This window comes from Phoca vitulina, unplaced genomic scaffold, assembly GCF_004348235.1.
Source record: "Phoca vitulina isolate PV1807 unplaced genomic scaffold, GSC_HSeal_1.0 scaffold1, whole genome shotgun sequence".
NCBI classification, from domain to species: domain Eukaryota; kingdom Metazoa; phylum Chordata; class Mammalia; order Carnivora; family Phocidae; genus Phoca; species Phoca vitulina.
This window is the reverse complement of record NW_022589704.1, coordinates 61,490,735-61,634,913: the sequence shown is the minus strand read 5'-3', so window position 1 is coordinate 61,634,913 and position 144,179 is coordinate 61,490,735. Positions and strand designations below refer to the sequence as shown.

The 144,179-nt window shown below is 38.3% G+C and overlaps 6 protein-coding genes across 18 annotated transcripts in view; 4 read left to right on the top strand and 2 right to left on the bottom strand.

The window, feature by feature from the left end:
- The window catches only part of PPIG (peptidylprolyl isomerase G), a 46,505-nt gene extending 15,558 nt beyond the window's left edge, over nt 1–30,947 (top strand). For 4 of the 5 annotated variants that reach the window (XM_032408527.1, XM_032408536.1, XM_032408544.1 and 1 more), the window contains exons 2-14: nt 97–144; nt 663–740; nt 832–906; nt 1,466–1,573; nt 2,367–2,411; nt 3,471–3,558; nt 9,980–10,009; nt 10,101–10,240; nt 22,323–22,533; nt 23,341–23,508; nt 25,573–25,660; nt 29,278–29,414; nt 29,615–30,947. In XM_032408527.1, coding sequence (XP_032264418.1) covers nt 680–740; nt 832–906; nt 1,466–1,573; nt 2,367–2,411; nt 3,471–3,558; nt 9,980–10,009; nt 10,101–10,240; nt 22,323–22,533; nt 23,341–23,508; nt 25,573–25,660; nt 29,278–29,414; nt 29,615–30,722 — 2,259 coding nt within the window. In that variant the 5' untranslated portion in view covers nt 97–144; nt 663–679 and the 3' untranslated portion in view covers nt 30,723–30,947. The remainder of the gene's footprint in view (nt 1–96; nt 145–662; nt 741–831; nt 907–1,465; nt 1,574–2,366; nt 2,412–3,470; nt 3,559–9,979; nt 10,010–10,100; nt 10,241–22,322; nt 22,534–23,340; nt 23,509–25,572; nt 25,661–29,277; nt 29,415–29,614) is intronic. The other variant, XM_032408564.1, reaches the window with a different exon arrangement.
- A 4,692-nt stretch (nt 30,948–35,639) lies between these two features.
- Nucleotides 35,640–70,816, bottom strand: CCDC173 (coiled-coil domain containing 173). Of its 2 annotated transcripts, XM_032408430.1 has the most exons (9): nt 70,367–70,816; nt 63,761–63,987; nt 60,520–60,693; nt 60,226–60,419; nt 52,191–52,347; nt 47,035–47,174; nt 43,883–44,075; nt 43,010–43,174; nt 35,640–37,355 (listed from the first exon to the last, which is right to left on the bottom strand). In XM_032408430.1, the coding sequence occupies exons 1-9, from the start codon at nt 70,791–70,793 to the stop codon at nt 37,011–37,013; spliced, it is 2,022 nt and encodes a 673-aa protein (XP_032264321.1). In that variant the 5' UTR covers nt 70,794–70,816; the 3' UTR covers nt 35,640–37,010. The 2 variants fall into 2 exon arrangements, with proteins under 2 accessions (XP_032264321.1, XP_032264330.1); XM_032408439.1 differs by lacking the exon at nt 63,761–63,987 and having other exon boundaries at nt 70,367–70,652.
- Nucleotides 70,629–76,608, top strand: PHOSPHO2 (phosphatase, orphan 2). 5 transcript variants are annotated; one of them, XM_032408489.1, is made up of 4 exons: nt 70,629–70,863; nt 71,416–71,449; nt 72,953–73,128; nt 75,807–76,608. In XM_032408489.1, the coding sequence occupies exon 4, from the start codon at nt 75,833–75,835 to the stop codon at nt 76,556–76,558; it is 726 nt and encodes a 241-aa protein (XP_032264380.1). In that variant the 5' UTR covers nt 70,629–70,863; nt 71,416–71,449; nt 72,953–73,128; nt 75,807–75,832; the 3' UTR covers nt 76,559–76,608. The 5 variants fall into 5 exon arrangements, with proteins under 5 accessions (XP_032264380.1, XP_032264398.1, XP_032264389.1 ...); XM_032408507.1 differs by lacking the exon at nt 72,953–73,128 and having other exon boundaries at nt 70,658–70,737; XM_032408480.1 differs by lacking the exon at nt 72,953–73,128 and having other exon boundaries at nt 70,777–70,863.
- Nucleotides 76,609–76,871: 263 nt separating this feature from the next.
- KLHL23 (kelch like family member 23) lies at nt 76,872–109,420 on the top strand. 3 transcript variants are annotated; one of them, XM_032408460.1, is made up of 4 exons: nt 76,872–76,954; nt 94,939–96,153; nt 99,304–99,456; nt 106,945–109,420. In XM_032408460.1, the coding sequence occupies exons 2-4, from the start codon at nt 94,941–94,943 to the stop codon at nt 107,253–107,255; spliced, it is 1,677 nt and encodes a 558-aa protein (XP_032264351.1). In that variant the 5' UTR covers nt 76,872–76,954; nt 94,939–94,940; the 3' UTR covers nt 107,256–109,420. The 3 variants fall into 3 exon arrangements, with proteins under 3 accessions (XP_032264351.1, XP_032264358.1, XP_032264344.1); XM_032408467.1 differs by lacking the exon at nt 76,872–76,954 and adding an exon at nt 92,190–93,321; XM_032408453.1 differs by lacking the exon at nt 76,872–76,954 and adding an exon at nt 93,775–94,003.
- A 23,427-nt stretch (nt 109,421–132,847) lies between these two features.
- SSB (small RNA binding exonuclease protection factor La) overlaps nt 132,848–144,179 on the top strand; it is a 13,131-nt gene continuing 1,799 nt past the window's right edge. Inside the window, exons 1-12 of the mRNA XM_032408384.1 lie at nt 132,848–132,995; nt 134,703–134,777; nt 138,225–138,328; nt 138,582–138,756; nt 139,998–140,105; nt 140,192–140,292; nt 141,301–141,372; nt 141,694–141,736; nt 142,135–142,275; nt 142,659–142,845; nt 142,961–143,092; nt 144,009–144,179. The exon at nt 144,009–144,179 is cut by the window's right edge and continues 1,799 nt beyond it. Coding sequence (XP_032264275.1) covers nt 134,712–134,777; nt 138,225–138,328; nt 138,582–138,756; nt 139,998–140,105; nt 140,192–140,292; nt 141,301–141,372; nt 141,694–141,736; nt 142,135–142,275; nt 142,659–142,845; nt 142,961–143,092; nt 144,009–144,100 — 1,221 coding nt within the window. The 5' untranslated portion in view covers nt 132,848–132,995; nt 134,703–134,711 and the 3' untranslated portion in view covers nt 144,101–144,179. The remainder of the gene's footprint in view (nt 132,996–134,702; nt 134,778–138,224; nt 138,329–138,581; nt 138,757–139,997; nt 140,106–140,191; nt 140,293–141,300; nt 141,373–141,693; nt 141,737–142,134; nt 142,276–142,658; nt 142,846–142,960; nt 143,093–144,008) is intronic.
- Nucleotides 144,125–144,179, bottom strand: part of METTL5 (methyltransferase like 5) — a 7,749-nt gene continuing 7,694 nt past the window's right edge. The window contains exon 8 of one of the 2 annotated variants that reach the window (XM_032408414.1): nt 144,125–144,179. This exon is cut by the window's right edge and continues 25 nt beyond it. In XM_032408414.1, the coding sequence (XP_032264305.1) occupies nt 144,166–144,179 (14 nt within the window). In that variant the 3' untranslated portion in view covers nt 144,125–144,165. The other variant, XM_032408399.1, reaches the window with a different exon arrangement.

Below are 144,179 nucleotides of genomic sequence, written 5' to 3'. Positions count from 1 at the left end.
TTCCTTGATGATTTATTTTTGGTATTTTCTAGGAATTTTTAATGTTTTTCTTTTTAAAACACCATTTTAACCAAAACTCTCCTTTTTGTTTTCAAGGAGTGAAAGGATTGGATTAGTCTGCCCTTGATTTTTCTCTATTTAAAGGTAATCTGCTTGAGTTCACTAATCATACAGACTTAATACAATTTTCTGTTTGGGTAGCAATCTATATTCAGTGGTTAAAATAGAATTTTTTTTTTTAAAGATTTTATTTATTTGAGAGTGAGAATGAGAGAGAGAGAGCATGAGAGGGGAGAGGGTCAGAGGGAGAAGCAGGCTCCCCACTGAGCAGGGAGCCCGATGTGGGACTCGATCCCAGGACTCCGGGATCGTGACCTGAGCCGAAGGCAGTTGCTCAACGAACTGAGCCACCCAGGAGCCCTAAAATAGAATTTTTATTATATTATGGCTAAGGTTTTTCTTTTGTGTCTTTTCTGTTTCACAAAATGCAATCTAATCTCTAAAAAAAAAAAAAATCCATGTTATTTATGTCATGGAAGTAAATATCAAAGTAAGTTCAAACTACATTTCTGGTTTGTGTTCCAGGAATTTTTTCCCCTACAGATTTATAAGGAATTTTTGCTGTTTTGGTCTGTTTGCCTAAAACTGTATTTTGTTCATAGATTGAAGTATTGGAGCCATGGGAATAAAGGTTCAGCGTCCTCGATGTTTTTTTGACATTGCCATTAATAATCAACCTGGTAAGAAAATTAATGTTCCCATATAACATTTATAAATGAATATTTAATATTTTAAATTAGTAAAGTATAAATGAGCTTCCTTCTTTTTCAGCTGGAAGAGTTGTCTTTGAATTATTTTCTGATGTGTGCCCCAAAACATGCGAGAACTTTCGTTGTCTTTGTACAGGTTTGTTGACATTTTTAGTTGGCCTAATAGTAGTCCCATTTGACTATGGTTTTAATTTTTTATTTAACATATTTTAATTTTCTTCAGATTATGTACCATTGACCAAGATGTGAAAGTAATATTTATTTATTTATTTAGAGCGTGAGCGGGGATGGGGGGGCAGAGGGAGAGAGAGAGAGAGAGACTCTTAAGCAGGAGAGCCCAATGGGGGGGTCATTCCCATGACCCTGAGATCCTGACCTGAGCCAAAACCAAGAGTTGGATACTTAGCTGAGTGAGCCACCCAGTCACCCCGTGAAAGTAATTTTTAGAAATACTCCTTGTAATGGGCTTTTATCTGAGATTGATTTCTAAATTTCTACACTCTCCAGAAAAACATGGGTGGTTTTTAAGTGAATTTAAAAAAAAAAATTGAGTGAAAGTTTTATAGATTAAACACATCTACATAGTTTAAAAGAGGTGTATTTTACAGAGAATAGTTTTCATCATTAATTTTGCTTTAATACTGCTTCCTTGATTTTCTTTCTACTAAATGGCCTACTAATTTTTTTCTCTGTAGGTGAAAAGGGGACAGGGAAATCAACTCAGAAGCCATTACATTATAAGAGTTGTCTTTTTCACAGAGTTGTCAAAGATTTTATGGTTCAAGGTGGTGACTTCAGTGAAGGTAAGAAAATCATGTATGCTTTGTTAAGTATCCTAGATCTAAAGTTAGACAAGTCTCTAGAAATACTCAAATAGACAAAAAGAAGGAAGCACATAGGAAATAATTTTACTTTGGATACATGAAGTAATTTCAGAAATTTGATTCTGGATAAAAAACAACACCATTCATCTCTTAGTAACCTATCAGTATGTGTGTTTCGTCTTGTCAAAACTAGTAATCCTTAACTACAATATAGGTTTTCCTATACTTTTATTTATTTTCTGTTTTTTTTTAAAGATTTTTATTTATTTGTGAGAGAGAGGGGGCGCACAAGCAGGGGGAGCGGCAGGCAGAGGGAGAAGCAGGCTCCCCGCTGAGCAAGTCCAATGCGAGACTTGATCCCAGGACGCTGGGATCATGACCTGAGCCTAAGGCAGATGCTTAACTGCAGGCGCCCCTAGTTTTTACCTATACTTTTAAATTGTAAAAACAAACTATTTTTAAAGATGATTTGAAAAAAATCTAATTTTTATTCAAAGATCTACATAATCATTAGAATCTGAATGTTCTTTTTTCTCACATACCTTAATAGGCTTTGTCACATTTTTGCTGTTGTATCGAAGGGGAAAGAAAGTAATTTGGGATCTTGTCAATATTGAGTTTAAATTAGTATCTTTTATGATATGCTGTGAACCTTTGAGTATTTTTGATTCAGTCATTTGAGCATCTACTTTGTAATAAGTATTTTATTTAGGGGGTACCTTCGAAGAGATTAGTGTCTTGAGAGTTTGAGTCTCGTGTTTTTCTTTCTTAGGAAATGGACGAGGAGGGGAATCTATTTATGGAGGATTTTTTGAAGGTAAAGATATTTACATTTACGTTGTATTTTTAATGTTTTCTATATTATCTTATTTATCTCTGTTGAATCAATAGGATTATTAAACAGTATACTAATATCCAACTACATTCAGTGAATCTGAAAGTTAATTTTCTTGTGAAAAATTTTATGTGATTTTTCTTATAGAGGTAAGGTTTTTTGTGTGTTTAGGACATTAATACATCATGTTATCTGAAGGGTTTCAATGATCTGTAATAAACTCTTGGAATTATAGTGCTAGAATGGGAACTTCCATAGCTTAATCTTAATTTTTATTAAGAGATTTAGCAGTGTTTCATAGTAACAATATCCACATGTACTTAGTGGGTCCATTTTCTATGCACTTTTTAAAAAAAATCTCTTTAATATATTAAACTTTGGCTGTAATGTTTTTCTCAACTTTAAGTTTTCTCTTTGGAATTTTTTATTGATGTGAAGATCATTTGAAAGACTATAAACATGTGAATGTGGAAATAATTTTATATTTCCCATCTTTCACATTAGGGATTAAGTGAAATTTTGTTTCACATTCCACTTGCGTTCTCATATTCTCATCCAAGATTGGAAAGCAAGATACTCTACAATAAATGATGCTATGGCAGAGATTAAGTTAATGAGTGCCTCTCTGTGTTTAAAATAGGATACGTGCCTTTTTGTGCTCAGAAATGAAACAGATGAAATGTAAAAATCCTATGTGGTTTCTTTCTCTTGCTTTTTAAGGAACATTTTATTTTTTCCTTGAATAATCAAAGAAAGTTGTGTTGTTTTTTCAAAAAAAATATAAAAGACAAATGCAAATGGAAAGAAAGGGGGTTGTTAATAGTATTTGGATTTATAGCAAGGGATTGAAAATTAGAAATATTTTAATCTAAAAAGATGGGAGAGGGAGTTGGTTAATATTTGATTTTCTCTTCTTTTTACCTTTTATCTAAATTTTGTCGGTGCTAAAGAGCACATATGAACAAAAGAGATGAAGAGTGAAAATGAAACTTTTTTGGAGGTTATACCTGTAATGTAACTGAAAACTTTGCTTTTCTATAGATGAGAGTTTTGCTGTTAAACACAACAAAGAATTTCTCTTGTCTATGGCCAACAGAGGGAAGGATACAAATGGTTCACAGTTCTTCATGTAAGTATGTATGCTGTGATTATTTAAAATATGCCTTTTTTGGTGTGTCATTTCTCATTGATCACTAATAGAGGGATCCATAAAGGGGAAATTTTTTGAAGGAAGGAGAACAGTGAATTGTTGAAGAGAGCAAAATTATTGAAAGGAAATTGAACTGTATTGCTAAAGTTTCAAAATGATGAAGACTTGTCAAAAGGGCACAGGAGCCAGCCTGAAGGGGTGAGGTTCCCACTGGCCAAGTTAGAACAATTTGAGCATCAAAATAAATAATGATAGTATCAGACTATCAAATAAAATAGAAACCCAGGAGCCCATATAGGTATGAGTAATAAATGAATAAATAACAAGGGAGAAGGAAAAGCTTGTTCCTTAGTAGAATGTCAGCTAGTAATGTAAAAGGAATGATAGAAAAGTCACCATTTTGCATTCATCTCAGTAATGATTGATTGAGGAAAGAATTATCTATTTAGAGGGTAAATTTAATAATACACAGGATATTTACAGAGTATTTCCTTATAAATTACTTGATTACAAAGAGTAAAATACAATTGATCCTCATTATTAAGAGATTCTATATTTGTGAATTCATGTACTCCCTAACATTTGTTTATAGCCCCAAAGTCAGTACTGTTAATCCTTTCCAGTTCTGACCCCCAAAAAATTTTGACCAGGGCTCTTGTCAACAATTCATATTTTTGGGGCGCCTGGGTGGCTCAGTCGTCGGGTGTCTGCCTCGGCTCGGGTGGTGGTCTCGGGGTCCTGGGATCGAGCCTTGCATCGGGCTCCCTGCTCGGCGGGAGCCCTGCTTCTCCCTCCCCCACGCCCCCTGCTTGTGTTCCCTCTCTCGCTGTGTCTCTCTCTGTCAAATAAATAAATAAAATCTTTAAAAAAAAAAAAAAATTAATGCAAATTTTTTATCATGTCCTATGGATACAGATTTGGTCTCCTCTTCATTAGCCTTAAACTCTCCTCTCAAGAGGAACTTAATCAGTAAGCACCATATAGATTATTCTAGTGTTTTACTGTTCCATATTTGTAACTCCCTTCTTTAACAATGAGAAACTTGGCTCCCATTATCTTCAAAATTTCTACCTATTTGCTGAATCCTAGAATAAAAAATCACCGTTCTATACTGCTATGAAAAGTAACCTACTAACTAGAGTTACTGTTTATTTATAGTTATTTTTGGTTTTAGATTGAGGATATGTAGGTAAAATAACTGTTTAAAAGTGACTTGGGCACCTGGGTGGCTCAGTCATTAAGCGTCTGCCTTCAGCTTAGGTCATGGTCCCAGGGTCCTGGGATCGAGCTCTGCGTCGGGCTCCCTGCTCGGCGGGAAGCCTGCTTCTCCCTCTCCCACTACCCCTGCTTGTGTTCCCTCTCTAGCTATGTCTCTCTTTCAAGTGGATAAAATAAAATCTAAAAAAAAATAAATAAAAATAAAAGTGACTTGGGTTAGTACATTTTGGTATAAATTTTGTGTGGTTTTGTGACTCAAAATATGTTAGGTTCATTTGTTTATGATTATATTTTGTTCTCTCACCTTATTTTGATTTGTTTTTTGACTTTTTGGTTTTGTGTTTGTTTATAAAACATTGTGTGATTCAAAAAGAATGCCTCTGAAAGTATCACTCCCACCTAACTCTTCACCCCCATTGACATTCCCCATTTTTTCATCCCATTTCCACCCATCCATTTTAGTAACCAGCCTCATTAGATTCTGGTTTATCTTCCTGTATATTTTTTTAAGATTTTATTTATTTATTTGAGAGAGAGAATGAGTGGTGGGGAGGGGCAGAAGTGGGGAAAGAGAATGAGAGAGAAGCAGACTCCCTGCTGAGTGGGGAGCCCAATGAAGGGCTCCATCCCAGGACCTGGATATCATAACCTGAGCTGCAGGCAGACCTTTAACCAACTGAGCCACACAGGCACCCCTTCCTGTATTTCTTTTTATAAAAATAAGCACAGATACATATATATTTTCTTATTTTCCTTTCTTACATGGTAGATAGCATATACTATATACAATGTTTTGCTCTTTTCACTTAGCAGTATATCCTGGAAATCACTCCATATCAGTTCATAGAGATCCTTTTCATTTGTTTTTGCAGCTGCATAATGTTGTGTGAATATACTCTAGTTCATTCAACCAATTGCCTATGTGGGGATTTTTCTGATTATTTAAATGAAAACAATTTATATCATGTTGGTTGTAGAAAAAGAACACAGATAAAAAGAAGAAAAACATTCCCATCCCCAGGGTATCTTTCTCGGCAATAAAAATGTAAGCTAAATGTTGCATATAGGGATGTCTGGATGACTCAGTTGGTTAAGCGTCTGCCTTCGGCTTAGGTCATGATCCCAGGGTCCTGGGATCAAGTTCTGCATCGGGCTCCTTGCTCAGCGGGGAGCCTGCTGCTCCCCGTGCTGTGCTCTTTCTCTCTGACAAATAAAAATCTTAAATAAATAAATGTTGCATATACTGTTTGATCAACTTTTGGATACAGTATAAATCTCTGCACATCACGAAGTATTAATTAACATTTTAATAGCTATATGTGAATCCATTGTTTGAATGTATTATGCTTTATTTAATTTTTAAACATTTGACTTGCTTTTTGGTTTTCACACTGCTTCAGTGAACATTGTTGTACCTGTTTGATGCATTTTTAATTATTTTACATAAGCTGCTAAGAGTTTACTTAGTGAAATGTTTACACATTGTTTTTTGAAGATTTTATTTATTTGAGAGAGAACACAAGCAAGGAGGAGGGGCCCGAAGGAGAGGGAGAAGCAGATCCCCCCCCTCCCCCCGCTGAGCAGGGAACGTGACGGGGGCTCGATCCCAGAATGCTAGGATCATGACCCAAGCTGAAGGCAGACGTTTAACAGACTGAGCCCCCCAGGTGCCCCTGTTTACACATTTTTAAGCCTTTCCATGTATATTGCTACTGTACTCTGATATCAGCAGTATGCAAAGTGCCAGTATCACCAGATTCTCAACAACACTTAGTGTTATCATTTGTTTTCCTTTTTTTTTTTTTTAAGGAAAAGCCTTCCTGTGCTAACCAAAACCTCTCTGTTAAGTTATGTAATCCTTCATGTATATTTTCAGAATCTTCCCTCTATATGTTGATTTTTCCTTATCTCTTAATTTCTAGGTTGCCCTTCTTTAATTTCTGTTTTATTGTTTTTAAAGGAGAAAACTTCAGTTTTTAATCTTAAATTATTTTTTATTATGGCAACGTATATGATATAAAATTTGCCATTTTAACCATTTTTAAGTGTATAATTTAATGGTATTGATTATATTCACAATACTATGGAGCTGTTACCATTGTATCCAAAACTATTTCATTGTCCCAGAAACTAACCCATTTCTTTTTACCCTCAGCCCCTGGTAACCTCTATTTTCTGTCTTTATGAACTTGCCTGTTCTAGATATACAAGCAGAATCATACAATATTTGTCATTCTGTTTCGAGCTTATTTTATTTAGCCTGTTTTCAAGGTTCAGCCGTGTTGCATGTATCAGAACTTTGTTCCTTTTTATGGCTGAATATACTCCATTATATGTACATACCACATTTAGTTTAGTGGACATTTGGGTTGTTTCCACCTTTTGGCTATGATGAATAGTGCTGCAGTAAACTTTGGCATACCCATATTTGTTGGAGTCCCTTCTCAATTTTAGGTATATACATAAAAGTGGAATTGCTGGATCATATGGTAATTCTATATTTAGTTCTGTGAGGAGCCACTAAACTTTTCCACGGTGGTTGCATCATTTTACATTCCTACCAGCACTATACAAGAGTTCTAGGGGTTTTTTTTGTTTTGTTTTTAAAGATTTTATTTATTCAACAGATAGATAGCACAAGTAGGCAGAGTGGCAGGCAGAGGGAGAGGGAGAAGCAGGTTCTCTGCTGAGCAGGGAGTTGGACGTGGGGCTCGATCCCAGGACCCCAGGATCATGACCTGAGCCGAAGGCAGCTGCTTAACTGACTGAGCCACCCAGGTGCCCCCAAGAGTTCTAGTTTTTCTACTCATCAATACATTTTTTTTCTTTTTCTTACCAATCTGAGAATGACCATGAAAACAGAGGAGTATTGGTTTAGGGGCTACAAGTAAATTCTAGTGAGCAAGTGAACTTGGCAAATACAGTATCTGAGGCAAAGACTGACTAAATCTGGATGCAAGTTATATATATACGTTGAATGTAATATGTTATACAAATACATGTATCGTATACACATAGGGTTTTACATCTCTAGATGGTTTAAGCAAGTTCAGGTGAGCATAGCTGTTAGAGTCAGAAAACAATAAAAGGTTAGTTTTAAAAGCAAGGTGATCTTGTAAAAATACATGTACATGTTTGAACTTTTTTCATTAGTATTGTGTGGGCTTTAACCAAACGTTAGCTTAAATTGTGTTCCTTCTTCCAAATTTCTAATGCCTTTTTTGATTAGATTCCAAAATAACAAATTATATATAGTGCCCATCTTCAGTCTGTTACAGCAATGTGTCTTCATAGCTACTCAGATACCAGTCTTCTTAACTATAGGAGTTTAAGATTGGTGTGGAGGGGAAAAAGGATTTTAAAAAATTACTTCATTTGTTGGACTTTCGCTTACTTTGAGTTTGGTCCAAAGTTTTTTGCTTGTTTCTTTAAGATTTTATTTCTTTATTTGACGGAGAGAGCACAAGCAGGGGGAACAGCAGAGGGAGAAGCAGGACCCTGGGATCATGACCTGAGCCAAAGGCAGACGCTTAACCAGCTGAGCCACCCAGGCGTCCTGAGTTTTGTTCCAAGTTTTAATCCAGATCTCTTTCTTCATTGTGAAGTTTCCTTGTTTATCAGGGGTAAAAAGCTCAAAAGTCTTTAGGTCTTAGGCAAGTAACATAAGCAAATAAAGCCTGCTGGGATAAGGATCTACACTATTAATCCCTGTATTAAAAAGACAGGGATAATCAGCCTGACCCATTATTGCCACATGCCAGGGGCCACACCTTCCAGCTTTCCAATAAAGGTCTGAAATTTGGATTTTTATCTTAAAGTATCCAAAGTTTTGAATCTTGGCAGCTAACTGAAAATTTTATAAACACAATAAGGACCATTTCTTTTCTGGTCCAACAGAACATGTATGAGGGCCATCTGAATATTATCCACAGGGAGAACGTTTCAAGACCCCCTAATGAATGCCTAAAACTACAGATAAAAGTTTAATTTATAAATTAGGGATAGTAAGAGATTAATAGCAATAGTAATAAAATAAAACAATTATAATAATACACTGTAACAAAGGTTACATGAATGTGGTCTCTATGAAAATATCTTACTGTATTCATCCTTCTTGTGATGAAGTGAAATGATAAAATGCCTACCTGATGAAAAGAAGTGAGGGGTGCCTGGGTGGCTCAGTTGGTTAAGTGTCTGCCTTCAGCTCAGGTCATGATCCTGGGGTCCTGGGATCGAGCTCCACATCAGGCTCCCTGCTCAGCGGGTAACCTGCTTCTCCCTCTCCCGCGGCCTGCCTCTCCCCCGGCCTGCCTTTCCCCCTGCTTGTGCTCTGTCAGATAAATAAATAAAAAAAAATTTTTTTAAGATTTTATTTATTTATTTGACAGAGAGAGACAGCGAGAGAGGGAACACAGGGGGTGAGGGAGAAGCAGGATTCCCACTGAGCAGGGAGCCCGATGTGGGGCTCGATCCCAGAACCCTGGGATCATGACCTGAGCTGAAGGCAGACACTTAACAACTGAGCCACCCAGGCACACCAAAGAAGTAAAATCTTTAAAAAAAAATGAAGTGAGGGGAATAACAGGCATTGTGACGTAGTATTAGGCTCCTATTGAACTGACAGTATGTGAGATGGAGGATTATCTGCTTCTGGACTGCGATTGACGCAATTGACTGTGGGTGACTGAAACAGTGGAAAGCAAAACCATGGATAGGGGATTGACCTATGCTTTAACTGTTTAAAATGTTAAGATTGAAAAACACTATTGTTAAACCTATGAACTGGTAGAATCTTTTGATAAATTATGGTCTGTCCATACAATAGAATATTATACAGCCATAGAACTTTATACACCTATGAATATTCAGTAAGAACCCAGTCACATGCAAGAAACATAGATGGATAGAAATGACACCAAAATGTCAACTTTAATTACATGTAAAATTTCAAGAATGAGTAGGTATTAGTTTTATGATCAGAATAAGTTTTTGAAATATGTAAAAAGCATCTTGCATTATTTCTGTCTACTTAAGGTTAATGTAGTAAGATTCTGTTATGTTAAAATAGCATCTGATTTCTTTGCAACTTTATTTCCAATGCAGTTATTTTCTTTTCCTTTTTAGAGCTGCTAACTTTGTTTTTCTCTTACTTTGTTTTTATTCCATCTGATGACTTCCAAAGAACAACGAAGCCAACTCCTCATTTAGATGGGTAAAGATTATTTTAATTTATTTTATGACCATTTTAAATTAATGTTAAAATTAAAAGCTGTTATTTGATCATCTTATAATTGACTCTTTAGGCATCATGTTGTTTTCGGGCAAGTGATATCTGGTCAAGAAGTTGTGAGAGAGATAGAAAACCAGAAAACAGATGCAGCTAGCAAACCATTTGCTGAGGTGCGGATACTCAGTTGTGGAGAGCTAATTCCCAAATCTAAAGGTAAGAACAAGTGCATATTTCTGATAATGCTTATGTATACAGAACAAGCAGAGACATTCTAAATAGTTGGCTTGAAATTTATATTAATGTGAATATAAATATGAGGCATTTGTGTTTTCTAAAAGTGTTTTATCTTCATACTTTGTTCATTTACCATGGAATCACTTAATTTTCTTGTTATTTGCTATAATTTATCCTTCCACTTTTTTTTTGTTTTGTTTTAATGGTAGTTGTCTAAATAGCATGGTAAATAAGTACTCTTCTAGAGAAAGACGCAGCAAGGGGGAAGATGACAATTGAAGAGAATAACATAGACTATGAAACTGGGAATAAATTATTTTCCTTTCATGCACTCCTGAGATTCAGAAGCATCTGGCATATTTGAGAAACTTCTTAGACCAAAAGTTTTGAAGTTAACATGACCAATAGTTTGATATATTATCTGAATGGTAAGAACTTTGTTTTAAGTGAATATTTTAAGTGTTTATATAAGTGAAATATGTAACTGCTACCATTTATTAGATATTGGGTCTGTTATTCTAAAAGTATAGGGAGAGATCACCTGTGGAGAAAACAATAAAATAATAAATAGACTCTGTTCTTCCCATTCTAACTAGTCTAGGGAATAATAACACCAATACTTAGTTTTTCATGTTTAACATATGTGAGAGTCATCTATAATCTTTTCTGATCCTCACAATAACCCTGTAGTATTTCCCCCATTTTACAGATGAAAATAGTCAAGGAGATTAAGTTATTTACCACATCAGGGGGCTAAGCTTCAAACCCAAGCTTGATGGCTCCAGATCTAGACCTTTTTCTATTATGTATTGCTGACTCATTAAAGTCTTTAACGTGCCTTTCAGAATTGCCATAAGTAGAACATTCTGTTCTCACGTTTTAGGTATACTGATTTCTTTGTGTCATTTAGAAATATACACATTTGTGGAGCGCCTGGGTGGCTCAGTCGTTAAGCGTCTGCCTTTGGCTCAGGTCATGATCCCAGGGTCCTGGGATTAAGCCCCACGTCGGGCTCCCTGCTCGGCGGGAAGCCTGTTCTCCCTCTCCAGCTTCCCCTGCTTGTGTTCCCTCTCTCGCTGTCTCTCTCTGTCAAATAAATAAATAAAAAATCTTAAAAAAAAAAAAAAAAATACACACATTTGTTTTAATTTTAAAAGACCCAAGATGTTCATAGAGAAGGCTTATTTTTGATTTTCTGTTTCTGTATTCTACTTTGATTCCGATGACTTCATTTTCTTCTCTGTCATATCAAATATATACCTTGTAAACCATTGCAGGAATATGCTGCAGCTCATAATGGGAGTGTTTATATAACTTCTTGGTGTTCATGAGCCTGGCTGCCTGTCTATATGTACAAGCAACAGGTATAATGTATGTGTTGTGTTATTGAGGATCCAGTAAAGAATGAGGTGTTACTGAATAACTTTTATTTTTTAAAAAATGAAAAATTAAAATGCAATCTGTGTTAATGTCTGCAAGTTTTAGACCTTGGTTCCGTTGCGTAGTTCCTCAAAGTGTTGTTAGTACAATTGGAACATTTTCATTTAAGGCATTACTTCTTCCCATATCATCTAGGAAATCTATCTTTTATTCTCTACTAAAAATTAGGGTTTTTTTTCTTATATTTTGTAGTCTATAAGGTCTTGTGTGTTAGGATCTGTTCTCTGCTTATAAAAGTTAAGGATACTGTGGTTTATATATTTGGAAAGAAATTGCGGTAATAAAAAAATACACCTTTTAAACCATAAGCAGTTATCATAGATTCTCTGATAAATTTGGTGTAAAGATTCTTTTGGTAATAAAATGTCAGTGTTTGAATATTTGCTGAAAGAATGAGAAAGTGAATGAATGTCACTATATGTTATTATTTATGTCTTTATTTTTTTAAAGATTTTATTTATTTGACAAAGATAGCACAAGTAGGCAGAGCAGCAGGCAGAGTGAGAGGGAGAAGCAGGCTCCCTGCTGAGGAAGGAGCCTGACTCAGGGCTCGATCCCAGGACCATGGGATTATGACCTGAACCGAAGGCAGCCGCGTAACCGACTGAGCCGCCCAGGCACCCCTATTTATGTCTTTATAACATATTTTCACTTAACAGAGATAAATGCTAATTTTGCCTATGCCATTATGACCAAGAAGTTGTGCTGAAAATTGATGTAGCATATTACTGTGCTAAGGAAGCATACCTTGCCCTTATCAGTTTCAGCAGTTTGGTGGGGGGAGGGACATTTGGCCCTTTATTAGTGTCTGCCCAGGAGTTCCTGAAAAGGTCAGATTTGTTTTGAGTGATAACTTCCATGCCTATTCTGTTCTGGACCATACTGTGGAAATATGAAAAGATCTTTATATTCGAGGTCACACAGTTCAGAACCTATGACCTTTATTTACCATTCAGAACATTCGTCAGAATGGATTTTGTAATGCATCTATATAATCTTTTTTTTAGGCAGAGCTGGGTCTCACATCGAGTTTATAAGTTTTATGGCCTCCTTACCGTTTTAAATTGGAAACGGTCAAAAAGTTTTGTGTAACACGGTGGTGTTCATCATCATTATATTTAAAACCTTGTTTGAGAGATTTACACCCCAGTTTAAAAAGAAATAAATACAGAATCTTTCTTTTCTTTTTCTAACTTCCTGAAAGAAAACAAAAAGACTTCTGAAGAATTCTGACTGTCTGGGCCCACCTGTATATGGTCTTGGTGAGTCTGGGCAATCTTCTTGGGCCTTTCTCCCTTTGCTGTTGCAAGATTGGAAATTCTGCTTTTTGTAGCCACTTGAATGTGCCTGAGAAGGTTCACAGTCAAGGAGAAGAACCTTCCAAAAGATGCAGAAATGGAACACTGGAGGCTAATGAAAACTGCATTTCTGTAGAGGCTGTCATGGGGCAGAGTGGAGGATAGAACACAGACCACCAGAGAGTGAAACCACTACCTTGGTCAAGATACTTAACTGGTTTTTCAGGAGTTGGCATGACCTCAGGTCATGGTCTTTTCAGAGTTTGCTAGAGGTATACTTTGACCATGCAACATGAAACAGGGCCATTGCTATATTACAGAAACACAAGTGCTGAGTTGTGGCAAGAGGACAATAAATAGATAGTTATATGAGCAGAAATTTTGCATATTATGTGGGTAGGAAACATTGCCTGGCAATATGCAAAGAACAGAGCAAGGAAAGCAGCTAGTGAATCTTGTACTCAGGAGACGGTAAAGAACACCAGAGACTCATTTGTATAGCAACAGGATCCCATTCATTGCCGTTAACCTGGAATTAGGAGCAGTGGTGATGGCACTTTTAATGGAAAATAGTGGGATGTTAAACTTAGAAACTGATTAGAAGATAAGACCAGTAATATGAAATGAAAATATCTAAGGGAGACCTGTTTTAGGAGTAGTTCTGTTCTTTATTTCTGTTCTGTTCTTTAATCTTACTTGATGGTGCCCTAGAAATTTCCTTCAGTATAAAGGTTTCACATGAAATTCATTGGTGTAAAATCTGTAGATCTCAAATAAAAATGAATAAGGCAGCATTTTTTTCACCTGAGATTTTTACAAGCAAAATGTTCTGGAGCTTTTTTTTTTTAAACTTTAATATCATACTAGTGAAGTCAATACCTAATTAATAGATTACACTACATCCTATCCCAGCCCTCAAAAAAGTCTATGAATAGGTTTGGGAAATTCTTTGACCTGATGATAAGCAAACTACATAATCTAAAAAAATTATCCAGAAATGGCCCCAAAGTTGAAAGTGTTACTCTTCATAATTCCTTTTCATCCATTCTGAATTTTAATTTGCCTTGTCGTTTTGCTTTTAGTAATGTTTAATTTGACCTTAAGGATACCTACATGTTTCTAACAGATACTTTGGAACAGATTGTGTGTAAGTGGTTAGGCAAGTATAGGAGGATTTTTTGCGGGATGGAAACCATTATTATCATACTTGGAAGTTTTAAAATATCTACAATTTTTAACTTTTTATTATTTTTTTAAGATTTTATTTGAGAGAGTGAGCGAGAGAGAGCATGAGTGCGGGGAGAGGGGTGGAGGGAGAGGGAGAAGTAGACTCCCCACTAAGCAGGGACCCTGACTTGGGGCTCCATCCCAGGACCCCAGGATCATGACCTGAGCTGAAGGAAGCTGCTTAACCAACTGAGCCACCCAGGCACCCCAGTATCTACAGTTTTTCTTTTTCTTTTTTTGGTAAAGATTTTATTTATTTATTTGACACAAAGAGACACAGCGAGAGAGGGAACACAAGCAGGGGGAGTGGGAGAGGGAGAAGCAGACACCCTGCTGAGCAGGGAGCCCGACGTGTGGCTCTATCCCAGGACCCTGGGATCATGACCTGAGCCAAAGGCAGATGCTTAACGACTGAGCCACCCAGGTGCCCCTCTACAATTTTTTTAAATTTAATATATTCATTTGCTTTAAAATTTAGAGGCCAGAAAGGATAGTCAATGAAGTCTCCTTCCTGTCTCTGCCCGTCAGTTTTCATTCCCACGTTTTGTATATCATTCTAAATGTATGTGAATTTTGGTCAAATTCCTAAAATGGAATTAATAGATTACAGGGGATAAATTCCTAAAAATGGAATTAATAGATTATAAGGGTCATGCATTTGTAATTTTGATAGACACTGCCATTGAACACAAAATTAATTACCCTTATATACTTTGCAAAGCCATGTATTGTCAAACTCTTTAATCTTTGTCAGCCTAATAATAGGTGGGATTTTTTTTTCAGCTGATTTTAATTGGCATTTCTCTAAGGTGTTTGATATTAGCATCTTTTTTTTTTAAGATTTATTTATTTTTAGCATGAAAATGGGGGAAGGGGCAGAGGGAGAGAATCTTCAAGCGGACTCCAAGCTCCATCTCAGGACCCTGGGATCATGACATGAGCCGAAACCAAGAGTTGGGACACTTAACCGACTGAGGCACCCAGGCGCCCCTAGCATCTTTTAATTTAAGAATCATTTATAGTTATATGAACTGATTGTTCCTTTATCCCGTATCTTTTACCCATTCTTGTTTTTTCTTTCTGAAATTCCAAGCCACTTTCTATTATTCCCTTTCTCTTTGGAGAAATTCCTTTAGCCATTTGATTGATTTTAATTGCCAGTGTAATTTAATTTAATTTAATCCAGTGTAATTAACATACAACATTCTCTTAGTTTTAGATGTACAGTATAATGCTTCAACAATTCTATACATTACTCAGTGCTCATCATGATAAGTGTACTCTTAATCCTTTTCACCTATTTCACCCCCCCCAACCGCCCCCCCAATTCTGATAACCATCAGTTTGTTCTCTAAAAGAGAGTTCGTTTGTTTTGTTTCTTAAATTCCACAAGAGTGAAATTACATGGTATTTGTCTTTCACTGACTGACTTATTTACTTAGTATTATACCCTATAGATCCATCTGTGTTGTTGCAAATGACAAGATTTCGTTGTTTTTTATGGCTGAGTAATACTCCATTGTATATATGCCACATTTTTGTCCATTCATCTATCAGTGGACACTTAGGCTGCTTCCATAATTTCACTATTTTAAATAATGCTGCAATAAACAGGGGTGTATATCTCTTTTCAAATTAGTGTTTTTGTATTTTGTCAGTAAATACCCAGTAGTGGAGTTACTGGATCATGTGATAATGCTATTTTTAATTTTTTGAGGAACCGCCGTACTGTTTTCCAGAGTGGCTGCAACTGTTTGCATTCTCACCAACAGTACATGAGGGTTCTTTTTTCTCCACATGCTCATCAACACTTGTTTCTTGTGTTTTTGATTTTAGTCGTTGTGACAGGTCCGAAGTGATACTTCATTGTGGTTTTAATTTGCATTTCCCTGATGATGAGTGATGTTGAGCAGCTTTTCATTTGTCTTGGCCATCTGGATGTCTTCTTTGGAGAAATGTCTATTCATGTCTTCTGCCCAATTTTAATTGGATTATTTGGGTTTTTGGTGTTGAGTTGTATAAGTTCTTCATATGTTTTGGAAACTAACCCTTTATTGGATATGTCATTTGCAAATACCTTCTCCCATTCAGTTAGTTGTCTTTTAGTTTTGTTGATTGTTTCCTTTGCTGTGCAGAAGCTTTATATTTTGATGTAGTCTGAATAGTTTATTATATTAATAGCTTTATATTACCTTTATATTTTGATGTAGTCTAAATAGTTTTTTTGTTTCCCTTGCCTCTGGAGACATACCTAGAAAAAAGATGCTGCAGCTAATGTCAGAGAAATGACTGCTTGTGCTTTCTTCTAGGATTCTTATGGTTTCAGAACTCATATTTAGATCTTTAATCCATTTTGAGTTTATTTTTGTGTATGGTGTTAGAAAGTGGTCTGGTTTCATTCTTTTACATGTTGCTGTCCAGTTTTCCCAATGCCATTTGTTGAAGAGACTGTCTTTTACCTGTTGTATATTCTTGCCTCCTTTGTTATAGGTTAATTGACCATATAATCATGGGTTTATTTCTGAACTGTCTATTCTGTTCTGTTGATCTCTGTGTCTTTTTGGGGGCTAGTACTGTACTGGTTTTTTATTTTTTTTATTTTTTTTATTTTTATTTTTTTGTTGTTATGTTAATCCCCATACATTACATCATTAGTTTTAGATGTAGTGTTCCATGATTCATTGTTTGTGCATAACACCCAGTGCTCCATGCAGAATGTGCCCTCCTCAATACCCATCACCAGGCTAACCCATCCTCCCACCCCCCTCCCCTCTAGAACCCTCAGTTTGTTTTTCAGAGTCCATCATCTCTCATGGTTGTACTGTTTTGATTACTACAGCTTTGTAGTGTATCTTGAAATTTTGGGATTGTGATACTTTCAGTTTTGTCCTTTTTCTTTTTTTTTTTTTTTTTTTTTATTTATTTATTTGACAGGGAGAGACAGCCAGAGAGGGAACACAAGCAGGATAAGTGGGAGAGAGAGAAGCAGGCTTCCCGCCGAGCAGGGAGCCCGATGCGGGGCTCGATCCCAGGACCCTGGGATCATGACCCGAGCCGAAGGCAGACGCTTAACGACTGAGCCACCCAGGCGCCCCAGTTTTGTCCTTTTTCAAGATTGCTTTGACTATTAGGATCTTTTGTGGTTCCATACAGATTTTAGGATTGTTTTTCCAGTTCTGTGAAAAATGTTCTTGGTATTTCAATAGGATTTGCATTAAATCTGTAGATTGTTTTGGTAGTATGGACATTTTAACATCTGTTCTTCCAAACCGTAAGTATGGAATATCTTTCCATTTGTGTCATCTTCAGTTTCTTTCATCAATGTTTTATAGTTTCAGAGTGCAGGTCTTTTACCTCCTTGGTTATAATCTACTCATTCTTTTTTTTTTTTTTTTAAGCTTTTATTTATTCATTTGACAGAGACACAGCGAGAGAGGGAACACTAGCAGGGGGAGGGGGAGAGGGAGAAGCAGGCTTCCCGCTGAGGAGGGAGCCCGATGCGGGGCTCGATCCCAGGACCCTGGGATGATGACCTGAGCCAAAGGCAGATGCTTAACGACTGAGGCACCCAGGCGCCCCTCATCTACTCGTTCTTAAATTACACCTATAAAGGGACTGTTTGTTCAGTGCTTATTAGCATTTTGTGAGTACAGATATTAATCCCCACTATTCCTACTCCTATGAAATCTTAATGTAATATAGTCAGTTCTGCTATACTGTTTGTTTTGAAAACATGCTTTTTTATTCAATTGGTATATTAGAAAACAATTTGAACGTAATACCTTTTTCACCTTTGTTTATACATGATCTTGTTTAGAAGAAACATAAAGTGAATGCAGAAAATTACACCCAGGGTAACAGCTTCACAGGAATACACAAAAATTACACATTACACACACCTTAAACATCAACTAAACTATCACAGTTAATTACTTGTGTTATGAGTCACACTCAAGCACAATCTACTGCTGAAACCTTCCATCTGATTTTAGATCACCCTTCCACTACTTTACAGTAACTCACACATTATAGCCCCCTAATATTTATTGCCACAGGTGAACCCTAGGTTTTTTTCAAAGTAAAGTGTCACATTTATTGTTGTATTTATGCATTAACCATTTAATGTGTGTAAAACTCTGCTGCCATTTTTATTAGTTTCCTGTACTTTTTTTTATGTCATTGATGAAGTTTTTGGGTTTTGCACCCCTTTTCCCATTTTTCCCATAAGCCATGTAGTTTTTATTGTGTAATTTTTCATACACAGCATAGTAATTTAGAGGAATACATATGTTGTGTAACAGTGGAACTGACTTCTTGAAAGCCTTTCTACTTTTGTGTTTCTTTTATTTTTTTTTACTTTTGTGTTTATTAACCATACTCACTTTAAATCCTTATACAATTTATAGTCAGTTTCTGGAAAATTTACTAAAGTGTATATTTTCTGATGCTGTTTGCTATTGAATGCACACTTGTTGGTCTTATTTTCCAAATAGATTCTAAACTCTGTGAGGGAAGGTGCATATCTTTTAAGTTTATTATGGAACTTGCCCATATACTCTACATCCTGCCTTCATGTTACAGACTTATCTATAAACTATTTACTTTAGTATTATATGTACTATATACTATCTATATATTACTCAATTAAACATACAGTTCACCCTTGCACACGGGTTTGAACTGCACAAGTCTACTTATACATGGATTTTTTAAAATATATAAAAACAGTGTAGTACTGTAAATGTATTTTTCGTCCTTATGATTTTCTTAATATTTTTTCTCTCACTTATTTTAAGAATACAGTATATAGGGGTGCCTGGTGGCTCAGTTGAGTAAGCATCCAACTCTTGATTTTGGCTCAGGTCATGATCTCAGGGTTGAGAGATTGAGGTCCATACCTATAGACTCCATGCTCGGCGTAGAGCCTGCTACAGTTGCTCGCTCTCTCTCTCTCTCTCTCTCCCTCCCTCCCCCTCTCCCTCCCTCCACCCCTCTGCCCCCCCTTCTCTCTCTCCGCCTCTCCTTCTCTCTAAAAAGGTAAAATAAAATAAAATACAGTATATAATCCATATAAACCTACAAAAATATGTGTTGCTTGACTATAATTATTGGTAAGGTTTCTGGTCAACAGTAGGCTATTAGCAGTTAAGTTTTTGTGGAGTCAAAAATTACACATGGATTTTTGACTGCAAGGGTGTGGTCATCTGTATTTGTTAATCTGAGAAGGATAAAGTTTCAGTCAGATTCACAATGTGCGTAAATCATATTTTTAAATTTAGTTTAACACAGATTTTGAGACTCAGGATATATTCTATTAGAACTAACTCTGTCTCTATCTCACTCTCTCCCTTGCTCTCAAATAAATAAAATATTTTTTAAAAAGTGATATGTGAACTAAATTATGGTCATTTGAAATGTATTTAATACATTTGGTGGGGAGATTAGGCTTTTGTTAAAGAAGCGAACTGCAGTGTATTTATCATGGGAAAGAATCTCAATGCAAAATAAATATAAGTTGGAACTGGTAAATAAAGCTTTGTTAATCTGGTAAATCATGGTAATCAAGTAAAGCATTACTGTGTTTATGTGAAATATTTTGCTTGCCTATTTTGTGATCTCATATTTAGAGTTATTCATTATGAATTTATTCCTTCAGTTTAAGTTTGATTACCTCCTACCCATCCACCCATCTCTCAGGTTTGTAGTATATATAAGTGGATGTTTCAGTTTGTATATGTTTACATACCCATTCTGTGCCTCAACCGACAACAGTGGGCTTGGGTTCAGATTAACAGTTGGACTCATGAGACAAAATACAAAATAGACTTTACTCAGCACTAAGTTTATTTTCCTTTAAGAAAGGATTCAGGACAGGAACAGCGTAGTTTGTACAGCAACAACATAGTAGAGATCTCATGATTTCTAGGCAGAGCTTGCATATGTCCCAGGCATCTCACTCTTGTTATGTTCATGATCCTGAGGAACATGGCTGTGTGATGAAGCCTTTACGTCAGGTCCCTTCACCTTTTTTTTTTTTTTTCTCCTCCCCCCTGCCTTCACCTTTTATACCTTATTCCCATTCTCCAGTGCAGCAGCATCTTACTGGTACTGGAAAAACAATCTTGGTGTGGTGAACTGCAAGTCCTGGGTAAAGTACATAGTAACTTCAGCCAGATTGTCATTTATTTTTTAATTAGTACACTCCTATAAATTCTGAGCTAAGAGTTTCAAGAATGATTTGGCCAACTGCCAGATCCTCAGGTGCTCCTGAGGCTAAAGGAAAGGCTATAAACCAGCTGTTAACCCTTTCAATTAAGGTCTGTAATTAACCAACAGTCAGTCCAAAGATGTATTTTCTTTGTGCTCTGATTTTTTTTTTTTAATCATGGAAAATACTAACATATACAGAAGTGGTCAAAGTAGTATAACCAAACAATAGTGTTCATTACGCAGCTTCAACAATTAAGTCATGGCCAGTATGATTTTACCTATATCCTGGCCAGTTCTCCCTTTCTTGTTATTTTGAAGCAAATTCTAGGCATAACATTTTATTGATAAATATTTCATTATTGGTCTAAAAAACGATTCTTTTAAGAAAACTAATATCATAATCGTGTACACACATGTATATTCCTAAATATTCCTGTCAGTGTTCAAATTTCTAATTGTTTCATTAATGTAATTTTTTTAATGTTTTAATTTGAATCCAAGTAAGGTTCAGACATTGGGTTTGTGAGATTTTTTTCATTTTGTTTTAAATAGATTTCCGGTACCATCTCTTTTATTTCCTTGAGATTTATTTGTTGAACAAGCTAGGTCATTTGTCCTGTAGTGTTTTCCATTATTACAGACATTAGATTATACTGATTGCATCTTTGTTATGTAATGTGTTCTTTTTTGCCTCTATTTCATATGACTTTGTAGTTAGGTCTAGAAAGTTGATCAGATGCAGTTTGGATGGGTGGGTGGATGGATGGATGGATGGATTTATTTATTTGACGAGAGCAAGTGTCATATACGAAAAGTAGTTCTTGTGCTCTGCAGCAGTCCTGGTGTCAGTGCCTCATCATGATATCCTAATCCTCACTTCTGCTTCATTTATTCCTGGAATACTGTTGATAAAAGAGCATCTTCCTTTCATTTACTGTTTGGTTAGCCTGTGGGTACAGTTTGTATAAGGAAAAGCAGGTAACTTCTTTATATTTTATTTACCAATATCATTATGAACTGATGAATTCTAATATATTTATTTGATGTGTTCCAGTTTATTATACTTACCATATATCAGTGTTGTCACATCTTTGGCCTGATTTCACTTTAAGTCCACCATAGTTGGAATTAGAATACCTTTAGATGAGTCAGGCTCTATTCAGTTTGTCTTATCTTTCCCCAATTCCTGTTGTATCATACCTGGTTAATTTCACTTATTTATATTTGTTGCCTGGTCCTTAAAGCATTTGAGTTTTGGGATCCCTTTAAAAATTATTACCTACTTAATCCAAAATAAAATGTCAATTTGAAATTATTTTTGTAGCATAGTTTTGTAGCATAGTTATTAACCATTGGCAAATGATTACCCTCTGTGGTAATTCTCTTCAACTAAGCTAAATTTCTTAATCATTAGAGGAATGCTCAGGCATTGAAACAAGCCAATGCCAGTGGAGTCATGTTTCTTATTTTCCACATTTATGCAAAGTATTTTTTATGTGTGTTATTTCTCTCCTACAGTTCTACCTCTATTCTTGATAATAGAAAAAGTTGAAAACCACAAGAAGATTCGAATCTGGGACTCAAAATTCTGTGCTTTTTAGAAACTGTCATTTAAATGTTTCCTAAAATCAACTTAGTGTTTTAGACTTAACCTGTTACTTTTCCAAAATTCTTTGGTGTAATAGATAGAACTTCGATCTATGAATCCAGGGATCTGGATTCTAATCCTAAGTCTTGACTCCTTTCCTGTACTCCTCAGTTCAAATAGCTGGATGAGCTAAGTGTTAAATACTGGACTTAGTGAGAATCTGCTGCAAACCTAAATTTCCACTTATAAAGTTTATCTAAAAAGTGCTGACCAAAACCATTTTTGTTTCTTATTAAAGCTAAGAAGGAAGAAAAGAAAAGACATAAGTCATCATCATCTTCCTCCTCATCCAGTGACTCAGATAGCTCAAGTGATTCTCAGTCGTCTTCTGATTCTTCTGATTCAGAAAGTGCTTCTGAAGAGAAATCAAAAAAAAGAAAAAAGAAACATAGGAAAAATTCCCGAAAACACAAGAAAGAAAAGAAGAAGCGAAAGAAAAGCAAGAAAAGGTCTTAATTTTAAATTCTTTTATAATACTAGCTTTATATTCTGATTCCCTTCAGTTTATAAGTAAATCTATTGGGATTTTGGATCATCTGTATGGCAATATTAAAATAGGAATATTTCCTAGCATTAAGTATAAGACCATTTTGATTCTACAGTCTGTAGATTAAATTTAGGTACATTCATATCATTTTCAACAAAGCCATTCAGTTCTGTTTGTCTGAACTCAGTGAAAAGATGCTTTTGGTTTTATAGGTTTGTGTTTCTTAGGAGGAATATATAGGATTAATGAGAATTATAGGAAACCAATTATTATTTTCCTTATTTTTTATAGCAGTCTCTCTTGCTTTTTTTGTCCTTTATTTCCTTTGTTGCTATGAAAACACAAGGGTAGAAGCAAATATTGTCAGTATATTTACTTTCTTTTCTGTTTTGTCTGAAATGATCTATGTACTAAAACTTGTCTTACGCCTGTTGTCTTTAAAGCAACTAATTTCTTTGCCTACATTTTTAAGTATTTTAAATTTATCAGAGTACATTGCCTGTGGAGTTCCATGTTTTAGATCCATTTTATTGGAAAATACTTTCTGAGAATGTGATAATGGAAACAATTGGTTTTGCTTTTGGGTTGGTTAGCTGGTTTGTCAGACGAATGAAGGAGGATTTTCTGTATGTTATTGCATCTTTGAGGGGGTGGGCAGGATGGCTTATATGTTATGACATCTTACAAAGGAAAGAAATACCAACAATTGGAAATTTGGGGTAGGTGCATAATAACGAAATGGAATTTTTTTTGTATGTTTTCTGTTAAGTGCATCTAGTGAAAGTGAGACTGAAAATCTTGAAGCACAACCCCAGTCTACTGTCCGTCCAGAAGAGATCCCTCCTATACCTGAAAATAGATTCCTAATGAGAAAAAGTCCTCCTAAAGCTGATGAAAAAGAAAGGAAAAACAGAGAAAGAGAGCGAGAGAGAGAGTGGTATGTTAATGTGTCTGTCTTGTAGAGTGCCCTACACTCTTTAAAACAGAACTTTTTTTTTAAGTCTTTATGTACTTGAAACAAGATTTAATTGGTGACCTTGTCCCAAGATTGAAATCTTTTTTTATAGGATAAAGTTAGCAAAGCTCCTTTTTGTTAACTATATATCTAAAAAGAGAAAATGATTTAATTCAAACAGATTTTGAGTTAAAAGTTACTTTTTTGAAAAATAAGCACTGCAAAAAGATGCATTGTGGCATTTCAGACCAATTCCATTTAAAACAAGCTGTCTTACTGTGTAATTTGTATATATTAAACTTCTAAGCAAGTAAGAACCTTTATTTTTCAATTTAATAGGGCAAAAATGCTGTTTTCATGCCTAATTTATAGTATTGTGGTAATGAAAATTGATATATTCAAGTTCTTTGAAAATGTTTCTGCGTAAATTCACATTATTAGTATTAGTTGGCCTATTGGTTCTTTATAAATCATTTTAATAATTATCTCCAAAAATAGAAAAAAAGATTGAAGTCATTTTCTTATTTATGATTAGAAATGTATTGTTAATAACATAAAAGTAATAAAATTCTGAGTATCTCCCATATACTTTCACAATACAGTAAAAATATAAAAATAAATGTTAGTTTTATTTTTAAAAAAGTTATTTGAAACTTGGGGTAATTTCAGTGGAGTGGATTGAGTTAATTTTTCCTCAAGTACTAGGAAAGGTATTTTTAAGGAAATAAATATTACAGAGATAATGTTTGAACTACTTTAGAATGAACTTTTCAAACATAACTTACATGGATATTGTTTGTGCTAATTAAATATTAACTCATTATTTTTTGAAAACAGTTTCCCTTTTTGGTATAAACCAGGATATAAATGTTTTGCTAATTCACACCAGCTTGTGTCTACTTTATTATCTTTAATTACTCTTTTCTATAGTTCTTTTGACAGTGAACAGTTGCTTATAGGATTATAAGCTACTTTGGAATAAGATGGGGTTGTTTTTTTCTTTTTTAAAGATTTTATTTATTTTAGAGAGAGTGTGTGCGTGAGCAGAGGGAGGGGCAGAGGGAGAGAATCTCAAGCGGACTCCCCATAGAGCACAGAGCTCGACAAGGGCTTGATCCCAGGACCCTAAGATCGTGACCTGAGCCGAAATCAAGAGTCAGATGCTCAACCCTACTGAGCCACCCAGGCACCCCTGGAATAAGATAGTTTTAAAATTATTTTCTTAGTGGCATACCGCCTATGCTGAGCTATATGAACTCTTCTATGTTGATTTTCCTTAATGCTGTCAAGTTAATTTCATCTTAAAAATGGTTATTTAACAGGGTTTCTCAGCACACAGCTGGCATTTTGGGGCAGAATAGTTCTTCATTCTCATGCATTACAAGATTTTAGCATTCCTAACTCATGGTTCTAAGTACCAGTAGCACTGTCTAGTCATTGACAGTTGAAAAATGCTCCCATACTTTTCCAGATACCTAGTAGGAATTGATAACATTGAAAACTACTGATTATGTATAAGATTTAAATTTATTAGTTTAGATCAGTAAAGCTGTATTCTCCAGATCCATTTTTATAGTTGTTTTAATTTAAATTTAATTCATTAACATATATTTTATTAGTTTCAGAGGTAGAGTCTAGTGATTCATCAGTTGCATACAATACCCAGTGCTAATTACATCAGGTGCCCTCCTTAATGCCCATCACCCAGTTACCCCATCCCTCCAGCAACCCTGTTTGTTTCCTGTAGTTAAGAGTCTCTTACGGTTTGTCTCCCTCTCTGATTTCGTCTGATTTTATTCTTCCCTCTCTTCCCTTATGATCATCTGTCTTGTTTAACTTGCACATTTGTGTGAAATCATATAATTGTCTTTCTCTGACTGACTTATTTCACTTAGCATAATACCCTCTAGTTCCATCCACATCGTTGCAAATGGTTAAGATTTCATTTTTTGATGACCAAGTAATATTCCTGTGTGTGTGTGTGTGTGTGTGTGTGTGTGTGTGTGTGTGTGTGTGTATTTTAATTTTCCCTTTGCTTCCTTCTAGTAATCCACCTAACTCCCAGCCTGCTTCATACCAGAGGCGACTTTTAGTTACTAGGTCTGGCAGGAAAATTAAAGGAAGAGGACCAAGGGTAGGTGATTCTTTTCCCAGAAATCTTAATAATATTGCATTTATCGTAAATAATTTGAGTGTTTCTTAAATATTGTTTTATAGGTAACTAAAATTTAGAGTAGATATGGATATTATGTTCTCTTTTTATTTTATTTATTTTTTTAAAGATTTTATTTATGTATTTGACAGAGACACAGCAAGAGAGGGAACACAAGCAGGGGGAGGGGGAGAGGGAGAAGCAGGCCTCCCGCAGAGCAGGGAGCCCGATGCGGGGCTCGATTCCAGGACCCTGGGATCATGACCTGAGCTGAAGGCAGACGCTTAACGACTGAGCCACCCAGGCGCCCCATGTTCTCTTTTTATAGTAACTTCTTTGTGTTGGTACTTCCAAACTGAAAATATATGGATGTTAATAGATTTTACATGTGCATGGTGTAAAATGAGATCAGTGTCTTTCTTGTGCCTCCTTGTTACTTCCTGACCATTATATCTCTGATCTTGTTAAAAATTAATAAAAATTAACCCTGTTCCTGTATTTCATCCTCTTTCCTGGATTCTCCCCATCCGAATATCTTGAGTCTTCAAAACTTTTTAGAAATGTGGCTCTACTTGGTATATTATTTCTTCACTTCTTACTCATTTCTAAACCATTTCAGTTCATCTTCTACCATTCTGCTGAAAATAGCACTTGCTATATGGTTGGCTATAAGTCATAAAATCCAGTGGGTCCTTTCAGTCTTTGTCTTACTTAATCTCCCTCCTTGTAATACTCTTTCCACTTGCTTCTGTCCTATTTTCTTTCTGTCTCTGGCCAGTCTATTTTGAATGTCCACTGCTAGTTCACACTCTTATACCTGGCCTTTAATATAGTAGTACCTCAGGGTTCCAACTCTTCTCACTCTGCATATGGTCCTTGGGCAGTCTCATCACTCCCACAGCTTCAGTGGCTTACCTGTGTGTTGATAAGTATCAAATGCTCATTTGCTTTTCTGGTGCCAAGACTTATTTGACAGCCAGCTAGTTGCTTAACAGACACCTCACACTCAGTGTATATAATGTTGAGCATAAGCACTTCCTCTTCAGACCTCCTTTAGGTTCCTGCTCTCACTGATAGACACCAACACCTGTGCAGTTACTTAAAGCCCAAGAATCATTTTATTTCTCTCCTTTCCTACCTTGTATATCTTTTTTTTTTTTTAAGATTTTATTTATTTATTTGACAGAGACACAGCGAGAGAGGGAACACAAGCAGGGGAGAGTGGGAGAGGGAGAAGCAGGCTCCCCGCGGAGCAGGAAGCCCCATGTGGGGCTTGATCCCAGGACCCCGGGATCATGACCTGAGCCGAAGGCAGACGCTCAACCGGCTGAACCACCTAGGCGCCCCCCTACCTTGTATATCTTATCCAACACCAAAACCAAATCCCTTCATTTCAGCCTTGTAAATACTTTGAAATCCATCTACTTCTCAAGCTTCACTCCCATCACCTTAATTCAGTTTACCTTTGTATATTCTCTGAACTGTAAATGGCCTTCTAACTGTTCTCATGGCAGTTCTCAAACTTTTTTGTCTTAGAACTCTCTTTACACTTTTTTTTTTCTTTTTAAATGCGGGGCTTGAACTCACAACCTTGAGATCAAGACCTGAGCTGAAATCACGAGTTGGACACTTGACTGAGCTACCCAGGTGCCCCAGAATCTCTTTACACTTTTTTTTTTTTTTTAAAGATTTTATTTATTTGACAGAGAGAGACACAGCAAGAGAGGGAACACAAGCGGGGGAGTGGGAGAGGGATAAGCAGGCTTCCCGCCGAACAGGGAGCCTGATGCATGGCTCGATCCCTGAGCCACCCAGGTGCCCTTCTCTTTACACTTTTAAAAATTATTGAGGATCCAAAGGAGCTTTTGTGATATGGGTTATATCCATCGATATTTATAGTTTTAGAAATTAAAACCAAGAACTATTTAAAATACAAGAATATATAAGCACACATTCCATTAGCTATGAAAGCAAAGATACTAAAACATCATGTAGTCTGAAAAACTCCACTGTACAATAATGAAAGAGTGAAAATGAAAAAGGCAAATAATATGATATAATGAAAATAGTTTTGCCTTCACAGATCCCCTGAGTCTTGGGATCCCTAGACAGCAATTTGAGAATCACTGATAGAATTCTTTCTCTAAACAGCATCCAGAATGGTCTTTTTTTTTTAAAGATTTTTTTTAAGATTTAAGACACAAACAGCGAGAGAGGGAACACAAGCAGGGGGAGTGGGTGAGGGAGAAGCAGGCTTCCTGCCAAGCAAGGAGCCTGACGTGGGACTCGATCCCAGGACCCTGGGATCATGACCTGAGGCGAAGGCAGACGCTTAACAACTGAGCCACCCAGGTGCCCCCAGAATGGTCATTTAAGAATGAAAATGTCATTCCTTTGCCATCGATTATAGGATAAGTCCAAAATTGTTACCATGGCCTATGAGACCTTATAAAATCTAGTCCTTGCTTACCTCATCAGTATTATCTAGTATTACATTCCCTGGAAGTTTTTTTTTGTTGGTTTGTTTGTTTTTAAGATTTTTATTTATTTATTTGTCAGCGAGACCGCACAAGCAGGGCGGGGAGCGGCAGGCAGAGGGAGAAGCAGGCTCCCTGCTGAGGAAGGAGCCTGATTTGGGACTCGATCCCAGGACCCTGGGGTCATGACCTAAGCCGAAGGCAGACGCTTAACTGACTGAGCCACCCAGGCGTCCCTCCCTGGCAGTTTTTATCTTTAGCCGTACTGATCTATCTTGTGGTCATTTCTAAAAAGTGCAGTGTTTTTTCCTGTTTTGGGACCTTCAAATAAGATATTTCTTATGCTTCACATATTCTTCCTTACCCATCCATCCTCACACTTTTACCTTCTTTTCCTTACCCTTGCCTATGTAACTCTTCATGCATGTTTGTTAGTTGTTAGCTTTTAATTATCATTTAACTTTCCCTGTACTAGGCTGGATCTCCCCTGTTACATATTCTCTGAGCACCCTGTATTTCCTTTATGCTGATTCTAATTGTAACTGATTTGTGCTTGTGAATATCTGTGATTATATATCTATCTAAGGGTTCTCCTAGCCTTATAGAATTCAAGTTCCAAAAGAGCAAAATTGAGACATGTCTTGGCTCACTAATGTTTCTGCAACACATGGTAGAGTGGTTGGCCATTCCAAGAGCTGAGTAAATATTGGTTGAATAAATAAACATTATGCATTTACTCAGTTTTTCTCCTAATATGGGATATTTGCTTGGAAACATCAAGAATACATATTTCCAAATTGAAACTTGGCAACTTGTAAGGGTTCCTGTACCTGTTATGGTCCAGTAGCATCACTTAAATAGGATAGTTCTGTGGAGAGGACATGGGTGGCTAGAGTTTGTGTGGTTAATGCTTTTTATTTAGAATTTATAGTATGAGTGAGTGTTTAAAGTATTTTTGCCTCACTGGTTTCATACCTGAAAATTAGGAAATCTTATTTATTTTAGAGGGTATAGAAGTATAGGACATTTTATTTGAACCTAGAAATGTATAGGCTATAGCTATGATTGTAATGCTTTTATATTTTTAGGAGGTTAATATTTTTCCCATTTTATTTTTTTAAGCGTTACCGAACTCCTTCTAGATCCAGATCAAGGGATCGTTTCAGACGTAGTGAGACTCCTCCACATTGGAGGCAAGAGATGCAGAGAGCACAAAGAATGAGGGTATCAAGTGGTGAAAGATGGATCAAAGGGGATAAGTAAGATTTACCTATATTATTTCACATGTAGTGACAAGTATTTTTGTTTTTACTCTTGTACATAAAGTTGTTCAATTTATAGCCATTTCAATTGTTTCTGAATATTTTTAAAAATACAGAATACCATTTTGGCTAATAATGGACATCATCCTTTTTCTAATAAAATTTCCAAAAAGCTTTTTTTTCTCCTTATTTTTTAGGAGTGAGTTAAATGAAATAAAAGAAAATCAAAGAAGTCCAGTTAGAGTAAAAGAGAAAAAAGTAACTGATCACAGGCATGTGTCTGAGAGTCCAAACAGAAAAAATGAAAAGGAAAAGAAAGTTAAAGACCACAAATCTAACAGCAAAGAGAGAGACATCAGAAGAAACTCAGAAAAGGATGATAAGTATAATAAAAACAAAGTGAAGAAAAGGGCCAAATCTAAAAGTAGAAGTAAGAGCAAAGAGAAATCAAAGAGTAAAGAAAGAGATGCAAAGCATAATAGACATGAAGAAAAGAGGATGAGATCAAGGAGTAAAGAAAGGGATCATGAGATTGTTAAAGAAAAAGAAAAGTCTGATTCTAAAGGAAAAGATCAGGAAAGGAGTAGAAGTAAAGAGAAGTCTAAACAGTTAGAATCAAAAAGTAATGAGCATGATCATAATAAAAGTAAGGAAAAGGATAGACGTGCACAGTCTAGAAGTAGAGAACGTGATATCACTAAAGGCAAACACAGTTACAATAGTAGAACAAGGGAACGAAGCAGAAGTAGGGACAGGAGCAGAAGAGTGCGATCTAGAAGCCATGACCGAGATCGCAGCAGAAGCAAGGAGTACCATAGATACAGAGAACAAGAGTACAGGAGAAGGGGAAGGTCACGAAGCCGAGAGAGAAGAGCATCACCAGGAAGATCAAGAAGTAAAGATAGAAGGAGGAGGAGGAGAGATTCACGGAGCTCAGAGAGAGAAGAAAGTCAAAGCAGAAACAAAGAAAAATACAGAAACCAAGAAAGTAAGAGTTCACACAGAAGAGAAAATTCTGAGGGTGAGAAGAGAATGTACTCTAAAAATCGTGATCATAATAGCTCAAATAATAGGGAAAAAAAGGCTGAGAGAGATCAAAGTCCATTCTCAAAAATAAAACAAAGTAGTCAGGACAATGAGTTAAAGTTCTCCACATTGAAAAATAAGGAGGATGAGAAGACCAGATCCTCAGTGGAAAAAGAAAACCAAAAATCAAAGGGTCAAGAAAATGACCACATACATGATAAAAATAAAAAATTTGATCATGAATCAAGCCCTGGAACAGATGAAGACAAAAGTGGATGAGTGAGTTGTGTAAACTTCTTATTTCCATTCTGTTCAAATTTTAAGTTTTAGAGACTTGCTGATGAATCTCCTTTATGTTGTTTTCCTCTTTTCATTGTTTTTGGGTTTTATGTTTGTCCTTTTTTTTTTTTTTTTAATGTGGACTTTATTGAGTTGATCTTTTGATAATCTGCAACCTGGATAATTTGTACTGCTAAAGTTTTAATAAACTTGAAATGAGAAAAACACTTTGGTGTAATACTGTGTGCTGTGTTTAACTATTTCATGTATGCATTTTTGTGTTGCAACAATCAGCCAATAGCAAATGTGCTATTCTACATCCCAGTTTGTGTGATTAGCCAGTTGAAAACAAGCATAACTGATTGTTGGAATACATTGTTACAGAAGCTTGTGTTTCTCATGATTAAAGTAACTTTAGAAGCCACTAGATAGAAGAAATCTTGTATAGATTTTCTGATTGCATTTAAGTAGAGGCTTGCAGCAGCAGCAGCTTTTAATTAACACAGAAAAGCAGGATCCTAATAACTTGAGATCTTAAGTCATCACTTTTGATTTTATAGTAATTTGTGCTTTAAAAGTTATTTATATTGTACTGCCTATGTTATTCTTTATAATTCCACTCATAGCTTGATTCATACTAATATTTTTCCTGCCTAGTTTTGTTTTATTTACTTAACTATTTACAAAAATAGTTGAGTAATTTTTTCAGTTGATGTACTGATTGAGTTTGACTTGCTGTTATACAGCATCTGACAGGAACTGTACCTTGGAAGATCAGATTGTAATTCTCAATTCTATGTCACTTTTGGTCTGGAGAGATGAAATTTTTGCTTTGGGGAACCTTGTTTTATAATTACTATTATCTTTCTCTAAAATGAAGATATTTTTCTCACTAAAACATACCACTTGTGCAGGTCTTTAAGTTAGATTCTAAAAATTGTTAGTATTGACATACTAACTTCCAAGATTTCTCTTTTGGCCACTGATCTATATAGAGTTGAGTGTTAATTCTGCATGGTTCTTGTTTTGGATTTGGTTTTTTAACTTGAGCTGACTTCTCTAACTCTCATAGTTGTGAGTTTCAAATGGCAAGAAAATGCATCTTTTCTATTTATGTATCACAATAGGGTATAGCATGTTTATGACTCTGGTTTCTTTCTATTCAGATGGCTTTATACCATTACTGTTAACATTATTTAGCTTGGCATGTGCAACATTGCCACATAGAGTAGAAAGTTGCAAAATTTGATAGCTTACAGAGTTAAACAGTAAAAGATACCCAAAGTCCATTTAGAATTTTGTGTGTTGTATATTGCTATTTTTGTGATGTGTGGCCTTTTTTTCTGTAGTATCTCTTCTAAATAAAATACTGAACATCCAGCAAACACAAAACCTGCCTCATTTGAGAAGAAATTTCAGAATTCCAATTAATAGTAGCCTTTAGAGTGTTTTGTACTTTCATATTTGTCAGTGTAGTATCAACTTTTACCAAGGTAGCTTTTTGGTAAACCCAGTAACTACTCAGTGCTATTTGTACTGAGCAAAGCAGTGCTTAACATAATACTTCCCATTAATGATTAATACAGTAATGAACATTTGGCATTGTGGTAGCTGTTTGCATAACAAATAATAGGTAATGATTATAAGATTGTTTGGAATATCTTGAAGCAAATAATCCACAATGAAGTCTTTCTAAATTTTTTTTTCCTGATGATAAAAGTGATGTTTATGATAATCTGGGGTGATTGATTCCTTAGAGACTTTGACCACAAACCTACTTTAGGGATGATTGAGTCTTGAGTTCCCAAGCTATATAATCTGTTACATATTTTAAATTAGTTATTATCTTTAAATTCAGTGAATTGCATTTTAAAAATATCTGTTATAAACTATTTGAGCTTCAAGGTGCTATTTAAGAAAGGTTTTCTAATAACAAAAAAAACCCATGCTAGGTAAAAATACATGTTGTCTGATCGCAGAGCTGTATCTAGTAAGAATTATAGACAAGTAACCATAGGGAAAAAATTTTAGCAATTTCTATAAGTAGTATTCTCCTGTTCTGGTTATCAAAAGAGCAACTCCATGCTAAGCATATATAGACATTTAAAAACTTATTTTTTATAGTAGAACAGATACAGTGAAGAAATTGAGATGAAAGATGACAATCAGATTTTATTTTCAGAATAAAAACATTTAGAAAATAATTAAACAGCATTAACTGTATCTCATCTGCCTTTACATCTGAATAGCACATAGCTCAAACAGTCCTTTTATTGCATTTTTAATAGTTGTGCCACCTTTAGCTTTTACTTTGAATATACTCCTTGAAAGCTGGCTCTTTCCTGTCAAATTGATTTTATAGTTAAGTCTGAGCTTACGGTTTACCTCGAACTATCTTTGACTTCATATCCTCTAAAGATATTTAATTGGTTTATTTTATTGTTTGGCAATATCTGAGAATTTTTTTCATGATTATTTCTTTTGGGGGTAAACCATCTGCCACAAATTGACACAACAGAGAGATTAATGTTGATGAGCAGTAGAGAATCTACTGGGTTGCTTTAAAATATTTTTAAATTACTCTACAGTTCATAGAGGATTGTAATTTCTAATAGAGTTCCTTAAAGCCCTCACAGAAGTTTCAAAGAATTTGATAAATCTGTCTTTGCACAAGTGTGATACTGATTCATACTGGCTTTGCTGAATGCCCTAATCAGAAGCTTGTACCCAGTGAAAAAGGTATGAAACTGAAAAGTAAACATTTCTTAATATTATGGACAGGAACACATTGGGTTTCTGGTATTTTGAGTAATGATATTAAAGGACAATTCTAATTTGTTTTCAAGTTAGTATATGGAAAAGTTAGTATTTTTTTTTTTAGTAGCTCACTATGCTTTTTAGTCCAGGTGGCAGTTGTTTTTCATCACACTTTGAACCTTTTATAGTAAATTTCTATAGAAACTTGTTCCCTTTCCCTTCACCGGAAGGTACTTTCAATATATACCATATATATAGTTGATTGTTATAAAGAAACATAAAATGTTTTATTTTCCTGTCTTCTTTTGGTCATGTTTACTATAATTATTCAGTTTAGTATTCATACATTTACAGTTGAATAAACTCCAAGGATTGTAGATTTATAACCTGTTTATTGTGAAAAGATATGTTTTGTTACAATACTTGTTTTAAAATTGATAAACTCCAGGAAGTGCAGCATTGGTTGACACCTGCCCATAGCGGGTTTCCCAGCTGCCTTTAAAGGATTCAGACAAATGCAAACGCTGGCCTGTGGTGTAACACAAGAAGTAAATATTAAAAGAAAAATCACATAAATAAAAATCCATCAGCAAGGTTGGAGAAGGGAGTTGTTGAGGGGTTTTGTTTGTTTTTAAGTATAGGAAGAAATTGTGGGGTTAAGTTGTGTTTCTGCTTTTTCTTTTTTTTAAAGCAAATGCCTGTGTTACCAAAAGCCCATGCTGTATATTTTGTTTCTGTTTTGTGTGTTTCTAGTACTTTGAAGGATTGATAAATGAATTGGTTATTTGTATGTGGGGATGTTAAAAGTTGTGGCTGCTCTCTTTGTAGAAGGGAAAAATTCAAGTGAAGTTAATGCACTTCTTTTCCTAGCTCAAAAGTCACTGTGATGTATATTTTTTTAATGAAATTTAGGAATAAAGCTGTTGTCACAATTGTATAATTAGTTTCAAAATGCTGCTTCTCTTATCATTAGTCTAGTAACTGTTAAAACTGTTTTCTGCAAACTGCATTTTACAGAATTTAAATTCTGAAACTATCAACTTTTATAGTTAAACATTGTATTAAATAAACTATAACAGTTTGTTTTGTATTTTTAAAATTACTGTTGTATTAGTTATTCAACCTTTATTTTTATTAAAAGCTAAATAATGAAGATAAATCAACTAAAATATACTTTTATTTTACCCATGGGGATATAGAATTTGTATTAGGAAAAACTGAGCAAAGAGTTTAACAGTACTGAGCTTCTTTAGGAATTTAGTCAGCAGTGATGATTTCCAGAAGGTTTGGAGATAAATTCTAATGTAAATGTTTAATCATAATGTTTCAGATTACAATGTGTCTTTTGCCTCAGCAAACTTAAGGTTAGATTTGGAATTTGCATTACTGTCTACTGGAATGCTACATTTGCTTTTTAATTCCTCCAAATTTCTCAGCATTGGGAACATTGTATTATATCCTGTGCCTGCCAGTTTTAATATAACACTTGACATTGTAAAGCCATATAGATGTTAATTGACTCGTAAAACAAATTGTCTAGTTTTTGGTTTCTTGTTTGGTTTCATTTTTATTTAAATTAGATCTATTTAGGGAAAATGCACCAACTTGAAAGTTAGTCACTGAAAATATATATGGTTAGATAAAAATGTTCTGACCATTCAGTGGTTTATATGTGTTAAGAGGTATTAAATTCTTGAATTCTGGAGTGTTTTTAAATGCTTTATTTAGCCAGAAGAATATGTAAAATGTGAGTGCTTCATATGGACTGTGTAAATTAATTGTGTATTAAAATACTTTTAGTATCAATTTGCTTTTTCTATTTTCATTGCTTTTTAGGCTTCCTTCTTAAACATATTTCCCAACCTAATACTGTTATTTCCTTTTTATTTTTAAGTGCTGATTGATAATTTTTACACCTTTCCCCCCTCAATACCCAAATATATATCTCAGCCACACATTTGTTTTTAAAGGACTTCTCTTATTTATTAAAAAGGTTTTATTTATTTGAGAGAGAGAGCACAAGTGGGTCGGGGGGAGGGGCAAAGGGAGAGGGAGAAACAGACTTCCCGCTGAGCAGGGAGCCCAACGCGGGCCTCAGTCCCAGGACCCTGGGATCACAACCTGAGTCAAAGGCAGGTGCTTAACCGACTGAGCCACCCAGGCGCCCTTAGCCACACATTTTAGCTATGGATTTCTTATCCTATTGGCAGATTACAACAGTTGTGTTTCCACTGTTCTGAGTGCCTTGCAACTCAGTTTTTTTTCACTCAATTGTTTTGTGATTAATTTTTAAGACTTTGCATAGCCCTTTTGTTTTTAATGTGCTTAACTCTAGTAGAAAGACCAGCCCAGTTGAAAGTAATACAATGAAACTGTTCACATAAGGTAAGAAAACTAGTAATGTCTTTAATGTTTTATGTTCTTCACTGGGATAAGTTGGTTATAAAACATTTATGAAATTAACCATTTTGTAGAAACGTGTTTCCTGTGTTGTAATGTGAAGATAGCTTCATCCAAAACTAGTAATCACCCCCAAATGTACAGTACTTTCTAAAACAGAATTTAAAGAAAAAGATACGTGGCAGAGGTTCCCTGACTTTATTAGTTCATTGAGCCTTTACATCTAAGTAATTTTTAAAATGGTGGCAACCCTAGGCCAAAAGAACTACCGAACAATTTAGCAGCCCTGTGAGAAAGGAAAATAACCTGTATTTTGCTCTTAAACACATTCACCAATGGGATAATATGTGAAGCTTAACTGTACAACTCAAACTTTTGAGTCAGATTGGATGCAGTCACCTGTGTATCAAATTGCTCATATAACTACTTGTAGAAAAATTACTTCAAGTAACTCGAAAACAGTAATTTGCACATGTCTAGCAAGATACACTCTACAAAATAAACCACAAGTCAAACTCTGTAATCCTATTGTTAGCAATAATATTGGTAGTGTTTGAAACTAAAAAGTACTGAAGGATAAATAAATTTCTGCTGAAGAGAAAAATACTTATGATGCAATATTATTCAACTATAAAAAGGAACAAAGTACTGATAATGGTATAAGATGGATGAAACCTGAAAATAGCTAAGTGAAATAGGCCAGACACAAAAGGCCACAGTATGATTCCATATAATTATATGAAATACCCAAAATAGGCAAATCCATAGAGACAAAGTTGCCAGAGGCTGTGGAAAGGGAGGGGAAGTGGGAGGTGACTGCTTAGGTACAGGGTTTCCCTTTGGAGCAATGAAACATCCTGGAACTAGATATGGTAATGGTTGTACAATATTATAGCTATACTTAATGCTACTGAATACATATTTTTAAAGGCTAAAATTACACTATGTTGTGTATGTATTATCAAAGGGATTTATTAAACTTTGGTAGTGAAGAATCCATTAGAACAGACATAATTGCACTTAGATGAAGAGCAGCTTTATTAACAAATTATAAGCATAAAATTCACTTATTTGTAGCTCATAATATTAGCTACAACTCAGTCTTCTCAATCTCAAAAATAAACTTTTTTTCTACCATGTAAAACCTAGCCTTCCCTTAGACTTTTGAAAATTACTATATTTTGATCCCTGAGAGTTATAGAAAGGGAGCTGGACTCCGGTGCCGTCATTTGCCTGATAACTGGGTCTTAATCCACCTCTGTTCACAAAAACTGGTCCACGGCCACCTCCATGTCCTTCCTGTACAGCTTTTACAAGAGGATAAATATATTTATTTGTTGATTCAGACTCAAGTTCAATTACTTCTCTGGCATAATCTTGAAATTCCTTCTCCTTTTCAGCCACAAGAGCTTCATTAAGTCTGCAATACTCTAATTCTGCTTGTTTTTCTTGCTTCGTGTTAAATTTATTTTTGGCCTATTTGGGAAAGAAAGAAAGTGCAATTTCATATTGGTAAGATCAATTTTCTAAATATACATAGCATTTGAAGTTGTAGATAGAATTTTCTAAACTCACTGATAGGTGACAAGCTCTGAATTAACAACTACAGTTGACCCTTGAACAACATGGGGGTTAGGGATGCCAACCCCTGGTACAGTAAAGAATTCATGTATAACTTTTGATTCCGCAAAACTTCTAATAGCTTCCTGTTGACCAGAAGCCTTACTGATACATAAAGTTGACACATTTTGGATGCATATATGTATTATATGCTGCGTTCTTAAAATAATGTCTTTTTCTTAATTTGGGGTGGGTGTATTTCTAGGCTATGTGGTTCATCTCCAGGTTTTTTCAAATGGTAGCAAATCTCCAAAAAATTTTCCAATGTATGTATTGAAAAAAATCCATGTGTAAGTGGACCCCCACAGTTCAAACCTGTATTGTTCAAGGGGCACCTGTATATACTATAATTTCAGAAACTCATGCTTCTCACAGTAGTACGCTCAAAGCAGTGGCTCAGTGAAACTTAATAGCCTTATGCAATAACATATCTTCAAGCAAACAATATAACAAAGTAGTTAAAAGCATGAACTTTAGGTAAAAAATGAGTTTAGAATCCTGTTTCTACCTTTATAAAAATGTGTACTTTGGCAGGTATAGAAGACCTACCAATCACTGCCTCCAACCCGTCCACTATTTTTTTTTTTTTTTTGAAGATTTTATTTATTTGACAGAGACACAGCGAGAGAGGGAACACAAGCAGAGGGAGTGGGAGAGGGAGAAGCCTTCCCACAGAGCAGGACCCTGGGATCATGACCTGAGCCGAAGGCAGATGCTTAACGACTGAGCCACCCAGGCACCCCCCCTTTTTTTAAAAAAATCTCTACACAATGTGGGGCTCAAACTCACGATCCTGAGATCAAGAGTTGCATATTCTTCCAACTGAGCCAGCCAGGTGCCCTTCCCCCATCTACTATTCTGAAAGAACTCACTGAAATCCACTGTTAAGTCAGCCCAATATACCATGTGACCCAGCCAAATAAGATTAAATCAGCAGTGAATATCTGAACTAAATTAAACCAAATACATTTTCTTTTCCCAGGAACTTGAAGTTGTAACAAGTGACATTTATCAATGTAGGTTGGTTGATCTGGAACTGGTTGGAGTAAGTACTCTAAGCGATTTACCAAAAGCCAATTTATATCTCATAATTTTTTTTTCTTTTACCTTCTTTTAACTCTAATATTTGCAAAAACATTGTTCTTTTAACTGATTTTATGAGGTGATTTTAATGAAGTCTGATTGACAACTTCTTGTCTTAGCAGCATTTTAAGAAATGCTGAGTTTGAGTTTGTAAAAAATTGAGTGATTTTGTCTACTTATGAATATATTTAATATTTATGAAAATATTTTCCTAAATCAGTAACCAGCACTTAAGTATAAAAGAGCCCAAACCTGATAACTACTGTACGTTGAAATTTATAAATAAATAGAGCAACCATAACATATTAAATACCAAATTTTTTTGGCATTTAATTCATATTCAATACAAATTCAAATACAATTCAAAATTAAGGTTTGTGTGCTAAAAAAAAGGCTTATGTGCTATTTATTGAATCGGTGATACAATTGCAGGAATTTGAAAAAGTAGAAAATGCCCTTCAAAAAGATTGAGAAAATCAGAAAAAGCTAAAACCACTCTCATAAAAGGTAAAATACTATAATTTGGGAACTTAAAAGAGCAACTAGGATATGTTTGTTTGATAGCAATTTATGGAAAGATATTAAGGAAGCAAGGAGAAACATCTGAAGTACAGAGAGGAAGTGACAAGGGAAGGAAAGGATTATCATAATGGATCATATGATTGATGCCTCAATTTTGATTGCACTAAGCATAAATAGATTTATAAAGAAACTTTTAAAATACTGTTTTAAATTCCTAAAAATTATAACAGATGGGGGGAAGTTGAAAGCATCTTTAGGAGATGCTAATTATTTTGAATACTGGAAGATGAAGGGATCAAGTATTTATTCTGTCTTTTCTTTAAAAACTGTACCTTAGGGAAACCAAATTGTTGATCATGAAAAGTTCTTTGAAGACTTGAGCAAATGAATAAGAAGAAATGAGAGAATATCAATATCTTGCCACCTCATGAACTAAGAAATCTAGGCAATAGTCATCAAAGGCTGTTCATGTCATAGAAGGTGACAATGGTCACCATGTGCCTTCTGATGGAAGTATACACCACCACGTAAGAGGAATTTTCACCAAAGATTTGAACCTGAATCTGACCTCAACTAGATTTTACCTGAAATGCAGGAAACATAATAAACTATACAACAGGGGTTCAACCATAAAAATCCAGACTAGTAATTCTAAAAGACAAACCCTGTAAACCAGTAAAACCCCTCAACAAATAAATTGGAAAACAAACAATAAAAGACAAAAAGGGAGAACTTAAGAAGAGAGGGGTGGAGGAGGAGTGTTAGATAAGAGACTTGAAAGACATATCAACCAAATAGAATATATGGACCTTATTTGATCCTGATTAAAACAAACTAAGGGGTGCCTGGCTGGCTTAGTCCATAAAGCATGTGACTCCTGATCTCAGGGTCTTGAGTTCAAGCCCCACATTGGGCATGGAGTCTACTTAAAAATTTTTTTTAAAAACCAACAAACTAAAAAAAATACGAGACAATTTAAAGGAAATTTAAAGACAATATTAATTGGTTTAGATGTAATAATGGAATTGGGATTATGTAAATTTGTAAAGAGTCCCTGAGTTTTGAGAGATACATACTACATTGATAAAATGATATCTGGGATTTGCTTCAAAATAATATGGCAGATCCTACTTCTGGCAATGGCTACATGAGGAGGTTGGCCATTTCCCCTCTATAAAAACAAGTTTAAATTCTCATTTCAAAGCACTATTAAATGACCATGTATAAGCAACTACTTGAGAAATGTGTTTTCATGAAAAACTGCTACTAAATCAGGTAAGAACTACAAGCTTTTCTGGGGGATATTGCTATCCCTCCAGCTCCTCCAGCTCAGGTGGTGAAAACTTGCAGATCTGCTGGACAATGATGACATTCCATTTGGACTGAGTGGCAAAGCAGCTAGAAATTTAAGGGGGAGATTCTGGAAGTGAGATAGGCATAGAAGGGCTGAAATAATAAACTCTGTGGACATCCTTGTCTCACTGATAAACTACATATTCACACAAGAGACCCCAGGGAGCTTAGCAAAAATTAAAAGCCTGGGGGAAATTGTGAATTTGCTGTTCTTAGGAATAACATCCTCAACCCACACATAGCTTGTGCGGCAGGGGTAAAAACATTACTGTCTTAACATCACTGAACTGAACATCAACTCCACCCACATTATTGGTTGACTGTCAAACTGTCAATCTGCTGAAAACCAAAAATAAAGAGAAATTGTTGAAACCAGCAAGAGAAAAATGATGCATCACATTTAGGGGACCAACAATATGATTAACAGCAGATTGCTAATGATAAACAATGAAGGCCAAAGATGATGGAACAATATATTCAAAGGGCTGGGAAAGAATGATATCCAGTAATTCTATACCCAGTGAAATGAAGACAAAGACATTTCCACAAACACATAAATAATTTATTGCTAACCCACCTGCACTATAAAACATGCTAAAGGAAGTCTTTAGGCTGAACAGAAATGGCCAAGAAACATGAAAAGATGCTCAATATCACTAATCACTAGGGAAATGCCAATGAAAACCACAAGTGAAACCCAGTTCAAACCTATTACGGTGGCTATTGTAAACAACAACAAAACCATCAACAACAAACCCAGAACAGAACAAATGTTGAGTATTCAGAGAAATTGAAACCCTTGAATATTGCTGGTGGGAATGTTAAGTGGTACAGCTTTATAGAAAACAGTATGGTCGTTCAAGGGGCACCTGGGTGGCTCAGTCAGTTAAGTGTCTGACTCTTGATTTCGGCTCAGGTCATGATCTCAGGGTCGTGGGATTGAGCCCTAGGTAGGGCTCCATGTCCAGCGTGGAGTCTGCTTGGGATTCTCTCTCTCCCTCTGCCCCTCCCCCCACTTGTACTCTCTCTTTCTCTCTCAAAATAAATAAAATCTTAAAAAAAAAAATAGTACAGTGGTTCTTAAAAAAGTTAAACCTAGAATTACCATATGATCTGGCAATTCTTTTTCTGTGTATAAAGACAAAAGAAAGCAAGACTCAACAGACACTTGTATACCAATATCCACAGAAGTATTATTCACAATAGCCAAAAGATGGAAACAACCCAAATGTCCACTGATGGATGGATGTATAAACAAAATGGGGTATATACATACAATGGAATATTATTCAGCCTTAATAAAAAAAGGAAATTCTGACACATGCTGCAACATGGATGAGTCTTGAAGACATGATAAGTAAAATAATACAGATACAAAAGGACAAATATGATTCCACTAATATGAGGTACCTGGCATATTCAAATTCATAGAAACAAAGAATAGTGGCCACCAGGGACTGGGGGAATGGGGGAATGAAAAGGTACAGAATTTCAGTGTAGGATGATGAAAAAGTTATGGAGATGGATAGTGGTGAGAGTAAATGCACTTAATGGCCCTGAACTGTTACACTGAAAAATGGTTAAAATGGCAAATTTTATGTTACGTATATTCTACCACATTAAAAATGTTAAAACACAATAATAAGAAAACCCAGGGTACCTGGGTGGTTCAGTCACCTTCAGTTCAGGTCATGATCCCAGGGTTCTGGGATGGAGCCCCATATCAAACTCCCTGCTCAGCGGGTAGTCTGCTTCTTTCTCTCCCTCTGCTGTTCCCCCTGCTTGTGCTCTCTCTCTCTCTCTCTCTCTCTCAAATAAATAAAATTTAAAAAAACCCAAACAACTCAATTGAATAATTGTCAAAAGATCTGAATACATACTTCATAAAAGAAGGCACACAAATGTCTATAAAGGACATGAAAAGATCTTCAAAATCTTTAGTCATTAGGGAAATGTAAAACGACACCATGAAATATAGTTGAAATAGAAATAGTTGAAATTAAAGGATAACAAAAGCAAGTGTTGATGAGGATGTGGAACAGTTTGTCCTCGCATATGTTGCTGGTAGGAATGGAAAATGGTATAGCCATTTTGGAAAACAGTTTTAAGTCATAGATGATTGGATGCCAGGTCCTCTATATGTGTTCTAAAATCTCTGGTACCCCTATCACCCCAACTCTGAAACCTATGAGATCCCAATCAACATAATCTCTGGCCTATAGTTATAAAGAGGGGGGAAAAAAGTAAAACGAAGAAGATAAGCATCATGGCCTGCTGTATGCAATTGCATTTTCTTTAATATTTACTAAAGCACAATAGACACTAAGGAAGGATAAATATTTGTGCAAAAGACATAAACCTAATATGGGAACTTCAATACATATAAAAAGAGAAATTAACTTCACATTTTTTATATATTTTATTGTGTCATAACCATAATGATCATTTGATCTTATTTGACAGATGAAACCACCTGGGAAAGAGAAAACTAGCATGAACTCTACATTACATATTTACTGTTAAAATAAGTATAAACATTTAAGAATAATTACCATTTGCTGAATATGGGCATCTCGAACTTCTTGTCGTTCTTTATCAGCTTTGCGTTTTTTCTCCTTTTCATGCTCCTGGAAAATCCGATCTGCTTTCAGGATAGCCAGCAATTGTTCTTTATCCTCTAGTTTCCTCTGTCTTTCTTCTTCCTCTTTATTTTTCATCTAGATGTTAAAAAGCAAAGGGAAACATTTTTTTTTTTTTTTTATCAACCAGTGCTCTCTAATAAAGCACAGTTAGAAAGAATAGTACAAGCAGAAAGCCTGGAGCAATACAAGGGCAGAAGTTACAGGTACCTGGGCTGATTCCCACATGATCAGTTTACTTTGGTTTTGTTCTATTTCCCAAATAACAGGAAACACACAATGAAAACTTGAGTGATACTGGTTTAAAAAATAAAATACAAGAACAGAATAGCAAGATCTTCTCAAGGTAGGAGAATATTTGTAGGTAAAAAATTAGCTGCTATAATGTTTATAAACTATCCAAATTAAATGTTATGACAGTCAATTATGTAGGAGATAAGGATTATCTGAAGGATTAAGAAATACAGAAATGGGTTATTTTTATTTGGTTAGTCTTAAAAACACTCAAATGTATATTAAGTGAATAACAATTTTTGCATTTCAGATGGTTCTGAAACAGAAGAGATTATTTTGTGTCTATCAATATCTTATTTGTAATTGATTATCATATGATCTTCTGTTAGAAATTAAACATGGTCTGATTTCAAGAGTATAGGAAGATAACTCATACATTGTTTTTCAAATCTTTGCTAGTTTTTTGTCAGAGAGGGAGAGGGAGTGGAAACTACAGTGGAAAGGACTTAAAATTTTTTTTTAGTTTTTATTTGTCGTAATTGAATTGCTTACCACAACAGCTCTATATTCTGCAATCGCTTTTAATTCTGCTTTGTTTTTTTCATATTTTTCTTTTTCTCTTTTTTCCCATTCAGCCTCAGCTTCTGCAGTATCTCTAGCAATAATCAAATCTTCATTGTCAAGTTTCTCTTTTATTAGTTCACTCAGGAAGTTATTTATTCTTTCTCTCCTTTCTTCCATTAGCCTATAACAAAATAACCATCACTTGTTAAATCTTCATGAATAGATTTGTTATGGAGCCAATATAATTTCATTAGAAATCAGATATTTTAGGGGCACCTGGGTGGCTCAGTCAGTTAATCAGCTGCCTTCAGCTCAGGTCATGATCCCAGAGGTCCTGGGATCAAGCCCTGCATGGGGCTCCCTGCTCAGCTGACAGCCTGCTTCTCCCTCTCCCTCTGCCTGCCGCTCTGTCTACTTGTGTTCTATCTCTCTGTCAAATAAATAAAATCTTTTAAAAAAAAATCAGATAATTTATAGTTTTTTACAAAACTGAATGGAGCCCCAATGCTCCTTATATGTACTGATTATTTTAAGTGGAAACTATTTTTAATACTTTATTTTTAGAATAAAGCGTATTTTAAAAATCCAAAGGGAGTAATACATATAATATCTTGTGTACGTGCATGTGTACGCGTGTGTGCATGTAGGAAATAAAGTATTAAAATTCTCACAATGAAAAAATTTTCAAAATACTTAATCAGACACCCTGCTTACTCTAACATTGGAGGCTTAGGTTATAAAATAAATCAACAGCCTTTCTTTAAATGAAACCTCAAAAATATCTAGTAAAAGTTATTAAAATCCTGAATAAATCCATCCTCTTACTATATAGTCTGTTTATAATTTATTCATAGCACTTTATTGACTTCATCTATTTATATGAAGATAGACAACTGTCCTTTTACATTATGAGATTCCTGAGCTCAGAGAATGGGTAAGTCCTCTCTCTAGTTCAGAGCCAAGCATGGTGACTGGCACATCATTAACCATAACTAGGTATTTCTTAAAGGAATAGGGGCATTTTCATTTAGGATTGGACAAAAAATACTTTTAAATTTAGATGTGACAGATTCACTAATTTATGGAATGAATTTGCAAAGCAGTGTGGGAGAAATGATAAGAAAGGACACAGTGCCTATCCCAAGGAAATTACAGTCTAAAGTGGAGAAAAGACATTTGTGCAAATAACAATACATGGCAAAGGGTGACACATGCCAATGAGAAAGCTAGAAAGTGATATAGGCAGATGAGAAAAAAGGAAGGCTTCATGGGAAAGGTGACTTTGCATCTAGACTTTCAACAACAATATTCTAAACACTTTTATTGATTGCCTACTATGTTCCAGACATTATTCCAGGTGCTGGGGATATAACAGTAAACAAAAACATTAAAAATCTCTGTTCTTCTAGAACTTTCATTACAGCTGGGGTAGAGGGATAGTGAACAAAGTAAATAATTAAAATGGTGCTATATCACGCAATGAGGAAAAAGCAAGCAATTAAACAGATAAGCAATGTGGGGGTGGGGCTGTAATTTTAATTAAGGTAGTCAGGGAAGGCCTCACTGAGAAGGCAACATCTGAGTAATGATCCTTTTGAAAGAGTTTAGGGAGGTCAGCATTCCCCAGAGAGGGTACAGGAGAAGTCCAGTGTGAGTGATGAGGCGGCAAAGAAGGAGAGAATAGTACAAGATGAAGTCCAAGAGATGAGGCTGGGGTCAGCTGGGAATTAGGATGGTGGAGAGCCTTATGGGCCTTAGTAAATACTCTACATGTGATATAAAGCCATTGGAATGCTCTGCACAAGGCAAAAGTAGAATGTAGACAGAAACACAGTGTACTGAAACTGGCCTCCTCTCTCTTACCTCATCCCAAACTTATCACTAAGGTAAGCAATGACCTCCATATCTGACATTTCATTTTTAAAATCTCATTTAGGGGCGCCTGAGTGGCACAATCAGTTAAGTGTCCACCTCTTGGTTTCTGCTCACATTGTGATCTCAGGGTCATGAGATCAAGCTCCCTGTTGGGCTCCACACTCAGTGCAGTCTTTTTTTTTTTTTTTTTTTTTTTTTAAAGATTTTATTTATTTATTTGACAGAGAGATAGAGAGAGCACAAGTAAGCAGAGAGGCAGGCAGACGGAGAGGGAGAAGCAGACTCTCCACTGAGCAGGGAGCCCGATGTGGGACTCGATCCCCGGACCCTGGGATCATGACCTGAGCTGAAGGCAGCCGCTTAACCGACTGAGCCACCCAGGCGCCCCTCAGTGCAGTCTTCTTAAGATTCTCCCTCCCTGTGCCCGCCCCTTTCCCCCACTCTCTCTCTAAAATAAATACATAAATCTTTTTTAAAAATCTCATATAATCCCTCTATTGATCTAACACCAATGACTGCTCTCCTCTTACTGAAACTCTCCTTCCTTGTTGTTTCTCTGATTTTCTTCCAATCTCCGGAAACTATTCTTTGGTCTTCGCGTGATCTTCTTCCTCCCAAGGGACTATGCCACCTTCATTTCTTACCTACTCACCATAGGTGAGCTCAGCTGTATCCACAGTTCCAACTACCACTTATATATCAATGGCTCACAAAGCCATCTCTAGCTCATATCCCTCCCCTACAGCAGAGATTTCACTATTTCCAACCATCCACCAGATAGATGTCCTTGATATTCCAAGGGAAACCTAACTCTGAAATCATCATGTCACTAAATGCCCTAGTTATATATAATGACTTACTCTTTTTTTAAAAGATTTTATTTATTTATTTGTGAGAGAAAGCGCACAAGCAGAGGGAGAAGCAGGCTCCCTGCAGAGCAGGGAGCCTGATGCGGGGCTCGATCCCAGGACCCTGGGATCACGACCTGAGCCGAAGGCAGACGCTTAACCGACTGAGCCACCCAGGCATCCCAAAATATTTAATTTATTTATTTATGAGAGAGAGAGTGAGAGGCAGAGGGAGAAGCAGGCTCCCCAGGACCCCAGGATCACAACCTGAGCCAAAGGCAGACGCTTAACCGACTGAGCCAGCCAGGTGCCCTATAATGACTTATTCTTAAAAATTACTCTCATATCACAACTTCTGATTTATAATAATTTCAGATAGTACTTTATTAATTATATGAATTACTTTTAAAAGCTTACCTGTGTGTTTCAGCTTCTTTTTCTTGCCCTATTTGTGTAAGACGCTTTTTTGCTTTGATAAATTTTCTAATCTTTTCATCTTCCTCCTCTTGCTGCTGCCGTTCTACAGCTTTGATGGTATTTTTGTCATTCATATGTTCCTTGGGGAAAAAAACTGTGTATTATCACAAAGAAAAATATCTTTCAACATATGAATATCTAATGAGAACCTATCAAATGGTCCAAGTTATTTCTCTCTTGGGAATTTATCCCAAAGAAACAATCAGAGATACGCATTAAGCTTTATGTACCATGTACTTTATCCCAAAGTTATTTATAAGAGTGAAAAATTGGAAACTTCTAAATCTTTAATAATGAAGAGACGGTTAAATAAATTATACTCTCAATGATATGGGAAGATACAAATAATATAATGGGTAAGTGGGGGGAAAGGAGAATATAAAATACTACATAGCAAATTTCATATATATATATATATATATATAGTACATATATAGGTACAAGTTTATAATGTATATACTACTGGAAGAAATGTATCAAATGTTAATAGTTATCTCTGGGGTATGAGATTATATATGTGACTTTTCATCTTAATGTTTTTCTGTATTTCCTTTCAAATATCTCATTTCTTTAAAATATGTAATTAAAAATAATTCTAGGGGAGCCTTGGTGGCTCAGTCAGTTAGGCAGCCAACTTTTGGTTTCGGCTGGGGTCACGATCTCAGGGTTGTGAGATCGAGCCTCACATTGGGCTCCACACTCAGCAAGGAATCTGCCTGAGATGCTCTTCCTCTCCCTCTGCCCTCCCCCTTCTGCCCCTCCCTGTGCTTTCTCTCTCTCTCAAATAAATAAGTAAGGGGCACCTGGGTGTCTCAGTCAGTTAACTGTCTGCCTTTGGCTCAGGTCAAGATCTCAGGGTCCTGGGATCAAGCCCATGTCGGGCTCCCTGCTCAGAAGGCAGTCTGCTTCTCCCTCTGCCCCTCCCCTCACTTGCTCTCTCTCTCTCTCTCATAAATAAAATCTTTAAAAAAATAAATCTTTAAAAAATTCTATAATCAGAAAAAATACATTAAATATTTTCATAAATTTTCATTTAATGTTTAAATAGTTAATATACTTCTATGGTACACAAATTAAAAATATTTAAATGATACACAGTATAAAGTGTCCTTCCTTCCACATCCACTGTCTGTCTCCCTATATTCCTAATTCCTCCACTGACTTGATCACTGTGAAACTAGTTTCTTGTCCAGACTGTCTTTTCCCATATACACAAGAAAAGATACAGATATATAGTCTTACAAAACATTTTAATATAGGTCATTATTTTTCAAAATAAAAATCTGTTCATATCAGCATATATTCCATGACTCCAGCCTGAGTTAGCCATCATAAAAATAGGTGCCTTTGAACACAATAGCCTGGATATATAGATATTAGTGTGTTAGTTACTATAAGTAGAAACCAATTCAAGTGAAGAGGCAACACTTAATCTTCCAATATATTTATAACTCAGGGTCTACTATGCACCTAGCATTCTTAAGTACTCTCCTATCTTATGGCTATTACTTTTAAAAGCCCATAATCTGGTTAGGAGAAGCATTAGTGAACATGAAAAGCTAATAACAATATCAAACTGTTAAAGGTGATTGTTTTGAATGATTTCTTAAAAGTTTTATTTTGCTGTTTTTTTTCTAAGTTTATTGTAATGTTCAAACAGATTTTTTTTAATAGGAAAGAATAGAGTTAATTAACACAAACTTAATTCTCATTTTTAAAAGTTGAAAGCCTCAGCTCAAGGTCACATTGCTAGTTAGTGGCAGAGTTAGCATTCAAAGGTCTGTCCCATTCCAAAGTATCTTGGAGAGATAAACATATTGCATCCATGAAACAAGAATAAGATTTTATGGAAAAGGAACAATAGCATTACAGGTAAAACTCTTGGAAATTAAAACTCTGGTAGCTAATTGGTAGCTTAATTTGGTAGCTTATTTTATTTTTTTTTAAGATTTATTTATTTGAGAGAGAGAGAGCAAGCAAGCGGGGAGGAGCAGAGGCAGAGGGAGAGAGAGAATCTCAAGCAAACTCTGTGCTGAGCATGAAGCCCGACTCGGGGCTCAATTCCACAACCCTGAGATTATGACCTAAGCCGAAATCAAGAGCTGGATGCTTAACCGACTGAGCCACCCAGGTACGCCTTGGTAGCTAAATTTAAAATTCAATAGAAAGTTTAAAAGACAAAGTTGAGAATAACTCTCAGAGTCAAACAAAAACCAAAAAGGGCAGGAACAATTAATTGCCTACCCAAGATTCTTTCTTCTTTTTTGCATTAGTAGCAGGACCCACATTTTGTTCAGAGTGGCAACATGCTCATCTAAAAAGACTGTATTTCCAAGCTTTCTTTTCAGCTAAGTATGTCTAATTATGACCAATGAGATTTAGTGGAAATCGTTAAGTGAAACTTCTGGAAATGTTCCTTAAAAGGAGAACAGATAGTTGGGCATTCTTTTTTGTCCTTCTTGCTGCCTAGAATGTGGATATGAGGGCAAGAGCTCCAGCAGCCATTCAGGGCCATGGGGCAACTTTGAGGACAGAAGCCATCTATGTTCCAAGAATAGCAAAGCAAAAAAAGAGAAGCCATTTGAAGTCCCTGTTGATTCTGGAGTTGCCATATTAGCCTTGGAATGACTACTCTGCACTTCAAAGTTTTAATTTATTTAAGGTACTATTACCTTTGAGCCTTCCCCTAACTAAAAAAATGAGAAAAGTTTTTTTTTTTTTTTTTTAATTACAGCATCAATTCAGAAAGTCCAATGTGTATCAGAGGGGTTCTAGAACAGAAGAGACAAAATGGAAGATTATACAAGAAATAAAATAAGAAGAATTTCCAGGATGAAAGGAATATATGTTTCCAGATTGAAAGCATCAACTGAATGCTCAGCAAAATAATAAAAACAACTATACCAAAGTATGTCCCTGTGAAATAAAAATGACCCAGAAATCTTTCAGAAAGAGAGAGAAAAATAAAATACAACAGATCACATAAATAGGCTGAAAAACCCAAGTGGCATCATACTTCTCAACAGCAATACTGGAAGTCAGATGATCATGAAACCATGAATACAAAATTCTGAATTCTGAACCAGAATTCTATATCCAGTCAAACCATAAAGCAAATATGACTTTAAATGACAACCTTTTCAAGCAAGAATTTTAAAAATTGATCTGTATACCCTTTCTTAGGAAGTTACTTGAAGATGTATTTCAGTAAGGTGAAGAAGTAAGCTAAGAAAAAGGAAGGCATGGGATTCAGGGGAAATGGGAACTGCAGCCCAGGAAAGTGACCCAGGGAAGTCCCAGAATGACAGCTGGGCAGGAGGCCCAGAGAAGGATGGAGGACTTGCATGGGGGAGCTCTAAGAAAATCAAGAACATAGATAATTTAATATTACTTAGATGAATATTTGAAAACTAGTATCAATATACATTTGACAACTTAGAGAACATATGGGAAAAAACTAAGGTATATAGTCATCAAAGCAAACACACAATTATTTTAATCACAGAAAAACATTTATGCAAGCAAAGAAATATAATCATGGTATATTACTTGGCTCTTCAGAGAACACTATTTATATAATAATAATGATTTAGCTAAAATTATGGCATGATTATTTCAGGGGAAGGGGACAGCATTAGAAAAGAGCTAAATCCTCAACTACCAGGCCAGAGGGACAATGTCTAAAACTGATAAATCAAGACACATATCTTTAGAACTTGATATATTTTTAAAATATGCAGATAATTTAGAATATAATTTCGTATCAGAACAAACAACTAAAAGAACCTGGAAGTGGCTGTCTCCCTGAAGCAGAAGGGGTAAAGCAAAGAACTGCTACTCTTCTTTTAAGCCTTTTGGTGGTGTTTGATGTTTAAATTCTGTGCATGTATTACTTAAGAATAAAAACTAATTTTAAAGAAAAGTGTAAAAATTACAAAATAAAGTGAGTTGCAATAGGCACAAAATAACTATTACATTTATTGAGCACTTATTAACAGTGGAGCAGACACGGAACACACATCACCCGATTCATTCCTCACAACTCTCATTTAAAGGATAAGAAGATGTGGGGCGCTTGGGTGGCTCAGTCGGTTAAGCATCTACCTTCGGTTCAGGTCATGATCCTGCAGTCTTGGGATCAAGCCCTGCATCAGGCTCCCTGCTCAGTGGGGAGTCTGCTTCTCCCTCTGCCCCTCACCCTGCTTGTGCTCTCTCTCTCACAAATAAATAAATAAAATCTTAAAAAAAAAAGATATGAAAATGTATTTACTTGAAAAAAAAGTCTCATCCTTTTCTTTCTTGTTCATGCATGAGAGCACATCCACATAAATCCATAGCAAATGCAGCTCCCCCAAAAGTACACTTAGAAACCCAACTTAAGGGCGCCTGGGTGGCTCAGTTGGTTAAGCAACTGCCTTCGGCTCAGGTCATGGTCCCGGGGTCCTGGGATCGAGTCCCACATCGGGCTTCCGGCTCAGCGGGGAGCCTGCTTCTCCCTCTGACCCTCTCCCCTCTCATGCTGTTTCTCTCTCTCTCTCAAATAAATAAATAAATAAAATCTTAAAAAAAAAAAGAAACCCAACTTAATGACAACTTGTTTTCTACTCCACAATTATTTATAAAAAATATATTAAAAGTCATGCATTGGGGCGCCTGGGTGGCTCAGTCCTTAAGCATCTGCCTTCGGCTCAGGTCATGGTCCCAGGGTCCTGGGATCGAGCCCCGCATCGGGCTCCCTGCTCGGCGGGAAGCCTGCTTCTCCCTCTCCCGCTCCCCCTGCTTGTGTTCCCTCTCTGTCAAATAAATAAAACCTTAAAAAAAAAAAAAAAAAAGTCATGCATTGGACTTTATACATATTTTTAAAGATTTTATTTATTTATTTGACAGAGAGAGAGAGAGATCACAAGTAGGCAGAGCAGCAGACAGAGGGAGAAGGAGAAGCAGGCTCCCCGCTGAGCAGAGAGCCTGATGTGAGACACAGTCCCAGGACCCTGGGATCATGACCTGAGCTGAAGGCAGACGCTTAACCATCTGAGCCACCCAGGTGCCCCTGGACTTTATACATTTTTTGAATAAATGCTGTATTTTTAACTTACAAAAAACAGTCTTCTGCTTTCATTTATCTCTTCTTTTTTCTTTTCTAGTTTTTTCCTCATTTCTATTTCATATAATGCATTTTGTCGCTTTATTTCCTTAGCATCCTTTTCTTCATGTTCTCTCCTTCTTTCTTCTTCCTCTTTATGTTCCTTGATTCTAAAGTAAAAACATAACTAAAATTGAGAGCAAAGCAGAAAAATAGGTTATATTTTGAACAAATGAATTAGATTCTTACCTGGGATGATTTGAAGCTGTGGGGAAATTTGTAAATTTCTTTGGGGACAAGAACAGATATATAAAAAGCAGTAATTAAAGCCAAATCTAATTTTGGTTAGCCCAGAATTGCCAATATTTCCCTTTCTCCAAAATTTGTTTCATTCCTGATCAAAATTAAGTCCTATACCAGATTCAAATGTTCCTTTCCTTTAGAAAGAACTAGGTAACTGAATGACAGTATAGTGGGATGGTGACATTATTTTACAGAGAAGTCTTTAATCCTTAGTGTTTCTCAATTTCAGCACTACGGGTCTAGCCTCTTAGGAAATGGGCTAGCCACCTTGGCTGTCATTCTTCGTCTAGCCAACATTCAGTAGCTATTGATGCCTTCTGTGTGGTAAGCCATGCAGGGCTTACTTGTGAGTTCTTCAGAGATCCTTGAGCACCCTCCTTACTGCAGGGCTGTGATCTGGGAGATCTAGCTCCAGCTCTACCTCTTCAACCCACCTTCCCAGCTCCATCACCATCACTACCATGAGCTTCCACCATCAGTACTTTAATGCAAACTCTGAGTGCCCTCATTGGCAATCAAGCCTCTGTGTACTGGCAAGGCAGCTCAGCCTGAGATGCCTACTTGCCCGTGCATCCTTGTCGGCCAGTCCAGTGTGCAGGCTGCTCCCCTGCCATTCTCTATCTGCTGTCTCTAATTTTTTTCCTTCCTGAACAGGTAGACACAGGGTAGATCAACAACACACTTACATTAAAAAAAGACTGAGGAATAAGCCTTTCTTTCATATGCACCCAATCCAAAAGAATTTTTTCTTGGAGTCTCATCGCTCAGCTGCAGAGGGGGAAATCCCCTTCCCCAGTGCCATGGAGGAGCACACAGGTGAGCCAGTAAGTGCATGTGGTATCAGGAAGCCAGTGCACGACAGGAGATCCCCAGCTGATACATCTGTACAGAGTAAGCAGCTTCAGAGCTGCAGTCACTTTCTTTGGGAGGAGCTAAGAAAAAAGTCACCGTCGGCTACAGCTAAACCAGGTTTTGTTTTGTTTTTAAAGATTTTATTTATTTATTTATTTATTTGTAGGTCTCATTTTATTTTTTAAAGATTTTATTTATTTGACAGAGAGACAGCGAGAGAGGAAACACAAGCAGGGGGAGTGGGAGAGGGAGAAGCAGGCTTCCCGCTGAGCAGGGAGCCCGATGTGGGGCTCGATCCCAGGACCCTGGGATCATGACCTGAGCCGAAGGCAGATGCTTAATGACTGAGCCACCCAGGCGCCGCTACAGCTAAACCAGGTTTATGATTGCCCTAAAAATACTAGATTTTCAAAAAAATTTTACTGTATATTTAGTTTGTTAGAATTTTAGAAGAAGATTCTTTGAACTGGTGAGAAACCCACCTGATGAAGAATGGGAGAACAAAATTCCAGCCAGTGGGAAAAACCTATGAGAAGGCCCTGAGGCAAGCAAAGGTTTGACAGGTGCTTAAGGCCTGGGAGATCGGTATGATAGAAGTAGAATAAGTGAAGGGAAGGAGTGGTAGGAAAGGAGGTTGACAAGATGAGGCCAGACCACACAAGGCTTTGCGGGAGATGGTCATTTCCATTTTCTTTTAAATGAACGGAATGCCACTGAAAAGTTTTAGGTGGGAGAATAATATGATCAATTTTTATTTTAATAAAATCTCTCTGGATGATGAAAGGAAAAGGACTTAGGAAGAGAGAACAGGAGGCCAGTTAAGGGGTTGATGCAATAATCCATGGGACATGAAGGTGGCCTGGACTAAGATGACAGCAGTAATTTTAAGATTCATTTTGGAAAAAAAATCCAACATCAATTGCTGATAAGATTTGTTGTGGAAAATAAAGGAACATGAAGAATTGAGGTGTATTCCTAGGTTTCTGATTTGAACAACTGAGTGGATAAGGATGCCACTAGAAAGTCCACTGTGAGGGTGGAGAATCAAAATTTTATTTCATATTACACATTTTAGACTTTTTATATCTATGAGACTTCCAAATGGAGATGTCTTAAAGGCAGTTGGATGTGTGAAGCTGGGACTCAAAGGAGTGGTCTGAACTAGAGTTAAAAATGTGGAAGTTATTAGATTTAAGATGGTTTTTTAATCGTTAGAATGGATGAAGATCACTTAAGCCCTCATCTCTCTCTCTCTGCTTTTTCTCTAGATGATCTTATCCAGGGAGAAGTGATGCAAACTATCCTATGATGATTTTTCCTTGTGAGAAGCTGATGAGATTAACAGTAACTAAGTGAGCTCTTCTTAAGCAAGGTCTATTGGCCCCTTTCCGGAGAAATGCTTACCTATCAATAGAAGGAAATAGAATTATATGCAGTATAATAATCTACAGATACTGTTAAATTTCTTTTCAATAATTATGTTTAAGATTCTTAAGATTCTCAAAATCCCTCCATTTGGGGATTTTTGGTGTCACTAGAGGCCTTCATTTGCCCCATCCTCATTATGCCCACTGGGCTGTGAGCCACAGGCAGATTCTTATACTGCTGAAAGCCCAACAATGGAATAGACTGCCCAGGTCTGCAGCCTAGAGATTGTTTTAAAAATGTGTGAAATCTCACTTTCAGGCACAGGGCCAGCAGCTGTACAGTGTGTTTTAGTTATCCATTGCTGAGTAATTACCCCTGAATTTAATGGATTAAAATAATAAACATTTATTATTTCACACCATTTCTGAGACTCAGGAATCTGAGAGTAGCTTAGCTGGGTGGTTCTCCAGAGGTTGCGGTCAAGATGTTAGGTGGAGTAGTAGACATCTGAAGGCTTGACTGAGGCTGGAGAACCCATTTTTACGTATCTCTTGGTAGGAAGCCTCAGCTCCTTGCCACATGCACCTCTACATAGAGCTGCCTGAGTGTCCTTACGCCATGGCATCCTCGGGAATGAGTGATCCAAGATAGCAAGAAGGAAGCCACAATGCCTTTTATATCTTCATCTCTCTCGGGATGTTACACATCATAACTTCTACTCATTCTGTTCCCTGGAAATGAGTTACTCCGTATAGCCAGCACTCAAGGGAGGGACGAATTAGATTCCACCCTCTGGAGGGAGGAGTATCAAAGAATGTGTGGACATATTTTAAATCACCACCAGGTAATACCTGAATAGCACTTGGTAATACAATTACCAGGGCATGCAAAAGAGTGTTGCCTCTTGGTATCCTCTCATTTCCATTTCTTTGTGATTAAAAGAATTAAAATATGGTCTTTTCTCAAAGTGGAAAGTCATTCCAAATTTTGGCACACCTTAGATACATGGCACATCATGACTTGGCCCTTGCCTCTCCCCAGTCTCTTTAACGCTGCTCTCTTAGGCCTCTTACTATAGTCATCTTGACTACTTGTAGTTACCCAAATCCACCATACTCTAACTTACTTCTGGGCCTTCACCCCTGCTATTTCCTCTGCTTAAAATACTTCTACATCCCGACTATTTGCATGACTTATTCCTGTTCAGTTTTCATACTTTGGCTAGAACTGATCTTTTCTAAAAGTTAGCCCCTTCTCTAGACAAGATCAGATGTCCATTTTATATGCTTCCATACATTCTGTATATGTATTTGCCAAAATATCTACTATTATACCCTAATTATTTGTTCCATATTTATAACCTCCTCCCCAGATTGTGAACTTCTTAAATAAAAAAAACAATTGTATTCATTTTCACATTTTCAGTTACTAGAATAGTGGCTGGCAAATGGAAATTGTCCAATAAATGTTTATAACAATGAATGGATGATTGGATAAATGAATTTGCTAATGAATGAATAAATAGCCTATCTTAAAAATTTTCCCCTCAATAGACCCTTATTTTAAATTTTTTTCTTTTTAATTTTAAATAGGGCTCCACACCCAACACGGGGCTCAAACTCACAACCCTGAGATCAAGAGTTGTGTGCTCTACCAACGGAGCTAGCCAGGTGCCCCTGAATAGACTCTTACTATTCAAGAAAGTGGGGGGAAACTCTCCTCCTCTCTTTTCTACCACATGGTCCTCTGTATCTATTCAGGTTAATACCAGTGTTAGTATTCCAGTTCTATTGTTGACTTAAAGAGGCTTTTTGTGGGCTCATCACCATTCCTACAGTATATTAAGTGACACACATTCTGAATTGTATAAAACTGACACATGAATCAACATCCAACAGAATACTACTTGGTGATAGTTCTGTAAATTCATATGCCTAAAAAAATTTATAATAATAGATTTGCATTTTCCTTTGTTGTCTTCAATTACAGAATTGAATGTTTCCTAATAAATTTAAGATGTAGGACTTCTGGAAATTTGCAAATTGGCAATCCAAGCCCACATGTCAAATATCCTTCCCTTCCTGAGTCCCGACAATGCAACCAACAGAATGGAAGAAATTTTATATCACTACTAGAAATGAAATAAAGCAAAGTCTTAACTTATACTTGAATTTTCAAGAAATTTCAGCAAAAAAAGGGCACTTGAGAGTACAATCAGGTTAAGTAATACTTGGCCATCATTCACAAAGACAGAGCCCACCATGAAAAGGAAAGGAATTTAAGCTGACCTCAGAGCCCGATCAACATCTCCTAGACTACACTGAAGATAAGCCAAAGAAACAACTCAAACAAACCTTAGACCTGCTGGAACCTCTAAGCAGCACATGGAAAGACCACAAGGAAAGGGGTTCCTGTGGCCTGATCACAATCTACATGCAAAGGTTATAGGTAGGTAGATGGCCTGTGAAGGTGTTAGCACTTGCCAGGCAATTTCCTGGAGATCAGTCTGCTACCTGTAACTATCTCAGAGCCACAACAGCCAACAGAAGAGAGATTTCTCAAACGTGGCACACTGCCAATGGCTCTGTCCCTAACTTGCATAAATCTTGGGTCTCTACACTGACAAAGAAAAAAAATTACAATAAATCCAGAGGTTTCCCTTCTCTTTTTACTAAGGATTACAAGAAATGAAGACTACACAATATGGCAACACATGTGTCCTGAGAATTGATACCTATGTCACTCAGACATTTGTGACTATGAGAAGTAAATATATATATACAAAACTCAAAACCATAATAACAAAAAGAGACATATTTAAGCACATAAAAATTAGTATCTTCTAAATACTAAAACCATTCAGGGATGACTGGCTGGCTCAGTTGGTAGAGCATGTGACTTTCAATCTCAGGGTTGTATGTTCGAGCCCCATGTTGGGTACAGAGATTACTTAAAAATAAAATCTTTTTTTTTTTTAAGATTTTATTTATTTATTTGACAGAGACATAGCGAGAGAGGGAACACAAGTAGGGGGAGTGGGAGAGGGAGAAGCAGGCTTCCCGCCGAGCAGGGAGCCCGATGCAGGGCTCGATCCCAGGACCCTGGGATCACAACTCGAGCCGAAGGCAGACTGAGCCACCCAGGCGCCCCTTAAAAATAAAATCTTTAAAAAGAAAATACTAACACCATTCAGAAAAGATGACAAAAATATATGTCTAATAAAGATTATAATATCCAACATATATAAAAACTGCTTATTAATCAGTTTTTAATCAATCACAAACATACGTATCAATACAAAACAACCTACACAGGAGAACAATGGAGTAACCAATTTATGATAAACACCAAAACAGATGAATATTTAAACATGAAAAAATAACCTGCCTCACTAGAAATTAGGAGAAACGTAAATTAAAAGATACTATTTTTTGGTCCTTTAAATTCTAAAAAAAGTACTGCCCAGAACTGATTATAACATAAAGAAAAGGGTATCAGATATAATTGATGATTACATACTTAAAGCCTTCTCAGAGGGCAATTTTGCAGTATCTCTTCACATGTAAAATCCAAGCTCAGTTCAAGAAATCTACCCTACATAACTACATCTTTGCACAAAAGTTACAAAATATATATGGTCAGGGATGTTCACTACAGCATTGTTAGAAATGGAGGAGGGAAAAATCCAAACCTCCCTCAATAATAACATAGTTAAATAAATAATGGTATATCCTTAGTGTACAATATGATTATTGTAAAAGATGTGACAGATCCATATATTCTGGCAAAAAAGATATTCAAGGTATATTGTTGAGTGAACAAATGAATGTATTTTTACAGAAAAATACACTGTAAAACATTCATTGTTAAAAATATATACACAGTTAAATATGCCCTGTATACAGATATTAGTAATAGTAATAAAACATTCTGAAGGGGTAGTCACAAAACTATTAATAATGGCTATTTGTGAAGAGGGAAATGGGACTTAAAGAGACATTGAAAAGGGTGGATATGAAGATGGGCTTTTCAATTTTATTCCAAATTTTGCTGTATTGAATTTTAACAAGTATATATTCATTTATTAGTTGCAAAATTAAAAAAAATAACTTTGAAAAGTAGACAAATATATGCCCAAATGTTAACAGTACCTACTTTGGAACACAGAGTTTCTTGTGATTTTAATTTTCATTTTGTTTTATTGTATTTTGTAATTCTATAATGATTATATATTAATGATATGTTTAAGTACAAAAATAATTTTTTTCTTTAAAAGTATAATATTGTTTAAAATGTTTTGATACATTTACACAATCTATGCACATTTAAACTACAATGTAAAGAAACTGGTAAGTCTCACATTGGAAAAACAAGGTGGCCGGTAGATGAGGAAGAGACTTTTTACTGAATCCCCTTTGTGCCTTTTCCTATTTGCATGTATCAGCTATTTAGAAAAGTAAGTAAAATTATACACAAATATAATCCCCTCTCCTGATATATATAGTAGCTACTTCTTAACAAAAGTTCAGGTTTGGTTTCTATTTACTGATATAGCAAAAGCTCATGATACACTGGTAAGTAAAAAAATATACAGTGACACTATTGATCCAATTTCATTTTATAAAATATGAGTATATATGCTTAGAAAAAAAAGTCTGTATCAGTGGCTCAATGATTGCCAGGGCCTGAGGGTGAAGAATATAACTTAGTGCAAAGGGGCATGAGGGAAATTTTGGGATGATGGAAGGATTCTATATCTTGATTTAGGGGTAGTTATATAGCTATATGCTTTTTAAAAGGTGAATTTTATTAGTAAATGTAAATTATAGCTCAATGACTCTGACCCCATCCACCACCACCAAAAAATGTCCATATGGCTATATACCAATATGTCAAAACAATAACAGATTATTGTGGTAGATTAGATTATTGCTCAAAAAGATTCACTCTCTCACTTCCCACTCCCATGGGAGTCCGTTTCTCTGTTCCACGGTTGTTAGACTTGGTCATATGATTTGCTTTAGACTTATGGTAGATCAAGTGCACTTCCTTGACTTTTGCCTTTGAGTTTAGCCACATTCTTGTAAGCTTGGGCTCATTCTCTTGCATCTCTGTCAATACCATGAGAAAAGTTTCCCCAAGTGGCTGCTGTCCCTTCATCCTGGATCTTAAAAATGAATACACATGGAGCAGATCAGAGCCCTCCCCACAGCAACCAGCAAACCCACCCAGTTCCGTGGTGTGAAGAAGAGCTGTACAGCCAGGCCCAACCACCCACGGAGGCATGAGAAATAAATGTTTACTGTTGAATGACACTAGATTGTGTGGTAGTTTGTTATGCAGCATTATTGTGACAATAGTAATTAATATATTATCTCTGGGTAAGAGAGTAATAGAGACTTTTAACCATTCTTCGTATTTTTCCTACTTACTAGGTATTTCAGCATGTATTACTTTTATAATCTGAAAAAAAAGTTTTTGTGAGAAAAATAAGATACAATAAAAGGTAATTTATATATACATACTGTTTTAAATGATCATTGGCAAGAGCCGTTCTATCTCTGCGTCGTTTTTCTGCTCTTTCTTGTTCTTCTTTAAAAGCTTTTTCAATGCTGAGTTTCAATTGTTCTTCCCATTTTTTATCTGATTTTATTTTTTTCTTTTGGGATTCAATCTGTGCATCACGTTCTTTCATAACTCTACTAAGAAGAAGTCCTGACTACAAAAAAAAAAAAAATTGTGGCATTTTAAGAAAATAAAGTCTATTATGTATAGATACGTTAAATATACAGAAAAATATAAGAAAACCCAAGTAGTACATGAAAGTGTTTCACTCTTTCTGTCTGGTAAAATTGATATTGCTTTGCAAATTCAATAGCCTTTTTTCTTTCTCCTTGTTTGTGTATTTCTTCCTCTATATCAAGAATTTGTCTTTCTGCCTCTATTTCTTCATCACGCTTCTTTTTGGCTTTGAGTTTCTGTTCTTTCATCCCCTAAAAAAAAGAAAAAAATCAGTCTTCTGTTTTCGCTTTTCAACTTAATTTCACAAAATTTAACATTACATATGAAATAATTTGAGCTTTCATTATGAGTTTTTATTGTAGTTGTATATATCATTAATAAATAAAATATGATGTTACACTTATAAGCTAATAATTTAATTGAATTTTTGGGTAGGTAACATGTTTACATGGTTCAAAACTCCAAAATATTGTAAAGGTATACAGAGAAGCTCTCCCTCTAATCCTAACTTCCATCAGCAATCTCAAAGATAACCACTATTATCAGTTTCTTATATTTGCTTCCAAAGTTCCTTTCCATATTTATATAAATATATATATTACTATTTTTATTCCTTTAAAAAAATCAACATTAGCATGTTTATATGCTCTTCTACACCTATGAGGAATCTATCCAATGTATCATGTCAGATGAAGTCTCTCTTCTCCTCTACGGGTCATACTTTCTATGTCTTAAGAAAACCTTACTTTACCCTAAAATCCTGAAGATATTCTATATTTTAAATTTTTACTGTCTTAGTTTTCACATCTGAGTCTTTCATCCAGCTGAAATTCATTTTTGTATATTCTATACCATAAGGATATAATTTCATCTTTCCATATGCCAATTACCTCAGTATTAGTTATAGAATACCCAATCCTTTCCCTTCTGACTTGACTGACATTTGTCATATGTCAAGTTCCCATATATAACATGTGAGTGTTTCTAGGCTCTCTCTTCTGATTATTTTGTCAATCTCTGTGCCTATAAAACAGTTTTTATGACTACATTTCTACCACATTTACTATATTTCTTCTTATATTTTAACATCCATGGAGATATAAAGTATTATGTACAGTGTGCTACTTCTGTGTGTATATATAGTATATTCCACTCCCCCATCCCTTTATGGACAAGGTACTTCCCTAAAATCAAGTTTTTTAGAGTATAATTTACATACCCCTTTTAGTGTAGTTTTACAAATGCACAGTCGTCACTCATAGAACAGTTCCATCCCCCCCAAAAATACCCTCATGCCCTGTTATACCAACCACTCCCCCCATCTGCAGGCCCTGGCAACCACTGATCCGTTTTCTTTCCCTGTAGTTTTGCATTTTTCAGAATGCAATATATATAATATATGATATATGTAATATATGATATATGTAATATTTGTAATATATGATATGTCACGATATTTTTCCCTCTTCTAGAAAAAAGAATAAATTATGAACACTGTTCCTAAAGCAAGGTACTACAAGTTTCTGTGTCCCTTCCCACAGCTGGGAGAAAATATTTTTGAATCAAATATCTAATAAAGGGATCTGTATTCAGAATATATTTTTAAAATTCCCTAAACCCAATAACAAGAAATAAGAAAACAAACCCCATTTATTTTTTAAAGATTTAATGATTTAGTTTAGAGAGAGAGAGAGAGAGGATCTCAAGCAGATGCTGCGCTGAGCATGGAGCCCAACTCGGGACTTGATCCCAGGACCCTGAGATAATGACCTGAGGCGAAACCAAGAGTCAAACGCTCAACTAACTGAGCCACCTAGGTGCATACCAAAACAAACCCCATTTAAACATGGGCAAAAGATTTGAATAAACACTTCACCAAAGAAGACAGACAATAGAAAATAAGGGGCACCTGGGTGGCTCAGTCGGTTGGGCGTCTGCCTTTGGCTCAGGTCATAATCCCTGTGTCCTGGGATCAAGCCCTGCATTGGGCTCTGTGCTTGGCGGGGAGCCTGCTTCTCCCTCTCCCTCTGCCTGCCTGCCTGCCTGTCTGCCTACTTGTGATCGCTCTCTCTATCAAGTAAATAAATAAAATCTTAAAAAAAAAGAAAAGAAGTTCATAAAAAGATGTTCAGCATCATTGTAATTAGAGAAATTCAAATTAAAACTATAATTCAAATTAAAACTACTTCATACCTATCAGAATGTCTATAATTAAAAAGACTGACCATAGCAAGTTTGGTAAGAATGTGGAGAAAATAGAACACTTATACACTTCTTATTGGAAAGTAAAATTACAACTACTTTTAAAAACAGTTCGGAAGTTTCTTACAAAGTTAAATATGCAACCATAATATTATCCAGCCATTCTACCCAGATATTTACCCAGGAGAAGTGAAAGCATATGTCTACAAATAGACTTATACATGAATATTCATATGCAGCTTTATTTATAATAGCCGAAAACTGGAAACAGCTCATATATCAACATTTGGTTGATGCTAAGATCATCAACAATTGAACAGATAAAGTGTGGTACGTCCATACAATAGAATACTACTCAGCAATAAAAATGAATGAACAATTGATATACACAACAACATGAAAGAATTTCAAAATAATTGTGTTGAATGAAATTTATAATAGAAAGCAGATGAGGGCAGGAGCACCTGGGTGGCTTAGTCAGTTAAGTGATGGACTCTAGATTTCAGCTCAAGTCATGATCTCAGGGTTGTGAGATGGAGCCCCGCATTCAGCTCCGTGTTCAGCAGGGAGTCTGCTTGAGATTCTCCCTCTGCCCCACCCCCTGCTTGTGTGTGCACAGGTGCACACTCTCTCTCTCTCAAATAAATACATAAATCTTAAAGAAAAAAAAAAAAGAAAGAAAGGAGATCAAGACTGCCTGGCTGGCTCAGTTGATGGAGCATGTAACTTTTGATCTCGGGGTTGTGTGTTCAAGGCCCACATTGGGTGTACAGATTACTTAAAAATAAAATCTTGGAAAAAAAAGAAAGCAGATCAGTTGCCTGAAGAAGGGTGGGAGGAATGAGAGGGAGTAAACTGAGTATGAGGAAACTTTGGGTGATAAGTATGTTCATTATCTTAATTATAATGGTTTCAGGGGTGTGTAAATATGTCAAAACATCAAATTGTACACTTTAAATATATCTATTGTATGTCACTTCTCCTAAATAAAGCTATTGAAAATGTGTTTCAAAGTATTTTTTATGATTTTACATGTAAAAAATACTTTATAAAAGAGTACTAAGAAAGAAGAGTCAGTCTTCAGTGCATGTGTACTCCTGGGTGATTAATACTTACTGCATACGTATTAGTCCAATGCTTTACCACTTCTTGGGACCGGAAATGCATTTCTTTCTTTGCCTTTCTTTCTGCATGAAGACATGCCGCTTCTCTTGTCAAACTGTCAAGGCTATCTTGAATCCTTTTCCACTCATTGTGTGGAATTATGGTAACCTGCCGGAGATCTACCTTGCTAGGTAGAAGAGGTGGATAGAGAGCTTGATCTTCTTCAGAGTTCTTTATTTCTAATAAATTTTTAAAAATGAATATTAAAGACTTTCAAAAGTTTAAATATTTTTCCTCAGACATTTCTATATTGTCATGATGTCTGGAAATTGTTTTAAAGAATAATTTTATTCTTGTTATTTTAAGAACACTGAGACTAAGTGCAAAGTATATAAGAACTTGACATCAAAAGACAGATTTGAGTCTTTCCTTGGTCATTTCCTTACTCTGTAAACTTAGGCAAGTCATTTAACTTTTTGGAGACTCAGTATCAACATCTTTAAAGTTGAGATCAATAATACCTTCTGGTTATTAAAACATCATTATTAAACATTGTTGTTTTAAACAAATGTTGTTATTAAAACTTTTTTTTCAGGGGCTCCTGGGTGGCTCAGTCGGTTAAGCGTCTGCCTTTGGCTCAGGTCATGAGCCCAGGGTCCTGGGATCGAGCCCTGCATCAGCCTCCCTGCTCGACCAGGAGCCTGCTTCTCCCTCTCCCTCTGCCCCCCCCCCCCCCCCCCCCCCGCCCCGCTTGTGATCTCTCTCTCTCTGTGTCAAATAAAAAATCTTTTTTAAAAAAACCCCATTTTTTCTTTTTTTTTTTTTTTTTAAAAAAAACCCCATTTTTTCAAAATTGACCAAGTAGCAGTCTATAAATGGATAATTTGGGGGATGTTCATCTTTAGAAGTTGTAGACATCATCATTGATTCTATTCAACCCCTTCCTAATTGAGTAGCAACAATGTAATTTGGAGAACTAACTACAGTCTCAGGGTGGGCCTCATTAGTTTAAGAATACTTGCATCTCCTTTGCCAATAATTATTTCTGTAATAAGAAAACAAAAGGAAAAGAGATTTATTTGAGACTTTTAGAAAAGTTCTTTCTTGTTCTTCTGGGAGAGACATTTGAGAGTGACTCTTAAACTAGATATGAACAAGGAAGCATGAAGAACAGATAGGCAACCATCCTATGGCCACAAAAGGCAGTAGCCTTACAATGAAGCTATTACTGTGAACCACAAAGGAAAAACAAAGGAGGAACGTGGGGCAATGAGGATCTCATTATGATGCCAAATCAATCAGACCTGAAGCCTGGAGTTCCTGTTTCAGGAGCAAATAAATTTCCTTATTTTTAAATATGATTGAGCTGGGTATTCTATACATGAATTAAAAAGCATCCTAAATGAACATACCACATATGAACTATGTAAATCTAGACAAAATTATTTAACTCTCTAATTCCTTAATTGCAAAATGGAGATATTAATAGGACCTATTTTATGTGGTTGGTGTGAGAATTAAATTAAGTTATATATGTAAAAAATTTAGAATAGGGTGTGGCACACAATATGTTCTCAATATATATTAGCTATTATTATGTTTACTATTTTTATTATAAGAGGAATGAAACAGACATACAGAGAAAAGCAGGAGCAAGAAATCACATGACTTCAGAAAGAGATAAAGATACTGAGAGAAAAGCTGCCAGGATCAATTAGAGTCTCCTTGGGGTTTGAATTAAGGTTGATGGGATTGAGAAATTGGTTGCTAAAGTAAAGTGTGAGTTTAGAACCATAGGTACCATCTTGCCTATCACATACCAAGTATCCGCCTACACAATAAAGCTACTACACAAAGCTGGGAAGTAGAATAGTGTCCTGGATCAAATTATATCTAAATTCCCAGCTATGTGAGCCCAAATAGTCCCCTTTTGTTTTAACTATTATGAGTTCGATTAGTCACTTGTAACCAAAGAGTCCTGACAAATACTTCCTTGTAACAAATTTCCTTTGTTTTGCCTAAACTGTCTCAACTTGATTTGTGCTACTTGCAATTAAAGGCTAACTAAACAAAGGCTACTAGGTTAAACCATCTACGTTTTGATTAACATATTGTTAAGCATATTGATATCTTTTTCTTGTGACAACTTTTAAGATCTACTCCCTTAGCAAGTTTCAATTATGCAATATAGTATTATTAACTATAGTCACCATGCTGTACATTACATCCCCAGGACTTATTTTATAACTGCAAATTTGTACCTTTTAACCTCCTTCACCATTTCTCCCACTGCCCACCTCCTGCCTCTGGCAACCACCAATCTGCTCTCTGTTATCTATGAGCTTGGTTTTTGGGGGGGGGGGTTTGTGGAGTTTTTTGTTTGTTTTTTATGTTTCTCATATATAAGTGACATCATACAGTATTTGTCTTTCTCTGTCTGATTTATTGCCCTCAAAGTCCATGTTACTGCAAATGGCAAGATTTTATTCTTTTCTGTGTCTAAATAATATTTTTGTACATATAAACCATATTTTCTTTACCTATTCACCCATCAATAGACACTTAGGTTGTTTCCATATCCTGACTTGTATAAATAATACTGCAATGCACATGGAGGTGCAGATATCTCTCTGAATTAGTGTCCTCATTTTCTTTGGGTAAGTACCAAGAAGTGGAACTCCTGGATCATATGGTAATTCTATTTGTAATTTTTTAAAAGATTTTATTTATTTATCTGAGAGAGACACAGCGAGAGAGGGAACACAAGCAGGGGGAGTGTGAGAGGGAGAAGCAGGCTTCCCGCTGAGCAGGGAGCCCGATGCAGGGCTCGATCCCAGGACCCTGGGATCATGACCTGAGCCGAAGGCAGATGCTTAACAACTGAACCACCCAGGCGCCCCATTTGTAATTTTTTGAGGAACCTCCATACTGTTTTCAATAACGGCTGCACCAATTTACATTTCCAACAAGAGAGCACAAGGCTTCCCTTTTCTCCACATCCTCACCAACATTTGTTATTTCTTATCTTTTTGATAATAGCCATTCTAACAGCCACCATCTTTTTATTATGTTATGTTAGTCACCATACAGTCACCATTTACTGTGGTTTTGATTTGCATGGTTTCTTCTTTGACCCATTTTTTAAAATCTAAAAGCATTTAATTTCTTCATATTTGTGAATTCCCCAAATTTCTATTATTGATTTCTAATGTCATTCCACTGTGTCTGGATAATATATTTTGTATGATTTCTATCCTTTTAAATGTATAAAGGCTTGTTTTATGGCCTATCATATGGTCTATCCTGAAAAAAGTTCCATGTGCATTTGAGAGGAATATATATTCTGCTCTTGTTTTTGTCTTTTGACAGTTTGATCAAGCTATGTCTGGTGCTGGATCTGTTTGAGTTTATTCTATTTAGAGGATCAATGAGCTCTTTAATATGTAGAGTAATGTTTTTCATCAAATTTGTGAAGTTTACAGTCATTATTTCTTCAAATACTTTCTTCTACCCCTTTCTCTCCTCTTCTCCTTCTAAGACTCAAACTGCATGCATGTTGGTATACTTGTTGGTGTCCTACATTTCTCTGAGGATCTGCTCATTTTTATTCATTCTTTTTTTCTTCCTACCCCTTAGACTGGACACTCTTAATCAACATATGTTCAAATTCATGGAATTTTTCTTCTGCAAGCTCAAATCTGCTATTGAGACCCTTTAGTGAGTTTTTCATTTAAACTATTGTGCTTTTCAACTCCAAAATTTCTATTTAGTTTCTGTTTATAATTTCTGTATCTTTATTGGTATGGTCTATTTTGTGAGACAGCATTCTTAATATTTTCCTGTAGTTCCTTTGACATTTAGTTCTTTGAACATACTTACAATAGCTATAAATTTACACAAGAAAATTGTTTAGGAAGTCTAACATCTGGCTTCCTCAGGAACAGTTCCTATTAAAACTTTTGTCCTGTTTGGGACATACTTTCTTATTTCTTTGCATGCCTTGTCATTTTAAGTAATATGTGGCAAGTCTAGATGTTAGATTCCCCCCACACCCAGGGTTTTTTTTTTGTTTGTTTTTTGTTTTTGTTGTTTGTTTAGTGATTTTCCTGAACTAAGCCTGTAAAGTCTGTATTCTTTGTTGTATGTGGCTATTGGAATCTCAGCTTGGTTAGTTTAGTTGTCAGCTAATAACTGGATAGAGTTTCCTTAAATTTAATTTTCTTAAATAAGTTTCCCAGACTTTGCCAAGAAACTCTCTGTGAATGGTGGAGCATGACTTCGACTCTCAGGCAGATAGTTTACAACTCTGTCTTAGCCTTTACTTTTTTTCTCACAGAGAGCCTCAAATTCAGCCAGAGGTGAAAGCTTCATTCTCAGGTATTTCCTGGGCATGTGCATAGCACTATGCATGCATTTGTCCTTCTGGATTCCCAGGAATAAGTAGGGAGCTTCTGCCCCTTATGGACATCTCATTTCCCAGGTATTCTTAAGTTTTTTGGTTAGTTTGTTGTTTATACCCAACAGTTATCACTATGTCAGATAGCTGTGATGTTAAAGTTTTTGGGGTGCCTGGGTGGCTCAGTTGGTTAATCGGCTGCCTTCGGCCCAGGTCATGGTCCCAGGGTCCTGGGATAGAGCCCTGCATGGGCTCCTTGCTTAGCAGGAACCTGCTTCTCCCTCTCTCTCTGCTTGCCACTCCCCCTGCTTGTTCTCTCTCTCTCTGTCAAATAAATAAATAAAATCTTAAAAAAAAAAATTGCTACTGATCGTTTTAACAAACATACCCAGTAAGCTCTGAGTCAGGTCAAATAAAGTCAAGCCCTGTGAGTGGGATTTTCCAGGGGAACTGTGAGACAGGTCAAATAACAGTTACCTAAAAAAAAGGCGGGGAGGCTTTGGGGAGGATCCAATCCTGTTCTGCCCCCTCCACAGGTTACTAAGCCACTGGATTTCACTGTGGTTGCAGTGGTTTTCTAGACTTCCATGGGGCTAGGAGAAAAGTATGGGATTAGAGCAAGTTAAAATGCCAAAAAACTTATTGTTGTTACCAAGATTCAGCTATTTTTCCTGATAAACACGCCTGGTTGTTGCAAGCCTTTGGTTAAGTTCCTGAGTTCTCAAAAAAAAGTTGGTTCTGACAATTTTTTTGTCAGTGTTCTTTTTGATTTATTAGAGAGGAGGACTTTTGGAGATTCTTATCCCACCTTTCTGGCTGATGTCACCCCACTAAATCTTTAGATAGTTGTTTTACAGATAGCGGTTTACCTATCTGAACCCCTCTCCTACTTCACCCTCTTCTAAATGGAGATAATTTATTTTTTTTTTAAGATTTTATTTATTTATTTGACAGAGAGAGACACAGTGAGAGAGGGAACACAAGCAGAGGGGAGTGGGAGAGGGAGAAGAAGGCTTCCCGCGGAGCAGGGAGCCTGATGTGGGACTCGATCCCAGGACCCTGGGACCATGACCTGAGCCGAAGGCAGTTGCTTAACGACTGAGCCACCCAGGCGCCCTGGAGATAATAATTTAGCAGTGAGGCTCAGATGGTAACTTTTTTTTAAGTTTATTTATTTGTAATCTCCACACCCAATATGCGGCTCACACTCACGACCTGGAGATCAAGAGTCACATGCTCTACCGACTGAGCCAGTCAGATACCCCTCAGATGGTAACTTTTGGACCGAATGACACAAAACATTATTTAACATCTATCAGATAAAAGTCTTTTACTGTAGTACTGTGTATATAAGACAATGAGTATGTGAGAGTAATTGTGTTTTTTCAATACATGTCACATGGGTACTGTCTCTCTCCAACCAGTCAGGACCTTCTGCTGCTACTTATGGCCCTTCACTGCAGAAATACCCAGTAGTGTCCACTGGTGAGACAATGGCTGGCCCTCACTCTGCATCTGGCATAAAGAGGCTCTACTGCTACAGAAATTCAGGCAATGACATGAAGAAAGTCCAAACTCCCAAGGTTCAAGTGGTCACCACGACAACATTAATTGGGAATTTACAGACTTAAGAAAATAAAATCATTGGAATTGCTAAAGAGTTCTTTAGATGTCCCCCTAGGCTACTTCTATTCAGAAATCAGATTTTTATAACAGGTCAGCTAGATTACAATACTTAAGTAGCATTATTTCTTACACTCCTTCACTCTAGAGATGAAGAAATTGAGACATTTCCATTAGAGACTTTCCTAAGAGCACTCAGTAGGTTCACAGCACAGCCAAGACTGTAATGAGGTCATTGATATTTCCAAAAGATATACCAATTCACTCAATGAATAACAAAAGCTTAAGGGAATTCAGCAAACACCAGACTCTTGGAGCTGCAACTGCACAGCTTGAGGATCAGACCAACTGGTCAACTGGGAGTCTCTGACTTACCTTTTCTCCGCTCCTATATGTGTAAACTTTTCCCCACCTACCCATTTACCTGAAGGCAAAACTGTCCATTTACACAGAGCCCAACAATGCCCATGGGGCTGCTTTCGAGCTGGTGGAGCCCTTTTCAAAAAGTAACCAAAACTCTCATTTGCCACCCTTGCCTCTCACCCTATGCCTGGAGGCCAGAAACAATCCCTGTGCCTAGATAGGCCAGTTTAGCTCACCTGTGCCTTCCTTCGCCCGTCCACAGCGCCTACCAAACCGCACCAGCATCTCTGACGGGGTGCCCTTGGCACTCTGTGACTTGGAAAGGCGACTCCGACGCTGGGCGAGTAGGACTCCAGCTGGCCGAATGTTTGCCAAACGGCTCGGTTGCTTAGCAACGCCGCGGGAAGTGACGGCCGCCGCCGCCAAGGAACGTTGAACGCGCTGCAAGGGGCCGTAGGGCTGGGAAACCGGGACTGCGCCTGCGCGGGAAGTCGTGGGCCAGCGTGCATGCTGGGTTACCCTCACTGACAGGCAGAGGAGCGAGGTCGGAGTGCAGAGTACGCGGGAGCCGCACGGAGGCCAGGACAGCTGCTGACGCCTGGTCTGGGTCAGTGAGGAGCCCTGGGGACCCGGCCCGGCCCGGCCCGGTGCTCCCATCCTCATCCAACGCGCTCCTCACAGGGGATGACCCCCAGCGAGGTGCCTGCGCCTCCGTTCAGGGCGGACCCTGCAGGTGTGTGGGAGAGCGAGGCCTGGGCTTGCTGTGTGCGGCCCACAGACCTCCTCGCGGGTGGAAGGTGGAGGGCGGAGGCCTCCCTTCCATTGAAACCCGGAGATTAATGGACAGAAAATCTGTTTTTAAATACTTTGGTTTCTAAGCCATGATCCAGGCTAGATGAACCTTATTATTATTATTTTTTAAAGATTTTATTTATTTATTTGACAGAGAGAGACACAGCAAGAGAGGGAACCTGGATATTGTCCCAGAACATTCATGTTAGGACCTTTAAGACATTTTAAATTGCTTGGTAAATACAGTATAGTAAAATTGAATGTATCTGTGGGACCAGTCAGACCACGAAGGACACAAAAATCTGTTGAGAGTGGATGCAGGCTTGGTTTCAGAAGATCCTTTTCTGACACATCGGGGTACAGATGATTTCATTATAAGCTAGTTGGCTAGGACACCTACACATTAGGCACCAAACTAGAGTCGCTCAAATGAAAGGAGGTAAGATTTTTAATCACTAAAGTTCTAACACATAGTTGTACTGTTTTTCTTCAGGTTTTCTATCAGATGTTCCACCGTAATAATGCTGGTAAGTATGAAGGGATTAATAAAATATTTGTTGACAGAAATTAGCTTTTGCACATATAGCATTGGTGGGTTTTTTTTGAAAGCATAGTTTTAAAAAATGTCAAGAGCTGGGAAGGGTCAGAGATTTTTATCCCACTTGCACGCTAACAGCAGTCTGCCAGAGTTTTGTAGAAGACACAGACCCCTAGGCAGAGATGAATTACGTACAGCAGTAACCGTAGCCCGAATATCAGCAGTTTTGCCCCACTTCCCACAGGGTGATGCAAAGAGGACCAGAAGTCACCTGCAGGTGGAGTGTGTTGCATTACAGGACAGGAAGCCTGAGCTTAGGGAACCATAATATTTATTATACTATACTTAACAATAAACATGCCTTTCAAGGCTTTTCACTATACATACATTTTTGAGACAATAGCCCAGAGCATAGTGCAGTGAGTGTTTTGCTTAAAAGGCATGTAGAACCAATAGAGACCCATGGAGAATTACCTCCCAACAAAAATTCTCTGGAATTTTAACTAAATAGGTTATAGAAAGTATTGAATCATTAAAATTCGATGTCAATAACTTGCCAATTTGACATGATAGCCCGATATCAGTCAACTTCCAATACCTGGTTCACCTAACCCATGGACGTTTACAACTAAGTCTATCTAGAGTTAGTTATTTATTTCTCTGACTCCACTCCTGTGTTTTATTTTGTTGTGAAATTAAGGTAGCATTTGCATTTTGATCTGGAACAGAGTTTAAATTATTCTGGGGAAAAATTATTATAAAATCAGTGTAGAAAAAGAACGCACTGCAATTGAAGCACCCATGATCCTACCACTGTACACATAGATTTTTTTTTAAAACAAAAATGAGATTATACGGTACACACTGTTTAGTGACTTATTTAATTTGTACTAAACATCTTAGCTTTTACTGGCTAAATAAATATTCCATTTTCCGGCTATCACATACATATCTTATTTAATCAGTCCTCAATCCTTGGATGTCTATGTAGTTTCCAATTTTCATTATTGTAAAAAACACATAGGCTATTGTTAATACTGGAAACATTGCAGAGATACCAAATATATACTGCTCATGCTTTTGGAGAGAATAGTTAATAACTGCTTTTGGAATTTTAACAAATTGGATACAAAATAGATTAACATTCTTAAAACTAAAGTTTTGTGCACATCCTTAAGTTTTGGAGACCTTTTTAAAAAAAATATAGCACTAATCTTTGAAAATTTATTGACAACAGAATGTAGTACTTGTCTCTTATTTAACAAGTAAAAATAAAAAATGGAATCTGGAAATCTCAACATAATCAGCCTAACACTTGTGATTTTATCCACTGGATAAAATGGTAGATTCCTATAACATACCCTGTTTTATAATTAAGACCTCTGTTTAATTAAGATTTTGTGTCTCCCATTGCCAATACGTGCCTAAGAGAAAACAACGTAATTAGAAAACATTAATTTTAAAATATCTTAAATACTTTTATTAAATTTAGGAGTTAAGAAGTCTCCGTTTTCTTTGCTCCAAACCAGAAGACTTTGTTCCCTGCATATAGAGTAGGAGTAATGTTGGTTAAAAACTGGCTGGTGTTTAAAACTGAAGATTATCATGACTATTTAACCTAAACCCTATTCTGAAGTAAAAATAATTGTCTTGGAAATATTAAGTTGGGTAAGTATTTTTTAATAAAGGTTTATGTTGAGTGGTGACAAAAAAACTAATAGAAAAAGATCTGAAATTAAGAAAAGTACACTTTCAGGGGTGCCTGGGTGGCTCAGTCATTAAACGTCTGCCTTCGGCTCAGGTCATGATCCCAGGGTCCTGGGATTGAGCCCCGCATCGGGCTCCCTGCTCGGCAGAGAGCCTGCTTCTCCCTCTCTCTCTCCCACTCCCCCTGCTTGTGTTCCCTCTCTCACTGTCTCTCTCTCTGTCAAATAAATAAAATCTTTAAAAAAAAAAAAAGGAAAAGTACACTTTCAGTTAGAAATTAATAGTCAACAGCAGAACTATGTTAACTTCAGGCTTATGATATATCTTATTATTTTGAGGTTAATAGTTCAGGAATTTGGATAACTTGTGGCTCATTAAATCTAGGTTTGAGACAGTTTTCAACCAATGAGTTACATTTGAAAAACTTTTAAAAAAAATGTATAAATACAGAATCTTGAAAAGCATGTTTATTTTTTTCAAGATTTTTTTAATTAATTAACTAATTAATTAATTAAACAGAGAGAGAGAGAGAGAGAGAGATAGCGAGAGCAGGAACACAAGGAGGGGGAGTGGAAGAGGGAGAAGCAGGCTTCCCACCAAGCAAGGAGCCCGATGCGGGGCTCCATCCCAGGACCCCGGGATCATGACCTGAGCCGAAGGCAGATGCTTAACGACTGAGCCACCCAGGTGCCCCAAGCATGTTTAATTTAAAGTGTGCCTAGAGTGTAGTACTAATGTGTTTGCCAACTATGCCTTATTGCTATTTGTTACATTGTTTGTATGACAGTGAATTCTGAACTTAAATCTCTGGGAGCCAGTCATAGACACCTGGATTAGATACTTAGAGATACAAGGATCCAGAGTATCACAATATTATATACTGTCTAAATTCACACAACAAGAGCTACCCTTCTAGGTTAGTTATTCTCCAGATATTCTAAATTGAGAGACATAGAATACTTACTCTTGTATGAGTTAATAAGCTCTATTCTCACTTTCACCTGCTGGATATCTATTCACCTCCTGGCTAAACCAGAGAATATATGTGGTTAAATGCCATGTTTTCCATTTCTAATTGATATCTTCTTTTTCTTTTTGGTGAGGTTCTTCACTTTCTTTTTAGGATTTGTTGTTAAAACCTCAGAATGGTTATAAGTAGGTCGTAGATGTGGTATTATGGTTAGTGTGTACTTTGGGACTAATGAATGTTTTCATATAATAAACATCTTTTTGTCAAAATGACCTACCTAGTATTTATTTTTAAACTGATTAATAAGTGGGGCACCTGGCTGGCTCATTTGGAGGACCATGTGACTCTTGATCTTGGGGTTGTAAGTTTGAGCCCCATATTGGGTGTAGAGATTCCAAAAAAGTAAATAAATAAACTTAGAAAATAAACTGATTAATAAGCTTTAAATATTCTATTTTTTAGGCACTAGAATACGGTACTTGAAGCATGAACTTTGGAGTAAAGTGGACCTGAGTCCAAATTTCAGCTCTTCCACTTAACTAAAACTTAACTAACTTAACTAATACTTAAGCTTCAGTTTATATATCTTTAAGATGAGGATAGTAATTTCTAGTTAATAGGGTTATGAAGTTCAGTGAGATGATGAGATTGTAAAGTTCTTAGCCTAGTGCCTGGTGTATTGTGATATCTTTAAAAGTATTAGTTACTCTTTAAAAAAAGATTTTTTTGTTGTTTATACACAGTAATTGTAGCTTCTCTTGGGTATTCTTTATAACTGTCTTTTTTACATAATTTTTATCCATACCATCTGTTGACCAGTTTTTCCTTTTCTTGAGATTTATAATTAATGACCTTCATTATCATTTAATGAAAACAAAGAATTAAGTAATTGTCATATCATAAGCAATGTGATTTTTCACACATACCTAGATTATTTGGTATTCCAGAGCTAAACTGTCTAAAGAAAATATAAATAAATGTGAAAATTGTTAACAAAAGTTACTTCTAGTCTAGAAGAATAGAATTGACTCTGAACTTTAAGTAATTTGTTTAGGATTTCAAGTGTAGCATCAAGCAACCATTTAGTTATAACACTGGCATTAATGATTTCAAGCTAAATACCTTTTTTAGGAAAATTACTCAAATTTTGCGAGATGTCATAGTGTTAAATTTGGTCAGAATTTAGGTCAGTATACAGAGGATTTATATTATACGTGACTTGTTATTTTATATGTGGATTATTGTAAATATTTTAAACTAATTTGTGATTGATAATTTTAACAATAAGAGTGATTAGCCTACTTTTTTCTGTCTTTTTTAAATAAATTTTCTAAATTAGACTGTAAGAGAATAATTATTTCATTACTCCTCTCATTGGCTTACTCTGTAGTTTAATTCTGAGTGCTCACAGAGTCATCCCCACCGGAACACAAAAATACTGTGAATATCCTTTTAGATATTTTGTTTCCATTTACTTAAAATACTCAAAATGGACTTTGCTTCTTAGGAAAAAGTGCTTAAATGATAGTCTTAAATGCTTAATCATTTTAATTTTTTTATATTAACCCTTTGTTTTAGCAGATTAACACTCAGTAATGTTTGTTAAGTAAGTATAATAGCTAGACATGTGAAACAGTGTGTTTAGGAAACAATATTTCTTCTTTTTCAGGGTAACCCACATTTGCTTTTGGAACCATGAAAATTTTGCTTGTTTTTGACTTTGACAATACAATCATAGATGATAATAGTGACACCTGGATTGTACAGTGTGCTCCAGAGAAAAAGCTTCCTATTGAACTACAAGATTCTTATGAAAAAGGATTTTGGACAGAATTTATGGGCAGAGTCTTTAAATATTTGGGAGATGAAGGTGTAAGAGAAGATGAAATGAAAAGAGCAGTAACATCAATGCCTTTCACTCTGGGGATGGTGGAACTTTTGAACTTTATAAGAAAGAACAAGGATAAATTTGACTGCATCATTATTTCAGATTCAAATTCAGTCTTCATAGATTGGGTTTTAGAAGCTACCAGTTTTCGTGATGTGTTTGATAAAGTGTTTACAAATCCAGCAGCTTTTGATAGCAATGGTCATCTCACTGTGGAAAATTATCATGCTCATTCTTGCAACAGGTGCCCAAAAAATCTTTGCAAAAATGTAGTTTTGGTAGAATTTGTAGATAAACAGTTACAAAAGGGAGTGAATTATACACGAATTGTTTATATAGGTGATGGTGGAAATGATGTCTGCCCAGTAACTTTTTTAAAGAAGAATGATGTTACCATGCCACGGAAAGGATACACTTTACAGAAAACTCTTTCCAGAATGTCTCACAATCTTGAACCTATGGAATCTTCTGTTATAGTTTGGTCTTCAGGTGTTGAAATAATTTCTCATTTACAATTTCTAATAAAGGAGTAATATGCCAACAACTGAAACGTGTATCGGTTAAGGTTAAAGCATAAAACTGAAACCCCAAATACCAGTGGTTTTAAAAAAAGAAAGTTTTTTCCCCTCTCACCTAAAAGAATTTCAGAGGTAAGTATCCCAAGGCTGCTGTGTGCTCTAGCAACCTCCGCACTTGGCTTCTATCTCACATTCCAAGATTGCTGTTCAAGCCTTTTCCCTCGCATCAACGCTAGTCGGCAAGGGAGAGGGCAGTGAATGAAAAGGTTGCACCCTCACTTAACTTTCTTTGGCCAAGACTTAGTCACGGTCCCTCCACCTAACTGCGAGGAAAGATGAAAAATAAAGCCTTTATTCCGGATGACCATATGCCTGGGAAAAATTGGAGAAAAAAAGGAGGACAGGATTGAGGTAGGTGCAATTAGTGTCTCTACCAAAGGTGGGTGATAGGTAGATTATATTTTTAAATTTATTCCCAGAGAGAGTAGTCATATATTTTACTTTCTTAGATGCTTACCTCAAAAGCATGTCTCATAGTTACAAATCTTAAGAATAAACCTGATACTTTATTCACATAATAATAAAAGGTTCCGGGACGCCTGGGTGGCTCAGTTAAGCATCTGCCTTCGGCTCAGGTCATGATCCCAGGGTCCTGGGATTGAGCCCTGCATCTGGCTCATTGCTCAGCAGGGAGTCTGCTTCTCCTTCTGCCTGCCGCTCTCCCTGCTTGTGTGTGCGCTCTCTCTCTCTCTGACAAATAAGTATCTTTAAAAAAAAAAAAAGAATAAGAGATTCCAAAATGTATATAATGTCCTACTCCCAAGTCAATATTTTTTTTTTAGATTTATTTATTTATTTGAGGGCGCCTGGATGGCTCAGTCGTTAGGCATCTGCCTTCGGCTCAGGTCGTGATCCCAGGGTCGTGGGATTGAGCCCTACATCGGGCTCCCTGCTCCGCGGGAAGCCTGCTTCTCCCTCTCCTGCTCCCCCTGTTTGTGTTCCCTCTCTCGTTGTGTCTCTCTGTCAAATAAATAAATAGAATCTTAAAAAAAATATATTTATTTGAGAGAGAGCATGAGCAGAAGAGGGGCAGAGAAAGAATCCACAGACTCACTGCTGAGTGTGGAGCCTGACACAGGTAATCCCAGGACCCTGAGATCATGCCCTGAGCCAAAACCAAGAGTTGGCTGGCTGCTCGACCAACTGAGCCACTCAGGTGCTTTAAAATCAGTATTTTAAAGATAGGGATGCAGTATCTATTGCACAAGTTTTTATGAATTTCAGATTTTCCTTTTTAAAATGAAATAACATTCTTCAAATATTTTAAATTTGTATCAGCATCACAGACTATAATTCCAGTATGCTGGTTTAGTCAGTATGTTATTTCTATTTAGCAATGCAATCTTTTATTTTTTTTAAGTAGGCTCTACAGCCAGCATGGATCCCAACGTGGGGCTTCAACTCACAACCCTGAAATCGAGATCTGAGCTGAGATCAAGAGTCAGATGCTTAACCGACTGAGCCACACACATGCCCCATTTTTTATTGTTGTTGTTCTTCTTTCTTTTTGTTCTTTACTTGAAGTTTAGTTGACACCGTGTTACATTAGTTTCAGGTGTACAGCATAGTGGCTGGACAAGTTTATATGTTACATGTTTATGCATCAGGCTAAGTTCACCACAGGTGTAACTCCCATCCGTCACCACGGAAGGCTGTTACAATACTGTTGACTGTATTCCCTATACTGTACCTCTCCTCCTGTGACTTACTCACTCCATAACTGGAAGCCTATATCTCCCACTCCTCTTCACCCATTTTCCCTTCCCTCCACCCCACACTCCTCTGGCAACCATGGGTTTATTCTCTATATTTATGGGTCTGTTTCTGCTTTGTTTTATTTTTCAGACTACACATATAAGTGAAATCATATGGTTTATGTCTTTCCCTGACTTACTTCACTTAGCCTAATGTCCTCTAGGCCCAACCATGTTTTTGCAGATGGCAAGCTACCATTCCATTTTGTGGCTGAGTAATATTCCTGTGTGTGTGTGTACACATCATATCTTCTTTATTCATCTATGATAGACACGTAGCTTGCTTCCGTATCTTGGCTATTATACATAATGCTGCAATAAACATAGGGGTGCATATATCTTTTTGAATCAGTGTTTTTGTTTTCTTTCGGTAAATAACCCATAGTGGAATTACTGGATCATGTAGTATTTACATTTTTTTTTTTTTTGGTGAACCTTCATACTGTTGTCCATGGTGGCTGCATCAATTTACATTCCCACCTTTTTCCCCACATCCTTGCCAACACTTATCATTTCTTGTCTTTTTGTTACTAGCCATTCTGACAGGTGTAAAGTGGCTCTCACTGTGGTTTTGATTTGCATTTCCCTGATGATTAGTGATGTTCAGCATCTTTTCATGTGTCTCTTAGCCATCTATGTCTTCTTTGGAAAAATGTCTATTCAGGTCCTCTGCCCATTTTTTTTTCTGCCCCTTTTTTAAATTGGACTGTTTCTTTGGTGTTGAATTGTGTAAGTTCTTTATACATGTTGGATATTAACCCCTTATTGGATATATCATTTGCAAATATTGTCTCCCATTCAGTAGTTTGCCTTTCTGTTTTGTTGATGTTTCTCTTTGCTGTGCAAAAGCTTTTTATTTTGGTGTAGTCCTAGTAGTTAATTTTTGCTTTTGTTTCCTTTGCCTGGAGGAGATATATCTGGAAAAATGTTGCTAAGGCCAATGTCAAAGAGATTACTGCCTGTTTTCTTCTGGGGGTTTCATGGTTTCAAGTCTCACATTTAGGTCTTTAATTCATTTTGAATTTATGTTTGTGTATGGTGTAAGAAAGAGTCTGGTTTTATTCTTTTGCATGTAGCTGTCCAGTTTTCCCAGCACCATTTATTTTTTATTATTATTTTTAAATATGAGCCCTTTCTTTCTTTCTTTCTTTTTGAGAGAGAGAGAGAGAGAGAGAGAAAGAGAGAGAGGAGGGACAGAGGGACAGAGAGAATCCCAAGCAGCCTCCACACCTGGTGCAGAGCCTGATGCAGGGCTGGATCTTATGATCCTGAGATCACGATCTGAGCCAAAATCAAGAGTCAGACACTTAAGTGACTGAACCACCCAGGCACCTCTTCCCAGCACCATTTATGAAAGAGACTGTCTTTTCCTTATTGTATATTTTTGCCTCTTTTATTGTAGATTAATTGGGCACATAATTTTAGATTTATTTCTGGACTCTATTCTGTTCCATTATCTGTGTGTCTATTTTTGTATCAGTACCATACTGTTTTGATTATTATAACTTTGTAGTATATCTTGAAATCTAGGATTGTGATACTTGCAGCTTTGTTCTTCTTTCTCAAGATTAGCAATGCAGGCTTGAGTGATACAATATATAATAGTAGGAATATTCAACATTTAAGAGACTGTTTCATATGAGGATATTAGCAAAACATCAACTGCTTTGAAAGTTTTATAATTCTATGCTAATTTCTAGATTCTCATGTTTTAGGCATAAATTTCCATTATGTAATAATAGAATTTTCTTTTCATCATGGAAATCTCCAAAAATAGATTTTCAATATAATTTAATGGGAAAATTTTGTACCATCTATTTTTTCTAGGCTAAAAAAGTAAATCTTTGTTTTGCTGTAAATTAATAAATTAGATTATGTTGAAACACATTTATTTTTAGGTAATTGAGTAAGGAAATGAAATGAGATTATCTAGGATATTTAGAGCTCCCAGGTGCTTGGCAGAAGCCAAGAGGAAATTAATATCCTAAGTGTGGTGGACTGACTCTAAGGTGGCCCCCCATGATCCCTGTATCCTGGTATTCTTGTGTGTGTCTGTGTGTGTGTGTGTGTGTGTAGGGGGTGCCCTATGATTTGCTTCTAATCAATGGAATACCACAAAGATGATGGGATGTACGTGATAATGTGACATGATTACATTACATCAGATTGTAATGCTCATCTTGTTAAGGAATTCTCTAATTTAATTTAATTTAATTTAATTTTATTCTTTAAGATCTATTTATTTGAGAGAAAGAGAGAGCGTGCATGTGTGTGTGAGCAGGGGGAGAAGCAAAAAGGATCCCAAACAGACTCCATGCTGAGCATGGAGCCCAATGTGGGGTTCAATCTCACAACCCTCAGATCCTGATCTGAGCTGAAACCAAGAGTCCAAGGCTTAACCAACTGAGCGACCCAGGCGCCCCTATTTTATTTTTATTATTTTAATTCTCTCTCTTGATTTTAAAGAAGCAAGCTGCTGGGGCACCTGGGTGGCTCAGTTCGTTAAGCGACTGCTTTTGGCTCGGGTCATGATCCTGGGGTCCTAGGATCGAGGCCTCATCGGGTGCCCTACTCGGAAGGGGGCCTGCTTCTCCCTCTCCCTCTGCCACTCCCACTGCTTGTGTTCTCCTGCTCTCTCTCTCTGTCAGATAAATAAATAAAATCTTAAAAAAAAATACAAAATAAAGAAGCAAGCTGCTATGTTGTGACCAGGACTTCAGAGAGGGCCACATGGCAAGCAATTAGGGTGGCCTCTAGCCAACAGCAAAAAGTAGGCCCCTGGTCCAGTAGTCCTTAGGGAACTGCATGCTGCAACTATGTGAGCTTGGAAGTGGATCCCTTCCTAGTGGAATCTCAGCTGAGATCACAGCTCAGGCTGACACCTTGATTTGGCTTTGTGAGACCCCGGGACAGAAGACCCGGTGGAGGTATGTTTGGACTCATGACCCACAGAACCTATGAGATAATCAATGTCTGTTGTTTTAAGATGCTAAATTTGTGGTAATACTGTTATGCAGCAATAGAAAAATTAATGCCGTAGGCCTCAAAATAATTTCTATAAATAGTTTTGCAAGTAACTTGTAGGGCATACAATAAAAAGTAGCCACACCAAAAGACATGAATGAATACCAGCAGAAGCAGAAGCTTCCATTTAAACATATCTGCAGGACCTCTAGATATTAGCATTTTCAGACACAAACTAAACTTATGTGAATTTTGACAAAGAACTGAAAATTACATAAACAATATGGAAATACTAGAACTGAAAATTACCATGACTGAAATTAGAATCTTGGTGGATGAATTTGACAGCAGAACAGGCACAGCTGAAGAGTTAGTGAATGAGCACAAGTTAGAAGAAAACATCCAGAATGGTGTGGAGAGAGACAAAACAATGAAAATACAGAAGAAAAGTTAAGAAACATGGAAGATATGTAAGGTCTAACATAGGAAATTGGTGTCCCAGAAGGAGAGAAAGAAAATTAAACATGCAGTGTTTTAAAAGATAATGACAGAGAATTTTACAACATCAAAATAAATTCAAGAGTCTTTACGAATCCCAAACAAGATTAAAAAAAAAAGGAAAAACCACATGGAATCACATCACTGTAAAACTGATAACCAAAGACGGAAAAAGCAGTCAGAGAAAAAAAATGACATTGAAAAGAACAACAATTAATCTAATAGGTGGCATTATTTCTTTCTTAAATGTTTGATACAATTCGAGAGTGAAGCCATCCAGGCCTGGAGTTTTCTTTGTTGGCAGATTTTTAGCTATTAATTCAATTTCCTCAATAGATACAGGACTATTCAGGTTGAATTATTTTTCTTGAGTAAACTTTGGTCATTTGTTGACTATGTTTATATATTGCTGCATAGCAAATTACCTCAGAATTTAATAGCTTAAAAGTAAGCATTATCTCACAGTTTCTGTGGGTGAGGCATTCAGGAGCACTTCACTGAGTTGTTCGGGATCTTTAATGGGTCAAGATGTCAGCTGGGCTTGTAGTCATGAAATTTCCACTAAGGCTGGAGGATCTGCTTGCAAGGTGGTTGCTCACATGGCTTTTGGCAGGAGGCTGTAGTTCCTCACTGCTTGTTATCAGGAAATCTCAATTTATTGCTGGTTGTTGGCAAGAGGCCTCAATTTCCAACCACTTGGGCCTTTCCAAAGAACTGCTTGAGTGTCCCAAAGACTTGGTTTCCTGCCAAGTGAGTGATCCAAGAGAGAGGGCAGAGAGGAAACCACAATGCCTTTTGTGACCTAGCTTCAGGAGCCAAACACCATCACTTCTGCCGTATTCTATTTATTAAAACAGAACACTAAGCTAAGCCTACACTCAAAGGGAAGGGAATTAGACTCCGCTTTTGAAGAGGGAGTTAAAGAATGTTGGATATACCTTAAAACCACCATAGTGTCTCTCAAGGACTTGACTTCACATAATTTGTGAAATTCAGGGACATAGAGATTTTTTGTAATATTCCCTTATTAACCTTTTATTTTTATAGAGAACACATGTGTACCTATTCTTTAAATTTTACCATTAACATTTAACTGTTTTTTTCACATATCTATACATCCCTCTATCTAGCCATCTTTTGGGTTTTGTTTTTTTTTTGTTTTTTGCCTTTTTTATTTTATTTTTTATTTTTATTTTTTAAAGATTTTATTTATTTATTTGACAGAGAGAGACACAGCGAGGCAGGGAACACAAGCAGGGGGAGTGGGAGAGGGAGAAGCAGGCTTCCTGCCGAGAAGGGAGCCTGATGCGGGGCTCGATCCCAGGACCCTGGGATCATGACCTGCCGTTTTTTAAAAGACTTTATTAGAGAGAGAGCATGAGTGGGGGGAGGGGCAGAGGGAGAGGGAGAAGCAGGCTCCCCACTGAGCAGGGAGCCCGATGCGGGGCTCCATCCCAGGACCCCAAGATCATGACCTAAGCAGAAACCAAGAGTTGGACGCTTAACCGACTGAACCACCCAGGCGCCCCTGATGCGCCCACATACTGATTTGCTTTTACGGCATTTCAATTTTTCAGCTCCTGGTTTATACTAGCCCTGAAAGAGAGTTAGAAAAGACTTTTTTATAGTCTCCTAAGCTGCTTCAAGGGATAGCTGATGTGTCAGTAGGGCAACGGCGGGCAGGCTCCAGATGGGGTGGAGTAGCTCTGTTAATAGTGTGAGTGGGACTAGAACTTATAGCCACTTCCCTACCCCTATAATCAGATATGCTCTTTTACAGAAGATGAGAAGAGTTCTCTACTGATGTAATAACCACACATCTTCAGATGAGACTCATTGTAGGAAATGTATAAACAGTAATTGACTACATTCTTTTACCTAATACCCTATCATTTTGTGCACCCTATTTGATTTCTTTTTTAGGTGGACAATATGATAGTTCTGTTGTAGACAGATATTTTTGATGTGCTCTATAAGGGCTCATGGAATAATACAGGCCAAAAGCTACATCTATCCTCGTTTATGTCATACAAACTGATGTCTGTATGATGACTGTTCAAATGGAAACAAAATATTAACATAGATGTTTCCTAACACAGAAATTCTTAGAAAGTCCCATTGTTTGTGGAAAATGTTACTTAGTAAAAAAAAAAATCAGTTTGTCATATATTTAAATAATAAAATGTCATTTGTGTATCTAAACAACTAGTAAATAATATTTATTTACAATTAAATATTTTTTACCTCATTAGATTTGTATGATCAGTGCAAAATGGAAACCTTCCTTATTCACATTTTAAAAAGATTTATTTATTTTAGAGAGAGAGCACGAGCTTGGGGCAGTGGGGCAGAGGGAGAGAGAGAGCAACAGACTCCCGACTGAGCAGAGTCCTTGTGGGGCTCGATCTTATGACATTGAGATCAGGACCTGAGCCAAAATCAAGAGTCCAACACTTAGCTGCCTGAGCCACCCAGGCTCCCCTCATTCACATTTTTTCTACCATTTAGTCATTTTCTGGATTGTGTTACATACAAAAATCACAATTCTTTTCACAAGTTGGTCCAAACAATATTTTATTATCCTCAGTTCAATATGAAAGTATGTCCTTTCAGGGATCTATTAACAGCTTAGCCCTTCTCACACTTAAATCTAGAAAATCCTATTGCACAATTTTGGAAGCTAAAAATCATTCAACAAATATTTTTTTTTTGGCACCTGCTATGTGCAAACAAAACAAAAACCTGTGGAAGTATAGGACTATCTCTTCCAAAGAAAGATACCCTTCTAAGAATTTACAATTTGATTGAAGATGTGGGACATGTACATTTATAATTCACAATACCAAAGTACGCTTCATAATGCATCTTAGTAATTAGCATAATCTGAAAGTACTTAGGTCAAGAAAGGACTAATTGACCATTTAGCACAGTGTTTTACACTCCATCAATTGATTAATTGTGATATAAGAGAAGCTTTATGAAAGCGGTTGACTATGATCCACACCTTAAAAAATGGAAAGGAGGGGCACCTGGCTGGCTGCGTCAGCAGAGCATATGGCCCTTGATCTCGGGGTCATGTTTTCAAGCCCCATGCTGGGCATGGAGATTACTTTTAAAAAATGGAAAGGATTTGGAGAGATGAAAAGTATAGAGCTTCCCAGATGGAGGGAATAACTTGAACCAAGATGGGAGTGAGCACAGCATATTCATGAGGCAGTGATGAGGTGATGAAGTCAAGGGTTTAAACTGGGGAGGACTGGAATCAGTTTTGTAAGTGGGATTTGGCCAATTTATGGACAGGTTTGAAAGCTAACTGCTAGAGTTTGAATTCTTCCTGCGAAGCTGTCAGGAGTAAGCAAAGGGAACTGATGTGCACAAAGTCGTGTTTGGGGAGATTGAAAGGTTGTGGACAGCTTGGGAGAAAAGGGGAGAGATGACACAGGAAAGTCTTGCTGTAAACCAAGTGAGAAGTGACAAAGACCTGATAAGAGAATTAAAATGAAGGGATAAACCAGATGCTTTGAATTTGAAAATTAAAAAACAGTCGACCCTTTTAGACCATATGCTAATCTGCACTACTGCAGATTAAGACACTTATTTCCTAGAGAACTATGGGCTCTTGAGCAAGTTTTTAAACAAAATTCCAAAAGTCTTCGTTTTAATACATTCATGTTTTCATTTATACAACAAATATTTATTGAACACCTGTTGCATGCAGACATTGTTCTAAAAATACAGAAGTGAATTAGAGATAACAACTATGAACAGACAAAAATCAGTGCTTTCATGGAACTTACATCGTAGTGGGAGAAGTCACACAATAATCTGATAAATAAGCAAATAGATATAATTTTCTAGATGGTAATAAGTACTATGGATTAAAATAAAGCCAGTAAGAGGGATAGGAAACAGCAGGTGGGGCAGGGAGACCATTTTAAATAGGTTTATAGAAGAAGGCCTCACTGAGAAGTTGATATTTGAGTAAAAACTTGATGGAGGTGAGTAAGGGGGTTGTGTAGCAGTAGCCGTGAAAAGCAGTTGTAGGCAAAAGAAATAGCCAGTAGTGAGGACAGAAGCAATGCTGTCCCTAGTGAGGGCAGAAAGCACAGATGGGTGTGGGGTCCAGGAGGCCATTATAAGTAATTTGGCTTTTACTAAATGAGACACAGAGTCATTGGAGAACTTTAATCTCTGATTTATTTAAAAGTATCAGTTTGTCTTGGTTTATTTGGGCCAATGTTCTTACCTTTTTTTTTTTATTTCTGGTCATAAGAATTGGGTTTCTGTTGCTTGATTGATTTATTTAAAAGTATCAGTTTGTCTTGGTTTATTTGGGCCAATGTTCTTACCTTTTTTTTTTTTTTTTTCTGGTCATAAGAATTGGGTTTCTGTTGCTTGTAACTGAAAAAGTTTCTAGGGGTGCCTGGGTGGCTCAGTCGTTAAGCATCTGCCTTCATGATCCCAGGGTCCTGGGATCCAGCCCCGCATTGGGCTCCCTGCTCAGCAGGAAGCCTGCTTCTCCCTCTCCCACTCCCCCTGCTTGTGTTCCCTCTCTCGCTGTGTCTCTCTCTGTCAAATAAATAAATAAAATTAAAAAAAAGAAAAACTTCTAGTTTATTGTACCCTGTCTTCTATTAATTTTATCTGGAATTCAGCTTTAACTGTGGTACCAAAAACATATTCTCAATAAACTGCTATCTTTTAAGTGACCCTCCCCCACAAAGTTGTAGACTAGTTCCTGTTTTGAGTCTTTCATAAGTTTTTTGAACAAGTGCTCCCAAACAACTGAAACATTGTGTACTCACTTCTACATTTTCAGACTGATACTGAAAACTTTTCATCATAAATTTAAACATTTTCTAAGTCTGTGATTTCTTTTTTCTTTTTTTAAGATTTTTATTTATTTCTTTTTGGAGAGATAGTTTAAAGATTTTACTTATTTCCAGAGAGATAGAGAGTGCGAGTGGAGTGGAAGGGCAGAGGGAGAGAATCTCAAGCAGACTCCACACTGAGCACGGAGCCTGACCCGGGGCTCGATCCCATGATCTCAAGATAATGACCTGAGCTGAAATCAAGAATTGGACACTCAACTGACTGAGCCACTCAGGTGCCCCCCCAAGGTTGTGATTTCTAATATATTATAAAGAATGACTTTTTTAAAAAAGATTTTTTTAAGTAATCTCTACACCAAACATGGGGCTCAAACCCACAACCCCGAGATCAAGTTGTGCCCTCCACTGACTGAGCCAGCCAACCATCCAGGGATGACTTTTTAATAGGAGTTTAAATAACTTTTAAATCTATTTAGTAAAAGCTATCTATAGTAATTTGAAACCATCATTCATTTAAAAATACATAAACAGGTATCCAAGATCTATAAAGAACTTCTCAAACTCAATACCCAAAAAACAAATAATCAAGTCAAAAAGTGGGCAGAAGATATGAAAAGACACTTCTCTGAAGAAGACATACAAATGGCTAACAGACACATGAAAAAATGTTCATCATTATTGGCCATCAGGGAAATCCAAATCAAAACCACATTGAGATACCACCTTACACCAGTTAGAATGGCAAAAATGGACAGGGAAAGAAACAACAAGTGTTGGAGAGGTTGTGGAGAAAGGGGAACCCTCTTACACTGTTGGTGGGAATGCAAGTTGGTACAGCCACTTTGGAAAACAGTGTGGAGGTTCCTCAAAAATTTAAAAATAGAGCTACCCTATGACCCAGCAATTGCACTCCTGGGTATTTACCCCAAAGACACAGATGTAGTGAAAAGAAGGGCCATATGCACCCCAATGTTCATAGCAGCAATGTCTGCAATAGCCAAACTGTGGAAAGAGCCGAGATGCCCTTCAACAGATGAATGGATAAAGAAGATGTGGTCCATATATACAATGGAATATTACTCAGCCATCAGAAAAGATGAATACCCAACTTTTACATCAACATGGATGGGACTGGAGGAGATTATGCTAAGTGAAAGAAGTCAAGCAGAGAAAGTCAATTATCATATGGTTTCACTTATTTGTGGAACATAAGGAATAACATGGAGGACATTAGGAGAAGGAAGGGAAAAATGAGGGGGGGGGGGAATTGGAGGGAGAGATGAACCATGAGAGACTATGGACTCTGAGAGACAAACAGGGTTTTAGAGGGGAGGAGGGAGGGGGCATTGGTTAGCCCGGTGATGGGTATTAAGGAGGGCACATACTGCATGGAACACTGGGTGTTATACGAAAACAATGGATCGTAGATCACCACATCAAAAACTAATGATGTATTGTATGGTGACTAACCTAACATAATAAAATTTAAAAAATAAAATAAAAAAATAAAAAAATAAAAATACATAAACAAGGGGCACCTGGCTGTCTCAGTCAGCGGAGCATGCAACTCTTGATCTTGGGATTGTGGGTTGAAGCCCCATGTTGGGTGTAGAAATTACTTAAAATCGTTAAAAAAAATAAAGGACATAAATAAATTGTTCTTTAACAGTGTGAATTTTTTTCCTTTTTTTATAGAAGTATAATTGACACACAATGTTACATTAGTTTCAGGCATGCAACATAGTGATTGGAAAAGTTTATACAATCTTATACATTATGTTGTGCTCACCACAAATGTAGCTACCATCCGTCACCATGCAACCCTATTACCATACCATTGACTATATTCCCTGTGCTGTACCTTTTATTCAACAGTGGGAAATTTTTAAGCTCTTTCCTTTTTCTTCTTGAGCCCATTTTTCTGTTCCACTTCTCCCTTAAAATGCTGTCCTACTGAAAATACAGGCAGTCCTCATTTCACACAGTAGTGCAGGAGCATAAAATGACCATGCAAGATTACTGTGCAAAGTAATGTTAATAATTAGTGGGAAGCATTTTAATTGTCTTGTGACCTTTACATTTTTTGCTAAGAACATTAAAAACTGTCTTACTGGGGCGCCTGGGTGGCTCAGTCGTTAAGTGTCTGCCTTCGGCTCAGGTCATGATCCCAGGGTCCTGGGATCAAGCCCCGCATCGGGCTCCCTGCTCCGCAGGAAGCCTGCTTCTGCCTCTCCCACTCCCCCTGCTTGTGTTCTCCCTCTCGCTTTGTCTCTCTCTGTCAAATAAATAAATAAAATCTTAAAAAAAAAAAAACTATCAGTTACAAATGTATAGGAAAATGAAAAACATAGCAGGATCAGTATTTACTTAGTGCACTGCAATTAGAAACATTGAGGATGAAAGTATTTCTTTGTAAAAAAATTTTACTGAGTAGTTTGAACAGTTCTTGCCTTTTTTTGGTCATACTACTTACAATACAGAGTCTATGCCCTAGTGAATTGTCGTACCTTTTTCTAAGTTTGGATCGGCTTCCAACATTTTATCCTTTGCATTTTCAATGCTGTGAAGAATCTCCATAAGTTCCTTTAATATGAAGTTTTTTGCCAACATCTCTTCTTCTGGGACATCTTCATTCCTTTTGTCAACAACCAGTGTCCTCCCTTAAGTCACTAAGTTGGCCTGCAGCAATTTCCACCGGCTGCATAGCCAGACTCTCTCGAGTGGTGGCAGTGTCTACATTCCCATGGTCAGCTGTTTCTTCTAGAATTTCATTCTATTCAATTCAAATTTCACTTGTGGCAGGATCCTTCAATTCTTTGCTGGCCAATGTCCTCTTTCAATGATCTATTTTTGTAAAATATTACACACAGGGACACCTGGGTGGCTCAGTCGGTGAAGCGTCTGCCTTCAGCTCAGGTCATGATCTCAGGGCCCTGGATCGAGTCCCGCGTCGGGCACTTTGCTCTGCTTGGGACCTGCTTCTCCCTCTACCCCTTGCCCTGCTCACGCATGCATGCATGCTCTGTCTCTGACAAATAAATAAAATCTCTAATAAAAAAATATTACATGCATTTACCACTGGCAGACATGGAGATAAGACAACTACAAGCTTTGCTGTCCGCATGTGAACTGAATAAGAAATGCACAGTGACCAATCACCAGTGATTTTGAAAGAAGAAACATGATTAGTCACTGACCATGATGTTCATCTGTTATTTATGTGGTGATTCATGGATTGAAGAGCTAGGGGCGAAATTTGTATTTTGTGCAATTACAGTTAATACACCATAGTAATTGAAATTTGAATCCTGTTTAGGAGATTGGTGTTATTTAACTAAGCCACGGTAACTGAAATTCGTGCATGTTGGAACCATTCAAAGAAAGGATTGTCTGTATACTTTTATTCTTTTTGTTAATCACCTCTTTAAACTTGTCTGCTACAAAAATGGACACAAATTAAAATTTAAACTACCTTATGTCCTTTATTCTTAAGTAGTAAAAAGAATTCTGGGCTGATTAACATTACAATTATTATAATTGCTCAAACAACATAAACGTGTTTAAATTAAAAGTAAAAATTTCAAAAATTATCTCAATCTGATGAATTGGGCTATTTTCTTTTCACTTAAGCCATATGTCTTTGGCTAAGTATTGCTTACAGTTGGAATGAGACAGAGTTTAGATCAATGATATTCCTGTTTTTCATTTCTGTAGATAAAGTCCATGAGAAAATGTGTTCACATAGACAAGTAGATGGGAATGAGAGGAATTTTATTGTAGCAGTACCACTCATTTTGTGGATTCTTTCCAAGTTATTTGTCAAAAATGCTCTTTGACTTTTGCTAAAAACAAGGAATTTGAAAACTCTGACTTACAAAAGTACTTGTTACCCAGTCATTAGAATGTTCACTTTCTTATTTTCCAGGAAGCATACCCAAAAGGCTTTGCCAGATGTCGTCAGCTCCAGGGCAGCTGTTACACACCTGTGCTGGTTGTGTACCGTACAGCTCCTAGGGACAGTGTTCACACTGCTCTCTACTTGAGGGGGATGAGCTGGAATTGGGCAGTGCACAACTTACAGAGCTGTATGTGGTGGCCTTATAAATTATACCTACTATTTTATACTTAGCAGCAACCTATTTAAGCCAGTATGTAAATGAAGTATGCAAAATTTCCTGTATATATCTATCATCTACACACATTGATAATGATATCACAATCAGCATATCAAACATTTAATGACATAGCAATACTTAGTGGAAAGATGTACTAATATGGTAAAAACAATAAATAAAATTGTTATTTTTAGAAACCAAGGGTCTTTTGAAAAGCAAAGCGTGATGTCAAAAGGCATCTAACTCCATGCTAAGCTCAATATCTGCCAAGAGTCATTTATATCTCATCTCCATGGTGGCTCTTTATTTCCTTAAGACTTGAATTCACAGATGGCACATTTGTTTTCTTGAACAGTGTCATTACTTTATTTAACTTATGAATGCTAATTATATGTTTCTGAGTGCATCAAATCTATTAGCATTTGCAGTGGTCTCTTTGACAAAGCATATGGTAAAGAGGAATTGCTCTGGCAGTCCCCTACAGGGCCTGCTCTTCCCTTGGCAAGTTGAGGCAGTCTAATATATACTCATAGACACTTTTTTTGGCCTTTTAAAAAATTGAGATATAATTGATGTGTAACATATACACTTTTAAGTAATAATTCACAGCCAGGAAACATCAGGCAATGGAAACAAAAGTTTTTGTTTTTGTTTTTTTAAGATTTTATTTATTTATTTGAGAGAAAGAGAGAGAGCACAAGCAGGGGGAGGGACAGGTAGAGAAGGAAAAGCAGACTCCCCACTGAGCAGGGAGCCCGACATGGGGCTCCATCCCAGGATCCTGGGACCGTGACCTGAGCCAAAGGCAGATGCTTAACCGACTGAGCTACCCAGGTGTCCCAGAAGCAAAAGTTTTAATTGGTCCGTACAGCAATCTGAAAAAACTGCACCAATGACAATATAGTGAATTCTATTATTCAGTAATAATTTATCCCATGCCCTCTTGATTCTAGAAGCCCTTGCTCTTAGTTAGGTGGAGTCTATAGTATTTTCTTTGCATCAAAATTGGCATCATAGTCATCTGTGACACTTCAGTGACAAACATGGAAATAATGCCCCATCTTCAATCAGTCACAATCATGGCCTTGAATGATAGCACCAACAATAACATCACTCTCAGTCATGAAGGACAAGCTGTCTATAATCACAACTAACTACAAAGTTTATAATTTTTTGAAGACATGTTTAAAAATACTAATTTCCCAGTTGAGGTTGTGATGGAGAATTAAGTGTAAATATCCTGTCATTATAATAGCTTTCATATATAACATTTCTATGCCACATCCAACACCCTCTCACATTTGTAATTTTATTTTGTCTTTCCGATAATCTTAGGTTGAGAAAATAGTGGTATTTTCTGTTTTACATATCAGAAAACTAAGGATCAGAGAAATTTAGTGACTTGCTTAAGGCTGTATGTTACAAAAGTGGCAGAGATGAACCTTAAGCATAAAACAAAATCTTGTATACTTTTCTTCTCTACCAAACTGTTTACCAGATGTTGAGATATTGAACGTTTTGTTTTTCTTCCATTTTGGGTCCAATGCTCTACCAAGCTGTTTACCAGATGTTGAGGTATTGAACCTTCTTTTTTTCCTTCCATTTTGGGTCCAACATCCATTCTTCTAAATGTGCAAAAGAATCACCTGAGGCCCTTGAATAGAATACAGATTCCTAGGTCTCCACCTCAGAGAAGTCTGGGTGGTGGTGGTGTTTGTGGGGTGCTGCATCATTAGGATTGACCTGTAGAATGAAACTAAAACCACCCAAATGAGAACAAGCAGATGTTATTTATTCAGCTCTTGCTATAGCAACAGAGTCAGCCACCATCACTTGCTTTTGGCAGAGGCTCAAAGGCAGGCAGGGGAGTGGGAAAACTTTAGAAAACTGAAAAAAGGAGGAAGGTCTCAGGTATCTTCTGATTGGAGGATGTTGGCCTGGGAAAGCTGGAGGAGGGCTACTAGAAGCAGGGGGTATTTTATGTGATTGGTTTGGGGAGCATATTGGCTTTCCCTGGTTGGTCCTGAATTGGAAGTCCAGCAAAAATAGGGAAGCTGGTAGTCCTTGAGGATGTCCTGACTGTTCTGGTCCGGCTGCAGAGGTTATGGTTTGACTTCCTGGGCTTCTTACATGGTTCAGAGTTCTGTGTTCACATACAGTTTGGCCATTGCCCACATTTGCATATTCTGTCTCTCAGACCATACTCCGAGAAACACACTGGGCTTCTGGTGTTCATTTCATCCTGGTCTCTTTCCTCCCTTACCATAGCTAGACTTTGTAAGCTCCATAAGAGCTCTAGATACCAGAGCCTAGCCCTATCAGACCCTCAATAAAAACTTGCAAATGAATGGACGAATGATAAATGACAAGATTTGATACTGGCTTTTGCTGGACGAACAAAATGAACCTTCTGGCGTAGCACATGAACATCTTTGATGGGACTTGCTGTCACCAGGAAGAAAGACTAGAGGCTGCTTCTTCCAGCTACTCCGCTCTAAATACCTTAAGCTGAATCCTTCACCCTGGCTGCTCTCCGTTTTTCTGAAAGCTTCCAGGTTAGTGAGCAAATCAGCCCCAGGGGCTCCCTCCTGAGTGCTCTGCTGGGGGACGGGATGGTGTTCGTGGGAAAGCGGCCGCTACTTCTGGCATTCTCAAGGCCACCTCGACCCCAGACCTTTAAGGTTTGCAGCATTCTCTCCACACTTTCCCCTCCATCTCTCCCTCTAGGGCCTGGGCTGCTGAGAGCTACCGAAGGAGGGGGAAAGGGCATCCCCCTTCCAACCCCCACATGTGGTCTTAATTCGGGAGTTTGTCTAGACCGAAAACGCTCGGGGGTGTGTGCTGTGTGTAAGACCCAGACCCAGGGAGAGAGGGGAAACTAGTCGCGCAAGAGGTCTCCTCAGGGCAGCCTTCCCACCTGCTGCGGGGAGGAACCGCCGGGAAGGGGCCGCAGCCGCGTGCCCGCAGCCCCCCCGCCCCGCCCCTGCTCGCAGCGCCGCCCCGCCACCCGGGAGTTCCCGCGAGTGGCCCCGCGCCCAAGCCGCGCGGGGGGCTGTTGGGTTGGAGGCGGGGAGCAGCCGGGGCACCAAAATAGGAGCCGCTTGTGGGCTGGAGCTGCACTAGCAGGCACCCTCCGCCGCGCCTCTTCCAAAGATGGTCAGAGGGTCCGGAGGCGCCCCCGCCCCCGCTCGCCGCTAGCCCGTCGGCCAGCACCACGTCCCGGAGCCGCAGCCGGAGGTAGGTGCCCCGCGGCCCCGCCGCCCGGGGCCAGCCGAAGGGGAGCCAGCGGGGCCGGGCGCGGGAGAGCGAGGCCGCGCCGCCTCCCGAGCCCGCCCGCGGCAGAGGCGCGGAGACAATGGCCGCGCGGGCGCCGGGCCGGGCCGAGCGCGGGGCCGCCCGCGGCGCCCTCCCCACACCTGTGCGGCGTCCCGGGGCAGAGGGACGCGGGCACCCGGCCCGGCGGGCGGCGCGCGGCTCCCTCGAGTCGAGTCCCCGCGCCAGGCCCGGGGCGGGGCGGTCTCCGGGCGGGAACGCGGGCCCGGGGCCCAGGCGCGGGGCGCGCGGAAACCCCTGCGATAGCCGCGGGGGAGGGGGCGCGGGGATGGAGGGGCCGCGGCCCGGCCGCTTTCTTTTCTCTCCTTTCTTAAGCAGAAAGGTACAGGGCTTCCCTTTTCCAAGATTTCTTCTTTTCCAGTTATATTTCGATCCTCCCTTTCTTGGCAGCTCGATGCGACTTGCAAGGGAGATGGAGCTAGTGAAAAAAGGTTGAATTGGGGCCGAGCCGAGACGGCCAAAGTCCGGTCTCTCGTGGGGTGACCCCTTGGACAGTTGGTTTGCCAAGCGGGGCTTCTCTCTCTCGGACCGCCAGCTCGGGTCTGATTTCGGAGACTGGGTGAATGGGGTAGCAAATCAATATTTCGTCTTTAAAAGATTACTGAAAAACCGGGGGGCCTCGTTTCAGGCTTCAAGCTACCCGGAATTTAAATTGACCATCACATAAATTACGAAATAGTCTATCCACATTTTGCGTTTGTTACTTAGAATGCTGAACTTAGTCTAGGTTTGGCGTATATGCGATGCTAATCAGTCATCATAAGGATTGGTGTATTTAGCATTGATTATTTGCGGTAATCTGCAAAACTGAAAACACGTTTGTTTCATGTTTATTGCAGCCATGGCTCTAAAAGGACAAGAAGATTATATTTACCTTTTCAAGGATACAGCGCATCCAGTGGATTTTCTAGATGCATTCAGAACATTTTACTTGGATGGATTATTTACTGATATTACCCTTCAGTGTCCTTCAGGCATAATTTTCCATTGTCACCGAGCTGTTTTAGCTGCTTGCAGCAATTATTTTAAGGCAATGTTCACAGCTGATATGAAAGAAAAATTTAAAAATAAAATAAAAATCTCTGGCATCCACCATGATATTTTGGAAGGCCTTGTGAATTATGCATACACTTCCCAGATTGAAATAACTAAAAGAAATGTTCAAAGCCTGCTTGAAGCAGCAGATCTGCTACAGTTCCTTTCAGTAAAGAAAGCTTGTGAGCAGTTTTTGGTGAGGCACTTGGATATTGATAATTGTATTGGAATGCACTCCTTTGCAGAATTTCACGTGTGTCCAGAACTAGAGAAGGAATCTCGAAGAATTCTATGTTCAAGGTTTAAGGAAGTGTGGCAACAAGAAGAATTTCTGGAAATCAGCCTTGAAAAGTTTCTCTTTATATTGTCCAGAAAGAATCTCAGTGTTTGGAAAGAAGAAGCTATCATAGAGCCTGTTATTAAGTGGACTGCTCATGATGTGGAAAATCGAATTGAATGCCTGTATAACCTACTAAGCTATGTAAACATAGATATAGATCCAGTGTATTTAAAAACAGCTTTAGGTCTTCAAAGAAGCTGCCTACTAACCGAAAATAAGATACGATCTCTAATATACAATGCTCTGAATCCCCTGCATAAAGAGATTTCCCAGAGGTCCACAGCCACAATGTACATCATTGGAGGCTATTACTGGCATCCTTTATCAGATGTTCACATATGGGATCCTCTGACAAATGTTTGGATTCAGGGAGCAGAAATACCAGACTATACTAGGGAGAGCTATGGTGTTACATGTTTGGGACCCAACATTTATGTAACTGGGGGTTATAGGACGGATAACATAGAAGCTCTTGACACAGTGTGGATCTATAACAGTGAAAGTGATGAATGGACAGAAGGTTTGCCGATGCTCAATGCCAGGTACTACCACTGTGCAGTCACCTTGGGGGGTTGCGTCTACGCTTTAGGCGGTTACAGAAAAGGGGCTCCTGCAGAAGAGGCCGAGTTCTATGATCCATTAAAAGAGAAATGGATTCCTATTGCAAACATGATTAAAGGTAAGTACAGATTATATTTATTCTATAATTTTTTAGGTGTTCGAGGTTAGGCCAGTGGTCTAAATTCTCTTGCAAAGAACTTTAAAAAGAATGTATCACTTTGGAATGCTATCTAGGAACTATAATAGATTATACAAATAATGGTGGACAGAATGTTCCAAGTAGAAGCATAGTGGAGAAGTCCCCAACTTGTCTGAGGTTATGTGATTAGAGTATGCTCCTCAGACTAGAAAAATATCACTTATATAAGAAAACAGTACAATTCATTCTACTTACTCTACAGCCTCTTTCAAGCCTAGATCTTGCTTCAGGTCTTAAGAATTTATATTTAAGTCAAAGACTAAACGAAAAGAGAAGGTCGGGTGGTTTTATTAGTTCATATGCAATTATTCATTTTTGCTTGCTCTTGAAATTGAACCCTTTTCAGTTCTGCTTTTAAATATTCAGCTTTTTCCCTCCCATTATCTGATCATCTCTCTCTTTTCAAAGGTCTTTCATTAAAACCTTGAACGTTTCGGTCCCTGTAGAGTATAACAAATTACATTCTCTCAAAAACTAGAGACAGATCGCCCCTGCTTTTTGTGATTCAAGTCTTGGTTCCGACAGTAAAAGATAGGGGCAGACCCTCTCCCCTCCCTCATGTGGCCCACACAGCCAGGCACACTGTTGGGTTTCAATGTCTGTCTGATATACACTGTATTTTCTGCTGTGTTCAGTGCTGGATTAGCCTTGCTCTCCTTCCCTCCCCCTGGCAAAAAAAAGTTAAACTGAAATCTTACTTAATTACATTTATTCATTTGTGCTGGGCAGTTGCACAAAATCAACTGGTAGGTTGTTTCTAAATTTGTGTCATTTTATCCCCAGTGTTCCTTCCCAGGCCTTTGTTTCTGTTTTAATACTAGTGAGGGTGTGGGAATCTGACCTGGTCTGGGAATCTGACCTGGTGTGATCGTCGGACGACAAGCAGGAAGCCCAAGAGGCGGACCAGTCTTGTGATCAGGCACCATTGCTCTTAAAGCCAGACTGCTTGGGTCCAAATCCCGCCTTCCCATTTCCCTGTTGGTGTGCGTGGGCAAATTGTTTGATCTCCCTGGGCCCCGGTTTTATGGTCTATACAATGGGGTGACAATATTATGTAGCTCAGGGTTTTGAGAGGATTAAGTGAACTGATGCATGTGAGGTGTATAGAACAGTGTCTGGAGCAGAGTAAGCACTCAGTAAGCGTTAGGAATTGTTGTTGTAGGTATTATTGTCATTATTGTCATAACGAAGATCGTTATAAAAGAACATGTCAACTTTGACAGAGCAAAAATATCTTTCATATTAAATCATGTCTGCCCTCCTGCATGCCCAAAGTTTCGGTAGTAGTTGGTAGAGGGGGACAAGGGGGGCTTAGAGCCCACTGCTGTTGCTGTTCTGGTTTTGGACTCTGCCTGAGCTTGACCCCCTTCCTGGTCTCCTCCCCAGGGTGGTCCTCAATGTCCTCCTGACTCCTTTCCTATTAAAGAAACAAGGAAGGTTCAAATACTATAGCAGCTGTTGTCAACTTGGATACATTTCTGCCCCTCTTTCTTAATGATGAGATAACAGTTGTCATAGTTTCATAGTTAAGAGCATATTTCCATGAAGATGAAAGTTTATTACTTTATTGCTGTTTTTAAAAATCATATCTGAAACACGCTTGCTGAAAAGAAATGCTTCCATGGTGGGTCCAAAGTTAAAGAGGGCCACATGTGTTCCTGCCTTCACCTTGAGTGGAATGGGAGACCCTCATACACTGAAGTACCTCCCCCACGGACATCAGCTGTGTCTGAAATTCCAAAGTTTTAGTTCTACTTTCACCTTGAAGTTTGATTCCTGGTTATATCTAATCATCCTTGGGAAGGGTAACCCTGTGTCAGTCATATCCAGCTTTGGCCAGTGCTGGTTTTGAGCTTTAAGTTTCTCATTTTTCTGTTGCAAGGGTAACATTACTTTTCCCAGTTGGTTTTATTTTGTAGTCCTGAAGTGAACTAGCAGCTTCCCCTGGTAATCAGAACTTAAATTGGGTAGAGTCAAATCTCAAATTCATTTCCTTTTTTGGTTTTGGGATGTACAGAGAAGAAATAAATACTTGGCTGTTTAGGAGCTCCTGACTTTTTTTTCTCCCTCACCATAACTGCCCTGCTTATAAACTCACATTTACGTTGGAGTAGATATGCACAAGGAGATTGAACTGCACCCAGCATGTATCAGTGGTACATAAGAGTTGGCTGAAAGACTAAACCGACGTATTCGACTAAAACGAGCCTCATCTTAACTTCCTCTCTTCTCTCATCTTATTTCTTTTATTCTTTCTCTTTACTCATCTTTCCCTCCCCATATTCCTGGAGCATCAGCATTTCCCGATTTCCCGAGCTTAGGGCCTCACCATCGGTTTTGCTTGTTTCTGACACAGTCATCAAGCCTTATGTGTTTACCTGTGTCTCTTGCCTCCATGCCCTTCCCTCCACACCCAAAGCCCCTTCTAAATCGGGCCCTCAATACTTTGTACCTGGGCCAATATCTGGATCTTTCTGACTCTTTTTGTCCTTCTGCTTTTCTCTCCCTTCTCTGTTTAAAAATCTTTAAAATCTTGCTGAATGAAATCTACGTTTCGTAGTTGGGTGCCAGGATCCTTTGCGATGTGGCTTCCAACTTACTGCGTCAGCTTCAGTTCCCACCCAACAACTCGAGCTGGGCTACCTGCCCTTGCACGTGCTGGCATCAAACGGGGCTGCTCGCCTTTGCCTGCTGAGCCTTTGCGCTCGCCTTTTCCTCCATGTAGGATGGCTTTCTCTCCCCTTTACCTGCCAAAGTCCTACCTGCCCAGACCCAGGTCGAATTCTGCCACCTCCGGCCATGATTTCCCTGCTCTAAGCAATGTCACCTTGCTCTGAACATTCACAGTGGTTCCGTACCCTGTGCTCTAATTACTTGGTAAGTGTCTCACCCTCTCTTAAAAGAGCGCAAGGAGCCTTTCTTGTTAATTCTTCCGTCCCTCATAGTGCCTAGCACAGGGCCTGGCGTCTGCTGTCAATAATAACAGAAACAATAATAAACTTAGCCCAATATTCATTGTAAAACACAATGATAGATCAATCTGAGGACATGATTTTAATTAACACACAGGCGTGGGAAACGCAACTGCCTGCGTCTTACACGAAGTTATCTATGTCATCGGCGGCCACTGCGGTTACAGAGGGAGCTGTACCTACGACAAGGTCCAGAGCTACAACTCAGATATCAATGAGTGGAGCCTCATCACCTCCAGTCCACATCCAGGTAATTAAATACTCTTCCAGATAGCACATGTTGTAATACAGCTTAGCAGTATGACAGACAGCTAAAAATGGCCTGGAAAAAGAAAATGCTAGATTTATAGCAGACTACCCATGGGTGTAATTAGAAGGCTTAAAATATTCATATGCCCATCTAACAATAATCACAAGCTATTCTGATTAGATCACATCTACAAATACTTTCCCTGATGTCTTTACGGGACACATTTTAAGCCTGTGTGGTTAAAAATGGTAGTTTCTTTTTAAATTTTTTTCACCTAGATTCTTTTGTTGTGTTTCTTATTCCTCTGTTGTGTACTTTCTTTCATGTATATACATTATATAAAACACAAGTCTTATAGACAGTTAAGAAGTACTAGTCTGATACAAATGGCCAATAGACACATGAAAAAGTGCTCAACATCGCTCGGCATCAGGGAAATCCAAATCAAAACCTCAATGAGATACCACCTCACACCAGTCAGAATGGCTAAAATTAACAAGTCAGGAAATGACAGATGTTGGTGGGGATGCGGAGAAAGGGGAACCCTCCTACACTGTCGGTGGGAATGCAAGCTGGTGCAGCCACTCCGGAAAACAGTATGGAGGGTCCTCAAAAAGTTGAAAATAGAGCTACCATATGACCCAGCAATTGCACTACTGGGTATTTACCCCAAAGGTACAAATGTAGCGATCCGAAGGGGTACGTGCACCCCGATGTTTATAGCAGCAATGTCCACAAACGTCAAACTATGGAAAGAGCCAAGATGTCCATCGACAGAGGAATGGATAAAGATGTGGTGTGTGTATACAGTGGAATATTACGCAGCCATCAGAAGGGATGAATACTTACCATTTACATCGACATGGATGGAACTGGAGGGTATTATGCTGAGCTAAATAAGTCAATCAGAGAAAGACAGTTATCATATGGTTTCACTCATATGTGGAATATAAGAAACAGCGCAGAGGACCATAGGGGAAGGGAGGAAAAATTGAATGGGAAGTCATCAGAGATGGAGAAAAACCAGGAGAGACTCTAAACTATAGGAAACAAACTAAGGATTGCTGGAGGGGAGACGGGTGGTGGGATGGGGGTAACTGGGTGATGGGCATTAAGGAGGGCACGTGAGGTGATGAGCACTGGGTGTATACGCAACTGGTAAATCATTGAACACTACATCTGAAACTGATGATGTATTATATGTTCGCTAATTGAATCTTAATTTTTTAAAAAGTCACCAAACTGCCAAAAAAAAAAAAAAAGTACTAGTCTGTCAAACAGTTGGGAGGAGTGCCCATTGATTGAGTTCAACAGGAGATGGTTTCTTCTTTTAAAAGCATGTTCTTTCTGGGTTTCAAACACTATTAAGCACTCAATCCTGTGATAGGCAGAACCCTGTGTTAGCCTTACTTTAACAATCACGAAGGGGACATGTGGTCACAAGGAATGGCCGGCCTTCTGCCTTCTGTGCCTTTGTTCTTTGACTTGTCCCTTTGTGAAGAGCTCCGAGGGAAGTATGAGCCATAGCTTGTGACACGTGTTTAAGATTTTTCATTAGGAAAGATTTATATCACCATATCACTATACTACTTTGAATCATTTTCCATATAGCATTAGGCTTCTTTCTGTGTGAGTCACTGGTGAGCATAAGTGGAATTCACCAGCTTGAACAATCTGAGAGTGATAGTAACAGTTAACCTTCTTGAACACTTTCTATAGGTCAGGTACTGACTAAGGACTTTACATGTAATATTACCTTAAATTCTGTCTACAACCTTGTGAATAGGTATGATTTACCCCCATTTTACATATTTAGAAATGGAGGCAAGAAAGGATAAGGTCACACGGTTTGGAAGTGGTAGACCAGGATTCATTTCGGCAGTCTGATTGTATAATCTGTGCTGTGGCCGCTCAGCAGCCCCCCCTCCTTAAGGGAGCGGGGCTGTCCTGCTCGTGACCAGTGCAGCTGTGTCCATCCGGGCCACATACATTTCGTCTTGCAGTTCAGGGGAAGCGCCCACACCTGGTGCTGCGTCTCCATATGCCGTGGGCTTTGCCTAACAAGTGACTTCAGTCACAGGCTGTCCTGGCTCTGAAGACATCATGGAACAGGTAGCCTTCTATCTCCTCGGAGCCCAGATGTATTAGCCCAGACTCCCCGCCGCTTTCTGTTCTGACCAATGAAGTTATAATGGAAAGTAATAATACCAGCTCATATTAAGCAATAGCTAACATTTATTTAGTGAATATGAGCTGGGCACTAACTATTCCAGTAATGTTACATGTCTTAATCTATTTAAACCTCACAGCAATCCTGTGAGCTAGGTGCTACTATTACCTCATTTTACAGGTCACTGGGGCACAGAGACGGTAAATAAATTGCCCGAGATCAGCTAGCTAGTGCTCTTTAGAGGTGAAGCTCAAACCCAGGCAATCCGGCAAGGAGGCCATGTTTTTAACAACTGCACTGCTATCTCATTTGATCCTCCTGTTAACCTTATCAGTTAGATATGACTTTGACATCTTTACAAAGAAAACCCAATATATGAAAAGATTAACAAATCAGAGGGCAGTTATTTACATTACAAATTTAATATATATTTCATATAAGGGTTCCTTTAAAAATAAACATCTTGTAACATATTTAAGTTGCATGTAGCTTGTTCACTGCTTGAAAGGGAGTCTAAAAGGCAATGAGATGTAAGCCAAAGCATGAAAATCCATGGCCAACTGAAAAATCAAACAGAAATAAATATTAAATTCGAGTATAAATCAATGGGAACATATAATGTTTGTCAACTTTTGCTTTCCAATGGACTTTTTCCTGACATAAAGCAAGAAACAAAGGTAGCAAATTGGCACCCTGCATGGTCTGTTCTTTTTGGCTTTCAGTGCTTAAGATATTTTTTTTTTTTAAGATTTTATTTATTTATTTGACAGAGAGAGACACCGCGAGAGAGGGAACACAAGCAGGGGGAGTGGGAGAGGGAGAAGCAGGCTTCCTGCCGAGCAGGGAGCCCGATGTGGGGCTCGATCCCAGGACCCTGGGACCATGACCTGAGCCGAAGGCAGACGCTTAACCGACTGAGCCACCCAGGCGCCCCAAGATATTTTTTTTTTTTTTTAAAGATTTTATTTGTCAGAGAGAGAGAGAGAGCACAAGCAGAGGGAGTGGGAGAGGGAGAAGCAGGCTTCCCGCGGAGCAGGGAGCCCGATGCGGGGCTCGATCCCAGGACCCTGGGATCATGACCTGAGCCGAAGGCAGACGCTTAACGACTGAGCCACCCAGGCGTCCCAACCCCTAAGATATTTTTAACTGGCTTGTTACCAGTATTTAAAATTCAGGAGATTTCAAATAAAAATCATGATTTCTGGCCTTTAGAACAATTGTAGCAACCTTGGACCACATTCCTTTCTGGCAGCGATCACTGGAGCCCCGTAGTGGCTGTTCCCTTTTAAATGGCGCTCGCGTGCTCCGTTTCACTAGTCTCTTCCATTCTCATCCCCGCATAGACCTGGGGGCCTGTGCCCTTGCTTCTGCTTCTCCTACCCCTGGCCTGCTTCATTCAGCTAGTCGGTTAGCTCCTTAGCCCTTGATCTGCATCTTGTGAACTGTAGCAAGTATGCTTCTTCTGCATTGTAGGAGCACCTCCTGAGGACTGTAAAGTGCCAGTCTTGAGTCTCCCTTACAGATACATAGCTTAGACTACAAAGAAATCATGACTACTGTTATTTTTCAAAGGTAATATAAATGTTATCTTTTTTTTCTCAATGCCTTTAAGAGTGGTAGTTTGGGATAGTTAAAAACGAGGGGACTCTAATTCCATTAAATTCAAGATAACATTTATTGAGACCTTACCTCGGGAAAGATACCATTCTAGTTCTTGTGTAAGACACAAAGATGATTAAGAGCTAGTCTCTACTGCTACAGGAACCCAGAATCTAGTAGCAAATACACATACATAACAGGAATACAAGGCAGTAATACAAGTAAGTGCTCTTGAAATTGAGGGTAGAAAGAGCTCGAGTCTAATTTAAGGGAAATCTGGAAATCTTAGAAGGCTTCCAAGAGTGTGTTGTTATGATGTAGGCCTTAAAGAATGGCTACAATTAAGGTATGTTTTGAAGAAGGGTTTTCTGGCAGAAAGTTAGCCAGTGATGGGAGGCAGAAAGGCAAGTTCCAGGTTTATTTGGGTCCTGAGTGAATGTATATGATGAGATGTGACGGGGTAGAATGAGAGATTGGATGGGAGAGTTCAGTTGAGGAGCATTTCATGGAGGGCTTTGAATGGCAGTCAGGAAAACTTTAAAAATGGAGAACTACCGAAGGTTTTAGGGCCTTTTAGAATAGATTAGGAGGAAGACAGCAAGGAAATCCATTATAACTGTGGTAATATACCAGGTGAGAAATGCTGAAAGCCTGAAGTGGTAGGAGGTGAAAACGGCTAGATGTGAGGAATGTTATGGATTCAACATGGGGAGAGTTGAAGGACAAGCTGGTGGGAGGGGAAAAGAGGAGCTGAGTTGGAGCTCAGTTTTATAGTTAACTGTGGAGGACTAGTTGGATCACCCAGAAGAGATGTCCAGCAAGCAATGGGAAATGTGGGTCTGCAGCTTAGGAGGAAGAGTGCGGTTGAATTTAGAGATCTGGGTGTCATTTGCTTGGCGGTGATGACTGTGGGTGTGGAGTTGGTTGAGATGCTTTGGGAGGGTAGGACTAAGAGTATAGCTATGCACAGAGTCTTGGGAAACAACACTAGTTAAGGGATGAGCTGGAAAGGAAGAGCGTGGGAAGAACAGGGAAGAAGCAGGAAGTGATAAAGGGGAAAAACCCGTGGAGAGCTATGTGAAGTGGGAAGAAAGTTCTTTCCTGGCTCCGCCATTTATTCACATGGCTAATCTTGGGCAGCGGCTTAAGCTCTTGGGTCTTACTTTCTAGTAAAAAAGTTAGATTAGATAAGCTTTAGGTCTTTTCAGTGAGAATAATCTTAGGAAAAAAGTCTAAACCATGGGGCGCCTGGGTGGCTCAGTCGTTAAGCATCTGCCTTCATCTCAGGTCATGCTCCCAGGGTCCCACATTGGGCTCCCTGCTCAGCAGGAAGCCTGCTTCTCCCTCTCCCTCCCCCTGCTTGTGTTCCCTCTTACGCTGTCTCTCTCTCTGTCAAATAAATAAATAAAAATCTTAAAAAAAAAAAGTCTAAATCATTTCAGTGGATATTGAATACCTGAAAATACTGTGGTTGTCTCTGAATCCCTGCATGGCTTTATTCCTATCACTCATGCAACAATGAATACAGACTGCTGTGTATTTATAGTGAATATTTGTGTGTAAACTTTTTGAGCATTGACAGATGGTGCCATTCTTGTACTTAGGTTGAAATTGTTCGTTCCTTCATTTGTCCAACAGAGGTTTGCTGAACCTTTCCCACATGTGATGTATAGTGCTAGGAGCTCAATAAACAAGGCACAGTCCCTTAGGCTCAGTAGCTTCGTAGAGTGACCAACAGGAAAAAGGCAGTTACAGCTGTGGAAGAAAAACTTTCCATCAACAATGATAGAAGGTTATGTTGTATTTGGGTAACAGGAAAAAAAACTATCAGGAATCGCCTTATTTTAAACATTTTTCCTGCTATAGGAAGATTGAGATATTTTTCTTAACATGAGAACCACAAATTGAGGATTTTTTTAAACTTTTAAGAAAAGCCTAGTGAACTCATTGTTGAATCACTTACACCAACTGATAAAATTTCTGAATCATTAATTTTCACAACCATTTGATAGAATGATTCATATAATTTATATAAAGTTTCACAAGTACTGAAACAAGTAAATTCTATAAAAATTCTGCATGTATAATAACTGGAAACTCAGGTAAAATAAATGGGGTTTTCAGAGGTGGAAAAATTCTTATTTTCCTGGCTGTCAGATTCTTGAGAACAACAGTATGTGGACTCAAAGCAAAAATGCCCATCTTCTGAGATTTTTCCTTCGCCTTTGAAACCTAGATAGCAAGAACTTTACTGATAAGAATGTGCTTGCATTCTTAAAGGGGAAATCACATTTTTGATTATACATTCTCTCTTTCTGAAGGGGGGTTTATAAGGTTTTTTTCCACAAAGTAATGGGAGTGCACATTGGGTACAGAAGGTACTAGGTCCAATTCATTCATTGATCCAACAAACTTTTTATTGAGTCCTTACGAGGTTCCAGACACTTGCCATTCGCCAGTAGGAATGGAGTAGTGGGCGGGACGCAGTTGCTACACTGTTAGAGGGGAGAGGGACAGTAGCCACGAAACGTCAGACAGTGAGAAGTGCTGTGGAGCACATGCAAACAGGGTGCTGTGCTGCGGAGGCCTGGCTGGGTGCTCAGGGGAGGGCCCTCTGAGGAGATGACTGTAAGATGAGACCTGGATGATAAGAAGGAGGCGGCTGTGCAAAGTCCTGGGAAAAGAAGAGTTTCTAGGCAGAAGGAACCCCTCAGCAATGGCAAGCTGAGTCTTCATTTATTTGCCGTAACATTAGGGCCCCTGAAAAGTCCTGCTCTTCCTTCAGGCCCACAGCTAGACGTATTTAAGTGTAATCCTATGGTTGATATTCCCAGAGAATGAACTCACAGGCTAGTAGTGGTGCTGGAAATGGGGACGTGGAAGAAGCATGGTGGGGACCAGGGTGAGGCCAGAGAGACGCCAGAGGCACAGAATCGGAGTCCCTCAGAGAATGAGAGCACCGTGGGCACCCCGCCTGCCTCGCCCTAGTGACAGTCCTGGGAAGGGAGAGGAAGTGAGGTTGTGAAAGAGCCGGGTGCCCTGAAGAACCAGCAGGTTTGCGTGTGGATGGGGGGGGGATACATAACATGGGAAAAATTAAAACAGCCCAGAAGGCTGCCTACCCCCACCCCCTCAGCCCAGGACCCAGACCTCACATAGCAGCTGTCTGCCTTTGAGCTTCTTTTAGTCTCTTAGGATGGTAGACTCTAGTTCCCCACTAATCTGGTGGTGTGTTTCACCAACTCCTTAACTTGAGCAGCAGTGTGAGCGAGGTGAGCCAGGTCATCCTTCTGGCCCCTGGGGCGACAGATGCTGCAGATCGCCTGCCCCTAGTTGTAGGGCGTGGCGACTAGGACCCGAAGGAACCTACACCCGTTCCCTCAGACGCCTTCATGTCAGAATGTCAGAGGGTCTCCACAACTTGTACACAGAGGTGTAGAATAAAAGGTGTCTGTGCTGGGGACTTCCCAGAAGGGTAGCGGTCTGAGGATGAGTTCCTCCCTGGCATCCTGCAAAGCCGGATGAAGGATTACCCAAGGAGAATGGCAGGGAGAGGTGATAGGGATGGATTTTAAGACTCAGTATTGTGGTAGAGGAATCAAAATGTCGAGAAGACTCTATTTTTGCATACTACATTGTAAGGGATTATTACATCACCAACCTAAGGTATCTCTTTTGTTTGTTATCCTAATAAAAATTTGCTTTTTTCTTTTTAATAGAATATGGATTGTGTTCAGTCCCATTTGAAAATAAGCTCTATCTAGTTGGTGGACAAACTACAATCACGGAATGCTATGACCCTGAACAAAATGAATGGAGAGAAATAGCTCCTATGATGGAAAGGAGGATGGAGTGTGGTGCCGTCATCATGAATGGATGTATTTATGTCACTGGGGGATACTCCTACTCAAAGGGAACATACCTTCAGAGCATTGAGAAATACGATCCAGATCTTAATAAGTGGGAAATAGTGGGCAATCTTCCAAGCGCCATGCGGTCCCATGGGTGTGTTTGTGTGTATAATATCTGACTGAATCCATAGAAATGACCCAGTAATCACTGTTGCGGGGTGTAGTAAAAGAAAAGAGAGAGAGAATTCGGGATTTGGAGTCCCTTACTTATCATTGTAGACTGGCACATAATGGGTGAATTCCCAGGCCTAACCCCCACTCTTCCCTTAACGCAGTGATTAACGGTCAAGAAAAATCCTATGTGTATTTACAGTTGAATCAGTAGGGTTAACACCTTATAATCTCTGCTTTTAAGGTGTTGGACACTTGGTAAAAAGTAAAATACCTTTGTAGTGAATTTTTCCTGGTAGCATCAACACTGGGTGCAGGTCAGAATCATTCCGTGGAGTGAAATGTCTCTTCTGATGCTGTAATGTATAGTGTATATTAAGGTTCCACTTAGCTAGCAAGGAATTTGAAATTTAAGGAGGGAATCTTCTCTACCTCTACAAAATCAACACTTTAAAACAGCTTTTTTTTTTCACAGTTAGATGTATTTAGAATGTGGACTGACTTTGTCTTTTTTTCTTTGTAGTGTGTATAATTTATTGTTGTTCTTCATTTACCGACTGCCTGAGGTATACGAGATACTGTGCAAAAGATGATTACTGTTCAGGGCCTGCAAACTAAATTTAAAAGAATGGCAAATCTGAAAAATGGCAGAGAAAATAGTTAAATACTTGCTAATGCTAAGAGCTATTTTTAATTTTCAGCCTTGATGTAAATTGCTAGTTTAGGTGTCTTTAGTTCAAGCATGTTAGAAAAATCCTCTTTATTCGTAAGTATAAATACATATCTGCATACAAAATTGAATTTTAGAGCCAGAAAGCATGTAGAACCGTTGTGATGTAATAGAAAATATATTGAGGAGAAGAAATTTGCATTCATTTCCCAGCTGTGCCACTAACTAGATTTTTGTAACTTGAATCGAGTCACTTAACCTCTCCTCGGTTAGAGCTTCGTGACCCATGCACTTTGGGTCATAGATGTGCCTACATATGGGTCCCCATAACCCCTGGGGCAGCCAGAGGTAGCCTGGCTGGCTGGAGCTTCTGGGCAGAAACATCTTTGTCCACATTCCCCAGTGTGCCTGCAGTATTACTTTCTGTGTGTGCCAGAACTTGAGAAAAGTTGGGAAGCATTGCTTAAGTTAGCTGAAGTTTTAGTGATCTGTTAGACCATCTATCTACACTCTTCATTTTCTTAAAGAGACAGTAATTATTTTTAACTTTATGGAAGTTGAAAACTACCTAATGCTTCTAATTTTTTTTTTAGAAAGAACCTCTTTAATGCATTCATTTCAGATGGCATTTTAAATAGACACAACCCTTTGGGAATTCAATATGGTACCACATAGAAGGAGCCCAAAAAATGACCATATCTTTGCCCCATAAATTCTACTCCTAGATTTGTAACCTAAAGAATAATATAAAAACAAAACAAACAAAGGGAAATGCATGAGGATGTTTATGTCTGCATTATTTAAATAGCAAAAAATTGGAAATAGTCTACATGTCAAAGAAGAAAGTGGGCTAATAATGAAGTATCATACTGCCATTAAAATAATTATTTGGAAGACTGTAAAAACATGGACGTGTCTGTGATATGGTAAGTCAAATAAGCACAATATAAAAGAGTATGCGCACTATGATTGTGACTTTGTAAAATCTTTTTGCATGTGGAAGGTAATATGCAAAACTGAAATCCATTGTGTTAGTATAGGGGGATGTGGAATGATTTTTAATTTATTTAAATGTTTTTCTTTAATACTTGTGTTTTCAATAAAAATAAGTAAATCGCTGTATACGTGGTAAAACTGCTTGAATTTGGCCTGAGCGAGTCAAAGGGTAGTCAGAATTAGTGAAACCCACTGAGTTACAGATTATTTCAATCTATAATTGAATTATAGACTATTTTATAGCTTTCAAGAACACTTAGCAATTAATGCTGGGCCAGTAATGTGATGCCCAGTAGTGTTTTAGAGATCTGTTTTATGGAATAGATGAAAACAATTGCAATCACCTTCCCCTGCTTTTATCGAGGTCCTATAAAATCCTGACTCAAGTCCAACCTCTGGGAATTCTCTGCTGCTCAGCCCCAGTAAAACTCCTATTGTCACATGTAAAGGATTTATCATTATATATGTATAGTATATATAATTTTGAGTTCATGGGTCATATCTTGTTCCTAGTTTTTTTCAAGACCTAGTATTTCATTTTTCTATCCAGTGTACTTTTTAATTTTTATTTATTTATTTATTTTAAAGATTTTATTTATTTATTTGACTGAGAGAGAGAGAGCACACAAACAGGGGGAGCTACAGAGGGAGAGGGAGAAGCAGGCTCCCCACGGAGCATAGAGCCTGATGTGGGGCTCGATCCCAGGACCCCAGGATCATGACCTGAGCCGAAGGCAGACGCTTAACCGACTGAGCCACCCAGGCGCCCCTCCAGTGTACTTTTTTAAGAACGATGATGGTATTGGTTATTTTTACAGAAAAGCATTCCACAGGTGCTTGAAAGATCTTGAAAATAGTTTGTGGCCTGAGGTATTTAATGTATTGCTCCTATTTTCCGTAAAATTCTGGTTTTGCTATTGCTCTGTGCACACAAGGAAGGTAAGATAAACGCTTCTGTCAGAATTATCCCAAGTTCCAAATCACTGTAGTGTGAGTGAAAAATATTTTACTATAATTAAATGTAAGTCATTGCTTTGGGAGGGCCAGCACTATTTTGCAAAATAATTAAAATTGTGGAGATGATTTTAAGTATGACTGAATTAAGAGGACTCTAAGTATCCAAATTTTGAAGTTACCGTTTCTCAGGGCACCTGGTTAGCTCAGTCGGTTAAGCGTCCGACTCTTGATTTCAGTTCAGGTCATGATCGGAGCCGCGTGAGATCAAGCCCCGTGTGGGGCTCCATGCTGGGGGTGCAGCCTGCTGAAGATTCTCTCTCTCCCTCTCCCTCTGTCCCTCACCCCCACTCCCTCTTTCTCTCTCTCTCAATGAATGAATGAATGAAGTTACAGTTTCTCACAAGTCATATTTTTAGTTTTGAGCTGCAACCGAAATAGGGTCAGCATCTAGAGTACTTGCTTAAAGGCACATTAGCCTCTGTTATCACATTCACGTAAATAATATGCCTGTGTGACGGCCTGAATGTTTGTGTCCCCCAAAATTCATAGGCTGAAGCCCTTATCCCCAGTGTGACTGTAGAGATAGGGCCTTAGGGAACTAATTAAGGTTAACTGAGGTTATAAGGGTGGGGCTTTGATCAGATAGGATCAGCGTCCTTGTAAGAGACACCAAAGAGCTTTCTCGTTCCCTGCCTGTGCAAAGCCACAGTGAGAACGCAGCATCTGCAGGCCAGGCAGAATTCTCACCAGAACCCCGTGTCATCTGGGACTTCCGGCCGCCGGAACGGTAAACACTTCAGTGGTTTGAGCCACCCGGGCTGCGGTGTTTGGTTGCAGCAGCCTGAGCTGCCTCATACAGCCTGCAAACAGGATAGTGCTTTATGTGAGGCAGCGTAGGTGCTGAGTCAGCCAGGGGCACACAGTCCCTTCCCGAGACCGTCCCCCCGCCTTCCCCCTCCCCCCTCCCACACCAAGCAACCAGAAACAGCCGTTTTATTAGTCTGGCAATGTCTGAAACTCTATAAATACTGCTTCATTTTGCTTAGGTGATAGGAGATGTAGCTAGGGGCTTCCATCCGCCTAGCTCTTGCCAAGACTGTCTCCACTGCTGCCCTAACTCCCTCTCTACAGGGACACCTACACATTTGGAAATTGTGAGTCATGAGCTGTTAACTCTTCTTTTTATTTTTTTGTTTTTAGAGAGCACAAGCAGGGAGTGCGGGAGGGCAGAGGGAGAGGAGAGAGAGAATCTCAAACAGGCTCCACGCTCAGCGCGGAGCCCAGCGTGGGGCTTGATCCCAGGACCACGAGGTCATGACCCCAGCCAAAACCAAGAGTTGGACACTTAATTGACTGAGCCACCCAGGCACCCCCCTAGTTCTCTGATTTAAAACATAATATTCTCTTTGGGGCTTCCCTGGAGTGGTATTGAGCATCTTGCTCAAACCATCAGTGAATGTTCTAGATTCCAATTAGCCACAATTTAGGGGTGTTCTAGGCTGGCTTAGGAAGAATCAGTGTAAACTGTGTCCAGTTGTATCCATAAGATTACCAATATTCCAACTTTTACCTTTCAAATTCAAACCACACCACAGGCTCTTACCTCTGTACCTACAAGTGCCTCTAGTATAGAGGTTCTTGTTGGGGAATCTGAAATGCCAGAGCTGTGGACTTCAGCCTTCATGGGGAGAGATGGAACCAACTGTTCTCTCTCTCCGCCTTTCCCACCCAAAAACCCACATACCTTCCCACTTTCGCTCACCAACGTAAAACCGTCCGGGCACATGTAATCTGGGAACAGTTAAGCAATGCCTGCCTGACGCTGAACCTTGCTAAATACGCCTTTCAGTATACACGCCGATGGGGACACAAAGGTAGCACTCGTTTCCCAGACATGTACTTCTGCAGCCCTCTTCTACCCATTAGCTCTTTCCTCCTCACACCTTCCTCACTGAGGAAATGAGACAAGCCTTCTCCCAGGCAAGAGATTACAGGACCTTATGCACAGGCAGACATGGAGATCAGAGCTTCACTGGTTTATGTATGATTTCTTAAACCTTTTTGTAAACTGTCAAATACGATACAAATACAGAAAGCCACATGAAACAAATGCACAGCTTAGTGAGTTATTAAAAGGCAAACCCTCTTGTAACTGGCATCCCTGTCAGGAGAGAGGACTGGCCAGGCACTCCAGCGGCGCCTCCCAAACACAACCTCCCACTCCCGTGAATAATCTCTGTCCTCACCACGGTGAGTATTTTCTTTCTTCTACTGGTATTAGCCCCTGCATTATTAGTTTCCTTTGGCTGCTATTAAAAAATTATCACAGGGGCGCCTGGGTGGCAGTCGTTAAGCATCTGCCTTCAGCTCAGGTCATGATCCCAGGGTCCTGGGATCGAGCCCCGCATCCGGCTCCCTGCTCGGCAGGGAGCCTGCTTCTCCCTCTCCCTCTGCCGCTCCCCCTGCTTGTGCTCTTTCGCTCTCTGTCAAATAAATAAATAAATTTTTTAAAAATTATCACAAACTGGGTGCCTTAAGACAACAAATTTATTCCCTCAAAGCTCTAGAGGCCAGAAGTCCAAAATCAGGGTCCTGCAGGGCTGCTGTCTGTCCGGAGTCTCCAGGGGAGGATCGTTCGATTCCAGCTTCCAGCGGCTGTTAGCATGCCATAACTTGCAACCACAACTATCCAATCTCTGCCTCCCGTCAGCCTGTCTCCTCCTCTTCTGTCTGTCTCAAATCTCCCTCTCCCTGACTCACAAGGACACCTGTGATTCAATTTAGGGCCACCTAGATAATTCAAGATGATTTCTTCTTTTGAAATCCTTAATGGAATTACGTCTGCAAAGACCCTTTTTCCGGTAAGGTAACATTGACTAGTTCCAGAGGGTGGGATGCGGACATATTTTTGTTTTGCCTTTGTTTTGTCCTTTAAGTTTCTTAACCTATAGGTTCCCTACCCATCTCTTCTTTTTTTTTTTTAACACCTTGTAATTTATTTTTTGAAGGAGCTGGATCATTTATTTTGCCTTCCCAAAGCTGGGGTTGTACTGATTGCATTCCTGTTGTCTAATTTAGCATATTCCTCTGTCCTCTGTGTTTTCTACAAGTTGATATTTAAATTCAGACGCTTAATCAGATTCAGGTTTGGTTTTTTTGGTCAAAACTACTTTGTGGGTGATGGTGTGTTTGTCAAAAGACACAGAATAGGGTCACCTGGGTGGCTCAGTCAGTTAAGCATCTGCCTTTGGCTCAGGTCATGAGCCCGGGGTCCTGGGATTGAGTCCCGCATCGGGCTCCCTGCTCAGTGGGGAGCCTGCTTCTCCCTCTCCCTCTGCCCCTCCCCCTGCTTGTGCTCTCTCTGTCAAATAAATAAATAAAATCTTTAAAAAAAACCCCACCGAATTGTAATTGTCTCTTTTTGATGTTTGCAGCCATAGACACTATGATGAGAAAACCGCTCTTTGGAGTTGCTGCTAGGTATGTTGTGGTATGACCCAGAGTCCGGATATTTATTTGTTGATGGAATTTTATTTTTTATTGAAGTATAGTTGACATATAATATCTTACTAGTTTCGGGTGTACATCATAGTGATTTGATATTTTTATACATCAGGAAATGATCCTACAATAAGTCCAGTCACCATCTGTCACCCTACAAAGTTTAATTATAGTATGATTGATTATGTTCCCTCTCCTGTACTGTACATGCCAGAGTTTGGATATTTGGATAAGGACGTGACCGTAAGATCCCCGCCCAGCTTCCTGCTTTGCTTTTTCCTGGGCACCTATTATTTTATTTTATTTTTTAAAGATTTTATTTATTTGAGAGAGAAAGAATGAGACAGAGAGAACATGAAAGGGGGCAGGGTCAGAGGGAGAAGCAGACTCCCCACTGAGCAGGGAGCCCGATGCGGGACTCGATCCCGGGACTCCAGGATCATGACCTGAGCTGAAGGCAGTCGCTTAACCAACTGAGCCACTCAGGCGCCCTCCTGGGCACCTTTTAAAATAACCACTTAGAGTGGAGCCTGGGAAAAGTTAGTGGCTTCTGCCCCCACCACCTTATAAGTACTGAGTGCTTGCTACCCTGCTCCCTGCTCTCTAGCTCCTGCTCCCTCCTGACCTGGGACGGAAGATTGCCTTTGCCCTGGCTCCTTGTGCGCCCCCTACTCCCCCACCTCCCAGTTTCTGGCATTTGTAATAAATCACATGACTTTACTTCCTTCATATGAGTGTATGGAAACCGTGGCTTCATCAAAATGACCCTGGGGTTTTCACTTCCCCGAAGTGGGAGCCCTGATGCTGAGGGAGCTACCTGCTGACCCCCTGTGGGTGGCTTATGCCTTCTCCTTCAGGACATAATCTGCATATTCTTAATACACCAGCTAAGGGCCCCCTAACACAGATACTCCATACCTAGATCTTTGATTCCTTAGAGACTGCCAAATGGTGATTTCCAATGCTGTAACTTTTTTCTTTTTTTAAGATTTTATTTATTTGTATGAGAGAGAACACAAGTAGGGGGAGCAGCAGAGGGAGAGGGAGAAGCAGGCTTCCCGCTGAGCAGGGAGCCCGATGTGGGGCTTGATCCCAGGACTCTGGGATCATGACCTGAGCCGAGGGCAGACACTTAACGACTGAGCCACCCAGGCGCCCCTCTGTAATCTTTTCTTCATTTACTAGTTGTTTACCCAGAGGTATAGGAAAGGTAGGATAAATGCTTGATTCTTACCTTTATGTACCAGCTTGAAAAATAAACAGCATCCTTCAAAGGTGATTTATTAGATTTGGTTTTTTTAATCATTATGAACTTACAGATTTAAACCTATTTGTCACTTTTCAGTCCATTGTGGTTACTCTTACTGAAGCTCGATTTATTCCATCTTAAGCCAGTGGAGGGATCTACAGATTGTTTTCCAGTTCCTTTTGGCACAGTCCCGATAGTTTTTGATAGCTTCTTTGCTGACTGGTATGACAACGTACTCCTGGCTCATCTTGTACATCTCCTGCCTCAAACCTGGACTCTGAGATTTCTCTAAGCAGTCCTGGTTTCTTTTACTGAAAATTGGTATTTCAAGACCATAGTCTGGGTGCTAGGGATGTTTATTGCTACTAGATTGTTCATTGTTTCTAGGTCTAAAATTAAAATATATAACAACAATAACACAAAAGACAGGAGAGGGGTAATTAGAGTTAAAATTTTCTAAGGTCCTAACATTGTCAGGGAAATGCTAAAGGCTCTGTAGGGTGTTTACCTAACCTCTTCTATCCTAAGATCTGTAGCCCCCTTTTGCCACAGAAAAGTGTTCTGGTTCTCAGAGTCACTTGGGATAACAGAATTAGAATATCACATTATAGTTCATTTGCTTTCTGCCACATCTTACACACACACACACACACACACACACATACACACACACCATTCTCAGAATAACAGTACTAACATGCAGCTTGAGTATGCATGTTCAGTAATCTGGGGCTTCTTCAAAATTCCAAACAGAAAGCAGATGCAGAGGTAAGGTTGAAACTGGCTTGCTACCACCTGGGACTTGGGGTTTTAGTTAGACAGAAGGAAAGGATGGTAAGGAATTCCAGCCAGGAACTTTAAACATATGTAAAAAGTAAGAACATTTTAGAGGATCTTATTCTTCACAATTAAAAATAAATTTTTTTTAAGTAATCTCTACACCCAATGTGGGGCTTGAACTTAGAACTGAGATCAAGAGCCACATGCTCTACTGACTAAGCCAGCCAGGCACCCCAAGTTCTTCATAATTTTTGAAGGTCTTTGAAAAAGTCTTTGTTAGACCTTCCTTCTGTTTTCCATCCTCCAATTTCTAACAGAAGCCGTTTATGCCTGGGGGCTCAGCCAAGAGCTTATGGGAGGACTCTTGCAGATAACGATTCTCCCTTGTCAACATGTTAGGAAGTCTAATGAACACAAAAGACATGTAAAATGATTTTCATCTGCTTTTAAGAAAATATAGAAACCCAAAGTTACTGGTTTAAAAATGTAACTATTCTCCTTTTTACTTCTGCTTTTAAAAGAAGTGAGGAGGGCAAAGTGAAGGAGTCCATAACCTTGGTCTCCTCAAGCAAGAAGAAGCTTCTCTAAGAAGGTTTGGGCCAGGAATTGCACAGTTTAGGAGCCCCTTGGATCCAGACATCTATGCAACCACACGAAATCACAGCACACACCTGGTTATGAAATCATTGGAAAGTTTAAACCAAAATCGCACCCAATATAAACTATTGTTATTCTCTTGGCTGGACACAACTTCAGTCTTCAGGTGCGTTTCGTGGCTTTGTATTTCCTATTTGAGTTTTTTGTCTTGTGTACTTGTAATATTTTGAACAGCAGTTCTAACTGGGCATCCCTCCATAGCGACATCCGCCTTCTGTGAACCTCTGTGTCTTTATGCTATAAGTTATAAATAAAGATGTTCTTGGCCATTGCAATGGAGGAGCTGAAGCTTTGAAATGTTTTTTCAATGAGGAAGCTCAGGTTTTATGAGAAAATATAACAAAACATCTGTGGGAGTAGCTCAGCATCCTGTCTCATAAATCCAGGATTAGAAACTTTCTCATCAGGTTCTTTTCTTTTCTTCCCCCTTCCCTGTCTATAAAAGCCAAACATGTAGAAGAGTTTAAGATGAGGGTAAGGAGAGCCACCCAACCCAGTTCCTCAGAGGTACATTTCTGAGGGCAGTCAAGAAAAAAATGTATCAAAATTACAAATGAGAAATCCTTTTGAACCAGCAGAGAACGTTATTAGTGTGGGAACACTTCCCATCTCCTGATGTATCCTTCCAGGCAGAAGCAGCTCTGCTAGTTTAATATTCTTGGCTTCTCTTGCTTCTCCCAAGGGAAGGAGGGATGGCTTTCCTAATTATTAAATTTGTAAAAAATAAACTGGGAAGGCTCCGCTCAACCCCTCTTCTTCCTAAAACCAGCACAGGGAGGCCTATAGTTGATCAACATTGCCTTGATTAAGTGGAAAGAAATTGAGAATTAGGAAGCCCTCTTATCTGCAAATATAAGTCACATTCTTCAACATCATCTTTTATCAGTAATGAAGGTCATATTTTGACCACCTATCTGCCTAATTCTTTGTATTATTTCCCAATTGGTTCAAAAGTTGGGTGAGGATGAGGAGTGTTATTTGTTGCTCCAAGATCCAAACACACATCTAAAAATTTATCCTACAGATACACTTATGTATGTGTGAAATGACACACAGATAAAATTATTCATTGCAGCACTGTTTGTAACAGCAAAAGACTGAAAGCAATCTGAATGTCCATGTAGAATTATTTAAATAAATTAAGACAGCACTGCACAATGGAGTATTATATAGCCATAAAACTTGAGGAAGCTCCAAAGAAAGATTAAGACACACACATACACACAAAAACACAAGGTACAGAACTGTGAATATAGTGGACTGTCAGCCGTGTAAGAAAGGGAAAAAGGCATAAATAGTAGCTAGTGCATTCATAGAATATTTCAAGAAAGATATACAAGAAAGTAATGATTTTATTTAGTTATTTTGCCTCAGGGGAAAGAAACATAGGAGCTAGGTGCATTTTATATTTGTTGCTCCTTAAAGTCACAGAAATAATGGGTGAGTGAAAATTCAAAGCAGAAGTCATATGTCTCAAAGTCCTATTAAGTAGGTATACCTCTTTGAAATGAAATTTGTTAGTAGATGGATTATCAATTAATCAGTCATTTACTCAATCAAAATGCATTCACACTTATTTAGTCACGTAAATTGAGGTGATTGTTATAATTTGACTTAAAAAAAGCTTAATTCACATTCAAATAAATCTGCATATAATTGAGTACCTAAATGAGATTTTTCAAATAAATAGAGTAAAAACATAGGGATATGAATAGTTACACTATATGGCAAGATTCATCATCAAAAGTTATCTGCTTATTCTCACGGATTCAGAAACTATTCATTGAGAGCCTCCTCTGTGCCCCACCCTGCTCTAAACTCAGAAAACAGAGTGGAGCAACGCTCTGTCCCTGTTCTTCTTTTTCTAAGATTTTTTTATTTATTTGAGAAAGAGAGAGCACGAGCACGGCAGGGGAGGAGCAGAGGGAGAGGGAGAAGCAGACTCCCCGCTGAGCAGGGAGCCCGACTTCAGGGCTCCATCCCAGGACCCTGGGCTCATGACCTGAGCTGAAGGCAGACACTTTAACCGATCGAGCCACCCAGGTGCCCCTGTCCTTGTTCTTAGTAGAGTTTCCCCTAACAGGGTACACAGACAATAAACAAATAAACAAGCAGATAATTTTAAAAAGTGATAGTGCTAGAATTGAATTTATAAATACAGAGAGCAAACTGGTGTTTGTCAGAGGGAAGGGGGGGCGGTAAAGGGAACCCTGGTGCACTGTTGGTGGGATTGTAAATTGGTATAGCCACTGTGGAAAACAGCATGGAAGGTCCTCAAAAAAATAAAAATAAAACAATATGATCCAGCAATCCCACTTCAAATCCCAAAGGAAATGAAAACACTATGTCAAAGACATATCAGCACCCCAATGTTCATAGCAGCATTATTTACAATAGCCAAGACATAGAAACAAACTAAGGGTCCATCAAGAGATGAATGGATAAAGAAAATGTGGTATATATATTATTCATCCATAAAAAAAGAAGGACATTCTACCATTTGCAAAAACATGGATAGACCTTGAGGACATTATGTTAAGTGAAACAAGTCAAAGAAAAACAAATACTGTGTGATTTCACTTATATGTGGAATCTAAAAAACAAACAGACCAAAAAAAAAAAAACCACCACCACCACCAAACTCATAGAAAAAGAGATCAGATTTGTGGTTACCAGAGGCAGGGGGTGGGAGTGGGTGGATGGTTGGATGAAGATGATCAAAAGGTACAAATTTCCAGTTGTAAGATAAGTAAGTACTAAGGATGTCATGTACAACATGATGACTATTGTTAACACTGCTGTATGATATATAGGGAAGTTGCTAAGAGAGTAGATAGTAAGAGTTCTTACTATCTACTTACAAGGGAAAAAATGTTTTACTTTTCTTTTGTATCTGTATGAGATGATGGGTGTGTTAATTAAATTTATGTGGTAATCATTTCATGATATATATAAGTCAAATCATTATGCTGTGTACCCTAAACTTATACATACAGTGCTGTATGTCAATTATGTCTCAATAAAACAGGAAAAAAAAGATACCAGGTGGTGATCAATGTTGTGTTAAAAAATGAGGATAAAGTAGATGGAGTGGGGTCATTGTGAGGGAGTACTGTTTATATAGGGTGGTTAGCAAAAGCCTATGATAAGATGATATTTGTGCTGAGGTCTGAAGGAAGACCAGAAGAACCTTGGAAACAGCAAGTACAAAGGCCCTGAGGCACCTGTGCTATGAGATCTTCCGTATATTTGTTGTCCAAAAGGATTTATCCTAGGCTTAGAATATTTTATATATACAGAATCAAGAAACAATTATAGGGGCGCCTGGGTGGCTCAGTCGTTAAGCATCTGCCTTCAGCTCAGGTCATGATCCCAGGGTCCTGGGATGGAGCCCCACATCGCATCGGGCTCCCTGCTCAGCAGAAAGCCTGCTTCTCCCTCTCCCACTCCCTCTGCTTGTGTTCGCTCTCTCGCTGTCTCTCTCTCTGTCAAATAAATAAATAAAATCTTAAAAAAAAGAAACAATTATATTAATAAATGCATACAGTCATTAAGCAATCAATTCATAAGAAATGCAGAGGGTGAATTTTCATGAAAAAAAGTTCATTTTGCAAATGAATCTGCAATTTAGGATTTTACAAAGTCTACAGGCTGACTCACATGTCTACACTTTATCTTCCACAATGATACTCCTAAAATCTTAAATGACTAATTAAATTCTCTATATTTCTATCAGTGGCCCTTTCTAGTGCTCTGACTCTAAGAACTAGAACAAACCTCTTTACATCTTCTGTGAGTCTCCCAAAGTTTACTTTATCCAGAGACAAGAGAGGAAGAATCCTTCAAGTTAGTAACTCACAGCTCTATTTTTAGAGTAAACATAACCGTTTAATGAAAACAGACAATGTGCGTGCTCTGAGTGTTATTTTAAGGGAATCAAGAGAGGAGGGAGGGATGGGGGAAAACCAGAAGAGATCAAAAGGTTATTAAACAACCCGGAATTAATAATAATAAGCTTTTGAAAAAGTTTCAAGCCAGTGTATCCTGTTATTTTCCTGTCTACCTTCAATAAAGAAATGGTCATTAGAGCGATGATTAAATTTAACTAGACTCCAAGCTTTCCTGAAGCAGAAGACAGAGGCTATTTTGCTTACTTTTGTATTTTTAGGGGCAAGCACATTGTAGGCTCACTATGTATATTTGTGGAATTAATAATTAATGTTAAACTGAGCAGTAGCAACCATCATTTTTCTACACTGCCTGGTGACACTTGTGTTCAATCTTATACATGGGTTTCTTATTATTTTTCCAAGGTCTGCCCACAAAAATAAAAAACAAAAACAAAAACAAAAAACCCCCAAGAAGATGAAATGGAGAATACCAGGCCCGGCCCTGTAGTCACAGAAAATGGGAGACTGGCTGACTGTGGGCATCACAAGAATTTTAAGGCCCAGAACGTGGAAGTTAGGCCCAGATAGCTTAGCTCACTGAGCCTCAGAATGATGACCTTAAATGGTGGTGGTCTCAGCTGTTTCTGAGCTGCTGTAGCTGGGACTATAGAAAGCAGCGAGTCTGTCATTGTATGTTCCTTTGACTTGGGGGATAACCTCTCGTGCAGAATTGCCAAGAGATGGAAACTTTGGGTACACTCTGAGAAATACAAGGGAGACAATGGGAAGCCACATTCACTCACCTGCATCTGTATCTCATTTACATCCTTTGCTCTGCCTTTTAGCTCATTCAGAACTAACTCAAAGTAATATCAACTTGAATTAAAGCCAAGTCTTTATTCTCTCCATTCCCCAAGCCTAGACCAAATCCCATGGTCGATTTTTGAGCTCGAGCTCTGTGTTTACAGTGAACAGATTTAATAAAAGATGACAATTTGTGCACAGTAAGTATTATTTTTAAAGTAGCTAGAAGTATATGCTGCAGCCTTCAAAGAGGTGGCTTTCTGGTATGGGAGAGAAAAAGTATAAAAACCATTCCCATCAAAAGCAATATCAAGGGGCCCCTGGGTGGCTCAGTCGGTTAAGCATCTGCCTTCGGCTCAGGTCATGATCCCAGGGTCCTGGGATGGAGCCCCGCATCGGGCTCCCTGCTCAGCAGGGAGCCTGCTTCTCTCTCTCCCTCTGCCTGCCGCTCTGCCTACTTGTGCTCTTTCTCTATCTCTCTGTCAAATAAATAAATAAAATATTAAAAAAAAAAAAAGCAATATCAAAGCTACAGGGTCTAAGACCCCTAATGAACCACAGGACATTCACTCAATTTTATGTAATAGTGTGGAAATCTGCCTTTTCAAATTACTTATATTTTTTATAGAATTTTGAAATATAGTAAAAGATTATCCAGTATGGAATTATTTAATCTATTTAAACTAGATCTTCTGTATGAGTATAGCACACTAACATATACTTCTACCCCTAACTCCAATATTTCTTTGGGGTGGGGGTAGAAGTCCAAGGTACTTAACCTCTCAGTGATGTCTACGGTGACTCCTCAGTCACCTTGGTTTGGATGTGGTATGAGGAGTCTCATGGAAATGAGGTCCAGAGCCTCTGGCCAGAGGCTTGGCCTTCCAGGTTTGGGAGAGCGGAGGGATAGTGTGCCCTCTGCAGTGGGAACAAGCATCATCGAGCTATGAAAGCTCAGGGGTTTATACTGAGTGAACTCTAGTGTATTGGTCCTAGATCTGATGTAGTGTCCTTCAAGAGATGTCAGAAACACTTTTTGTTGGTTCTGATACTATACAAAGGCCAGAAGAAAGACTTTGAGTCTTACTTCATATACAAAAACAAGAAGTGCTAGAATTGGGGAAGTGTGGGGTTCTATGGCAGCGGAGAAGAGGGACAACTTCCCCCCAAGAAATAGTGTCTGAACGAAGACCTGCAAATGACTGGCTTGACTTGTTTTCCCACCCATCATGCCTCACCTCCCTCTTTTCCACAGTCACTGGAATCTCAAGCCTCTGCAATCACCTCCTCTCATTCTGTTCAGCACAGCTCTAAATCCAGCCGAATCCCCCACCCTTCCTGGCTCTCCAAAACACCTTCCATGTGTCTTCTAGAACCCTCAACTTCCAGATGTGTGATAAACATGCTCCCCTATATTCTTAACCTCTTTCATCAACATTTCCTCTGACTCCTTGACCTCACTGTGTGTGATCTTTTTTTTTTTTTGAAGATTTTATTTATTTATTTGACAGAGAGAGACACAGCGAGAGAGGGAACACAAGCAAGGGGAGTGGGAGAGGGAGAAGCAGGCTTCCCACGGAGCAGGGAGCCCAATGCGGGGCTCGATCCTAGGACCCTGGGACCATGACCTGAGCCGAAGGCAGATGCCCAACGACTGAGCCACCCAGGCACCCGTGTGTGATCTTTTGATCTCCTGAGTTCACTGGCTCCCCTACAGCCTTTTCAAGTGAAGTAAGTATTCCTCTCACATTCTGTATACTTCCAAGCCAGAATGAGAGATACTTGTTTTTTCTCTTTGCCACCCATTGTCACTCAACCTAATCTTCCTTCTTTCTTCAAAAGCCTTGCCTCCTTGTTCTGCAGTTGAATGATCTCCCAATCACACTCACTCCAGTGAAGACTTGACATCTGATCAACTCTTCCTCTTCATCCCTACTCTTACCATTTTTACCCGACACCCTGGGTTCTCCAATCCACTGACCCCACTACTTTTTTTTTAACTGTCCATTATATCTGTCTTGTCTTACTCTCCCCTTGTCTATCTTTGATTCCCTGGTCCATCATTAAGAAAAGCAACTTAGACTAAAAAGAGGATTTTTAAAAAAAAGATCTTATTTATTTACCCTAGAGAGGAAGGGGGCTGGAGGGACAGAGGGAGAGAGAGAGAATCCCAAGCAGACTCAACGCTGAGAGTGGAGCCTGACGTGGGGCTCGATCTCATGACCCCAAGATCATGACCTGAGCTGAAATCAAGAGTCAGATGCTTAACCAATTGAGCCACCCAGGCGCCCCCAACTCTACTTCTTTTATGCTTACCTCCCCTGCTGAGTATAATTCTAGACCTTCACTAGGCCTGCAGCAGAGTAGCTGAACACTGGAGCTGCTGTGGCTTAAATTTATGATCACAAAGTTGAAATAAGTGTTCAGCATCTGCTCAATAACTGTATAACATTTTCCTAGTAAGGTCAATATTTCACTCTCTCAGTAAACTGTTTTATATTTTCTTTTTTTTTTTTCCCTAGAAATCCCAACCCTCCCTGGAGCACCTGGGTGGCTCAGTCAGTTAGGTGGCTGACTCCTGATTTCGGCTCAGGTCCTGATCTCAGGGTTGTGAGATTGAGCTCCACATTGGGGTTTGTGCTCATTGCAGAGTCTGCTTGAGATTCGCTCTCTCCCTCTCCCCCCTCCCCCTGCTCACACGGGCACGCTCTATAAACAAACAAACAAACAAATAAATAAAATCTTTTTAAAAAAGAAAGAAATTCCAACCCTCCCTATCAGTTAATGATCTATCACATACTTTACTGAATAAAACATAGCAACTAAACAGGGACTCTAACCACCAACTCTTTCAGTATCTTTAGCAATATCTTCTATCTTCCCACTTGTTATAAGTGTTTTGCTCTATCGAAGGTTAGTCCTCTGGATCCTATCTTCTCTCTTAAGGACATCATTCTTGCAATTGTCCCCACTCATGGGTCATCAATTTCTCCCTTTTTTATTATGGAATAAAAATCCCATTGTTCTAAAAAGTCCTTACTTGACCCGAGATCTCCCTCCAGGAGCAGCCCATTTCTTTGTTCCCCTTCCTAGCAAAAGTTCTCAGAGCTGTCATTCCTTCTCTTTTTCCAGTTCTTCACCTCCCACTCACTGTTACAACCCACTCCAGAGCTTCCATTCCCATCACATCACTAAAACTACTTGTATCAGGTCACCTATAACTTTCATGTTGCCAGATTCAATAGACACTTCTCTGTCCTCATTTCACCTGAGGTCTTGTATACGCTGATCAGTTCAGCAGGCTCAGGGGCCAGTTACCCTCTCAGACGGTGCTAATGAGTGCCATCCTCAGCACTGTTGGACTTGCTTTGGGGAATCTAATCTCAAAACTTGCAGCCAGACTAAATGGTTATTCTTAAAGAGTATCAAGAAACCAGGCGCCTGGGTGGCTCAGTCAGTGAAGCATCTGCCTCCGGCTCAGGTCATGATCCCAGGGTCCTGGGATCGAGCCCCAAGACTGGCTCTCTGCTCAGCAGGGAACCTGCTCTCCCTCTCCCTCTGCTTGCTGCTCCCCCTGCTTGTGCTCTCTTTTCTCTCTGTCAAATAAATAAATAAAAACCTTAAAAAAAAAAAAAGAATATCAAGAAACCAACTCATTATTCTGAAAATTGGTAAAGAGAAGAAAAATCAAGACAAAATATCTTGTCTTTCCTGTATGAGCTCTACATCAAGGAAACCAAAATGTGAATTCCTCTTTACTAGAGGAATTCCAGCAAATAAATGCAGAAGGAATGATAGACTAATCACCATTTTGTCATCTTAATGAAATAATGGATCTGGTCAATGATCATCAACAGCTGCTAAAATCATTAGGTGAGAAGCTGATGGGGAACTTTATGATGATGGGGCAGACTGACAATACTTGAGCCAGGTGATTAATTTTAATATTCCAAAAAGGACACTAACAGACCTCACATGCCTCCTGATGTGGATGCAATAAGAGCACAGCATCACCTATGGAGCGTTCCTCCCAAAGTTTCTAGCCAGAACCGTATCAAGCCTCTAGACCTAATTTTCAGTTTATAGGAAATACAGGGAACAGAGGAACATTTTGTTTGTTTGTTTCTTTCTTTCTTTGTTTATTTTTTAAGATTTTATTTATTTGAGAGAGAGAGAGAGGGACTGTGAGAAGGCGGGGGGCAGAGGCAGAGGGAGAAGCAGGCTCCCCACTGAGCAGAGAGCCAGTCTTGGAGTTTGATCCCAGGACTCCAGGATCATGACCTGAGCCGAAGGCAGACGCCCAACTGACTGAGCCACCCAGGTGCCCCTCAAATAAATAGATTAAAAGAAATTTAAGAGGCATATCAACAATGCAATATGTGAATAGCATTTGGATCCTGACTTGAATAAAGGAACTGAAAATATATTTATGAGACAATCGAGAAAATTTGAATATGGACTGCATATTGATGATATTAAATAATTTTTGTTAAATTTTATTTTTTGAGTATGATAATGGTAAAGATGGTTATTTTTAAGTCCTCATTCTTAAAGATACAGATGTAAGACTTTATGGATGAAATCATGATGTCTGCCATTTGCTCTAAAATAGTCTGGTGAGGGTTTGGGGGAAGTGGGTGGCATAAAGATAAAGCAAAATTGATCATATGGTGATAAATGTAGAAACTGGATGATGGGTGTTTGGGGAGTTACTATACTATTTTTTTTATGATTTTATTTATTCATTTGACAGACAGAGTATAAGCAGAGGGAGCAGCAGGGAGAGGGAGAGGGTGAAGCAGGCTCCCCACTGAGCAGGGAGCCCAATCCCAGGACCCTGGGATCATGATCTCAGCCAAAGTCAGCCACTTAACCCACTGAGCCACCCAGGCGCCCCATACTGTTCTTTCTAATTCTGGAGTGTGCTTGAAAACTTCTGTGGTATGGGGTGCCTGGGTGGCTTAGTCGGTTAAGTGTCTGCCTTCAGCTTGGGTCGTGACTCCAGGGTCCTGGAGCCTCGAGTTGAGTCAGGCTCTGCTCAGCGGGGAGTCTGCTTCTCCCTCTCCCTCAGCCTGCAGCTCCCCCTGCTTGTGCTCTCTCTGTCAAATCAATAAATAAAATCTTTACAAGAAAAAAAAAAAAACATTTCTGTGGTAAAAATGAAAACAACCAAACCAAAACCAAAAACAGAAAACAAAACCCTTGCAACCCTCTGAGCTCTCGAGATTCTTTCCAAAGCTTACAAATGGTTTATTAGTAACACTTTTACAACACAATACTTCGTCTGATTTCTTTCGTTTAGATCCCTTGATTCTCTCAAAATTCCCCATGGTTCTTTTGAGTTAATTTATTACTTCATTTCTGTTTTTGAATGAGTAGGCTAGAACTCTTTCCCTTGGGATTTTTCTACTAATTGCACAGTTATGCTCCCCTGTGTGTGGCTTAGAGCAGTCCTCCCAGTAGGAGGCGCTGCCCTCAAAGTATGATTCCGGTTTGTGTGTTAAGAGAAGATCCCTCAGATCCTTTCATTTTGTAAAACTGAAACTCTATATCCATTAAACAGTAACTCCCCGTTCTCCCTTCCTCCAGCCCCTGGCAACCACCGTTGCACTTCCTGTCTTTATGATTTTGACTACTCTAAGTACCTCATATAAGTGGAATCCTATAATATTTGTGCTTTTGTGACTGGCTTATTTGTCTTAGGATAATGGCCTCAGGTTTCATCTATGCCATTACCATACTGCAGAACTTCCTTCCTTTTTAAGGCTGAATTCCATTGTATTTGTTGAATTCCACTGTAAGTATTAAATTTAATTCCACTGTACCACATTTTATACCACATTTTGCTTATCTATTCATCAGTCGATAGACACTTGAATTGCTTCCTCATTTAGCTATTATGAATAATGCTGCTATGAACATGAGTGTACTACCTGGGTTTTGCCTAACCGTCTGAGCCACCCAACTACCTGGGTTTTTTGTGTGTTTTTTTTAGGATTTTATTTATTTATTTGACAGAGAAATAGCATAAGCAGGCAGAGGGAGAGGGAGAAGCAGGCTCTCCGCCGAGCAGGGAGCCAGACGTGGGGCTCGATCCCAGGACCCCAAGATCATGACCTGAGCCGAAGGCAGCTGCTTAACCGACCAACTACCTGGGTTTTTAAAGTGGCTATTTCACTTCTCTTTTAAAACATTTCTTTCTAAATTTGGATAACCATTCTAGAGCTAGCCATGGTAACAATCTTTTCAATAAATGGTGCTAAACACTTGATTTTCTATCCATATAGGAAAACAAAACAAAACAAAACCCTGTCATCTACCTTATACTGTATCCCAAAATTAATTTGAGATGAATCACAGAATTAAATGTCAGAAGAAGACAATGAAGTTTCTAAAAGAAATCAGGGGAAAATATTTTGTGACTTTGGGGTAGGCAATGATTTCATAAACACAATATAAAATGCAGTAATCATCCAAAAACACTAATAGGAGAGTGAAAAAGCAAGCTGTGACCTGGGGGAAGATATCCACAGTACATATATTTGACACAGAATTTGTATCTGGATTATATAAAAAAAACTCTTAAACATCCATTTTTTTTAAAAAGGACATAACATAATTTAAAAAATGGACAAAACACTTGGACAGACATTTCACAAATGATGATGTTCAAATGGAAAGTAGCACATAAAAAGGTGCTGAACGTTGTAAATCACCAAGGAAATGCAAATTAAAGGCACAATGAGATACCATCACACCATTGTTAGAATGGCCAAAATTAAAAATAATGACAGTGTGCTTCCTGGGATGTTTAACAGACACATTGTTGGTTCATGTGAAAATGATATGACCACTTCGGAAAGCTATTTGGCAGTGTATATCAAAGCTAAACACACACCTGCCCTGTGACCCAGTTTTTCACTCTTAGCTCAACATCTAACATCTACCCAAAGACATGCACCAGAGTGTTCAGAGCAGCTTTATTTATAGTAGCCAAATGTCCATCAACAGAAAAATGGATAAATTGTGGTATATGCATACACCATATATACTGTATATATACAACATGATTCTAGTTATGATGCCTTCTAGAACAGGCAAAGCTAATCTATGATAGTTACTTTTATTTATTTTTTTTTAAAAGATTTTATTCATTTATTTGACAGAGAGACACAGCGAGAGAGGGAACACAAGCAGGGGGAGTGGGAGAGGGAGAAGCAGACTCCCCACTGAGCAGAGAGTCCAATGTGGGGCTCAATCTCAGGGTCCTGGGATCATGACCTGAGCCAAAGGCTAACGACTAGAGCCACCCAGGCGCCCCTATGATAGTTACTTTTAAGAGGGTAGAAGGAGAGCACGAAGGACCTTTCTAGAGTGCTGAAAATGTTCTGTGTTTCAATGTGGGTGGTGGTTACAAGGTATTGTTCATTTGTGAAACTTCATTAAGCCATACACTTGAAAGTCATGCACTTTACTGTTTGTGTGTTATAATTCAACTTTTAAAAAGTTTACCTCACGGGGCACCTGGGTGGCTCAGTCGTTAAGTGTCTGCCTTCAGCTCAGGTCATGATCTCAGGGTCCTGGGATTGAGCCCCACATCAGGCTCCCTGCTCAGCAGGAAGCCTGCTTCTCCCTCTCCCACTCCCCCTGCTTGTGTTCCCTCACTCACTGTGTCCCTCTCTGTCAAATAAATAAATAAAATCTTAAAAAAAAAAAGTTTACCTCACAAAATGGCCCCTTCGTCTCCCTTCATGTGTCACAAATATTTTATTTTAGACAAAGTCTTAGTCAAGAACCTGTGTTGTTTTATCATCTTCCGTGTGTTGTCTCTTATAGAAGATCTGCCAATAATTTATGTTATATTACGTGCTCACTGCATCAAATGAAGCAAATTGACCCAAGAAAATTTGGTTGTTCACAGTTTATTAGACAACTTGAGGGGATACTGGAGATCTAGGGGCAAGTTCCAGGTATCCTCCAACAACCTCACACTCTGGTGATCTGTTACAATGAAGGCAGGTCTCATGCAAGATTCTGTCACACGTTCAAGAAGACAAAAAAAATGAGCAAGAAGACAAAAAAAATCACTCCTACAGGAGGCACTAGACTTCTGACTTTTAGGTACTCTGACATTCACCTTGCACACAGAAAAATAGAAAAATCGAGCACAAGCAACCTTCAGAGTGGTGAGCTCCGTTGGGAGCTTAGTGACAAATCTGTTGACTAACTCTGACCAAAAGGCTAAAACATTGACACATCTGCCTTGAATAAAGTTTTCATGCTCTTTTTTCCCCCCTCATTAAAGTCAAGTTTGAATGGTAATTCCATTCTATGAGGGCATCAGGGCTGGTATGACAGCTCTAGGTTATCAGGGACTTAGGTTCTTTCTATGGTTGCTTTGCCATAGCTGTGGTGTTGTCTTTATTTGCTTGGTCCAATTGTGTACATCCACACCTAGCTAGTGGAAAGAGAACAAATTCATTCTCTTTAAGAATGACCTGGAAGTTGGGGTGCCTGGGTGGCTCAGTCGGTTAAGCATTGCCTTCAGCTCAGGTCATGACCTCAGGGTCCTGGGATCAAGCCCCGAAGTTGGGCTCCCTGCTCAGTGGGGAGTCTGTTTCTCCCTCTCCCTCTGCCCCTCCCCCCCACTCGTGCTTGCTCACTCTCTCTCTCTCAAATAAATAAAATCTTTTAAAAAATGATGTGGAAGTTGCACGTATCACTGTTACATCTCATTAGCCAGACATGGTCTTATTTAGCTGCAAGAGAGGCTGGAAAAATGTAGCTTTTATTTATTAAAAAAAATTTTTTTTAAGATTTTATTTATTTATTTGAAAGAGAGAGAGAGAGCCCGAGCATGGAAGGGCTAGAGGGAGAAGCAGACTCCCCAATGAACAGGAAGCCCAACACAGGGCTCGATCCCAGGACCCTGGGATCATGACCTGAGCCAAAGGTGGACACTTAACTAACTGAGCCACCTAGGTGCCCTTATTTTTAAAAATTTTTTAATTAATTTATTTTTTAAAGTTCAAGTATAGTTAACATACAGTGTTATATTAGTTTCAGGTGTACAATATAATGATTTAACAATTCTATACATTACTCAGTGCTCATCACTGTACTTTTCTTTCTTTTTTTTCTTTTTTTTAAGGCTTTAATTTAATCTCTACACCCAATGTGGGCCTCAAATTTACAACCTGAAGATCAAGAGTTGCATGCTCTACTGACTGAGCCAGCCAGGTGTGAGAAAGAGAGAGAGCGCTCGAGTGTGCACAAGCCGGGGGAGGGGGGAGAGGAGGGGTGCAGTGGAGGGGTAGAGGTAGAGATTCCCAAGCAGACTCCCTGTTGAGTGTGCAACCCAAGGTGGGGCTTGATGCCATGACCCTGAGATTATGACCTGAGCCAAAATCAAGAGTTGGGCACTCAGTCTACTGAGCCCCCCATGTGTCCCTGTAGCTTTTATTTCTGATTGGTCATGCACTTGGTTTAAAATCAGGGGTCATTTTATTATTACAGAGTAAAGGGAAATCCTATATTGGGGAATAAGTAATAGTTTCTGCCATAATGACAAAAGTGGTTAGGCTGCAGCCCTTCTCAGCAGAATTTGCTCAGTTAATTACTCCTTCTTTGTAACAATCTCCCCTTTTAGCTTTTCTGGTACCATATTTTTCCAGAACATCTCAAGCTGTGCTCATTCTAGCTCGTGTACAGGCTTCTCTTCCTTTATCCAATATCCAAAAAGTTGGATTGCTAGAGTTTCAGTCTTGGACACTCTTATCTTCACGGTCTATACTCTCTCTGAGAGAGCTCATCCAATGCTGTGACTTTAAATGCCTTCTAATTGCTAATAACCCCCAAATTTGTATCTACAACCCTGACTTTCCCTAAGTTCCAAATGCATTTACCAATTGTCTACTTGACATCTCTACCTGGAGGTCTAATAATTCCAAATAGAGTAAGTCTAAATGCTCAAAATAAAATAATACCATTATCCTAGATTAATAGTTCTCAAAATGGGGGAAGGGGCACAGGAATAGCAGTAACCACCTCCTAGTGTTTAGAAATGTGAGTGGGATTTTTCATTGCCACAGTGGCTGGGGATGCTACTTACAGTTCTTCTAAAAGTTTTATTATTTTTTTTAACTCAGCATTATGTTTGTGAATTTCATCAATGTCAATGCATATAGATCTAGTTTGTTTTTTATCACTGTAAAGTTTATTATTTCTTTCTTTAATTACAGCACAATTTAGTTACCCATTCTTTCTTAGTGGAGACTTAGTTGATTTCCAATTCTTTGCATTTATATACCATTCAGCTATGAATATTCTTGCACATGCTTTATTGTGCACAAATGTGAAAATTTCCCTAGAATATATTTTTAGGAGTGGACTTTGGGGCCATCAGTTACACATATCATACACTTTAGCGGATATTATCAAGTTGCTCTCTAAAGTGATAATACTAAATTTATACCCAAAGAGATGATCTTTTAGTATGTTATCCTATAAAGTTAAGCTATGAGAGAGATGGATATCAGCCTGAGAGAAAGTCTTCTTGGTGCTTTATATGAAAAAATGAAGCTACCTGGTGTGCAACCAGGAATCCATTTTCCCCAAAGGGTGGTGGCTGCATGGAGCTTGGCCCATGGAAGAGAGGGGAGGGGGAAGGCAGGGCAGGGAGGAGGGGGAAGGGAGGGGAGGGGAGGAGGAGGGAGGAGGAGGAGGGTGGGAGGGAACGGGGAGGGGAGGGGAGGGAGGAGTAAACCAGATGGGAACACTAACTAAATGTTCTGCAGTTACGGGCAGTTTCTGGCAGTAGACTGTATGCATCCGCTGTTCTACCCAGACACTGTAGGGCACAAATGTGCACTTACATTTGTTTAGGTGCCACTGTCTCTAGGCAGGGTCTGGGTCTTCTTTTTATTCCCAGTGCTAAGCTCCATACCAGGACATTAGTAGGTATGTAATAAACAGTTTGCTGAAAGGATGAGTGGGAGTACTCTGACATACATTTGATGTGTTTTTTTAAATACCTATATTCTCACTGACTTGATCAAAAAGAAAATTAACTTTTTAAATTAAGTCTGGCAGAAAGTAGAGATTAGATAAGCATTTGTTGAGTAAATAAAAGAGAACCTGATTAATTTGAATTTAAATTACCTGAGTATAACTATTAATTTTTTCTTATCGGCTTGATGCAATGTCTGGATTGAATCTATAACTGCATTTCCCCCCCCCCACAAATAAATACATTTGATCTATTTTGGAACTGCCAAAAAGCCCTGAGATCACTTAAAAGGCCATTTCACCAATATCACCTCAAATTTTCAAGAAAACTGAGGGAAAAATAGATGACCTCACCACAAGAAAAAATCCTCTAAGTGACTAAATTATCGTGCAAAAAGTATACTAGTAGAAAAGGGCCCTAGCAGAGGCAATAGATTTCTGCACTAGATGGCATTTTGATCTTCTAAAATCACATTTTTTGTTTTAAATTAACATCATCTGCTCCTCCTGCTTTATGCAGTTCCCAGCAAGGTACATGTTGTATCACGTTTAACGCTCACAAAAACTGTACGAAGAAGGTGGTAGTTATTACTGGCCCCATTTTATACATAAGGGATAGATAAGTTTAGTAACTTGCCTTACGTCATAGCCTGTAAACAGGTGAGCCGTTATTTGAACACAGGCAGATTCCAGATTCCCAGCTCTTAAACGCTCTACTCTATTGTTTTCTCAACTCTAAGATTCCTGAATCTCTGATTTTTAAAAAAATTTCACTTGCCATTTTTTTGAGAACTATCACAACACGATGTAGGTTACATATACATACGGATCATTAAAACAATTTTTTTGGAAAAGTATAATCTGAAAAAAAGCCAAATACTTCATATGCACGAAAAGCGTAAGTAGTATTGGAGATACAAAAGCAGTCCAGAAATGCTTAACAATAAATACCTAACCTAACCCTCTCCAAAGCCCTGCGGGGCACTGGAACCCCACCTCAGCCGCGTGGGGGCGGGACTCCGCGGGCCGTGGGAGTCCGCGGCCGGCGCGCAAGCTCCTAGCGCTGTGCCGTCTCCTGCCTTACCCGAAGCTCCGCCCACGCGGGCCGCGAGGGCTGCCGGGACGGCCCCCATCTTCCTCACGCGCGGTAGGCCAGCCGGCGGCGCTGGAAAGTCGGGACGTTGTTGTGGCTGTTGGTGTTTGTGCGGCGTGGCTTTGTGGGACCGGGACCTTAAAGGTGAGCAACTCTCGGTGGCTGAAGAGAAGAAGTACAAAAGCATCTGCTTTGAGTGGCGACGGCGCATTCCATTTCCTTGTTGCCTCACGCGGGTGCGTCCACTCCTCGGCGTCCGCATGTTCGGGCGAGCGCCGCGTGGGCCGCAGCCCGAGGCGGCGCGCTGGGCTGGGAGCGGAGGGGCGCGTGCCGGGGCGAGGTGCAGACCTGGTCCCTGATGCAGGAGCCGGGCTTTCCCCGCACGAGGCTGGCGCCCAAGCGAGCCAGTGGTTGCTTTGGGACTGGGCTCTGGCGGGTCCTTTGGACGGACGCTGCCCGCATCCCTTCTGCGTCTTTAAGACTTCCTACCTGCCTGCCTTCTGGTGTCGCGGGGGGCAGACGTCTCGGGCCACTGGTTAAGTTTCTGAGGCGGTTGGCGGTAGTTCATCGCCGGAGGCTCCCTTGAATCCTGTGGGACAAACTGGAGGTCGGGGATTGGGGGCCGCAGGTGTTCTCTGGCGTCACTCTGGGGGGGTTTTAGTGTTCCTTATTCACTCACGTCAAGGATTCTGTGCGAAGTGAAAAAGTGTAGGTAATGTTTCACTTCTGGTTGTACACTCTGGAAAAGTATCTCATGAGACGAAGTTCCAAAATTAGGTAGGCCAAAGAAGTCTCGTACGGACCAAACAGTTCTTTTATCTCACTCACCCTTTGCTTTGTAAGGGGCCCTAGATCATGGTAACAATTTAGGAACGTAGGTTGTGGTCGACAAACACTGCATAAACTTGAGTAAATTTTGTAGTGGGATGGCACCATACAAATCCCTATTACAAGAGCTTCCAGTGTGCATCCAGATTATTGCATAGCAATTACAGTTTATAAAGCGATACTTCCAAGAAGTGTACCAAAGATAGTTCACTAGAGTCAACTAATGGCAGATACCCTGATGAGTTCTTATGGATATACTTTTGTAAATGTGGCTAACTGGGTGGTTTAATAGAGCACTGGAGGCAAGTGATTTGAAATCAGAAGACTTGGTTTGTGATCCCTAGCAAACCAATCTCACAACCTTACTTTTTCCTGCAATGCTAATGTCAGGGATGTGAAACAAGAAACTGGCTGTAAGGTTAACCAGTATATTGGTGAATTAGGAGACAAACCCTCAGCTTAACATTATTTTAGTGTCCCCAGATTTTTAAATTATTTTCATGTGTTCCTTAACATACCGCATCTAATCTAACCCTGATGGTTATATTTCATTTTTTCATCCTAAAGTTATGGTACTTAATCTTTGCTGATAACAAATTTTTGGTAAGTCAGTTACTAATTTTAAAAGAACTGCAACCCACACCAAACAAATAGGACTGAGATGCATAAAAATATACTGACAGATGGTGATCTGCTTAAAACTGGAAATGGTAAGTAGTGGAGTTTTTTGCCAAAAGCTTTCTTGATCAGCTAAGTGAAGATAACTACTTGCTTTGTTATAGAGATGGAACAGTGATTTACTGAAAGGGTTGCAGGTTATCTATAGCTTTTCAATTTTCCATTACTTATTCCAACATTTTCTTGTTGAAATTTGAGAATTGAGTAGAGAAATTGAACCTGTGAAATTAAAAATTCTTGATTTTTAAGAAAACAATGTGATACTGATAATTTTAAAACATTCTTCTAATCTTGAGTGTTATGTAAAAATAATAACTCTTTATGCCAATTTGGGAAAATTTACAGATAGCCACAATGGCTGAAAATGGTGATAATGAAAAAATGGCTGCTCTGGAGGCCAAAATCTGTCATCAAATTGAGGTATGGTTCTTACGACATTAAACTGCAAAAATGTGCTCTTTGAAAGGAAATGTAGAGCCTCAAAACAAATACAGAAGGAACATTTAATTTCACTATATTGACCCTTTAAACGTTTCGTGTAAAGTATTAGATATCTGGTTTGTCTTTGATTCTTGGAATTAGATGAACTTAAAATAGTATACAGTTTTGTATTAGCCAATTTATGAAAGCCAAGACCTACAAACATTTCGAAAGGTAACACTACAGACTAGTGTTACCTTTTTGCTTTAGTTTCCTAGTCTATAAATTGAGGATAATAGTAATACTGTCCTCATAAGGTTGTTGGTGAAGATTACATTAGTTAATAAAATGTAAAACATTCAGAAGAGTTTCTGGCACATAAATAAGAGAACATAAAAATATTTTGTAAAGTACCTTCCCTTGTTAAATAACACTTTATCTATTTGAAGGTCCTAATAGGTTTTTCTGCCCAGTTAAGCAGACTGTTCTACAGTTGTCTTAGCATTTTTTTTTTTTTTTACCTTAGGTATTCTATTTAAATGGAAGCTTTACAGTGTCAATAATGGCTGCATGGGAAATTTTCGCTTAATGTTTTCTGTTCTTACTAAGGAACTTCAGATCATATTATTTAGTGGTTTTGGAAGTTATCAGAACTTTTTTCTAAAGTTGCACTTCTCCGCCATTTAAAATGTCCTGTGCTACAACTTTTTGTACTAATTTAATTATAATTGTGAAGAAAAATTACAAACTATTCATTTAATATTTAGAACTGTACAAAGCTGTATATAGACCAAGTTAGTAATGTCCCTTTCACAATCTGCCACCTCTCAAATTCTACCCTTCTGAAGTAATCAAAGTCAAGAGCTTGGTGAATACCCTTTCACACTTTGTGGTCAGTGCTCACACTAACATAATTTTTATTTCCTTCCCTTTCTCCCATCAAACATGGGATGCATTTTGGGAGAGTAAAGTTTTATGTCATCAGTAATTTACCCAATTCCCTATTTGATTTGTAGGGTATTTCTAATTTTTTAGCTGTAACAGTTCCATGATGAATATCTATCTTCTTTCTTTCTTTCTTTTTTCTTTCTTTTCTTTCTATCTTCTTTCTTTCTTTCTTTCGCTTTAAAAATCAGCAAATCACTATTTTTATTGGCATGTTTCCCTACTTCGGCCTTAAGATTAGCTTAACACAGAAAAGTTTAATTCACCATCCAATTTTACATTAGCATTTTTCTCTTCACTTCTTTTTTTATTAGTTTCTTTTTTAAATATAAATTCAATTAATTAGCATATAGTATATTAATAGTTTCAGAGGTAGAGTTCAGTGATTCATCAGTTGTATATAACACCCAGTGCTCATTACATCATGTGCCCTCCTTAATGTCCATCACCCAATTACTCCATCCCTCCAGCAACCCTCAGTTTGTTTCCTATGGTTAAGAGTCTTTTCTGGTTTGTCTCCCTCTCTGATTACATCTTGTTTTATTTTTCCCTCCCTCTATTTTCCTCTGTTTTGTTTCTTAAATTCCACGTAGGAGTGAGTCATATAATAATGGTCTTTCTCTGATTAACTTACTTCGCTTAGCATAATACCCTCTAGTTCCATTCACAGCGTTGCAAATGGAAAGATTTCATTTTTTTTTTTTTGATGGCCGAGTAGTATTCCATTGTATATAATACACTACATCTTCTTTATCCATTCATCCGTCAATGGACATCTGGGCTCTTTCCATAGTTTGGCTATTGTGGACATTGCTGCTATATACATTGGGGTGCAGGTGCCCCTTTGGATCACTACATTTGTATCCTTTGGGTAAATACCTGGTAGTGCAATTGCTGGGTCATAGGGTAGCTCTATTTTTAACTTCTTGGGGAACCTCCATACTGTTTTCCAGAGTGGCTATACCAGCTTGCATTCCCACCAGCAGTGTAAGAGGGCTCCCCTTTCTCCACACCCTCGCCAACATCTGTCCTTTCCTGACTTGTTAATTTTAGCCATTCTGGTGTGAGGTGGTATCTCATTGTGGTTTTGATTTGTATTTCCCTGATGCCGAGTGATGTGGAGCATTTTTTCGTGTGCCTGTTGGCCATTTGTATGTCGTCTTTGGAGAAATGTCTGTTCCTGTCTTCTGCCCATTTCTTGATTGGATTATTTGTTCTTTGGGTGCTAAGTTTGGTAAGTTCTTTATAGATTTTGGATACTAGCCCTTTATCTGATAAGACATTTGCAAATATCTTCTCCTATTCTCTCGGTTGTCTTTTGGTTTTGTTGACTGTTTCCTTTGCTGTGCAAAAGCTTTTTATCTTGACGAAGTCCGAATAGTTCATTTTTGCCTTTATTTCCCTTGCCTGTGGAGATGTAGACAGCAAGAAGTTGGTGCAGCTGAAGTCACAGAGGTTGCTACCTGTGTTCTCTAGGATTTTGATGGATTCCTGTCTCACATTTAGGTCTTTCATCCATTTTGAGTCTATTTTTGTGTATGGTGTAAGAAAATGGTCCATTTTCATTCTTCTGCATGTGGCTGTCCAATTCATGTTTACTATCTTTATATAAAAACCTTAGTAAACATGTTTACTGATTTAAGATAAAATCCCTTAGGAAAAGATGTACCGGCTCAAGGGTTATGCACATTTTTAAAAACCTTTGATACTTACTGCCAGTTTACATGTCCTGCATGACCATTTCTCTGTGTTGAGGCCAATACTAGGTATTCTTGTTTTTAGAATTTTGGCCAGTTTGTTAGGTGAAAAATGCTATTTCATTGCTTTAAGTTACATTTCTTTGATTAATAATGAAGTTCAACTTTTATATGTTTATATTACATTCTTATTTTTAGTAATTTTTTTGATGTCCTTTACCCATTTTTCTATTGGGGCTTTCAGGGTTTTTTCTTCTCTCTTGATTTATAAGAATTATTAACAAACTTCTTTGTTATTTGTCTTTTATTTTTTTGTTACTTTTGGCATTCCAAGTAGTCACACCTGAGTCTTTTCATGTATAGTTTTTTTTGTTTTTGTCTTTTTTTGCTTTTGTAGTGAGAGAGTGCCTTTATGCTTAAATTAGATAAACGCTCAGATATTTTTTAATTTGTAAAAATTAGAGTGATTAATCGATGTATTCCAGTTCTTTTTAACAGTCTGTTCTTTACACACTGATTTGAAACAAGAGGCCTCTCACATACTAAGTCCTTAACTATGTTTTTATTTTAATACTTGATAGTCTATTGACATATCTGCTAATTGTGTTGTTTCAGTAATCAATTTTTAGTTTTATCTTTCTGCTAATTTGTATTATAAATGTTTCACTATCATGTATTTAGGAGAAAATGTTTATTGCATGTATTTTTGAAAGAATAGAACATGGTGATGTAATGGTAATTAAAAACTCCAGGAATAGAGTCATTATTGTACAGTGCTCTGAAATATAATGTTATTATCTTGCAGTATTATTTTGGTGACTTCAATTTGCCACGAGACAAATTTTTAAAGGAACAGATCAAACTGGATGAAGGCTGGGTACCTTTGGAGATAATGATAAAATTCAATAGGTAAAACCTTTATTATTATTTTATTTTATTTATTATTATTTTGTAAGTAGACTCCACACCCAGTGTAGAGCCCAATACAGGGCTTGAACTCACAACCCTGACATCAAGACCTGAGCTGAGATCGAGAATCAGATGCTTAACCAACTGAGCCACCCAGGCACCCCAGTAAAAACCTTTTTTAAATCATCTTTAGATTTTTCTGTAAACAAGTGCTACCACTAAGTTTTACAGTGCTTAAATATATATTCTTCAGGTTAAACCGTCTAACAACAGACTTTAATGTAATAGTGGAAGCATTGAGCAAGTCAAAGGCTGAACTCATGGAAATAAGTGAAGATAAAACTAAAATCAGAAGATCTCCAAGCAAACCCCTCCCTGAAGTGACTGATGAATATAAGAATGATGTAAAAAACAGATCTGTTTATATTGTAAGTGGGCCTTTAACACATTTAATTATATCTTAAATATCTTAATTTAGGAAAAAACATAGTGGATAAGAATAAGGACTCAGGAATCATAGCTTTACCACTTACTGTATGTTCTTGGGCAATGTTCTTTTTTTTTTTTAAGATTTTATTTATTTATTTGACAGAGACACAGCGAGAGAGGGAACACAAGCAGGGGGAGTAGGAGAGGGAGAAACAGGCTTCCCGCGGAGCAGAGAGCCCGATGTGGGGCTCGATCCCAGGACCTGAGACCATGACCTGAGCCGAAGGCAGATGCCTAACGACTGAACCACTCAGGCGCCCCTTCTTGGGCAGTGTTCTTAACCTGCCTAAGCCTTATCTTCATAAATGGGGATAATATTTTTTACTTTATAGAACTTTTGTGAGAATTAATAGAAAACCCATATAACATTGTACAAAATCTTGGGCATGTTGTAAGCACCCAGTGCCTATCAACTTCTTATTTGTCAATAGCTAAACTTGATAGTAATTTTTAGTATATGAATTTTTTAAGTAGTTTTTTTTTTTTTTTTTTAAGATTTTATTTATTGGCGAGAGAGAGAATGAGACAGAGAGCATGAGAGGGAGGAGGGTCAGAGGGAGAAGCAGACTCCCCGCTGAGCAGGGAGCCCGATGTGGGACTCGATCCCGGGACTCCAGGATCATGACCCGAGCCGAAGGCAGTCGCTTAACCAACTGAGCCACCCAGGCGCCCCTTAAGTAGATTTTTTTTATTCAGGAAAATTTAAGACCTGCAAAGGTCAATTGACTATATAATGTACCATTATCCACCTTCAACAGTTAACACATGATTGATCTAGTTTTATCTCTGCCCCAAGTGAATTATTTTGAAGATTTTATTTATTTATGTGAGAGAGAGTGATACTTGAGAGAATGAGGGAGAGAGAGGAGCAGGGGGAGGGGCAGAGGGAAAGATTCCCAGGACCCCAGGATCATGACCTGAGCTGAAGGTAGATGTCTTCCTGACTGAGCCACCCTGGCGCCCCCCAAGTGGATTACTTTGAAGCAAATTCCAAATGAGTCACTTTTATTGGACTAGAGAACAGTGGCTCAGCTCTTAACCAGAGCTGTTAAACATTTAAGAGACAGAGATATAGATAGATGTGTATATCCTGCCTTGGTTTCAAGACAAAATGAATCAGAATTTCTGATAAATTGTTTACCTGAGAAGGCATATGTATATTTCTTTCTACTCTTCACAGAAAGGCTTCCCAACTGATGCAACCCTTGATGACATAAAAGAATGGTTAGAAGATAAAGGTCAAGTACTAAATATTCAGATGAGAAGAACATTACACAAAGCATTTAAGGTATGGTTGTATGATGTTACAGACTTTTCCTAGTTGAAAAATATATGGGACATTTTTAAAAAAGAGTTTTCTTCCCCTTTTAATAGGGATCAATATTTGCTGTGTTTGATAGTATTGAATCTGCTAAGAAGTTTGTTGACACCCCTGGCCAGAAGTATAAAGATATAGACCTGCTAATACTTTTCAAGTAAGTCTTTATGCTGATGTTTCTTTTGGCCACTTAGTTATATGGAATTGACACACTGGGATACAGAATATGGAATGGCATCCTCTGTAAGGACAGTATTTTTAGTATCCTTGGGCATTCTTTGATAAACACTTGAAATTTGCTTAGTGGAAACTACTAGTCCTTTGAGACCTTAAGAAGTTTTTTAATACCTTTTCACGATTAACAGTTAATAAAGGTTAAGTTTTGGGAGTTTTTTTTGCATCTAATACATATAATCAAGCTAGACGGTGAAATTTGGCCTTTTGTGTGGTTAGAGAATCAATCCCTGTCCAATTTCCAGTCTGTTCTTATTTCTCATAGTCTATATATACCTACATTTGTTTAGTACAAAGGATTATTTAATACAGATTTGGACCACATTCTTTAGTGTGTATGTATGTGTCCAAAATTAGAACAAACCAGAGCATTTTTATGATAAAGTTAGGCCATTGTCCCCTACTTTCACATTATGTAATCTTCGAAGTGCCATGTACTAAACCTGATGGACTTAGAGATGTACTGTGATGAATCGTGTAATTTTAACTCTCAAAAGTATTTTTTAACATGATTTTCATAATTGCTCTTATTCTTGAGTTTCAGAGATTATAGAATTTTCTCCTTTTGTGAAAGTAACACTATAGAAAATTCTATGAGAAGTTATTTACAGAAGTCCTGGTTTACTTTTTTTCCCTATACATGAATGATAAAATCAATGAGATTGGTATGGACATCAGGTTTCTTTTTGTTTTGAAATTAGATAGTAGTGATGGTTGTACAATTCTGAATATACTAAAAACCACTGAGGTGTATGCTTTTAAAAGGTATACGTTTTATGAAATGTGAATTGTTTTTAGTAAAACTGTTATTAAATAACTTCCTTGGCATCTTTTGAATTTAATATTCCTTCCTGTGCTTAAATCATTCAAAATAATTTGCTGTCTTATTTTTGTTCTCATGATCTCAGCCCCTGTATTTTGTGTTCTTTAGGGAAGATTACTTTGCAAAAAAAAATGAAGAAAGAAAGCAAAATAAAGTGGAAGCTAAATTACGAGCTAAACAGTAAGTACGTTGAGCCAGTCATTTTAATTCCTTAAAGCTTTAACAGGGATAGAGTTAGTGGTTCTGGGAAGTGGAGCTTGATGATGAGTTTTGAAATGAGTAGCAGTAGGCTTTTCTTTTGCTCCTGAAACATTAAGATCTTAAGCTGCCTTGATAATCTGGGGGCCACATTGTGTTGCACTCTAGCCATGAGCAATCAGAAAACCTAACGACTGGCTTTGGTTATTCAGCAATGTGTGATCATGATCAAAGTTAACTTTATCAGGATTTAATTATCTCATACAGTAAATGGAAACATTCTAATTAACATTTCTTTTGTAGAGAGCAAGAAGAAAAACAAAAGTTAGCAGAAAATGCTGAAATGGTAAGTATATATCATTGGTACCCAAAGCTATATTTCAAATTTATGAGAATAAAAAGTGAGGACTTTTTGAAGCAAATACGTGAGCAAGTCTGTAGTTGTCATTGTATTAAAGTCATAGCCTAAATATTGCTTAAAATCATTACCTATCCAGAGAATAACTTAGTAACTAGATTTATATAATTAATACATATAGTAAATATTACTTGTTGAAGAAATTAAGTAAGTTAAAATCAGAAGCCATTGTAGAACAAGGGATGACACAGGAAAATGCACTAACTGTTAAACTACTTTAAAATAGTATCTAGCTTTTTCCATGTATTAGGTATAGAGTGATTTAAGCCATTTCTGGTTTGTGGTTGCTTTTAAGAAACTTTTTATTGCTTTGTATGTTTTTATAGAAATCTCTGGAAGAAAAGATTGGCTGCTTGCTGAAATTTTCAGGAGACTTAGATGATCAGACCTGTAGAGAAGATTTGCACATCCTTTTCTCAAGTCATGGTGAAATAAAATGGATAGACTTTGTCAGAGGAGCAAAAGAGGTTTGGAAACATTCGTATGCTTTTTAGCAATTAGTTTAAAAATCCATAGAAACTTAACTTTTAGAAGACAACATTAGTAGAAACAAAACAATTTTTTTTATTAATGTGTTTATGAAATAGTTTTTACTTGGTTATTTACTTTCCATTTTGTTATTGCCATCACTGGATGTAAGTCTGATATTTTCTGAATTATGCTATGAATAACTGTTGGTATTAGTGACTGCAAGTTTTGTGGTAACTTCCTGAAGTTCAGTTATAATTCATTGAAATTGATAATGACAGAGAAGGTTTGCAGGGTAGGAAAAATTTTTGAGTGAAGGAATTAACTATGGAACTAAAAAAAAACTTAAGGTTGTGGCTTTCATTGTCTGTCTTTGGTATAGGGGATAATTCTTTTTAAAGAAAAAGCTAAGGAAGCACTGGATAAAGCCAAAGATGCAAATAGTGGTAACCTACAATTAAGGAACAAAGAAGTGACGTGGGAAGTACTAGAAGGAGACGTGGAAAAGGAAGCACTGAAAAAAATCATAGAAGATCAACAAGAATCTCTAAACAAATGGAAATCAAAAGGTCATTAGTTCTATTTGTCTTTGACCATTGGTTATTTTAACTCATTTGCTTGTTCAGAGACAGTGAAAAGAGATTTAAAACATTTCTTATGGATTTCTCAATTATGTTTCTATAGGTCGCAGATTTAAAGGAAAAGGAAAGGGAAATAAAGCTGCCCAGACTGGGTCTGCTAAAGGAAAAGTACAGTTTCAGGGCAAGAAAACTAAATTTGACAGTGATGATGAACATGATCAAGATGGTGCATCTGGTAAGTTTTTCTAAGTCCTTTGGTACTTTCATGAGAAATTATTTGTAGGAAAGAACAGTAGTGTGGTTTTTCACCTTCTGTATAAGTGACATTCTTGGACTATGATTTATACAAGTTATACAGCTTTACAAGTGGAAAACAAAGATGTTTGGAAGGTAAGCTTAGAGAGCAGAAGATCTGTACTAAAAGGAAAGCCTTCTCATTGGTGTTGGGAAGTTGTTGCTTTTTAAATTTTTACTTATTTATTTATTTTTTAAAGATTTTATTTACTTATTTGACAGCGAGCACAGCAGGGGGAGCAGCAGGCAGAGGGAGAGGGAGAAGCAGGCTCGTGGAGCAGGGAGACCGATTCAGGACCCGATCCCAGGACTCCGGGATCATGACCTGAGCTGAAGGCAGACACCTAACAACTGAGCCACCCAGGCGCCCCAGTTGTTGTTTATTTTATTTTTTTAAATTTTATTTATTTATTTGACAGAGAGAGACACAGCGAGAGAGGGAACACAAGCAGGGGGAGTGGGAGAACGAGAAGCAGGCTTCCCGCTGAGCAGGGAGCCCGATGCGGGGCTCGATCCCATGACCCTGGGATCATGACCTGAGCCGAAGGCAGACGCTTAACCGACTGAGCCACCCAGGCGCCCCAGTTGTTGCTTTTTTAAAAAAAGATTTTATTTGAAAGAGGAGAGCAAGCATGAGTGGGGGGATGGGCAGAGGCAGAGGGAGCAGCACACTCCCCACTAAGCAGGGAGCTTGGGATTGTGACCTGAGCCTAAGGCAGACACTTAACCCGACTGAGCCACTCAGGCGCCCCAGGAAGTTGTTGCTTTTTAAACAGAATTATTTTTGTTAATTATGCTCAATATTAAAAGAGTAATGCTTATCTAGTGAACTTAACAAAAATTCTGTTACTGTATAGGACCAGTAAAAAGAGCAAGAGAAGAAACAGACAAAGAAGAAGAACCTACACCAAAACAACAGAAAACAGAAAATGGTGCTGGAGACCAGTAGTTTAGTGAAAAAAATTTTTTATTCATCTTACTTAGGTTTTAAGCTGCTTTTGTCTTTAGAGGCTTTTAAAAAGAAAACC

Bases quoted from the DNA above. Each gene is read 5' to 3' on its own strand.
- PHOSPHO2 (XM_032408489.1), top strand. From the start codon at position 75,833: ATGAAAATTTTGCTTGTTTTTGACTTTGACAATACAATCATAGATGAT.
- CCDC173 (XM_032408430.1), bottom strand. From the start codon at position 70,793: ATGAGGATGGGAGCACCGGGCCGGGCCGGGCCGGGTCCCCAGGGCTCC. The intron at 47,175-52,190 runs GTAAGTTAAAAA...TTTTTCCCCAAG, and splicing joins AAAGCAGAAGACTGTTTTTT to GAACATATGAATGACAAAAA. The intron at 44,076-47,034 runs GTAAGCTTTTAA...ATTTTGTTATAG, and splicing joins AAAGAAGCTGAAACACACAG to GCTAATGGAAGAAAGGAGAG.
- KLHL23 (XM_032408460.1), top strand. From the start codon at position 94,941: ATGGCTCTAAAAGGACAAGAAGATTATATTTACCTTTTCAAGGATACA. The intron at 96,154-99,303 runs GTAAGTACAGAT...ATTAACACACAG, and splicing joins TATTGCAAACATGATTAAAG to GCGTGGGAAACGCAACTGCC. The intron at 99,457-106,944 runs GTAATTAAATAC...TCTTTTTAATAG, and splicing joins CACCTCCAGTCCACATCCAG to AATATGGATTGTGTTCAGTC.